This window comes from Protopterus annectens, chromosome 4.part1, assembly GCF_019279795.1.
Source record: "Protopterus annectens isolate FY-2018-M chromosome 4.part1, PAN1.0, whole genome shotgun sequence".
In the NCBI taxonomy this organism is placed as follows: domain Eukaryota; kingdom Metazoa; phylum Chordata; order Ceratodontiformes; family Protopteridae; genus Protopterus; species Protopterus annectens.
In genome coordinates this window covers 299,114,238-299,258,416 of record NC_056734.1, presented here as the reverse complement: position 1 = coordinate 299,258,416, position 144,179 = coordinate 299,114,238, and positions in this window count along the sequence as shown.

Sequence of the window (144,179 nt, the reverse complement as noted above, 5' to 3'; positions counted from 1 at the left end):
TTGTGGGGCCTTGTTGCTCCTGATCGTCTACTGAACCTTTCCTCTTCTGTCTCCCCCAGCTGGTCGACCTTCTTTTGTCCAAAAAATGGTTTTGGGCTATGGGGAGGGGGGCAGGAAATCTATTTGAATTTACAATCACACTATTTGATTTTGGTCTCACTACAGCTGCACCTGATCTCTGTACATCAGTTATGCAGCCAGTCAGACTGTCTCCTAAATCAGCACGAGTTCCCTTTCCATTATTTTGTGTCCGAGAAGGGCTGTAGTTCTCTGTCTCTAAGATGTTGTATTCTATAGTCTGCTGATCATGCCTTACACTATTATTAGGATCCAAACCACAGGAACTATCACTCTGTCTATTTTCTGACGTCAAACTATTTGATGGTCTACTTTCTGTAGTGTTATTTTGTAAACATCTATCAGAATTGTTTATAGGTGTGGTTAGTACAGTACTCTCATAACTTTTGCCTATTGTGCCTAAAGGTCTTTGGGATGCTTTTGAACCATTGTTAGGGTATAGGTTTAAAACCATTTCCCTAGGCCAAGTAAAGACATTATTATTTTTAAAATCACGTAAATCCCTGACAATTTTTGCTTTTTTCTGATCTAACATCCGTTTTTCTAAAAACAATACATCTTCTATAACTTTCTTTAGTTTTCCCATACATATTTCATTGTCAACATATTTAGATTCAAAGTCTTTGAATAAATTATTAACAGTCATTCTCAGTCTCTCTTCTTCAGGCAAGTGGTACTCAATTAATAGTTTCATATAACTGAAACTCAGCTCTAAATTGAGCTGCTGCCAACGGTATAGGAGATCTGGCAACGAGGTACCAGTTGTAGGCATCTTCAATACTCGTAGCCCGCGAGGTATAATTCGCTTACTTAAACAAACTTCAAAATAATGTCTCTGTACTTGTAATTTAATTAATTTGGTAAATACAGTCTCCAGGTCATGTAGATCTTTAGAGATATCCAGGTTACTCACATCAAACTGGTTTTCAGGCCTTCCATCTACAACTGGATTAAAGTCCATTAATGAATTAGTATTTCCAGAAACACATGTCTTAAACCTGTCCAAGACACTTGAGGTATGTTCTAGAATGTGTGGTATATAAGGAAGTTCAATATTTACACTACTTTCATTCGCCATCCTCTCCTCCTGCAGCGCTGACAAAGCAAATAACAGTAACACAAATCCAAGTGCAGAGCTGCTGTCAGTCAAGATAAGAACTCACGCTAATACATAAAAAGCACAGTCCAAACAAAGCGTGATATTCCAATGGCAATAAAATGAAAGTAAGATGCTCCAAAAAACTAGAATCAGCTTCTTAAAATCAAACTAGAAATTTATTTAAGCAGTAGCGCTTTAAAGGCTTCTTCAGACTCTTAAGACAAAGACAAACATCTTAAAAAACATTTTTAAAACCAGTCAACATCTGTCATTGGTCAGATCAATTCACATGTTCTATTAACTTAAAGGTACAGAAACTGGCGTGAATATAAACACAGCCGTAGATCTGTTACACTCATAGAATAATATCGCATACATTAGCATTCATAAAACATGCTGTTCAGGCATAAATATAAAAGGCATCATTGTCCATTATTAAATTAAGATATACTGAGCTGTAAACAACAAGTCTAAGCGTTCTTGTATTAACTAAACACTCAAAGCTCTCAGGGCACTGTCGTGTCATGTGGATTAAACAGCTACAATAGTACATACATCGCACTAGCTTGAAAGGTTATGGATAACAGAAAATACATGAATGCCAAGTCTTTTATAAATTCTAAATCTTTTATAAATGCTTTGGAACTGCTCTACATTTAAAAGTTGCAATTTTAAAAAACCAAACTCACTGTGCAGACAAACGATCTCTGCATGTATTTACTCAACTAAAGCAAAAAGCGTTAGGGCGCTGCTGCAAGGGTCCATACGTCCTGATGGAATTCTTAAAAACCAAACAACTTGGGTCACTCGCTGTGAACACACAGCCCAAAATTGCATGAAATAAGTAAAACTATATGTACCTGCCCACTGGAGAACATGCCAGACATCCATCACAGGCGACCGAATAGATATAAATAAATAAACAAATAGAAGATGGAAAAAACCATAACTTTCAATTCTAATTATAAAAAACGCATGTTATAAGATGCAGAATAGTAAAACTTCTATATAAAAAGTTTAGGTTTTAGACCCTTAATAGTCGCAATGCTTTAATACGTTTTTATTAAAATGTACTCAAACGTGATATACACTACGTATTAAGCGACATCTACATACAATAGTTTATACATAAGGTTCCATCTGTTATTTGTAAGTGCTCTCTATAGGTTTCTTTATTATACCCTATTGGGCACTGTTATTATACCTATTGGTGTTGAACTCTTAAGAAGTATTACTTGTATGTCATGGAGATAGCAGTTAGTTTAGCTGCTAAATGAGTTACTAGATTTCATGATAGACTATATATTGGAAATATGTTTAGATCTTGATGCCTTAAAGATGGCAAATAAGACCTTTACGACACAGACTGATAAGGCACAAACTATTGTTTGTAGATGTCGCTTAATACGTAGTGTATATTACGTTTGAGTACATTTTAATAAAAACGTATTAAAGCATTGCGACTATTAAGGGTCTAAAACCTAAACTTTTTATATAGAAGTTTTACTATTCTGCATCTTATAACATGCATTTTTTATAATTAGAATTGAAAGTTATGGTTTTTTCCATCTTCTATTTGTTTATTTATTTATATCTATTCGGTCACCTGTGATGGATGTCTGGCATGTTCTCCAGTGGGCAGGTAAATATAGTTTTACTTATTTCATGCAATTTTGGGCTGTGTGTTCACAGCGAGTGACCACCGAGTGTTGTTTGGTTTTTTAAGAATTCCATCAGGACGTATGGACGCACAGCAGCGTCCTAACGCTTTTTGCTTTAGTTGAGTAAATACATGCAGAGATCGTTTGTCTGCACAGTGAGTTTGGTTTTTTAAAATTGCAACTTTTAAATGTAGAGCAGTTCCAAAGCATTTATAAAAGATTTAGAATTTATAAAAGACTTGGCATTCATGTATTTTCTGTTATCCATAACCTTTCAAGCTAGTGCGATGTATGTACTATTGTAGCTGTTTAATCCACATGACACGACAGTGCCCTGAGAGCTTTGAGTGTTTAGTTAATACAAGAACGCTTAGACTTGTTGTTTACAGCTCAGTATATCTTAATTTAATAATGGACAATGATGCCTTTTATATTTATGCCTGAACAGCATGTTTTATGAATGCTAATGTATGCGATATTATTCTATGAGTGTAACAGATCTACGGCTGTGTTTATATTCACGCCAGTTTCTGTACCTTTAAGTTAATAGAACATGTGAATTGATCTGACCAATGACAGATGTTGACTGGTTTTAAAAATGTTTTTTAAGATGTTTGTCTTTGTCTTAAGAGTCTGAAGAAGCCTTTGGCGAAAGCGCTTACTCGTTTAAATAAATTTCTAGTTTGATTTTAAGAAGCTGATTCTAGTTTTTTGGAGCATCTTACTTTCATTTTATTGCCATTGGAATATCACGCTTTGTTTGGACTGTGCTTTTTATGTATTAGCGTGAGTTCTTATCTTGACTGACAGCAGCTCTGCACTTGGATTTGTGTTACTGTTATTTGCTTTGTCAGCGCTGCAGGAGGAGAGGATGGCGAATGAAAGTAGTGTAAATATTGAACTTCCTTATATACCACACATTCTAGAACATACCTCAAGTGTCTTGGACAGGTTTAAGACATGTGTTTCTGGAAATACTAATTCATTAATGGACTTTAATCCAGTTGTAGATGGAAGGCCTGAAAACCAGTTTGATGTGAGTAACCTGGATATCTCTAAAGATCTACATGACCTGGAGACTGTATTTACCAAATTAATTAAATTACAAGTACAGAGACATTATTTTGAAGTTTGTTTAAGTAAGCGAATTATACCTCATGGGCTACAGTATTGAAGATGCCTACAACTGGTACCTCGTTGCCAGATCTCCTATACCGTTGGCAGCAGCTCAATTTAGAGCTGAGTTTCAGTTATATGAAACTATTAATTGAGTACCACTTGCCTGAAGAAGAGAGACTGAGAACGACTGTTAATAATTTATTCAAAGACTTTGAATCTAAATATGTTGACAATGAAATATGTATGGGAAAACTAAAGAAAGTTATAGAAGATGTATTGTTTTTAGAAAAACGGATGTTAGATCAGAAAAAAGCAAAAATTGTCAGGGATTTACGTGATTTTAAAAATAATAATGTCTTTACTTGGCCTAGGGAAATGGTTTTAAACCTATACCCTAACAATGGTTCAAAAGCATCCCAAAGACCTTTAGGCACAATAGGCAAAAGTTATGAGAGTACTGTACTAACCACACCTATAAACAATTCTGATAGATGTTTACAAAATAACACTACAGAAAGTAGACCATCAAATAGTTTGACGTCAGAAAATAGACAGAGTGATAGTTCCTGTGGTTTGGATCCTAATAATAGTGTAAGGCATGATCAGCAGACTATAGAATACAACATCTTAGAGACAGAGAACTACAGCCCTTCTCGGACACAAAATAATGGAAAGGGAACTCGTGCTGATTTAGGAGACAGTCTGACTGGCTGCATAACTGATGTACAGAGATCAGGTGCAGCTGTAGTGAGACCAAAATCAAATAGTGTGATTGTAAATTCAAATAGATTTCCTGCCCCCCTCCCCATAGCCCAAAACCATTTTTTGGACAAAAGAAGGTCGACCAGCAGGGGGAGACAGAAGAGGAAAGGTTCAGTAGACGATCAGGAGCAACAAGGCCCCACAATAAAGAAAATGTGGGGGAGACAAAATCGTTAATTATGAATTTATCTGGAAGAGTATTAAATGAATATGAAGAACAGGTTTTAAGTAAAGGTTTGGGCTTCATTCCCACAAAGAGATGTGATTTAGTAGATACCATCATAGAGACAAAAATGTATATTCGCAATTTACAACTTAGATTAGATTTTGGTCATTTTAATAACAGTATAAATATAAATAGACATCGCCCAAACAGTACATTTATTCCTCAACTACATCCAACCATAGAAGTATTTGGGAATGTAGTGGAAGATGAAATATATAGAACTCACCAAGAGAAACTACCATCGAAACATGGACGCAATTTGAATTATAAACAAAGACAAGCGTTACAGTCTCTAAGGAATGATAATTCCATTGTAATAAGACCAGCAGATAAGGGTGGCCCTGTGGTCATCATGGATTATAAATACTATGCTGACAAAATGTTCCAGATGCTTGATGACACAAACACATTTATAAAATTGACTAAAGGTGATTTAAATAAGATGGTTTTTAGCGTCTATAATACCTTAGATGACCTAGTGATGTCACAAGATATAACACAGGAACTTTATGAATATCTAAAGGTGAAAAATCCAACCATTCCAATCATACAGGGACTTCCTAAGGTACATAAGAACAGTACAGACCCGCCATTTAGGCCTATTGTAGCAGGTCAGGGGTGGGTAACTGAACCTCTTTCCATTTATTTGGAAAGTGTATTAAGACCTTTAGTTAATGAGAATAAGAAAATCTTGAAAGATAGCAAGCAATTCCCTTTAGATTTATACTCTCAAACACAATCTTTGAGTGAACAACAGCACTATTTTTTTGTGACACTTGATGTAGTCAGCTTGTTTACTGTGATTCCCAATGATACAGGTATTAGATTAATTACTGAATACTTGAAAGTACACTCAGATTTTTTGGATAAGAAGGTTGACTTAGTTGCTTTGTTACTTGAGACTATTCTAAATAATAATGCTTTTGCATTTCAGGAAATCATTTATTTACAGAAGGATGGCGTAGCTATGGGCACATCCTGTGCCAATAGCTACGCCAACCTGGTTATGGCTAGATGGGAAGATACTTACCTTTTTGAGAATCCGTGTTACAAAGAATATGTTGCAATGTACTGTCGTTTCGTAGATGATCTCTTTTTCATATGGTTGGGTGATGAGCCTTCCTTATTAAACTTTGTTTCATATTTGGACAACACTATGGACTTTTTAAAGTTCACTTTGAACTTTTCGGTTAGAAGTTTACCATATTTGGATGTGGAAGTAATTAGAATGGCCAATGGTCTGATCAACACAACAATTTATAGGAAAGAATGCCAAAGGAATAACATATTACATAGACAAAGTATGCACCCTGGTCATGTATTCCAAAATGTCCTTAAAGGACAATTTATGAGAGTATCTAGATTGAATCCACAACAAGAGAATTATGATGCAGGAATTGATGACATGAAAGAGATTTAGAAAGGGATATAAGGAAAAGAAATATCTGATACTATTAAGATAGTAGAGAATTTAAGGTCAAGCACTGCGAAACCTTATTTTATGGCACAAGAAATAACCACGAATATTCCTAGATCCTCGGCAGCGGATGTTAGAGCCAACCTTACTTTTAGTAGGATGGACCTGCAAGTGAAAAGTTCCTTGAACAAACACTGGGAATTTTGAAATCAGATAGGGATGTTAGTGAGATAGTAGGCTCAGCACAGTATAGCTTACAAGAATCTTCCCAATTTGAAGAGCATTTTATGTAGACCCAGATATGCACTAACAGATAGATTGATAAACGATAGGAACACCATACCTTGTGGTCATTGTAACCAATGTGTCTACATTAACAAAGATACTACTTTTAAACACCCTAACACAGGGCGTCTCTATATTTTAAAACTAATACCAACTGTGAGACTAAGAACGTAATATACTTAGCGACTTGTACATACTGTAAAAGTTATTATATAGGGAAAACCAACAGATCCCTTAAAGAAAGAATCAGGGAACATATATATCACAGCAGAGTGGGCACTGAAACTAATGCCTTAGCCAGGCATAAAAAATTGTCAGGCATAAATCACAATTTTAAATTTTGCATTATCCAACGTGTTTTTGAAGGCTTTAGGGGTGGTGATTTAATAAACAGAACCTTAGAACAAGAAACAAGATGGATAATAAGACTGAGATCTGATAGACCACCTGGCCTGAATGATAAAGTACAACTTAAGCCTTTCTTAAAAAACAGAAAGTTACGGAGATAAAGACAACTCCCATTGTTTACACCTAACCTTAAAAGCATTGGAAAACCTACTATTGGTTCCCTTAGGTCTGTGATTTAGACTACTGAGATTGTAAGCTTATTAGACAGTTGTCACACAGTAAATACTTCATGTTACTATTCCATAAATAAACCTAATCTTATACATAAGGTTCCATCTGTTATTTGTAAGTGCTCTCTATAGGTTTCTTTATTATACCCTATTGGGCACTGTTATTATACCTATTGGTGTTGAACTCTTAAGAAGTATTACTTGTATGTCATGGAGATAGCAGTTAGTTTAGCTGCTAAATGAGTTACTAGATTTCATGATAGACTATATATTGGAAATATGTTTAGATCTTGATGCCTTAAAGATGGCAAATAAGACCTTTACGACACAGACTGATAAGGCACAAACTATTGTTTGTAGATGTCGCTTAATACGTAGTGTATATTACGTTTGAGTACATTTTAATAAAAACGTATTAAAGCATTGCGACTATTAAGGGTCTAAAACCTAAACTTTTTATATAGAAGTTTTACTATTCTGCATCTTATAACATGCGTTTTTTATAATTAGAATTGAAAGTTATGGTTTTTTCCATCTTCTATTTGTTTATTTATTTATATCTATTCGGTCGCCTGTGATGGATGTCTGGCATGTTCTCCAGTGGGCAGGTACATATAGTTTTACTTATTTCATGCAATTTTGGGCTGTGTGTTCACAGCGAGTGACCACCGAGTGTTGTTTGGTTTTTTAAGAATTCCATCAGGATGTATGGACGCACAGCAGCGTCCTAACGCTTTTTGCTTTAGTTGAGTAAATACATGCAGAGATCGTTTGTCTGCACAGTGAGTTTGGTTTTTTAAAATTGCAACTTTTAAATGTAGAGCAGTTCCAAAGCATTTATAAAAGATTTAGAATTTATAAAAGACTTAGCATTCATGTATTTTCTGTTATCCATAACCTTTCAAGCTAGTGCGATGTATGTACTATTGTAGCTGTTTAATCCACATGACACGACAGTGCCCTGAGAGCTTTGAGTGTTTAGTTAATACAAGAACGCTTAGACTTGTTGTTTACAGCTCAGTATATCTTAATTTAATAATGGACAATGATGCCTTTTATATTTATGCCTGAACAGCATGTTTTATGAATGCTAATGTATGCCGATATTATTCTATGAGTGTAACAGATCTACGGCTGTGTTTATATTCACGCCAGTTTCTGTACCTTTAAGTTAATAGAACATGTGAATTGATCTGACCAATGACAGATGTTGACTGGTTTTAAAAATGTTTTTTAAGATGTTTGTCTTTGTCTTAAGAGTCTGAAGAAGCCTTTGGCGAAAGCGCTTACTCGTTTAAATAAATTTCTAGTTTGATTTTAAGAAGCTGATTCTAGTTTTTTGGAGCATCTTACTTTCATTTTATTGCCATTGGAATATCACGCTTTGTTTGGACTGTGCTTTTTATGTATTAGCGTGAGTTCTTATCTTGACTGACAGCAGCTCTGCACTTGGATTTGCATAGAGAATGTGTTTGAGGGCATTATCAGTCTTTGTTAGGTATGTCTGTGGCCTTTCCACTTGCTGTAGTTCTCATGGGAGGTACATACTGCATAGGACATTGTGAGGTGTACAGGGGCACACTGACTTACATTTTCCTAGCTGACACACCTTTTGTGATGACACGTACCATGTACAGGGATTACGAGACTAGTGTGCCACTGTGGAAATCAAAGGGGAGGCAATATTACACCTGTGTCCCATGTTCCCTTCTGACACCTCCAGTGGTAGGCAGGCAACCAACTATGTGGTAGTTAGTGGGTAACATGTTTTGGAATGGGGTATGGTACTGCAGTATCAACACTGGTGTTCAGTCCATGCCTTGGTCACCAGGCACCTGTTGCAGTACATCTTCCCCCATGTCCCCCTCTCTCACTCTCTCTTTATAGATATATATATATATATATATATATATATATATATATATATATATACATATCTATATATATATATATATATATATATATATATATATATATATATATATATGTAAATATATATATATATATATATATATATACATATATATACACACACCGCTCTATATAACTATATATGTATATATATATATATATATCTATAGACATTCATACCTATCTGTATATATGTATGTATCTACATATATATCTATATATGTATGTATCTATTATATCTATATGTATATACATATTCTATCTATCTATATATCTCTATCTATACATACCTCTCTATCTATGTATATATATATATATATATAGAGAGAGAGAGAGAGAGATTATGCATATATATATATATATATGTATATATATATATATATATATATATATATATATATATAGATTATGCATATATATATATATATATATATATATATATATATATATATATATATATATATATATATATATATATGTATACACACACACACTTCTAAACATCCATTGCTGTACATATACATGCACATGTAGGCACATAGACTGCCCACCTTTCATGGTGGGAATATCACTTCTGAAATAGTTGTGAGACATACCATTCTGTAATGATATTGCAGAATGCATTATGCTGTCCTCAGGCTGTATAGCTTTAGCAGGCCTCACTGGCTCAGTCCTACAGAAGTTCACCACCACATGACATATACCTGCACTGCATGCTGTTTTCAGTGCCACACACTACAACCTATATTGATATGTGCACATAGCAACCTTCAACTACATATGCATGTCCAGCCTTCACTAACAGTTGCATGTCCCTTGCCCTATGCACATCTGCATATACATATAGATACAGACTGCTAACACATATGGAGGGTTCACAGTGTGTAGATTATTAGATTATGTAGTTTACATTACCTTTGTCTCTTGACAAAATTTTTCTTTTGGCTTGCTGGCTGGCTTGCTTTAGTCTCTCTCTCTCTCTCTCTCTCATGATATTATTGCATGTGTGGACTGGCAGTACAGGCTGCTTTTGTAGGTATCTGCACATGTGCATGTGATGGCCTCTGCACCAATTAGTGGCCAGCATTTAGTAATTGCATGCACCCTGCTGTGTGGTAATTGCAGTTCCCACTGTGATTTCAGGACACTGCTATAAAATGATAGGTTAGGTAGGCATAGGCCTTTCAATTTCTCAAGGTGGGGACCATGCTGGTTTGCTGTGGACACTGTTGTGTCAGTCAGAAGGTTGGTATATGTCTCATATCTGAGGCTGTGTTGTAGCCACTGAAATGCATGTACTGAAACCTGACTGTTGCTTCTTCTAGTGCACTCTTCTCAGTGTGTATGTTAACTCACACCTGCTAATGCTAACACTGTTTACATGGGAGTATGTACTTTCCTGTGGGATTTGTGGATTAACTGGGATACAACAGTAGTTCTTGCAATGTGTTGCTGTGGCTTTTCTATTTTCCCTTTACATTCACTCCTTGAATGCCTGATATTTGTCTTTACTGGAATGTGTTGCTATGGCTTTCCTATTTTCCATTTACATTCACTCCTTGTAATGCATGATATATTTCTTTCAGCACTAAGTTCTTATATGTTTGCTGTGGCTTGGTGGTACTTCATGCAGTCTGGTGAGCCCATGGTCTGGGGTTTGACAAAGATATTTTATTTTGCTGCTGAGCAGTACTGGGGCCTTGTCATACAGAGTGAATAATGCACTTTTAAACAGTTGTAAGCGGGAAGCAGGAAGTCAGTGGGGATACCAGCTAGGGATGTGAAGACTGGGTGTAGGGAAGGTCCATAGCTGCACATTTCTTTAACTGCAATAGCTGTACATATGTTTGACATTTGCTGTGACATTTGAAACCTTCCACCCCTGAGAGAGGGATGAGGACAACTAAGTATATTGTACTAACAATTATGAATATCAGGCACATGCAGTGCTTGTGAACTGCTATACTGTCATTAGTATGTTAGATGGCTACATCCTTTGATATTTCTGTGTTGTACTCCTACATAAGGGCATGCTTGTGGAAGTAATTCTACAGCTATTCACAGAGTGTTTAACAGCAGACAGGCTGATATGCCTGTGTGTTTCTGACACTTCCAGGCCTCAGATACTCTCAGGTATATATTTGACCAGCCTCAGGGAAAGGTACATATCAGTGGGATGCACCCATGATATATTTCAGATATTCTGCAGTTGTGACTGTGGGGTATTTTGAGCATATGTATTACTACACCATTTCTGACATGCAAGTAGTGTCTACTGTAACTTATTGACAGTTACCATTACATGGGATTCCCCACGTTTCTGCCTACTGTGAGCACATTTCACAGGGAGTCAGTGGGGCACAGGTAACATTTGTTTGCAAATCAGGGACATCCCTGTAAATCAGTCACAGTTGGGAGGTCTGGCCTCTTACCTATTCAAATAAGGAGGTGTTTATCCTGCTCTGATACTGTGTGGGGTTTGTAAGGTGCTACTGTAACATTATTACCTACTAACATGGCTGTTTCTCTTATCACAATAATGTAATGCAATTCCACAAGAATTGCCAAGAAAGATACACAGAACAAGCTTTGTGTAATGGACTTCCTATTTTCCCTTTACATTCACTCCTTGTATTTCATGATATATTTCTTTCAGCACCAAGTTCTTGTATATCTGCTGTGGCTCAGTGGTAATTCATGCAGTCTAGTGTTTCCAAGGTCCTGGGTTCGAGACTGACAGGGGTATTTTATTTTGCTGATGAGCAGACTACAGGCCTTGTCATACAGAGTGACTAAGGCACTTTTAAGCAGTTGTAAGCGGGTTTGCGTGAGTTTGCGTGATGCTTAGCTAAGCGCACACCCGCTGACTACAGCTTAAAAGTGCTTACTCTCGCTAATAAAGAAAAGAAAATGGGGAAATAGGAAAGTGGTGAAAAAGGGGGCACAAAGAGGGTAGGACAGTAGGAAAACAAGCTCGGGATGTGCAGGAAGGATGTAGGGAAGGCCCATAGCTGCCCAATTCTTTACCAGCAACAGCTGTGCATATGTTAGAAATTTACAGTGAGATTTGACACCTTCCACCCCTGAGAGAGGGGTGAGGACAACAAAATATGTTGTACAGCCAATTGTAATTATCAGTTTACATGTCCAGCAGACATGTATGCAAAATGGTCAGCTATGTATGGGGCGTAATTTTTTTGTGGGAACAGAGTGCCCTTTTTTTATTTTTTTTTTTCAGGTGAGAGTGGAATATGAGGTATAGGAAGTAGGTATATTTGGGGAGGTAGGTTGGGGAGGTTAACAGACAAGACAAACAAGATGCATACAGGTGTGGATTATGACACATGTGGGGGTTAAACACAATTGATGGGGATGGATGTTTGGATATTGCAAGCCCATGAGCCCACAGATGGCAACAGTGGAACTGAGATCCCCACCCATGGGCAGTTACCACTGCGTCTTCACAGCCCAGGCCGGGGCTGTGCTGGGGGCTGGATAGGATGGGCAGGCACACCCGTGAGTTGCACCACTCTCGCCTCAAGCTGGCATAGGGGATCAGTCACAGAATGCCTGATCTCACTACGCACCACAGACCGGACCCTATGGAGGGTTAGTGGAGGCTCTCCTCTGGCCATGCTTGCAGGGGGGTGGGACGAGCTCCAACCCCTGCAGCGCTTCCACCTGAAGGTGGCACAGGGCCACCGGAGGAGGAGGTCCCGGCCTAGGCATTGGTGCCAGGTGCACTCACCAGCTGAGGTGGGAAAGGTGGGTCCACTGGAACCCGCCTTCCCTGTTGTCCTATGTTTAGCAGTATTTTATGGTATTTTGGGTTAGTAGCAAACAACACCATTCAAAATTAGTCGTAACAGCATGCATCAGTATTCCCATTAACCAAACACACATGAATTCCGAACACTGAGCAGCAAGCATAACACATGCATATTTAGAACAACAGTGGACATTCCAACATCATGCAGGGTTGATTTGTGGCAACAGGCCATCAGGTTTGGATATGTGAACAGGGCACATGCATCAACGTACATGCAGATATGTATAAACCAACAGGACAAATGTCCATGGGAATTAATTGTGACTACACATACCCAGTTTGGTGTGGAATGGCATAATTTGTGAAAATACGGTAGGGTGGAGAAATATTACATTAACAACTTAAACTACCTATACATATACTGTACATTCCTAGTAGATGCAGACATATATCACCTACATGTATTAGTACAGTTTCCTGTATGTAACCTTAGGAATGTTGGTGATGGGGATGTTACTGCTACATTAATATACATTCCATTTTATTCATATATGTTCATATCTGTCTGTGTTCAGGTAAAGCATCCTGCTACATTTGATTTATATGGGTCTAGACAACTGTGGATGTTCAGCATTTCATGCAACCAAAACTAAAGAACCATACCTGGTTTTCCTTGTATTTTCTCTATCATGTCTCTCTCACACCTCTAAAGTGTCCAAATTTCAAACATTATTTAAAAAAAAAGAAGCAATGGTGATGTTCCTTTTTCCATTGCTTCCCTTCCAATGCAATGATGTACTGTGTAAGTGTGAAAACAAAATTCCCATACACATGTGCAGTACATCAAGAAGGCCTTTGGATACATAAACAAAGAAGAAGAAGAACACCAAGCCGCCATTATACAAGGACATTATTTTATAAAAGTAAGCCATTTTTTTTTTCTAAATAATGTCATTGTATAATAGCAATAACCCATGGCTGGATGTGGGTAATGCAGATTTATCCACAGTTTACTTTGTTTGGTCACACCAACCTTGGGAAAGATTCAGCATTACCTACGCCCAGCCATGGGTTATTGCAATAATAAGCTGGTGGTCAGTACCTCTAAAACCATGTTGATACTATTTGCTCCTCCTCCCAACAACTCAAAAATATCTGCAGTCAAAGACCACAGTAGAATCTTCCTCTCTTCTTATCACTACTACTCAAAGGTAACAGGACTTAACTCTCAAATGTAAATTATAATTCACTGCACATTTAAAACAAATCCCTAGAAGGGTCCTTACTCAGGTTTAAAGTCACTTACAAAATCTCTAATCTCATTAGTCCAGAAGCCAGAAAGGTTAGTGTTCTTACACCTAGACTGAAATATGCACCACTTGTCATTACCCTTGGCTCTCCACATAGTGCCTCCATACTTCAGTCCAAAGAAGACAGATTCATTGATATTTCAGCCTTCAGGAGGCACCATTGTCTCACTGTTTCTAAATATTACTGGTTACTATGCAAACTAGGACAGCAGTACTTCTAAACACATTCACATAAATGCTCCTTAAGGATATTGTCGACCACTAAAATTAATACTATTTCAGAGGTCTCACCTTTGTACTCTTCCTAATACTGATGAGTTACAGCTAAATAGACTCCAACCTCTTCAAGCCAATACTGACTGAAATAGCCTTCTCCAAAATACCATCAGCTAGCAGGAATACCATTCCCAAGGAAATTAAAAGCTGCACTGAACTATTAGCTTAAAACATCTCTAAAGGCACATCTAATGAAATATATTAAATATGAATGTTTTAATGTTGAAGACTGATAGAACACTGCTACATACACCAATCTCATTTTCTCAAGGATCCAATAATTGTGTTGTCGTAAATCATTATACTATTCAACACCAGCTTTGACTTCACCATATTTTGCACACATTGATGTCTATGCAACCAGGGCTGCTTTTGCCTTCAGACACACTGCTACTTGTTTAGATTGCTTAAGGTTTAATGTCCAATATTACATGGGAAGGTATTTTATACACACACACACACACACACACACATATATATATATATATATATATATATATATATATATATATATATTTTTTTTTTTTTCAAATGATAGATGAACACTCCAAGAACTAATTTTTGATGTGAAAGCCGAGTAAAACGCGTGCTTGTCCTTCTACGTTAACTCCTTTAGGTTACCTGAGTTAGTTAAGGCCTTATTCCTCTATGCTGTCACAGCTAGATATCAACCTTAATGACTCAATATTTATTTACAACAGTAAGGCACAATATGTACACAGGAATGGCACAGTGATTACAATGTCTGTATTCTGATCATGAAGGAGTAAGAAATGCTTATCTGATTAATTTTATATATGTTACACATTAGTAGAAGGGGGGATTTTCTATTCCTCTTCTTAAGTAAGTATCATTTCTGAACAGGGAAATGGTTTGTCATATAGTATAGGTTTTCACTCAATGCATAATCTTTGAGCAACATGAGTTAAAAAAGGGGGGGGGTATCCCAGCCTCCAAGATTGCCACCACTTAACGGAAAAAGATCATGATACACTGTAATGTGACTGTCCTGTAGTGGGGCTGAATCCAGGACTTCAGTGATGTCCAAAGAGACAACCTGTAAAAGTATTAATGCATTATGGTCCTTTGGCAAAAAGATGGATAATGCAGCAAAGGGCATTAAAATCCAAACTCAAAGCATGGAAAGTTGAGCAACGCAATGCAAAAATGATAAATGAGCTAATAACGTGATTAGTTGTACAAAAATAGAACAAATTAAATAAGAATTATGAGTTTTGTTTACAGAGGTAATTTCAAGCTTAAATAATGTAGTATCATAAAGTAAAATTGTCAGTTTATCTCAGAGGATTACTGTTCTGAGGGCTATGTCTTCAGTTCACTTGTAATCACTCCCAGATAACAGAATTGTTAAGAGTTAAGCAAAAGCTGGAGGCAGATATATTTATGATTGTTGCATGCCCTAAGCATTTTACAGGCACTGCGGTACTTTTTCGTGATACCCACTCTTTGCGGAACGGAAATGGCTCATCAAAATCTTTTCAAATGAAACAGGTCTAGATTTCATGACAGAAAAGTACAAACTGTCCAGAAAGATAAAGGGTGAAACTACATCAATAAGTCATAGGATGACTCTCTGCCTTTTGACTATTACTGACTAAGGTTCATTTCAACAGAGCTTTCAGACTGCTATCAGGCAGTTTGCATCACACAACCATAGTACAGTGGACTTTTACAAGAAACAGATTGTTTATCTGATTTCATGTCTCATAATTTAAGGTCAGTCTTTATATCACAGCTAAAGGCTCAAAACTTTTTCAGCAAAACAGTACAAATCTTGCAAAAAAGATTCCCCAACATCAATAATAACGTTTTAAGCCATGGACTTCAAATCAATAGCATAGGGAAGGAAAGACATTTTTCCTTTCTAAATACTTGACTATGACCTGGGTGAGAGCCTTGGCATTCTTTTAATCTTGTAGCATGATTGTGGTATAGAGCTTGGTGTGCAAGAAAAACATACAGAGTAAAATGTATTCTGGACTGATTCAAAGGTGCATTTCCTAAATTATTTTTAACTCTTAGTGTTTTATCTGAACATTTACAGGATGTTGTCAATTATCAACCTGACTTCCTTACAACAAATACCAAACTATAAGTATTCATGTTACAATTTTGAATAGCTAGAATGATTATGACCCTGGAAATTTAATATAGGTTATTTTTGGCTGCAAGCAACTCATAATTGTAATACAACTGTACAATTTCTTCCCAAAGGTTTTATTACTTTGTTCTAAGCTAAGCAATAATTGCTGCTGTATGTTAAGACACTTTTTTCTGTAGTACACCTTGCTTCATAGTTGAGTTTACCTTCATTTTTAATAGTTGCAAAAACTAAAGGAGTGCTTGGGATCAGAGTATATGTGTTTCAGATATCTAGAATATCCTGAAACTAAAGTCTCATTGATCTATTTCTGACTGCCATTGCCAGACGAGTCATGAAAAAATGTTTGTAGCAATTACACCACTTTAATTTAATGACAAAAGGTAAAAATAAATATTGTCCCAGTCCCCTTCAATAAAACATCACACTGAATGATGTTTAATGACCTTTATTAGCTTTCCATAAACAACTTTGTTAACCAACAATTATTAATTACAACTTAAAACATGGTATGGTTGATATTCATCACAGCATAACCTCCAGGTAATGTTAACTAGGACAGCACGACCTTGCTCATCCTGATACCGTAAGCAATATCCATACCTTCACTCGCTTACTTTACTTATGAAGCAGCGTCCCACTTACTTAATTTACCATTTATTGAATTACCATTCAGACAAAATCTCATTACTCACTTCATTTACCATTTATTGTATTACCATCCAACCCATAAGCAGCGTCCTTACCTCCACTCACATAATTTACTTATCGAGCAGCGTCCAACTCACACTTTCCTTTCCCAATTCATTGAACTAAACATCCAACACCAGAGGGGGAACAGAAGAGGGCAAACCAGCCCCTCTACTCCTGCCACCAGCCTGACCAGGCTGCTCTCCCACCCTCTTACCAAAATTCCAACAACCTCATTGCCCTTGAAAAGGCATTAAGCCCAACATCATTCAGTGTACTCCATCCTCTCTAATCAAATTGTATCTGCGTCCCCACCTCCCAAAGCTCTATGACATAACTAGCCAAAGTAGTCAATAAACCAAACTGATGAAATTAAAACACTGATCCCATTCCAATGCTAAAGTAACCAACCATAACCTTGCACAACCTCTATATATTAACTAAATGGACACTCACCTAAGAACCCATAGTAGTTTCACAATGATTCCATGTCATCACCCTCCAAATGAACCACCTAAACACTGAGCTCAAAGCCACGCAAAAGCAAATTCAAGAACAACTGCCGGCTATCATGCCTACCTGAAGCCTTCTTTTACTGCCCAATGGGTGTAATATCCACATGAAATTTCCTTTTCAAAATCAATTTTAATAGCCATTCAACTACACACCAACTACACAATGTAATGATAAAACATTTAATGTCATCACAGCATTTGCTAAGCAACAAAAACACCCTCTGAATGACTTCAATACACCCATTACAAAAGAAAAACATACCACATGAACTGTAGCCCAGTAACTTCCATTACCTACATCAACCCTCACCACACAAGCTATCCTGCCAATGGCCACTATCAGTCAATATTCCACTATTAAACCTACCCCAACCCAACATGCCAATGAAACCCCCAACCTGGATTAAGTTCACATACCATTATAACCTGTGTGACTATACTACTCGCAGCTAACACCTCATTGACTGACTGAACCATCCTACCTTGATCCCAAAGCAGACAAATACCCAATCTTTCTCACCATCTCCTACCCAGAGACAAGTGCAACCCAAATTTAATCACTATGGTGATGCCTTACAATAAGCCATCCTTATAAAGGGAGCTCCAGGCCCCTGCAACACCAGTTTAAACAAACTAGCAGTGCTCTACCATAAGCCTACCTTAAAAAAGATACCCTAAGCCTAAACCATGCCTTGCTTAAAGCTTCCCACTTCTGCTTAACCACAAAGCCCCGGTCCCTCCAATATCCCCTAACATACCTGTATACCTACCATGCCCCACAAAACACAACCTGCCTCTAGAAGTCATATATACCCAGAAATTGACTCTACCCCAGATGTGGTACCCTGTACTGCTCCCCATAAACAATTCCCACCCAGCTTCACCCTGCCCCAACATACCTTCTGCTCACATGCCCCCACTACCCCCTAACTGAACCAACACTGACATGCCTTTTTGAACACAAAGTAAGATTACTTATGACCTCATAGTGCCCACTCCTGCAACAAGAACACTCCAGAGCAGCACAGCAACACAGTAGAATATATCACCTTCCAAAACCACTTCCTGTAGTGCACTGCTCTAACCAACAGGATAGCCACACTGCGACAGCCTCCATCTCCATTAGATACCACCTCCTTCACATCACCAACTGATGCTCCATCCACCGTACCCCACCTGTGCCCTCCTTATGCACCACTCCAGCCAAGCAGCATCCATCACCTTCAGGTTATCGACTGATGAGACTCTGCGCACATCCTTTTATGTCCTCATTGACCCTCATTCCAGCTACTGGCACAATGTCCACTGTGCACTCATTCCTCATTGATCTGTAAAACAAAAGAAACTGCAAATTCACTGTCACAAACCAAAATATCTTAACATTGAGTGGTATCAAGGGGACCCACCATTCTGACTACCTGCCCCCCCCCCCCAATGCCAATTAATGAAAACAGCTCCTTACAGCAGAACAATTCGGTATAACAAATCAGTAATAGTAATGGTGAAAAATTAAGACTGTGTTTTGGGTTGGTTGCACAGCATACCTTGATATTTCATTAATGTTAGAAATATAATCAATGGCTTTTAATTCAAAGCAAATGTTGTCACATGTCTGTAGTAGTTTCCTTACATAAAATAATATATAATTTTAGCACAATAATGAAATGGGGGGAAAAATAAGAATGTGGTTTGTGGTTAACTTCAGAAGTTATGTTTAATAACTAAGCTGAATAACATAGCTGTGATTTGTTCACTGCAGGATAAGACTCTTCTACTGTGTAATGTCTGTTGTAAGCTGACAAGCATTACATTATTTTGATTCAAGTAAACTAGGACTGGCTCTGCTCTCAATGTTTATTCTGGATGAGCCAAGCATTGATTCATAAACAGTCCTTTTGAGACTGGTTGATATAATACAGATGCAACTGTTTCATAACCTAATTTAACATTACTTTTTATGGTTCTATGGTACTCAATGGCTCTCTGTTATTTTGAATTTTTTACCAGACTATGGACACTTTGAGAAGTCCAGGAGGACATTTCCCCACAACTAATACATATGTAAATAAAAATATATGTACTTAATCTATTTTCTTTTCATGGAATTTAATAATATTTGTATTTGATTCATATCATACCTTTACCCCATTTTAGACTCCCTCTGCATGTCAAGCAGAGTACCTCAACCCTTTTTAAGAACAACCTGGATAACTGGATGGCGAACAGAAAATACACCCCTGGGATTTCACCTGTGTGCTTGCTGGACAATTGCATTGGGTACTGACTTGTTGGAACATGGGCTAAATTCTTGGCTAGGCTTGTAAGGGCCTCAGGGCCAATAGCCTAGTAACTTCCTATGATCATATGATCTCTCAAATGTCCAGATTTTGTGTTATTCTGGCATAATCACGACAGTGTCAGACTTCTTATCTTTAAGGAAATAAAATGCCTGCTAATGCAAAACATGTTATTCTAGCACCTTTCTAAATATTGCACTTACATGCAAAGTCTATCTCTGATTTTGCACCTTTGTCTCCAACTAATGTTTAGCTTTGTCCATAATTCTGCAATGAGTTCGACAGGAAAGATTTTTCTTATTACACATTCAGAAAACATACACAATCTGTATACATACTGTGTGTATACAGCAGTACAGATCAGTAAGAAAAGCACGCACACACACCCAAGTCCTGCAGTGTTAGCTCCCAAATGCCCATTATTTCCTCTTAAAAGTGGTAATGCATCCTGACCTCAGCGAATAACATGCTCAATATTTTCAGAAAACAATATTATGAACAATAAGTATCATGGAATGAAATTAATTAAAACCAAAAGACTTTAAATTAATAGCATTCAAGACTGGTTACTTGGAAAACATGAGTCGATTTCTGGTCAGATGAACCAGGTCCACACACTTATCTTATCCAACGCTACTTGCTAGAGTGTAACTGAAACCGCAGTTTAATAAATGGTGTGTTTTAATGAAACGCTATTTTCGGTGATAGCGCATAGCACAGTTAACATGAATTTCAGTACCAAATCCAGACAGTACCACTCTTAGAATGTGCACTGTTAAAAACAGTTTACTTCATGGTGAATAGGTAGGACAAATCCCATTTAACTGACTACACGAGAGGGTAACAAAAACTGTACTCAGGAAAACTGCCACTAACATACCACTTAAAGATAAGTTCATACTACGTGATAGACCTGCATGATTTTAGTTATTTTATCTGAGGGGATACAGAAAAAATTCAAGGCTTTCAGTTTCTTTTAAAATTCTCTAAAATACTTCTCAGATTTAGTACCATGTCTAGACAGTACCAATCTTAGAATGTGCACTGTTAGAAACAGTTCACTTCATGTAAGCCGCGGTGGTACAGTGGTTAGCGTTGTCGCCTCACAGCAAGAGGTTCTCCCATTCGATTCTCGACTGGAGCACCTTCTGTGTGGAGTCTGCATGTCCTCCCCATGGTCGAGTGATGTTAAAGACATGCAGGTAGGTGCGAGCGTGAATGGGCATGCCTTTGTTGAAGGTTGGGCATTGCATTGGCAACTCAGCACCGTAAAATCCACTGGCAATCATGAGCAGACCGGAGTTCCGCTGTGGCAAACCTTAATTGGGAAAAGCCGAAAGACAGACAGACAGATAGATAGAAACAGTTTACTTCATGCCGAATAGGTAGGACAAATCTCATTCAACTGACTCCTTGAGAGGGTAACGAAAACTGTACTCTGGAAAACTACCACTAACACACCACTTAATGATAAGTTAAGAGGGAGAGATCTAAAATTGTAGTCAAAATTTCAGATGATTGAGAGGTATGCCCTGCACTCCATGGCCATTACCGCCACACCATGCATGTGCAATGAACGGCCCATATGTGGATTATCCCTTAGCCTGTGAAAACAGTCTTGTCAGAAAGCTAGACCATCATTTATCCTGCAACTACGCCTTACCTTCTTCCTTTACTCCACGTTCTTTTATTATTTTTATTTTTTCATTTTTTTGTACCAAGGAAGAGCAAGACAATCCAAATCCAATGCTATGACAGTGATGAGCGGTAAGACTAATTCAACAGCCAAAAAGGTGGGAGGGGTGCAAATTCACACTATAATAACCCAACAGGAAGCAACAGTGATGCATTCAAGTGGCAGGCAGCTCCCGCGTAGGAAATAACACAACACTCTGAGCAGTCGCAGCAATCCCCTCCAAGGCTACAGTAACAGCTACCTCCCTTGTGGCACTAACCCACTATAATCTACTAAGCGATGGCAGTAGTTAAAGACCTCCTTTAACAGGACCCCATCAGGGACAATGAATTTATATGGTACAAGCAACTATTTTAAAACAGCCTCCATAAATGCTCCTATCAACTTAGCAGCTCTGAATTGGCTAAGAAACCTGACCTGTATTTAACTAACCACAAACTGGGCAACCACAAACCATGGTCCTAACTTCAGTCATCTCCCACAATGCTAATCATGGCCAAAACACTAATAGTAACTTTATATATAAATGTATATATATATATATATATATATATATATATATATATATATATATATATATACATATATAAATTCAACCACCTCCCAACCAAAACTAAGCCAAGGCCTACCTGCCTACCTGCACCACAGTACCTATAGGCTGTCATGGACATAATCCTTGCAGTAGCATGTTCACGCCAAAATGAGATTCCTCACCCAGCTATACCCCCTCCGTACCATTACCTCATTTCCTCACAGTAAACCCTCATGTCCATATATTCCTTTCATGTCCCCACCCTCTTATTTCTCACTACTATTTCTACCTAACCACCACCTGAAGATGTCCCTGAACAAATTGATTTGTTACCAAACCTCATTTAGTCTGTGATGAGCTGAAATGTGTTGCCTCCTTTCCCTTTTTGTAGTAATAATCATCATCAAGTCATCATCCCACCATGATTTTTTAGTTGACTGTCAAGCAAAAGGAATAATACAAATGAAATTTCTGTGAGAGTGGACAGAGGGGCTGGGCTGTACTTGGGTCAATCAGCCTTCTACCTTTGCCCTATCTGTTCTCTTCCTAGTGTAATGAAGAGGGGCAAAAGAGTAAGAAGCTTCTAGTCAGTCATACATAAACTACTTTACTTCTTACAAGAGGCTTTCTTTCTACAGTGACTCAAAAAACAATCAAATTGTTTAGCCTACTAAGATGCTCTAGTAAACTCCAAAAAAAAAAGTGAAATGAAATGCAACACATGCAGAATAATACATCAGACCTATGAATTTGAATGTGACTGATGTTGTCTTAGATCTTTTAGAGTCGGTTAGTCAAAACAATAGGAACATAGAAAGTTTACTAAACAGGTGATCACAGGGACCATAAATTTGCAGTACACTTAGCCATATACACCTTTAAACAAACATACTTACAGTTCTTGCCACCCTTTTTGAGTATTTACTGGTGTTTACCTCACAAATCGAGCAAGGTCATACATGTTAGACCTAGGGTAAAAAGTGTTGACTCATCCAATCATCAACAGTGTCTTTAAATGTAGGCAAAGTAGTACTTTGTTTTGTAGAGGTAACTTAGTCCAAAGGCCAGGAATAAATTGAGTTAAGTACATGTCCCTTCTGCAGATCTTAATAGTTTTTTTTCATAGAATAGGAGGTCAAATGTGATTGAAACGATAGATGTAGGGCAACACAGAATAGCCAATATGCTAACAAGCATAAGGATAACTCATTTAACATATCAGGATAGTTATAGTTTTAAATACCTTTAATTTTCTTTGACAGAAGACTTCGGGGCCTTTTTGATCCAGTAGACATTAACAATATCCTTGCAAACAGATTTAGTGCCAGTTTCACCGCTGAGACTGGTATCAAAAGCCCTGAAATATCTGAAGCCCTAACTTCCCAAATTATCTCTAACGTTCATTTACTGAAAGTGCTAACCAACACCAAAAATACTTCCTCCATTGGATTTGACAATATACCTGCTTGCTTAGCTAATAGTGTTAAACATGCCCTTCCTCCTTAAACTGTTTAAGTTAAATGTAGCTACTGGTTTTGTCCCTGAAGAGGACCTCACTGTAGTGACAATGCCCCTACATCAGAATGGAATCCCATTTAACTATCCAGAATTTCACAGACTATATAGATTTTTGCCTAATATATTTTTTTTGTCTGTTCCTTGTAAAATGAGTGATTTTCTGACTAATTATTTAGGACTAATATCTCTAAATAATGACACACATATATGAATTTCACACTTTGTTTCCTTTAGAAAATGCATGCTAATGTAATCTTGTTATTCTAGCTCCATTCAGAGTTTATAACAGCAGTATTTAAAATTATTATTTCTTGGTTTTGTCCAGAATTCTTGTGCTAAAAGGCTAAGAGGTATATTATCATAGCCTTAAAACCCACCCTGGTAATAACAAACCTAAAAGGCTTACAGGCCTGATCTGTAAAGACATGGAACATTATAATTGCCATCATACATTAAACTATCAATATTCTTGTTGGACTTGAACCCCTGACAGTTTGGCTTTATGATTGCTAGATTCTGTATAATGAATAATTATTTATTATTTGTTTACTGGGAAAGTCAAACTAGGACTAGCTAGTTTCTGCAAAGGCCTGGGGAGAAACACTCCAGACACATGTCTTTTTAACATGTGAGAAAACCGGAGCACCCAGTAGAAAACTCACACAAATACAGGGAAGACATGCAGACTCCACAAAGAAGGCACCCCAGCTGAGAAACAAAGCAGGGAGCCTCTTGCTGTAAGGCAACAATGCTAACCACTACATCACTGCATCATCCAATATGGGAAACTTCTTTAAAAGGACCAGGGAGTCTGTAAATGGTGGGTGCAATGACACTGCATATCTTCATATGGCCAAGGCCTTCAAGACCATCTTCCCTGCTGACATCATATAAAAGCTAAATCCTTTAAAAAATTATCAGTATGTCATAAACTGGATAGCAAATTGGCTGAAAGAGAGAATCTACAGTACTAGTTACATGTGCTTCATCAGAAAATATGAATGTGACTAGTGGTGTCCCTCAGGACTTGGAGATGGGGTTTATCCTTTTTAACAGTTACTTCCCAGATCTCTAAGCAGTGAGCCAAAACTTCTGTCTAACAAAGTCTGCAGTTGACTACAGACTGGGTGCTGTTGTTAAGTCACTCCCTGAGAGCCAAACCCTTCAAAATAAAATTTCCATAGTAAGCTTCTGATGTAGTTAAAATGAGCTCACATCACATGCTAAAAATATAGTATTTTGATGGTATACACAAATCATTTCTACAAAACAGAAATTAAGTCAGGGGTTTAGGAACTTGGGTTGATAACTCCCTCTCTTTTAACCATCATGAGATACTGGTTGTCAGGAAATCCTTTTATTTAGCAGAGCTAATTGTGAAACGAATATTATCATAGTCTGAAAGGGTAATCACTGGTAATCACTGCCATATATCTCATTAACACCTATGTGGTGTGAAATATTACACCTCTTACAGCCTGTACACATTCTTGCATTCCAGAGCATTTTCTGAAAATCATTTTAAAAAGCATAAGATAATCGAGTTGTTTCTAGTGCAGGACTCCAAAATGAACAATCTTAGTGTTATTTTAATAATAAATCCTTGCCCTTTCTAATTCAACTATTATAAACTGGTAAGTTACTTAGTTAAAAAGTAAGACGCAAGAAAGGTCTGGACACCATAAGGAGCTATGGGTATTAACTGGAAGTATACAAAAAGGTACTATAGGCTTGAATAATATACTCAACTTTAATCCCACATTTTATCAAGTACAGTGCTCCCTCAGGATGTATTTAACTAAATGTTTTAAACAATTAGAAAGATTCCAATGTTTCCTTGACAAAAGATCTAAGGTCATATGTCCCTGAGTTACTCTGATACGCTAACCCTTTATTCAGTGTCTTAAATACACTTTTTATGGGGAGTTCCCTCTATCACTTTCTGCACCCTTAGAGACCAGGTTGTCCTAGGCCTCCTTTATCTCCTTAAGTCCACTATCTCCACCAATAGTAAAACTAGTGACCAAATTCAACACCAACAAATAAACAAAACATAGTGGATGGATACATTTCTAACTTAGGAACTCCTAACACTCTGGAATAAATTTCTCTTTAACTTACTATCTTCCTTCAAACATAACCTAGATGGCTGGGTTGGAAACACAGATTTACTCCGGGATTGAATGATATTCTGCAGAAAGTATGTGCAACCGAGGCAGAGTACTGTCAAGGCATGAATGACTGTAAGACTTAGTGGGCTTGGAATATTTATGAAAGCTTTGCAGACCACCATCTGAGAAAGGTGCTTACTATAGCAGCATCTGGACCAGATACTCAGTTTAACTGCTGCAGTGTGTGCTGTTTAGTCAAAAAGTGGAGGAGAGATTGCAAAAGTAATTTCATATGCCAGCACACCATAGACTTTCACACAGACATGCACGTGTACAGACAAACTAACAGTTTTGTATTACTGCATAGGCTGAGTTGTGGTCACTGATACACACGAGAGCAACAGACTGTGCACTGTGCATTTCATTTGCGCTGTGCTTACATTAAAAACATTAATGGTAAGGTTAATAGTGCACAGGAGGAGCAGTCTATGTACTCTGCATATCAGTGGTGGTGTTGTGGGTATTTCACAAGACTTCCACTGGTGCAAGCTTCACAGCAAGAGTAAGCTATACACCTTTCTGATTATAAACTACAAGTATGATATGGGATCAGGAGGAAGGACATTTTTTCACTGTAATAGTTATAAACAAAAAGCCATGCTATTCACAAGGAGTGTGCCAAGAACAAATGAAACTGTTCATTGGATGCTAGGATCACATTATGTACAGACAGCTAACTGCAACTGTACATAAACATAGGGATATGAGCAATGCAAAACATATTGATAATGCACACAGTTCATCAGCCATTTATATATATGTACTAGGCACTACTTGTATTTCACTGCAGTCTGATTGTATATGTATGATGTCACCAAGTCGCTACACTCATTTTATCATTTACTAATTGGATAATTGGACTCATTAGTGGACCCTTTTCAGCCATAACCTAGAGAGAGAGAGAGTGAGGAAAAGAGAGAGAGAGAGAGAGAGACAGAATGTATGTGACAAACAGACCTGGTTTGAGGAGACAGGAGGAAGCAAGAGCACTCAGAGAAAACTCAAGAAGACACCATGAGAACACAAAACAGTCCAAGAAACACGAACTAGAAATCAAGGTGACAGTGTGCTAAAGGAACGTATTTTTCTAAACCTTTCTGTTATTTTCTATATAATTTTTGGGAAGGTATATGAATAAAGTTGTGTTTATACACTTATAGCTCTGACATAAAGAGATAAGAGTCTTGACTGCATCTGGGCAAAATGGGCTATGTTAGTGGATTGGTAACATAAAAAAGCAGGCGGGGAGGGAGCAGCTTGCCCATCTTGTGAGCAGGAATTTGGTGGTTGTAGTAAATCCATTGTCACACAGAGTGTAGATTCTTGTCTGATATCCAGTAGGGATGGACCAGGGATGTGGGTTTGGTTCTACCAAAATGGTGATAGTAGTCCTCCATGTATTTGTGTGTGCTTATCAAAGGCTTGTCAAAGGCAGATCCTGCCTCTTAAACTTGGTTGACTTTTTCGAGACAGTCACCAAGGCCATTGATGAGGGAAAGGCAGTCCATACAGCCTACCTCGACCTGGCAAAGGCCTTCGACACAATACCCCACTCAGGTATCATCGAAAAACTCATCAGCTTGAATGTAAACCCATACATCACAAGATGGGTTGCAAACTGGCTAAGTGACAGAACCCACAGGGTCAGAGTTGCTGGAGCCATGTCAGACTCAAAGCCTGTCACAAGTGGTGTCCCACAGGGCTCAGTCCTGGGTCCATTCTTGTTTGGCATCTACTTTTTTGAAGTACAAGCAAACACAGGAGGGTTATGGCTGACAAAGTTTGCAGATGACTGCAAACTGGGCGCCATAGTCGAAAACACATCTGACACAGATATCCTCCAGAAGGGCCTCACAGAAATGGATAACTGGTGCCAGAGCCATGGCCTGAAGTTAAACGCCAAAAAATGCATAGTCATACCCTTCGGGAAAAACAAGGTTACCCCTAGCTACCATATAGGTGGCAATCCACTGAGCACAGAAAAGTCATCAGGGTGCTGTGGACCCAGGTTGACACTTGACTTTCTTTAGACACTCATGTTGCTAAAGTAGTTAGGAAAACCTTCTATATCGCCCACCTGATCATGAAGGGATTCACATCTAGATCAAGGGAGTTCATCGTCCCCTGTACTCATCACTCATTAGACCTATGATTGAGTACAATGCCCCATTCGAATGTATCTGACCAGACACCTGCTGCAGTTTGAAAGGCCCCAAAAGTTCCTCACCAAAAGGATAAAGGGTCTCAAAATATGTCTTATGCTGCCCGACTGAAAGAACTCCAGCTCTATTCAGTCTCATACCGCTTGCTCAGAGGTGACCTGTGCCTGACATATAAGGCCATGTCAAACCCAGATTTGATGAATATGCTTCACCTCAAAAAATCTAGATCCCTCAGAACCACAAGGGCAGGAGACTTAAACCTTGACACGGTTATAAATAGAACGTGCTGGAGGGACAGATTCATCACCCAGAGACTCCCTATGCTGTGGAACAAAATCCCGGTACATGTGAGGCAGAGCACCTCGCTGGCCTTGTTCAAGAGGAATCTTGACCAATGGATGGGAGATTGCAGATATACCCCAGGGATTACTTCAGTGTCACTGCTTGACAGAGGCACAGCAAAATGATAGGCATAGTTTTTATTCAAACTAAAGGGGTGGCGAAAGCCACATAACTATGGGCTAGGCTTATAAATGCCCTTGGGCAGATAGCCTAGTATGAACCTATGAACCTATGAACCTTATGTAGAAAAAGGATTAGTCATTTTGTCTCTGCATTGATGCTGTTGCTGATATTAGCCACTAGGGGCAGGGGCCTCATATGATAAAAATAAATAAACATAATGGATGGCTGAATCATAGCCTCTGCAGTCAGCTGCCACCATGCAAGAGTAAGTAAATCTGGAACTGGCATTTGTTCTGGAAGGCACAGATAAGCTAGCAGAATAGCATTAGGGCTGATGATCAGTAAGCATCAAGGACCGAAAGGGGAAAACTGTGTATGCACGTCTATGGCCATAACATGTACATAGCTGTGTGTGTGTGTGTGTGTGTGTGTGTGTGTGTGTGTGTGTGTGTGTGTGTGTGTGTGTGCGCGCGTGTGTGTGCGTGTGTGTGTGTATTGACATTATTCTGTGCTAACACTGGAATATTAGATGCACCATCCTTATCTTGTCAGGGAGCATAATGTTCATTAATGGAGGAATACATCTATAGTGTATTAGGTAACACCACTGGTTACAAAGTTTGCCAGGTATGTCTTGTGGCACAGGTTGCTGGGATACAATCCCTCCAAATGCAAAAATTGAAAATGTTTTTTAATACAAATGTTACTTAAATATTAGCTGATATTCCTGTTTTGGCACTCAGAACACCATGCATATATAGAGATCCTTTTCCTCAAAAAATTCCATAGCATCATTTAGGTGAAAACTTCAAAAAAGAATGCACTGGCTAAACCATTGTGCAGGCCCTGTTGATACTTAGCTGAAGTCAAATGCAACACTTCAGTGGGGGGGTTACTGGGCAGCTATGTAAAGTATCAAGCAGCTGTTTCCCTTTAGTTTAGGCTATGGCATCTAATGTAGCCTGAATGCAAGTGAATGAATGGATGACGTAAATGAACTCAGATATATATGAGCATGGGAAGATTTTTTATTGTTATTATTATTATTTAATTTTTTTATTATTATTTATATTATAGTCTACTCTGTGTGGTGCTGATTTGCATTGTTCAGTTATGTCACTGCCAGACAGCTATATTTATTTTTATCTTTTATACATTTAATATTTGTGTGCTTGTGGAGGGAGGCAGTATTAACTGATTGCACTGTATGCCTGAAAGCAATGCAATGATATACATTAGTGTAGCTTTTATTCAACTGAGTACAATTAGAAATACAAGGTGCATGTATTCAAAGAGCAAAGTGGGCAAGTGTGCAGTCATGTTCAGTTGCAGTGTGTGTCTGATAGCAACAGGCTTAAATGCATCACTGTGGCCGTTATTTTCATTCCTTTGATTATAATGCGATATTTGACGTATATGCAGTTAATGTAACTGCAAGTGTTGGGCACATGCTTATGCTTGTGTGCATGCATATGAGGGGATTATGGGTCTGATGACACTCAGCTAAAGTAGTGTATGTGTGTGTGTTTCTGGGGTTTGCAGTAGACTGCCCTTTAGGCTGATAGCAATAAGCTGAAACATATTACTGCAGCCATTATTTATTTATTCATTCATTCTTTTTTATCACAACTACCTGAGGAGTACACATAAAGCACTGACATGAGAATTTGTAGGCAGGCTGTGGATGAACTTACTTTGACCTTTGCTGTCATTTGATCCCATTGGAACAGTCATTAATCTTGTTTGAGAAGGCTATTGTTAGTTTGAGTAAAACAAACTAAAATGCATTGATCATTTGATCACTAAATCAAAATTAAATCACTTGATCATTTTTATTATTAGGTTTTTAAGCATGTTTAATTTAATTTATAAAGAGCTGAATTAAACATTATTGTGGAATCTTAGTAAGGAATTAAAATTAGTGTTAGGAATCGTGACTGTAAATTCAGATTTAGCTGATGTGTTTTGGTTTTGTTGCATTTACAGCAGAACCTACACAAGCACCTGGTTCTACAAAGAACCTCCGATTTGTACAATCCTGGGGATTAAAAATGGTGAAAACTAATGCATGAAACACAAAATGGGGAAAAAATTAACTTTAAATATTTTTTTGCAGGGGTAAGCCCCCTAGCAGCTCCTAATGTGGGGGGCATTCCCCCATCCTGAACTTATATATACTGGCGCAACTGTCACACCAATTTGGAGAATGGATAGCTCTCCAAAACAAACTGAATCATTACCAGACCACACTTAGAAATCACACAGGTAGTGATTTCCCATGGAAAACAGAGACTGAGATTATGTCCCACAGCATTTTTATTCTGGGATTCTGACATTCAAGGAAATTCTCCTCTCATCTGTAGAGAAGCCCAACCACCATATATGTATGAAGTGAGCACTGTTGCATATTAAATGAACCATGTTTTCTGAAATTATTTCTGGTTTGTGTTACAAAGAGAAAGACTATTGCTGGAAGACTATTTAGCATGCCCAAAAGTGCATTTATATAGAATGGAAACCATACTTAAAACTGACCCTGCCATAATAAAGTCCTGCTCCTTTCCAGTTATCCTCACCATTAAGTAGCTTATACAGTCCTGTTTTTCTTTGATGTCATGAACAGACACCGAATATTGTTCACTCTGACATTTGTTAAAAGTGCTAATCAGGCACTCATTTGCACAGATTATCTATATATGCTGATGTATAACAATGTTCAGGTCTAGCCCTGGTGTTCTTTCCCTTATGAATTATATTTGGACATTTTATAAGCATTTCCAAGAGATCTAGCTGTATGTACTAAGTATCATTACTATTATTACTATAACTATTAACCTTTTAAACTTTAATTGTTGACGGAATGTATTGCATCTGTTTGACTTCTATCGACCAGTACAGACTTTCCTTTATTTTGAATCTTTTAAAAGCAGAGATATCAGTAGTAATTTGTCACACTATTAAATGCATTAGCTAGCACAATTCTGAGACTGTGATATAAAATGCTTTTATTTACTTAGGATGAACTATTTATAAATGTAAACAAAAGCATTGTTACATGCGCATTCAGTATCAAGGTTTATTAGAGTTCCACCTCTAAGAACAGAGCCTTAAAACAGATACATGAGGAACTACAGTTGCAATGATCCATTTGTTAAATATCACAATTAATGCATGTCATAATATCTAGGTAAAGGAAGTCAACTCAATCTTGAACTACAAATAAAAGTTTGACACTGCTGGTTGCCAGAGCTAGAGAATTAATTTATTATATTAACATCAAGAAGACTTAATGAAAGAAAGAGCTGAACAAAATAACTATATATAAGGGAAGGTCAGAGATGTTTTCTGTCACCTTAGGGGACGAATGAGAGTAAGCCTTTTGAAATGATAAGGAATCTCTCAAGGATTTAGTGTAACATTAAGGATTTGACAGTTGTATCTTCTTTGAGGGTATGACTGCCTTTACATTACACAGCTGTAATGAGCTACATCTAGTAATAATCAGAAGCTGAAAGACTGCAGCTTCTTTATCCAGAAAAGATTCTTGTAATGCTTCATGGCTGAAGTCAGCAAACTGCATAGAGGCCATGCAGTACAACTGATTAATCATGACATGGACAGACGTATCACCACATGGCTGCAGTACAAATGTCAGTAAAAGTCATTTGTGTAAGGAAAGCAGTAGAATAATATATACTCGTTACAGTGGGAGACCTTAACCACATACAGGAATTCTTTTACCTAATTTCTAACAAAAAGTATATCCCCTTTAGATAGTAATAGCTATATGGAAAAATGATTGCTTTCTAAGCTATGTGCATCTCTAATGAAAAAGAAGAAAAAAAAATATATATATATATATGTATGTATGTACATATATATATATATATATATATATATATATATATATATATATATATAGTCTAAAAGTAAGAAAAAGGAAACATTACTGAGCATATAAAAGGGACATTGATATTTAGAAACTAACAAAACAGCCATCTAACATTACTATCCGCAACCATGATAATGCTGACACTCTGTTGTCACTAATGGCTTTCAGTGCAGTGAGCATAATTTGCCAAAACATAAACAGTTCACACTCCATGATTTCAAGTTATTGATTTTTCCAAGTTCCCATAAAATAATAAATTAATAAAACCAAGAAGCAAGAAAACACGTGCTCCCGCCAAATGTGCAATTCATACTTTAATTTGGTGTATCTCTTGTCTTGATTTTATCATCCCAGTTCTGATGTGCATAGTATTTATTTTGTGCAAAAAAGTAAGGTTATTTCAATAAAAAAACATTGTTTTCTTGAGTGATGCAAACAAATTATGAGAATATAAAATGGACATCTCGGAGTTGTATTTAACAAGATAATAATTTGGAAACTATATTACTACAACTTTGAATATAATATTAAAATAAAACCATTCCAGGCTTTCAAAAGTTAAATGGGATTTCCATGCAGTAACTTTGCCTATTGCTACCATTATCAAATCTAGATAGACTACACATTTTAACAACAAACAAGAAAATACAAACTGAATTGACATTTTATTAAAAAATACTTTGTGTACCATGGCTAGTCTAAATTTTTCTAAGGACAGAAGACCTTTGATTACTAAAAAAATAAAAGATCTCAATGAAAGGAGAGAAAAGAAATGTACAGCTTTTGTAACTCAATATTATATTGTTTGGGTTTTGCCATTAAAAATACATGAAGGAGAAATATCCTTTGTCAAACCAGTTTTAATACCCTCAGACACAGTACTAGCTTCATCTGACATTTCACTGTTTTCTGTGTCCCATGATTTCATTAAAATTATTTTGCCCAAGTGTCTCAAGAACATTTAATCATTAATCATATAAGCTCCATCTTGTGGTGATACAGCTAATGTGTGTGTGTGTGTGTGTGTGTGTGTGTGTGTGTGTGTGTGTGTGTGTGTGTGTGTGTATATACACATACACATATATCATACATATACTGTTCTGCACACATACATGTATGTATAAAGCCTTTCCCAGGCATGGAATAAGTCATTCTATTTCCAGAATGTCAATAACATATAAATGAAATATTTAATTACTGATGATACTGACATTACCCTGCAGCTTTAGTATTTTTTTTAATTGTGGTTGTTTGAAAAGTCTTGCATAGTTCAGCATAGTCTTGTTGTGTAAGACCACCATGCACCATTACTGTGTAAGAGTGGAGTTCACATACAGCTCAAGGGATGCCTTTAAGTAAAAGTGCATTTATGTGTGGGTTTATTTACAAGTTATATTTCTTTTGATATTAAGAAAACCAAATAAACGTTACTGATATTTTGAGTAATTTAAACTGCCATAGGTAACACATCTACAAATATTAAAAATATACTTTAGAGTTAGATGGTGTTCAGATTTAATAAAATAGACCAGAAATGCCTCTAGGTATGAATGGGTTAGCTGGTGGCAACTCCTAAGAAAATCATTACTCATTGCTTGAAATCTAAGCATGTTTCTCCATAGTCAGTGCAACTGCAGCTCACAGAATATGTCATAAATAGATTTTTTTGTTTGTTTCTAGCAGAATTTCCACTCCAGGTGCTTACTATTTGTTATGTACAGTATTCAGTCTTAAAATCTATACTTTGTGTATTACTAACTGTGATGGTAGCTTTCAAAAGAAGGAGCATTTTTTTTATGTTTTCTAAATGATTCCTGTCAAAGTTGGGGTGACTTCAGAGCGAAAATATATAAATAAGGAAGTGAGCGTCATGCTGAAAAGCTTGAGTCATGAAAAACTGATTGTTTTCTTATGTTTAGTGACTGCAGCTAGGCTCTTTTATACTATGTTTGTGTGTTTTATATTATGTTTGTGTTATCAGGTTAATAAGATGTGCACTAGGGTGTATATACAGATGTTTTTAAGCCTTGTCCTTTTTTAACAGCCGCAATACACCACCTAGATGGAGAGATAATCAAAAACAAAATAAGAAAATGGCCTTACTATGACTCAATTTTTTTTCTTAAAGTGAGCACTTGCTTTGTTAAATCAAACTTCAATATGCAATATGGACTGAAAAACAGTAATTTATATATACCAAAATTCTGCAAGATAAACAGACATGTTAGACTATCCAGCCTGTCCCTTGGGAGTAGCTAGCTGCCACTCTTTGCCATGCCTCACAAGCACATCCATGCATTCTGTACATTCTGAAGTGTTTTCTTGTCTTTATGTTAGTCATATAACCATAGGGTAGTCTCTGAATTTAACACTCTCGGAATAGAAGTCTTTTCAGAGATCATACAGAAAGCTGATAGCATGATGGCCGCGGTGGTGTAGCGGTTAACATTGTCACCTCACAACAAGAGGTTCTCTTGTTCAATTCTCAGCTGGAGCACCTTCTGTGTGGAGTCTGCATGTCCTCCCCTTAGTCAAGTGACATTTAAAGACATGCAGGTAGGGTGTGCCTTCTTTGAAGGTTGGGTGTCGGGCTGGCAACTCGGCACTGTAAAAATCCACTGCCAAGCATTAGCAGACCGGAGTTCCACTGTGGTGACCCCTAACTGGGACAAGCTGAAAAATATTACTTTTACAGAAAGTTGATAGCATCTATTTAGTCCTCATCTCCTCTTTACCTCAACACTTCTGTTTATTTTCAACTTCCATCATCCATTGTCCTAATTTTTTACACCTTTGTCATATATTCCATTTATCTTCTAGTCCATACTGAATAAAACAAAGCAGCTCTAAACTGTATGATTAAAACCATTTTGCTCATCTTTCTGTGTCACTGTTATAGCATGAATACTGTATATCATATTAAATATCAGTTTGAGATCTCACTCATAAGAGTAAGATGATGCATCATTCTCTATGTCTACCATGTTATTTATTTATTTGTTTCCAGTTTGATTACTGGGGAAGTCCACTGGGCCCAGAGAGCCCATTTTCAGTGGAGGCCCGGGGAGAAAAGCTCTGTAGTACAGGTTACAGAAGAGATAACAGTCAAGTAAAATAAAAGTTACAAGCACATATACAAATACATATCAAATTCAATACAAGGCATGAGCAGTTTTGCCCATAGCAAAACTATCCTATGGATTATAAAATACAGATTCATTTTAACGAAATTATTCACACAGTCCAGTCAAGGCTATTTACAATATATACATGATGCAAGAGATCATATGGGATTTAGCTATGGAAAGATATAGCAAACTATAGGAAGCTTAGGAACACAGAAGGATAACGTCCCAAGGGCTTTTACTTATAAGAGATCTAGGTAGGGAGAATGCAGTTACATTTCCATTTAGAAGAGATGTAGGTGTGAAGCTGAGTTTTGAAGTTGTCTGTGTTTGACATTGTCCTTAGAGTGGATGGGAGAGAATTCCATTTTTTACACAGGGAGAAGGAGAGGAGAAGTTGTCCTGCAGGATGTTTAGGTTTGTGGACAGTAATTCAATTTTTGGTGTTCAGATCTGAGAGTTCTATTTGGGGTATAAGGGGGAAGGATGTTTGTCAGTGTGGGACATTTGGTTGGACTAAATATTAGCCTATGAGCTGTGGTAAGTTGGAGGTAGTCCAGATGATTTGTGAGTTCTAACCCATTTAGAGATTGGGGGGTAATACAGTGATGGGTGGAATGTTTGGCTTTGGTGGCAAATTTGGAAATTTTATTATAACAGTTTTCGAGTTTGGAATTGATGGTGGAGGACAGGTTGGTCAGTAGAGGGGCACCGTGCAATAGACAGGGAAGGAGGTAAGTAGAGGCCAGAGTATGTCTAGTAGAGGAATAGAGGAAGCGGTTGTTCCTGTATAGCATACCCAGTTTTTGGTGCGTTTTCTTTATATTTCACTGAATGTGGTTGTCAAACTTGAGGTGTTCATCTATAATTACACCAAGTAATTTGGCAAAGGGAACAACCTCAGTAGAAGAGTAGCTTTGACTGAGGACTTGGAAGGAACTTTTGCATAAGAGAAAGATTTTGATGAGAGGAATATTAGTATTTTAAATTTGTTTGCATTGAGAGAAAGGTGATTTTGGTGCATCCAAATCTCAGAAGTTGAGAAGGTGGTTTGGGACTTAATTAGAACTAACCCCTCACCTAAACACATTGTTCAAACTCAGCCTCTCCACAGGCTGTGTGCCCATAGAGTGGCACACAGCAACGGTTATTCCACTGCACAAAGGTGGAGCCACAACAGACCCCAGGAACTATTGCCTTATAAGCCTGACTAGCTTGGTCTGCAAGGCTATGGAGTTCATCATCATGGATCTCATTAATAGCGACATTGGCAAACTCTAAACACTGGACTCTACCCAGTTCGGCTTTGTCAAGGGCAGATCATGCCTCCTAAACCTGGTGGACTTCTTTGAGACAGTTATCAATGCTATAAATGAGGGAAAGGTGGCCCACACAGTCTTTCTAGACCTTGCAAAGTCCTTCAACACCATTCCCTTTCTGGTATTATAGACAAGCTCACCAGCCTGAACATAAACCTCTAGGTCATGAGATGGGTTGCCAACTGGCTCATGGACAGAACCCACATGGTAAGAGTTGCGGGAGCTAGGTCTGATTCTAAATCGGTTACAAGTGGCATTCCCCAGGGCTCAGTCCTACGACCCCTCCTGTTTGGCATATACTTCTCAGAGGTACAGGCAAGCACAGGAAGTCTATGACTGACCACGTTCACAGACGACTGCAAACCAGGGGCTATAATTGACTCTCCAGCTGACACAGACATCCTCCAAAAGAGTATTACTGAGACAGATACCTGGTGTCAAAACCATGGCCTCAAGCTAAATGCCAAAAAGTGCATAATCATCCCCTTTGGAAAAAAACAAAGTACCTACAAAACACCACATAGGTGGTAGCCCCATAAATACGGAAGACGTAATAAGGGATCTGGGGACCCCAGTAGATAGTAATCTCTCCTTTGATAATCACATTGCCAAAGTGGTTAGAAAATCCTTCTAGGTGGCCCACCTAATCATAAAAGAGTTTGCATCCAGATCAAAAGAGGTCATTGTGCCCCTCTAAGCATCACTCATCAGACCCATCATAAAATACAATACCCCATTTGGGATGTACCTTACAAGACACCTGCAACAGCTGGAAAGACCACAGAAGTACCTCACCAAGAGGATCACTGGCCTCAAATAGATGCACTATGCAGCTCGACTGAAGTAACTCCAGCTGTACTCTGTTGCATACTGCCTACTTAGAGCTGATCTATGCCTGACATACAAGGCCTTGTCCAACCCAGAATTGATGGACATGCTCCACCTAAAGAAACCATACCCCCTCGAGCCACACGCTCTAGGGATCTAAACCTTACCACAACAATAAATAGGATGTGCTGGAGGGATAGATTCCTGTCCCAGAGAACAAGATTCCAATCTATATTAGGCAGAGCTCCTCGCTAACACTCTTCAAAAGAAACCTTGACGAATGGATGGGAAATTGAAAGTTTATCCAGGGGATCACTGCAATGGCTCTGCTGGACAGAGGCATAGGGAACTAATCTAAGGGGGTGGAAAAAGCCAACACAATTCCAGCTAGGCTTATAAATGCCTTCAGACATATAGCTTAGTACCTGCCTATGAACCTATGAACCTATGAACCTATGAGGTTAGTGGCAGAGCAGACAAGAGTTGAGTCATCTTCATATTGAATGACTTTAGTGTTCAGAATGGCAGAGTGAAAGTTATTGATAAAGATATTAAACAGCATTGGTCTGAGGATGGATCCCTGAGATACACTGGTAGGGGTGGGTAAGAAAAGAGAGATGCCTTTTTTCCATTTCATGGCCTGAGATCTGTCTGACAGGTAACTTGAGAACCAGGATAGGGTGTTTGGGAGAGATTTAGGTCTCAGAGATGACTCAGAAGATGGGTATGAAAAATGGTATCAAATGCTTTAGCAAGATCTAGTAGAACTGTAGATACTATATTTCCAGAATCTCAGGCTTGATTGACAGTTTCTAAGAAGGAGTGTAAGGCTGTTATGGTGCTTTGCCCTGGTCGGAAGTCATGTTGGGTTGGAGTAAGAAGTTGGTTATGAGTCAGGAAAGGCATTAGTTGGAGGTGAATATATTTCTCTAGGATTTTTGAGATTGGGGAGAGCAGAGCTATAGGGTGGAAGTTAGAAATGTTACTGTGTTTTCCTCCCTTGTGGAGTGGAAGAATAAAGGCAGAACACCAAAGTATGGGGCCATATGATTCATTTATGGATCTATTGATTAGGATGCTAATTGGGAGTGCTATAACATCGGCAGCAGACTTGAGGAAAGATGAGGGGATGTTATCAGGGGCATTGGAGCAGGGTTTGAGTTTGGATAGAAGTTTTTTATGTAGTTGGTGGAGACAGGCTTGAGCTCAAACATAGAGGGGGAATTATTGGAAGACTTAGATACAGGAGACAGCAGGGGAGATGGGTTGTTGTTGGGAAAAGTCTTGGTTAGGTTGGATATTGACTCTATAAAGAATGAGTTAAATAATGAGGCTAATTCAAGGTCAGATTTACTTAGCTCAGGGCAGGGGTTATTTTTGGAAGCTGAGTTGAGAAGTGAGTTTATTGAGTTCCAGAATAGCTTAGGGTTTTTAGTATGGTTGGACGGAAGCTTAGTGTAGTAAGATTTGTTTTGTCTTTGATGATTTGTTTTTTTGCTTAATTACGAAGCTGTGTGTATAGGAGATGGGTTTTGGGGAGTTTATTCTTTTGGTAAAGCTTCCAGGATTTGTCTCTTTGATGCACAATTTATTTGTTTCTTTATTTAGCCAAAGGGCAGTTATGGTTTTTAGTCTTCTTGTTATTGGTGGAGCTAGGGAGTTTAGAGCATCTAGGAAGGTAGAATTAAAATGTTCAGTGGCTTTGTCAAGTGGGAGGGTTTATCCATAGCTTGCATGTATATGCGTATTTGCAAATGCATAAAAGATAAAAGCCCAGTGAAACAGGCAGGGAATGTATTTTCTGTTCTCCTGAATTTAACAGCAATCTGTTACAGCAGGTTCCATACCATCCCCATATAACACTGTGTTCCAGTTACTTTAAAGAAATATAGCTATTCTGATTTCCAGACTCATCTATTCTTGACAGTAACTAATTCCCTATTTTCACCATTTCCTCTGTGAGAAAAAAAATTCCACCCCATGTAAATAAATGCTATGTAATTCGCTAGTCCAGCACTTTACCTTTCATGCCACCTATACCATCTTTATCATTTGTCTGCATAGAGACACACATACACACACGCACACACGCGCACATGCGCACGCATGCACACACGCACACATGCGCACATGCACACACACGCGCACACACACACACACACACACACACACACACACACTGCTTCATGGAGAATGAGTTACTATGATGCTTGCTGTGCACCATTTCACAGAAAATTAATGGTGCTAAACTGCCCAGTTATTTTTCTAACTCTGGTCTACCCTTATTAGTACAAATTATTACTTTACTGTACAGAAACCACTAGTAGAATACAATACACTGTTGTTGTCTAAACTGAATAGCTTTTATAATGAAAAAGTCTAGTACATCTGCAAGAGTTTGTTTCACCATAAAGTAACAGTCAGACAGTGAATACCCATAGAGATTCTTTGGCAATTCCAAACATATGAAGATAATATTGAGTAAATAGGTCACACAGAAAAAACAACTGGTTAAAAAGCACAGAAAGAAAAATCTAGCAAAGTTAGACTTTCCACTGTGTGATAGCTTAAACATCTTGTATCAAAGGCAACATGGGATATATGCAAATTACCCATTAAGGATGTCAGGTGCTTTAGCTAAACAGCAATTCTAATGTTGATGACTACTTATTTTACTTTTAAGTCTATTTATGGACAATTTCAGACCAATAAAGCCAAATAGCAGTAGATATGCATGTTTCTGCCTTGTTATGGCATCATCAACACAGCATAAGAATGACTTTTGGAAAGAGAGGGGTTGTCATACCCAACTGATATCCATAAACATTCGGGTGTCTACAAAATATCCCAACTAAAAAAAAAAAACAAAAAAAAAAAAAAACAATTGGTTAAAAAACACAAAAAGAAAAGCTAGACTTTCAACTGTGTTATACCTTAAACCTCTTGTATCTGAGGCAAGATAGGATATATGCAAATTACCTTTAAGGATATCAGGTATTTCAGATAAATGGCAATTTTGAATGTTCATGACTTTTTCTTTTAATTTTACATCTAGTTATGGGCAATTTCAGGCCAATAAAACCAAATAGCAGTAGACATGCATGTTTCTGCCTTGTTATAGCATCATTGGCACAGCATATGAGGAATGTTTGAATTTTGGAAACACAGGGTTGTCGTACCCAACTGATATCCATAAACATTAGGGAGACTACAAAATACCACAACTAACAAACTAAAACTTCTTGTTCTTTTGGTTTTTCCCAGTTAGGGGTCGCCACAGCGGATCACCTGTCTGCTCATGATTGGCAGTGGAGTTTTACAGTGTCGTGTTGCCAGCCTGGCACCCTACCTTCCACAGAAGGCACACGCACACATGCACTCACACCTAGGGCCAATTTAGAGTGTCCAATCCACCTATAGCACATCTTTGGGATGTGGGAAGAAACCAGTGCACCTGGAGGAAACCCATGCAACCACAGGGAGGACATGCAGACTCTGCACAGAAGGCACCACAGCCAAGGATCGAACCAGGGAACCTCTTGCTGTGAGGTGGCAATGCTAACTGCTGCACAACCGTGGCCGCCCTAACTAATAAACTAAAACAATGAGTAAAAAGGCCACACATGAAAACTAATTGGTTAAAAAAACACAAAAAGAAAAATCTAGCCAAGTTAGACTTTTCACTGTGTGAAAGCTTAGACATCTAGTGAAGCTAGACTTGAAACCTTAAACCTCTTATATCAGAGGCAACATGGGATATCTGCAAATTACCATTTAAGGATATAAGGTGTTTCTGTTAAACAGCAATTTTAAATATCCATGTTTTTTTCTTTTAAGTCTATTTACAGACAATTTCAAGCCAATAAAGGCAAACCCTCTAGCTATGAACATGCATGTTTCCGCCTTGTTATGGCATCATCAGTATAGCATGAGAAAACTTTTTGGAAACACAGGGTTGTCATATACAACTGATATCCATAAATATTAGGGTGTCTACAAAATATCCCAACTATCATAGGTTCATAGGTAGATATTAGGCTATTGGCCCTAGGGCCTGTATAAGCTTAGCCAAAAAGGTACCCTGGCTTTCGCCACGCAAGAAAATTATTTTCCTGTGCCCCTGTCAAGCAGATCCCCGGGGTGAATTTCCTATTACCCATCCAATCATCAAGAGTTTTCTTGAAGAGTGCTAATGAGGAGCTCTGTTTGACATAGATAGGTAGTCTGTTCCAGATTATGGGAAGTCTCTGGGACAGGAATCTATCCCTCCAGCATGTTCTGTTTATTGTGGTGACAAGCTTTAGGTCCCTAGAGTGTGTAGCTCAGAGGGATTGGGATTTCTTTAAATGGAGCATGTCCAACAGCTCTGGGTTTGACATAGCTTTGTATGTTAGGCAGAGATCACCTCTGAGTAGGCGATATGCGACAGAGTAAAGCTGGAGTTTTTTGAGATAGTCTGCATAAGGCATCTGTTTGAGGCCAGTAATCCTCTTTGTGAGGCTTTTTTGTGGCCTTTCCAGTTGTTGTAGATGTTTTGTGAGGTACATACCAAAAGGGGCGTTGTACTCTATAACGGGTCTAATGAGTAGAGGGGAACAATGACCTCTTTTTTTCTGAATGAGAAACCTTTTGGGATGAGGTGTGCCACATAGAAGGATTTCCTGACTACTGTGGCGATGTGATTATCAAAGGAGAGACTACTGTCCATCTGTGTCCCAAGGTCTCTTATCACACTTTCGGTGTTAAGTAGACTACCACCTATGTGGTAGTTCATGGGTACAGAGTTTTTACCAAAGGGGATAACAATGCACTTTTTTGCATTGAGCTTGAGACCATGTCTTTGACACCAGGCATCTGTCTCAGTGAGGCCCTTTTGTAGGATGTCCACATCGTTAGGAGTTTCGATTATGGCTTCTAGTTTGCAGTCATCTGCGAATTTAGTTAGCCAAAGACCTTCTGTGTTAGCCTGTACTTCAGAGAAGTAGATACCAAACAGGGCAGGACCCAGGACTGAACCCTGTGGTACTCCACTTGTCACTGGTCTGAAGTCTGATTTGGAGTCTGCTACTTTCACAGTGTGTGTTCTTTCAGTAAGCCAGTTGGCAACCCATCTTGTGACATAGGGATTTATACCTAGTTTAGTGAGTTTATCTATAATTCCAGAGTAGGGGATGGTGTCGAATGCCTTCGCCAGATCTAGATAGGCTGTGTGAACCACTTTCCCCTCATCTATGGCTTTGGTGACTACTTCAAAGAAGTCTATCAGGTTTAGGAGACATGATCTGCCTTTTACAAACCCAAACTGTGTGGGGTAAAGAGTTTGGAGATCTCCAATGTCTTTGCTTATGAGTTCCATGATGATACGTTCCATGGCCTTGCAGACTAGGTTCATCAGGCTAATGGGGCAGTAGTTCCCGGGGTCTGTTGTGGCCCCCCCTTTCTGGAGTGGGATAACTGTCATGGTACGCCATTCAATGGGCACAAAGCTTGAGGTGAGGCTATGATTGAACATGGTACTTAGGTGGGGTGCCAGTTCATTCTGTAGTTCATGTAGAAGGCAGCCTGGGATGTTGTCAGGTCCCATGGATGCTGTGTTCTTGGCTTTGGAGAGTGAGGTTTTTACCTGTGCAGCCGTGATTACAGGAACTTTGTATTCTTCCGGTATAAAGATGGGCCCTTTAGGGGGTGAGAGGGGGGTAAAGTTAGCACTGAACCTATCTGCCAGGATGTTGGCAATATCAGTTGGTTCTGTATGTTTAGTGTCATTGTGCTGTAACTCAAAGAAGATCTGAGTGTTGCCATTGAGATTCTTGACATAGCTATAGAATGCTTTGTGGTTGTCTTTAGAATCAGTGGCAATTTTGTTTTCATAACTAGCTTTGGAGGATTTTATGAGGGATCTCAGCTTCTTACTGAGGCTGACCAGGGAGTTCCTCCAATCGTGGGATTTTACTCTTTTTTGCAACAGTTTCTTTCTTCTGTTGTAGAGTTTGTTTATGGCAGAAGACCACCTGATTGGCTTCCTTTTTTTGGAGGATAACATATTGGTTCTGTGAGGGATAGCATGATCCATGCACTCATGTAAGTGCTTATAAAGTGCATCTGTGTAGGATTCAGCAGTCGTACCTCTATTGTCCATCTGCATGGGTGCCATGAAGTTTGCCACTTCTGTCTTAAGAAGCGTAAAGTTGGCTTTGGAGAAATTTTTTATGGTTGTTTCCCTAATGGGGGAAGGGAGCGGGATGTAGATGTCTAGGGTGATTAGCTTGTGGTCGGATCTGATCAACAAGGAGCTGATCTCTGGTGTGGAACATCGGCCACCCATGTTGGTGATGACCAAGTCTAGGATATTGCTGCCTCTGGTGGGGGTGTGGATAAGTTGATCCAAGGCATTGGAATTGATGATTTCCAGAAAACGTTGAGCAAAAGAGTTGGTACATGAGTAGTTTTTCCAGTTAATGGTAGAATAGTTGAAATCACCCATTATTAGAATGTTGGGTTGTACCTTAATATTTTCCAGTGCATCAAGAAAAGAGGAGTGGTAATCCTGGGGCATGGTGGGGGGTATGTAGCAAGCTACAATCTGGATTTGCCCAGAGTTAGTTAAACTTGGATAATCTCGGATGCATTATGCTCAGCAACTAGCTTGGAGGTGTGGATATCCTTAATGAATATCGACACACCTCCACCTTTAGTGTTTCGGTCCGGGTTTGGTGGCCGAAAGGTGTGGTATGAATTTTAGCCTGGTAATGCAGGGGTGCTGTCTGGAGCTTTGAACCAGGTCTCTGTCACTGCACAGATGTCAATGTTCTCCATTTTAAGGAGTGCCTCGTGTGAGTGCATTTTGAGGTTTAGACTTCTAGCATTGAGTAGCATTACCCTCAGATTTTGCTTGCTTGTACCTGTTACAGTGGTGAATTTGTCATTTGAACCTTGCCTAAAAAAGGCACTATAGGGTTGGCAAGAGCCTTTGCCAGTATCCGGAATCCCAAGGGCGACAGGTTCAGGCTATCTCTGGCAAAGCAGCGTGGTCTATCGATCATGTCATCCCAGGCAGACAGATACTGGATTCCCTTAGAATGACACCAGAAGCTTAGCCAATTGTTAAAGTCAATCATTTTGTCCTTGTACTGTGGTATCATTCTGGGTGATGGCAGGATGCTACTCAGGGCTAGGGTCATATCTGCCTGGGCTACAAGATCGGAGAGCTCCTCCATGTCTCTTTTCATGTAGTCCAGGGAGGTACGTCTCAGGTCATTCACACCAACATGGACAATGGCAGAGTCATATTTGTACTTGTTGTGGAGTGACCTGAGTGTGTGCATTATGTGGCGGATCCTAGCACCTAACAGGCAGCTGACAGTAACGTTTTCCTTGTTTAGCCTGATGAGTGGAACATCAGTGTGCCTGACTATAGAGTCACCTATGACTAGAGTTTTGGGTACATTATGCCTTATGGGCTGTAGTTGAGTGGCACACTGAGTATGTGGGCTATGTGTCATTTGGGATGTGTTGGGGGGTGGAGGTTGCTTGCATTTCTTCTTTGGAGTTCTCTGTTGTTTGGGTAGATTTGTACTGAGAGCCTCCGCGAATTTAGATGTGTGTTTTGTGCTTCTGTGTGTGTGTTTTGGTGGTGTAGGTTTTGAGGGACTATGTGATGAGTGTGGTGCGGTGCAAGTGTCTATCTTCTACTCTTGACTGTCTAGGCCACTCTTTGGTGAAGAGAGCTTTGCTTCCAGTTTGGCTATATAAGTGCATCTCTCACAGGTCGTAGTCTTGGGTGGTAGGAGGAGAGGGTTGTCTGTGTACATGAGGCAATTGCTGCATTGTTCCAAGATGCCCAGATTCATCATGAGACAGGAGAAAACACCAGGAGCTGACCTTTAGACATGCCTGAATAGGTGCTTAGTTATTAAGTACTAAAAACTGTTTTCCTTTAGACAAGTGAGGAAAGTTGCGTGCTGTAGTAATTTGTAACTTATTTAGTGCTTACAATGAGTTCTGAACAAGGGCTGAGCTCAAAGAAACAGATGAGTGCTAAAACTAAAAAGCTGGCTAGTTGCAAGTGAAATTTTGAAGGACAGACTTTATGGCTCCAGGAATAGTTTAACCCCAGTTAAGTGGGGGGGGGGGGCTTAGGAGCTCACAAATAGTCATGGACACAGCAAATCCATATCTGGGCAAGACCTGGCACAGGAAAGGGGGGAAGCAAACTTAGAATTTTTTTTTTCAAGTAAAGTGGAAATGGAGAAAGCTGGAACAGAAGTTAATTCAATGTTAAGAATCTGAGTGGGTTGGCCTTCACAAATGTTCTCTATTAGATTGAGTGAACTAATGACACTAGACTGGGAGGAGTGTCACAGATCAAATATACAGTATGGGCGGGCAACTGCAAAGCCACCAAGCATAAGAACACACAACACTAGGGAGCGTGGGTGGGAAATTACAGTTCTTAGCTGTAGCCACTAAATGAACGTTTTAAACAGATCAAGGAGCAGACTCAAGAATGCTTTTAACTGTAAACAGACAATTATCAAAAATGCACAGAAAAGGTCGGATAGAGCACTCACAACCAGAAAATACAACTCTCAGTATGAAAAAGCAGCAGTGTACACTTAAGTAATGTTAAAACAGTATAAAACAGTGCATAAATGCAGTGAAACAATAAAAAAAGCTTTATAACAGTGCAAAATGTAGATCAACTTTATAGCACAATTATAAGCATTTCATAAGTGCAGTTCAGTGAAATAAGTGTAAGAAATAACTTATCCTGCTCTTGGAATCTTAAGGAATTTCCACTTATGCAATGCAATCCAGAGCCTGAACCATAAATATCAAACTAAAACAATGAGTAAAAAGGTCCCACAGGAAAAACATTTGGTTAAAAAACACAAAAAGAAAACTCTAGCAAAGTTAAACATTCCACTGTGTGGTACCTTAAGCCTCTTGTATCAGAGGCAACATGGGATATATGCAAATTACCCTTTAGGAATATCAGGTGTATCAGCTAAATGGCAGTTCTGAATGTCCATGACTTTTTCTTTTATGTCTATTTATGGACAATTTCAGGACAATAAAGCCAAACCCTCGAGCTGTGGACATGCATGTTTCTGTCTTATTATGGCATCATCGGCACAGCATAAGAGGAATGCTTGATGTTTGGAGACACAGGATTGTTGTACCCAACTGATATCCACAAATTTTAGGGTGTCTACAGAATATCCCAATTAAAAATTAAAATAATGAATAAATAGGTCTCACAGGAAAACCAATTATTTAAAAAACACAAAAAGAAAAATCTAGCAAACTAAAACAATGAATAAAAAGATCACACAGGAACACAAAAATAAAAATCTAGCAAAGCTAGACTTTTCACTGAGTGATACCTTAAACCTCTTAGAGTAAACATGCAACATCTGCAAATTACTCTATAAGGATATCAGGTGTTTTAGCTAGATGGTAATTCTGAATGTCCATGTCTTTTTCTTTTATGTCTATTTATGAGCAATTTAATGACTAACACAGACAAATCTTCTAGCTACAGACATGCACGTTTCTGCCTTGTTATAACATCATCAGTACAGCATAAAATAAATGCTTAACTTGTGGAAACACAAGGTTGTTGTACCCAACTGATATCCATAAACATTAGGGTGTCTACAAAATATCCCAAATAACAAACTAAAACAATGAATAAAAAGGTCACACCCAAAAAACATTGGTTAAAAAAAGTTAGACTATCCACTATGTGATACCTTAAATCTGTTGTATCAGAGGCAACAAGGGATATATGCAAATTACCTTTTAAGGGTATCAGGTGTTTCAGCTACATGTAAATTCTGGATGTTTATGACTTTTTCTTTCACTTTTATGTCTATTTATAGATAATTTCAGGTCAATAAAGCCAAACCCACTAGCTGTGGACATGCATGTTTCTGTCTTGTTATAGTATCATCAGCATAACATAAGAAAACTTTTGGAAACACAGGGTTGTCATACACAACTGATATCCATAAACATCAGGATGTCTACAAAATATCCCAACTAACAAGTGAAAACAGTGAGTAAAAAGATCTCACACACAAAAATAATTGGTTAAAAACACAAAAAGAAAAAACTAGAAAAGTTAGACTTTCCACTGTGTTCTACCTTAAACGTCTGCCATCAGAGGGAAGATGGGAGTATGTACAAATTACCTTGTAAGGATATCAAGTGTTTCAGCTAAATAGCAATTTTGAATGTTCATGACTTTTTCTTTTAGTTTTAAGTCTATTTATAGACAATCGCAGGCCAAGAAAGCCAAAACCTCTAGATATGAGCATTCATGTTTCTGTTTTGGAATAGCTTCATCAGCAGAGCATAAAAAGAATGTTTGAATTTTGGAAACACAGGGCTGTCATACCCAACTGATATCCATAAACATTAGGGACTCTAAAAAATACCACAACTAATAAACTAAAACAATGAATAAAAAGGCCGCACAGGAAAACAACTTGGCTAAAAACACAGAAAAAATTTAGACTTTCCACTGTGTGAAACCTTAAAACTCTTATATCAGAGCACCACAGAATATATGCAAATCACCCTTTAAGGATATCATGTGTTTCTGCTAAATGGCAATACTGAATGTCTACGACTTTTTCTTTTATTTTTAAGTCTATTTTTGGACAATTTGAGGCGTACAAAGGGAAACACTCTAGCTGTGGACATGCATGTTTCTGCCTTGTTATGGCATCACAAGCATAGTATAAGAAAAGTTTTAAAAACACAGGGTTGTCATACCCAACTGATATCCATAAACATTAGGGTGTCTACAAAATATCCCAACTAACAAACCAAAACAATGAGTAAACAGGTCACACATGAAAAACAATGGGTTAAATAACACAAAAAGGAAACTCTAGCAAAGTTAGACTTTCCACAGTGTGATACTGTAAACCTCTTATATCAGAGGCAAGATGGGATATATGCAAATTAATCTTGAAAAATATCAGGTGTTTCAGACAAATGGCAATTCTGAAGGTCCACGACTTTTACTTTTAAGTCTATTTATGGACAATTTTAGAATAATAAAACCAAACCCTCTAGCTATGGACATGCATGTTTCTGTGATGTTAAGGAATCATCAGCACAACATAAGAGAAATATTTGACATTTGTAAACACAGAGTTGATGCACCCAACTGAAATCCATAAACATTAGGGAGTCAACAAAATATCCCAACTTACAAAACTTAAACAATGAGTACAAATGTCACACAGGAAAACCAATTGGTTAAAAAAATGCAAAGAAAAATCTAGCAAAGTTAAACTTTCAACTGTGTGATACCTTAAACCTCTTGTATCAGAGGCAACATGGGATATATCCAAATTACCCATTAAGGATATCGGGTGTTTCAGCTAAATGGCAGTTCTGAATGCTGATGATTTTTTCTTTTACTTTTAAGTCTATTTATGGCCAATTTCAGGACAATAAAGTCAAACACTCTAACTGTGAACATGCATGTTTCTACCTAGAGATGACATCATCAGTACAGCATAAACAAAATATTTAACTTATGGAAGCACAGGATTGTTCTACCAAATCGATATCCATAAACATTAGAATGTTTATAAAATATCATCAGCATAGCATAAGAGAAATACTTGACTTCTGGAATAAAAGGGCTGTCCTATCATATCAATAAACATTAGGGTGTCTAAAAAATATCCCAACTAACAAACTCTAAAAAAATGCGTAAAAATGTAACAAAAGAAAAACAATGAGATAAAAAAAAAGAAAAATCTAGAAAAATTAGACTTCCCATTGTGTTATATCTTAAAACTCCTGTATCAGAGGCAAGATGGGATATATGCAAATGACCCTTTAATGATATCCAGTGCTTCAGCTAAATAGTAATTTTGAATGTCCATGGCTTTTTCCTTTAAGTCTATTTATGGACAGTTTCAGTCCAACAAAACAAAACCATCTACCTGTGGACATGCATGTTTCTGCCTTGTTGAAATATAATCAGCACAAAACAAGAGAAATGCTTAATTTCTGGGAAACACAGAGATGTCATACCCAACTTATATCTATAAACATTAGGTTATCTACAAAATATCCCAACTAACAAACTAAAACAATAAAAGGTCACACAGGAAAACCACTTGGTTAAAAAGCACAAAGAGAAAAAATCAAGCAAAGTTAGACTTTCCACTGTGTGATACCTTAAACCTCTCGTATCAGAAGCAACATGGGATATATCCAAATTACCCATTAAGGATATCAGGTTCTTCAGCTAAATGGCAGTTCTGAAAGTCCATGAATTTTTCTTTTTCTCTTACGTCTATTTATGGACAATTTCAGGACAATAAAGCCAAAGCCTCTAGCTGTGGACATGCATGTTTCTACCTTATTATGGCATCATCCAGCAAAGCATAAGAGGAATGTTTGAGTTTTGGAAACACAAGATTGCCATACCCAACTGATATCTACAAAGTTTAGGGTGTCTACAGAATATCCCAACTAACAAAGTAAAATAATGAATAAATAGGTCACACAGGAAAACTAATTGGTTAAAAAACACAAAAAGAAAAATCTAGCAAAGTTAGACATTCCACTAAATGGTAATCCTGAATGTCATTACTTTTTTCCTTTTAATATTAAGTCTATTTATGAACAATTTCAGGCCAATAAATCCAAACTCTCTCATGTAGACGTGCAGGTTTCTATCTTCTTATGGCATCATCAGCACAGCGTAAGAGGAATGCTTAACTTTTAGAAACATAGCGTTGTCGTACCCAATTGATATCTATAAACATTAGGGTGTCTAAAAATATCCCAACTAACAAACTAAAACAATGAGTAAAAAAGTCACACAGGAAAACCAATTGGTTAAAAAACTCAAAAAGAAAAATCTAGCAAAGTTAGACTTTCCACTGTGTGATAGTTTAAAGACCTTGTATCACAAGCAACATGGGATATATACAAATTACTCATTAAAGATATCAGGTGTTTCAGCTAAACAGCAATTCTGAATGTCTATGACTTTTTCTTTACTTTTATTATAAAGGTTATTTATAGATAATGTCAGGCCAATAAATCAAAACACTCTAGCTGTGGACATGCATGTTTCTGCCATGTTATGGAATCATAAGCACAACATAAGAGGAATGTTTGACTGTTGGAAACACAGGGTTGTCGTTCCCAACTGATATCCATAAACATATGTCCATAAAATATCCCAACTAACAAACTAAAACAATGAGTAAAAAGGCCAAACAGGAAATTTCACTCTGTGATACATCAAATTTCTTTTATCAGAGGCAATATGGGATATCTGGAAATTATCCTTTAAGAATATCAGGTGTTCCAGCTAAATGGCAATTCTTAATGTCACATTGTTTTTAATTTTAAGTCTATTTATGAACAATTTCAAGCCAATAACTGCAAACCCTCTCATGCAGACATGCATGTTTCTATCGTCTTATGACAGCATCAGCAGAGAATAACAGGAATGCTTAGCTTTTGGAAACATAGGGATTTTGTACCCAACAGATATCTCTGAACATTAGGGTGTTTACAAAATATCCCAACTATCAAACTAAAACAATGAGTAAAAAGGTTACACAGGAAAACTAAGTGGTAAAAAAACACAAAAAGAAAAATCTAGCAAAATTAGATTTTCCACTGTGTGATACCTTATACCTCTTGCAACAGAAACAATATGGGATATATGCAAATTACTCTTTCAGGATAGCAGGTGTTTCAGCTAAATAGCAATTCTAAATGTCAATGACTTTGTCTTTTAAGTCTATTTATGAACAATTTCAGGGCAATAAAGCCAAACACTCTAACTGCGGACATGTCTGTTTCTGCCTTGTTGCAACATCATCAGCACAGCACAAGATAAATTCTTAACTTCTGGAAAGACAGGGCTGTTGCATCCAGCTGATATCCATAAACATTAGAGTGTCTACAAAATATTCCAACTGGCAAACTAAAACAATGAGTAAAAAGGTCACATAGGAAAACCAATTGGTTAAAAAACACAAAGAAAAAAATCTAACAAAGCTAGACTTTCCACTGTGTGATACCTTAAACCTCTTGTATCAGAGGATACATGGGATATATGCAAATTACCCTTTAAGGCTATCAGGTGTGTCAGCCAAATGGAAGTTCTGAATGTCCATGATTTTTTCTTTTACTTTTATGTTTATTTATGGACAATTTCAGGACAATAAAGCAAAACCCTCCAGCATGAGCATGCATGTTTCTGCCTTATTACGGCATCATCAACACAGCATAAGAGGAATGTTTGACGTCTGGAAACACAGGATTGTCGTACCTAACTGATATCCACTAATGTTAGGGTGTCTACATAATATCCCAACTAACAAACTAAAATAATGAATAAATAGGTCACACAGGAAAACCACTTGGTTAACAAACACAAAGAAAAAAATCAAGCAAAGTTAGACTTTCCACTCTGTGATACCTTAAACCTCTTGTATCAGAGGCAATATGGGATATATCCAAATTACTCATTATGGATATCAGGTGTTTCAGCTAAATGGCAGTTCTGAAAGTCCATGACTTTTTCTTTTACTTTTACGTCTATTTATGGACAATAAAGCCAAACACTCTAGCTGTGAACATGTATATTTCTACCTTGTTATGGCATCATCAGCACAGCATAAAAGAAATACTTGAAATTTGGAAACACAGGGTTGTCCTACCAAATTGATATCCATAAACATTAGAGTGTCTATAAAATATTATCAGCATAACATAAGAGAAATACTTGACTTTTGGAATAACAGGGTGTTAGAGAAATATGTATTTTTATATATGTCTAATGCTTATTAGAAGCTAAAAGAGTTAACACATTTCATTCTATTTTATGTACAGCTTAATTATGTATGAAATTATAAGATGATTTTTCAAACCACAGTATGCTTTCTGAAACTGCAAGATGCACTCTGACCTAGTATTTGGTAGCACAGCAAAATTCATGTTTATGCCTTTTGGAAATGTACTGAGAAGCAGGTGATTATCTGCTAGGTCAGGAAAATGTATGAATAGTGTATGAATAGAACAATACTGTTTTCTATAATATGACTGAATATGAACAATCAGCTCTGTTCGTGTTATGAGAACATGTACAGCTGCGGAAAAGAAGAGATACATGAAACAAAAGACTGCTTGAAGAATCTGTACTTGCTTTGTGCTCGAATTAGCTATAGTACCTTGAATGGTAACATAACATAGTGGGAAGTTGTATCTAACCGGTGGTCACCAAGGCCACGTTGTTTTTCTTAAGAAGTTTTTCATAAAATTGATAGTGCAAGCAGCAAATCATGGACAAACAGCTGCTATGTAATGATGATGTTAAAACTTGTGATCTGTTACGTCAGCTTGGTAGGCAATGTCTTATTAGAAAATGTATAAAATATCTGCACTTCCTGATTCTAGTTAGCCAAACTGTATTAGCACATTTTTGTCTCCTTGCTGCAAGATTAAAGTGTCTTAACCTGAACCTACCGTGTATTGATCATTTTTAAAGTTTATTTTTCCTATGACAGATTGATCCTTCGGGCCGGATAACTCTCGCTCTAGCTCAGGTCAGATGGGCCCGGTGGCATGAAACCATACGGGGAAGAGGCCGCATCGGTTCTTCTGCTTTGAAAGACCTCCAACTGAATTGTCGTTCAAAAGAGGCCAGCCACTGTTTCTGATCTGCGATTGGAGGACGAGTCAACAGTTCCGGTGAGACGATCAATCACGGAGGCTCAGGTAAGGAGGAATTTACCTTTTCTTTGTTTCAGATCTGGGACTTGTTACAGTATTTGTTTTTGTCAGGGAGATTTTATGTAAATCAGGGACAAAAAAGATTGCTGTCTTGTCATAGATCAGGGAAGCAGGATAGGTAGGCAGTTATTCTAGATAAACTGTGAAAAAGAGAAAATCGTGGTACCACATGATAAAAAGGGTTACGTAACAATTTCTAACTAAGTTAAGACAACATGGGAAATAAGTGCACAAAAAGTTCCTGAGATCCGCCTTTAACCAAAGACGTGAAATATATGCAATTACAGCATGCTGACAACGTTAGGTACTATACAAAATGGGTTAATAAATACAAATTTGATGGCAAATTAGATAAACCTTCACTTATCAAACTTGTCATATAACATAAAACAGACGCAAAAGGTCAGGTAAAAAAGCAACGTCAAATGAGAGTTCCTCAGGCACACAGGTGGCTTGAGGAAGCAAACCGCAGGGAACAAAAGAATAAAAAGTCAAAAGCAATGTTTTTAGATAAAGAAGACAATAACTTGGTAATAGCATCAGCCCCTCCGCCCCCTCCACTTCCCTTACCAGAATATGAAGCGAGTGGACAAGCTGATCCACCTCCGCTATATCCAGCTGTCCCTGCAAAATCAAAACTGTTTGTCAGGGATCCTGTCGAGACTAGGTCTCGAACACGCAACTTAAGAGGGGATATTGAATTGTATGAAATAAATAAAAATTCACGAGCTATGAGTGAAGAAGAGATATGTCCACTCATAGAAGTACCAAATCCACAGGCAGGACAGGCAGGACAGGACCCAACTCTTCTAGTATATAGACCGTGACACCGGAAGACATCCGGAAAGCCACAGAGGGAATTCTCCATCCGAAAGTTAATTTTAGAAAATTCTTAGAAGACTTACAGGGCATGAGGTTAAGTTACCATTTAAATGGAGAGGAAGTAGAGAAAGTAGTCAGACAAATCATAGGTCCAGATTGGCACATGATCAGTGGCAACTGGAATCCCCGTGACGCAGAACATAGGCCACTCCCACATAGTAACGCAGAACTGGATAATAGAGTGAAAGGTCTGACAGACCGAATCTCTGAGAAATGGAAGCCTAGGGCTGACTGGACTTGCATTAATCAATGCATACAACAAGAAGGTGAAACTATTGATAGATATTATGCCAGATTATTAGAGTGTTTTAATAACCATTGTGGAATGCAGGTACCTGAAGACCAAACACATGATTCCCCATATGAGCAACAATTAAAGAATGCATTTTTGAAAGGCAGTATTGCACTCATTAGCAGCTTTATTACAAAGCACATGGTAGATCATCGTACAAGTAGATTACAGTCATTAATTGAATATGCAAGACATGCCGAAAGGCATTTTAATAGCAAAAAGAAAAAGAAAACTCAAGTATTTGCAGTAGAAGACGGATCAGAAGTCTTTGTAGTACAGACCGGGAAGAAGAGTAAGAAAAATGCCCAGGGAAACAAACAATCTGATAAATGATCAGAGGAATTTGAAGAGAGAAAGAAAAGGGGTGAATGTTTTAAATGCGGAAAAAAGGGACATTTAGCAAGGAATTGCAGGCAAAATAAAAAGGTAACCACGGAAGACAAGGAGGGTGAGGACTGACTATATGATAGTCAAGAATCACTAGAAGGGAATAATCAAGAAAAGACAAATGCAAATGTGATAGAAGGAGTAGAGAATGTGATAGAAGAAATAGAGGATGTGCATGAAATCACAGATAATGAAGAAAATGAAATCTTGGATTTAGCATTATTGAGCCTAGAGCTCTACTTAGCAGACACAAAACCGGAAGTTACACTTCTGGTAGAGGGGAGGGAAGTTAAATTCCTGTGTGACTCAGGGGCTTCACGGACCCTGATACATCCTTACAAACTACCAGAAAATTCAGAATCACTTGATTACATATTAGTGAAAGCTAATGGACAACTGTATCGGGAGCCACTCTCCCACAACATAGCAATAACTGACCCTGTTTCAGGGATGACCCAGAAAAGCAAAATTGTTGTTTCTGCAAAATGCCCAGTAAATCTTTGGGCAGAGACCTTATGCAGATATTTGGCATAGCAGTAGTTCCAACTATGCAGGGTATGGAAGCACAGCGACAAATGGATACTTTTGTGGTGCGACCGGAGGGTGAAACATTTTATTGGTACAGCCAGGACTTGATTACGACTGGTCCAGGAGCAGTAACCAAAGAACTGATGAACGTAGCCATCAGTAAATCCCCCTCCCTTGACTCTGATAAACAGCATTTGTTGCATTGCACTCTATATTACTGTAGCAAACCAGGACCTGATAAAGAATATGAGCAAGAACTGTTTAGAAACCATGCTAACAGATTAGTATTATGTAATCTGTACAGGGACACAGAAGGAAACAGTGTAGTTAGCTGTTGATTGCCCCAGGAATTCCTAGCCCTTTACAAATCTAATGTATTACCACATGTTAGTTTAACTAAAGATAAGAATGCGAAGTGGGCAGACCTAGGAGAAAAAGTCACAAGGTGGGAAAGACAAGCAGAATTAGAACTTTCAGAACAGGGAGTACAAAAGCAGAAGTTGAATTGGATAACACAGACACACCCAGCTGTGCACTTGCAGGCAAGTGAGGACAGCTGAGTAGCACTCTTACTAGAGGAAGAGGAAAAAGCCTTATGAGACATACCAGAGACTCTCTGGTCAACAGGGAAATCAGATGTAGGACTTATTCGTACAGCAGGACCAGTCACTATCACGCCAAAGTCAGCATTTAGACCTCAAAAGAGACAGTATGCCTTAAGAAAGGATGCAGAAGTAGGAATCAAACCTATAATAGCAGCCTTACTTAAGGAAGAAGTATTGATAGAATCTCCCGATTCACCATGTAATACACCCTTATTTCCTGTTAGAAAAGCAAATGGAGAATGGCGTATGGTCCAAGATTTACAAGCTGTAAATGACGTAGTTATACCTAGAGCACCTACGGTGCCAGATCCACACACTTTATTAAATGATTTGAAACCTCAGCAGAAGTATTTTTCTGTGATAGATATTAGCAATGCGTTTTTCTCAATACTGATACACCCTGACAGCCAACATTGGTTTGCATTTACATTTCAGGGGAAAAGGTATACATACACGTGACTACCAAAGGGATATTGTGAGAGTCCAACAATATTCGTACAGGAAATGGAAAGTAACCTGGCGGGATTTATCCCACCAAAAGGCAGCCAGATTTTACTTTATGTAGACGACATTCTGCTGGCAGCCCCCACCCAGCAAGAATGCAGAGAAGATACCATAGCATTACTACAATTTTTAGCTACTCAAGGACACAAAGTAAACAAAAACAAACTGCAACTTTGGAAAAAACAGGTTAAATACCTGGGATATGTAATATCCAAAGAAGGCAGAATATTAGATGAAGACAGAAAAACAGCAATATTACAAGCACCCAAAACAACTACCAAGAAGGAAATGATGTCCTTCCTAGGTATGACTAATATTTTTCGGAGTTGGATTCCAAACTATGCCTTGGAATCTGCTCCACTAATCAACTTGATATTCAAGAAGCCTATGGCAGCACAAGATTTATTACAATGGACACCAGAAGCAGAATCAGCTTTCCGCAAATTGAAACAACTGATAGCATCCTCATTAGTTTTAGGATTACCGAACTATCATAAATGATTTTTCCAAACTGTAGATTGTAAGCAGGGTTATATGACATCAGTGTTAACACAGCAACATGGGGACAAACAATGCCCCATAGCTTACTATTCATCACAGCTAGACCCAGTGGCGCGATCCTTGCCCCACTGTGTATAAGCAGTAGTCGCAGCTGCAATGGCAGTGCAGGCTTCAGCCTCAGTAGTGTTATTCCACCCTCTCACATTGAGAGTGCCTCATGCAGTCACGATTATTTTACTGCAAGAAAAAGTAGCATATCTTTCTCCTGCTAGACATCTTTTCTGTATGACTATACTGTTGAGCCAACCTCATATGACAATTGAATGATGCACAACTTTAAATCCATCAACCTTGCTCCCAACCCCTGCATATGGCAAACCACACTGCTGCCTGCAGGAGATTGAGCAAAAGACACTGCCTAGAAAAGATCTCACGGATGTTCCCTTTGATGATGCCGAGGTGACATACTATGTGGACGGCTCGTGTAGGAGGGGTCCTACAGGACAGAATCTAGTGGGATATGCAGTAGCTTCTGATACTGAGATTTTAGAAGCAAAGTCTTCACCACACAACTTATCTGCACAAGCAGCAGAATTGATTGCTTTAACAAGGGCATGTACCTTGGCAAAGGATAAACGTGTGAACATTTTTACTGACAGCCAGTACGCTTTTTCTACTGTACATGTTTTTGCACAGCAGTGGAAAAATAGAGGAATGATAACATCTACTGGTAAACCAATTAATCATGCGCAATTTATTTTAGATTTGTTAGAATCTATTCAGTTACCTCAGAAAGTAGCTATTTGTAAATGCATAGCTCATACCAAACAACAGGACAGGATTTCGAAAGGTAATGCGAGAGCTGATACAGCTGCAAAGCAAGCAGCTTCGGCTTCAGACGTATTTCTTTTGAGTGATGAATTACAACCATCTGAGATTTTAGATTTAGAAATGTTAAAAACAATGCAGACACTTACTACAAATGTAGAAAAACAAAAATGGATAAAACGAGGAGCAATTCTTGAGAAAGGGCTGTACATCTCCAAAGAAATGAAACCAATTTTACCATCTAACTTGTTTAGATATGCAGCTTTGTTGAGCCATGGTCAGTGCCATGTCTCAACAGGGGGGATGGTACAGTTAGTGAATCGAGTGTTTACAATGTATGGATTTACAAACTACACAAAAAATTTTTGTGCAGCATGCCATGTTTGTAACAAGCATCATGCACAGGGGGCACTGAATCCTAAGCAAGGGAGTTTCCCTACACCACCGTATCCGTTCCGTACTATCTGTATGGATTTTATAGAGCTAAACAAATGTGAAAATAAAAAGTACTGTCTTGTCATTATAGATATGTTTTCCAAATGGGTGGAAGCTTTTCCGACTAAAAATCCAGATGCAGCTACTGTTGCAAAAGTCCTTGTTAAAGAAATTATTCCTAGATTTGGCATACCGGAAAAGATTTATAGTGACAATGGCACACACTTTGTAAATCAAACTATACAACAATTGAGCTGTTATTTCAGAATTTCTCTGAAAAACCATTGTGCATACCACCCCCAATCTGCAGGATTAGTAGAGAGGCATAATGGAGTTCTGAAAAATAAGCTTAGGAAATTGATTAGTGAGACACAAAAGAACTGGGTGCACTGTCTGCCTCTGGTACTGTTGAGTATGAGAACTGTTCCAAATGTAAAAAGGTTAACTCCTTTTGAAATACTGTTTGGGAGGGCATACACCTCAGTGGAAACCTCTCATGCCTGCAGACCAGAAGGCTGACAGTTCACTTGCAGAGTATATGAGGTGATTTTTGAATAACAAACTTCTGCCGTTAAATTCTGTTTCAGATAAAGAACAAGCCAGACCATCAGAAGCAGCAGTAGTCCCAGGCACATGGGTCTGGGTGAAGGTCGTGAAGAAAAGGAATTGGAGTTCTCCAAAGTGGGAAGGACCGTACCAAGTGCTACTGTCAACACCCACTGCAGTCAAGATCGCAGAGTGAGCGTCCTGGATTCATCTGACACACTATAAATTGGTTAAGAACTTTGAACTGGACAAAAACCTTGTTACTGTTGTACGACAAGAACAAAATGACGAGGTATAGAGTAAACAGGGATGCAGAACAACCTCAGAAAAAATTGCATGATCATCCTGTTAGCTATACTGATAACAATAATCTTTTTGTTGTGGCCTTTCCTTTTTCCAGCCACACGAGTTGAACTGAACAAACGTGATGCATTACTCATAGACTGGCATCCAAACTTTAACACTTACCAAGCAATTAAATATGTGTATGCTGAGACTTTTAATGTTTCAATCTGCTGGATTTGCACAGCTATACCAACAGCATACAGGGGATTATTAATGACTGCTGTCCCCCTAGGGGTCAATGAGACCTGGGAAAACTTGATTTTTGATAGTACACCTGTGAAATCACAAGACAAAATAGCATTGTACCTACCGGTTACACAAAAAGGAATTGTATGTTTTTATAAAAATGACACTATTCAGGTGGGTTGGAGCAATTGCAATGTGACTGTTTCTTATAAATGTTATATTAAGGCCAATAAGGCAGAAACTATCTGTGATACAAACTATGACTCATACTTTGAGAAAATGAAGAGGACTGTTAGTGAAATATGACATAATCCTGTTCTTTTGAAGCAACTTTCTATTATTGACAAGAAAATATTTCATGCAGGGCGAGCATATATCAATACTAAAGTAGAGAATTGTTATTTTGTTTGTGGGAAAAAGGCATACAAATGGCTACCTGAGAATTGGTCCGGCAGTTGTTTTTTGGGTTACCTGGTTCCGGCCATACGACACACTGCAGCTTTGCCTCAGGGAAAATTCGAAACATCAGAGAGGTCAGCAGTAAACCTAGAAGTCCAATCAAGAGACCCGAGAATCCAGTGGGATGAATCGAAGCAGGGTGGAGAAACCATAACTCCATGAAAAACAAAGATAAAATGACACATATGGACTTGAGTGACACTATTATATCATGGGCAGGCATAGCCCCTGCATATGGCACAGTGAAATTGATTTGGGAGCTGAGAAAACTGTCCAAACTTCTTGAAGTTATGAGCAATGCAACTTTTTCTGCTCTCGAATTAGTGATTGATGAACAAAATGCTATGAGAACTGTGGTGCTTCAAAACCCCATGGCTCTTGACTTCACCCTAGCGGCAAGAGGTGGTACGTGCGCTTTAATCAAAGAAGAATGCTGTTCCTATATTCCTGACAACCACCATGAGCTAAATGATCATCTCGAGGTGATCCAACAAGTGTCAACCATGACCAAACCAGGCCCAAACCCTCTGATGGACTTTTTCCAGAATTTGTTTGGGGGGTGGGGTTTCATCTTAATGAACATCCTGATTGCCATTTGTTTGGGATTACTCCTATTAGGAACATGCATTTGTTGTAGTATTCCCCGCATGAAAAAGTTAATCAAAGATTTTATAGACATATCAGTTTCTGAGACTTTGTATCAAAGTACTGAAATTGAGGAGTTGTTAGAAACTGAAATGCTTTCATAAGTCTAAACTAAATGACTCTCTTAACTGCAAATCCAGAATGAAAGAGGTTAGGAGAAGAAGCAAACTGTTTATGCTTTTGAAAATAGAATAAAAAGTATTAACACTGGGGAAATGTTAGACAAATATGTATTTTTATATATGTCTAATGCTTATTAGAAGCTAAAAGAGTTAACACATTTCATTCTATTTTATGTACAGCTTAATTCTGTATGAAATTATAAGATGATTTTTCAAACCACAGTATGCTTTCTGAAACTGCAAGATGCACTCTAACCTAGTATTTGCTAGCACAGCAAAATTCATGTTTATGCCTTTTGGAAATGCACTGAGAAGCAGGCGATTATCTGCTAGGTCAGGAAAATGTATGAATAGTGTATGAATAGATCAATACTGTTTTCTATAATATGACTGAATATAAACAATCAGCTCTGTTCGTGTTATGAGAACATGCACAGCTGCGGAAAAGAAGAGATACATGAAACAAAAGACTGCTTGAAGAATCTGTACTTGCTTTGTGCTCGAATTAGCTATAGTACCTTGAATGGTAACATAACATAGTGGGAAGTTGTATCTAACCGGTGGTCACCAAGGCCACGTTGTTTTTCTTAGGAAGTTTTTCATAAAATTGATAGTGCAAGCAGAAAATCATGGACAAACAGCTGCTATGTAATGATGATGTTAAAACTTGTGATCTGTTACGTCAGCTTGGTAGGCAATGTCTTATTAGAAAATGTATAATATCTGCACTTCCTGATTCTAGTTAGCCAAACTGTATTAGCACATTTTTGTCTCCTTGCTGCAAGATTAAAGTGCCTTAACCTGAACCTACCGTGTATTGATCATTTTTAAAGTTTATCTTTCCTATGACACAGGGCTGTCCTACACAACTGATATCCATAAACATTAGGGGGTCTGCAAAATATTCCAACTAACAAATTAAAACAATGAGAAAAAGATAAAAGAAAAACAATTGGTTAAAAAAAAACGAAAAATTTAGAAAAGGTAGAATCCCCATTGTATTATACCTTAAAACTCTTGTATCAGAGGCAAGATGGGATATATGCAAATGACCCTATAATGATATCCAGTGTTTCAACTAAATAGCAATTCTGAAAGTCCATGACTTTTTCTTTTACTTTTAAGTCTATTTATGGACAATTTCAGTCCAATAAAGCCAAACCCGCTAGCTGTGGACATGCATGTTTCTGCCTTGTTCAAATAGCATCAGCACAGGACAAGAGAAATGCTTAACTTCTGGGAAATACAGGGTTGTCATACCCAACTTATATCTATAAACATTAGGTTGTCTACAAAATATCCCGACTAAAACAATGAGTAAAAAGGTCACACAACAAAACCACAAAGAGAAAAATCAAGCAAAGTTAGACTTTCCACTGTGTGATACCTTAAACCTCTTGTATCAGAGGCAACATGGGCTATATCCAAATTACCCATTAAGGATATCAGGTGTTTCAGCTAAATGGCAGTTCTGAAAGTCCATGACTTTTTCTTTTACTTTTACATCTATTTATGGACAATTTCAGGACAATAAAGCCAAACCCGCTGTGGACATGCATGTTTCTATTTTATTATGGCATCTTCCAGCAGAGCATAAGAGGAATGTTTGATTTTGGAAACACAGGATTGTCATACCCAACTGATGTCCACAAAGTTTAGGGTGTCTACAGAATATCCCAACTAACAAACTAAAATAATGAATAAACAGGTCACAGAGGAAAACCAATTGGTTAAAAAACACAAAAAGAAAAATCTAGCAAAGTTAGACATTCCACTGTGTAATATCTCAAATTTCTTCTATCAGAAGTAATATGGGATATGTGAATATTATCCTTTAGGAATATCAGGTGTTTCAACTAAATGGCAATCCTGAATTTCATGTTTTTTTTCCTTTTAATATTAAATCTATTTATGAACAATTTCCGGCCAATAAATCCAAACCCTCTCATGTAGACATGCATGTTTCTGTATTCTTATGCCATCATCAGCACAGTGTAAGAGGAATGCTTAACTTTTGGAAACATCGCATTATCGTACCCAACTGATATCTATAAACATTAGGGTGTCTAAAAATATCCCAAATGACAAACTAAAACAATGAGTAAAAAGGTCACACAGGAAAACCAATTGGTTAAAAAACATAAAAAGAAAAATCTAGCAAAGTTAGACTTTCCACTGTATGATAGATTTAACACCTTGTATCAGAAGCAACATGGGGTATACGCAAATTACTCATTAAAGATATCAAGTGTTTCAGCTAAACAGCAAGTCTGAATGTCCATGACTTTTTCTTTACTTTTACTATAAAGTTTATTTATAGATAATGTCAGGCCAATATATCAAAACACTTTAGCTGTGGACATGTTCTGCCTTGTTATCCCATCATCAGCATAGCATTAGACAACTTCTGGAAACACAGAGTTGTTGTACCCAGCTGATATCCATAAACATTAGGGTGTCTACAAAATATCCCAACTAACAAACCAAAACAATGAGTAAAAATATCACACAGGAAAAACAATGGGTTAAAAAACACAAAAAGAAAACTCTAGCAAAGTTAGACTTTCCACTGGGTGATACCTTAAACCTCTTGTGTCAGAGGCAACATGGGATATACGCAAATTACCCTTTAAGGATATCAGGTATTTCAGCTAAATGGCAATTCTGAACATCTATGACTTTTTCATTTAAAGTCTATTTATGGACAATTTGAGGCCAATAAAGGCAAACTCCCTAGCTGTGGACATGCATGTTTCTGCCATGTTATGGAATCATAAGTAGAACATAAGAGGAATGTTTGACTGTTGGAAACACAGGGTTGTCATACCCAACTGATATCCATAAACATATGTCCATAAAATATCCCAACTAACAAACTAAAACAATGAGTAAAAAGGCCAAACAGGAAATTGCACTCTGTGATACATCAAACTTCTTGTATCAGAGGCAATATGGGATATCTGGAAATTATCCTTTAAGAATATCAGGTGTTTCAGCTAAATGGCATTTCTTAATGTCACAACACTTTTTTTTTTAATTTTAAGTCTATTTATGAACAATTTCAGGCCAATAATTGCAAACTCTCTCATGTAGACATGTATGTTTCTATCATCTTATGGCAGCATCAGCACAGCATAACAGGAATGCTTAACTTTTGGAAACATAGGGTTGTTGTACCCAACATATATCTATAAACATTAGGGAGTTTACAAAATATCCCAACTATCAAACTAAAACAATGAATAAAAAGGTCATACAGGAAAACTAAGTGGTAAAAAAACACAAAAAGAAAAATCTAGCAAAGCTAGATTTTCCACTGTGTGATACCTTATACCTCTTGCAACAGAAACAATATGGGATATATGCAAATTACTCTTTCAGGATAGCAGGTGTTTCAGCTAAATAGCAATTTTGAATGTCAAATTTTTCTTTTAAGTCTATTTATGAACAATTTCAGGGCAATAAAGCCAAACACTCTAACTGTGGACATGCATGTTTCTGCCTTGTTGTAATATCATCAGCACAGCACAAGATAAATGCTTAACTTCTGGAAACACAGGGCTGTTGTATCCAATTGATATCCATAAACATTAGAGTGTCTACAAAATATCCCAACTGGCAAACTAAAACAATGAGTAAAAAGATCACATAGGAAAATCAATTGGTTAAAAAACACAATGAAAAAAATCCAGCAAAGTTAGACTTTCCATTTTGTGACACCTTAAACCTCTTGTATCCGAGGCAACAAGGGATATAAGCAAATTACCCTTTCAGGCTATCAGGTGTGTCAGCTAAATGGAAGTTCTGAATGTCCATGATTTTTTTCTTTTACTTTTACTTTTACGTCTGTTTATGGACAATTTAAGGACAATAAAGCAAGACCCTCTAGCATGGACATGCATGTTTCTGCCTTATTATGGCATCATCAACACAGCATAAGAGGAATGTTTGACTTCTGGAAATACAGGATTGTCGTACCTAACTGATATCCACAAATGTTAGGGTGTCTACAGAATATCCCAACTAACAAACTAAAATAATGAATAAATAGGTCACAGGGGAAAACCAATTTGTTAAAAAACACAAAAAGAAAAATCTAGCAAACAAAAACAATGAGTAAACAGGTAACACAGGAAAACCAATTGTTTAAAAAACACAAAAAGAAAAATCTAGCAAAGTTAGACTTCCACTGTGTGATACCTTAAACTTCTTGCATCAGAGGATATGCGCAAATTATCCTTTAAGAATATCAGGTGTTTCAGCTAAGTGGCAAATATGAATGCCATGACTTTTTTATTTTAATTTTAAGTCTATTTATGAACAGTTTAAGGCCAATAAAGCCAAACCCTTTCTTATGGACATGCATATTTTTGTGTTCTTATATCAACAGCACAGCATAAGAGGAATACTTAACTTTTGGGAACATGGGGTTGTCATACCCTACATATATCTAATAAATATTAGGATGTTTACAAAATATCCCAACTAGCAAACTAAAACAGTCAGTAAAAAGGTCAGACACACAAAAAAATAAACAATTGGTTAAGAAACACAAAAAGAAACATCTAGAAAAGTTAGACTTCATACTGTGTTATACATTAAGCCTCTTGTATCAGAGGCAATATGGGATATACCCAAACTAGCCTTTAAGGATATCAGGTGTTTCAGCTAAATAGCAATTTTGAATGCTCATGTCTTTTCCTTTTATTTTTAAGGCTATTTATGGACTATTTCAGGTCAATAAAACCAAAACCGTTAGCTACTGCCATGCATGTTTCTGTCTTATTATTATATCATCAGCTCAGCATAAATGGAATACTTGAACTTTGAAACACAGGATTGTCATACCCAACTGATATCTATAAACATTAGGGTGTCTACAAAATACCCCAACTAACATATTAAAATTAGTAAAAAGGTCACACAGGAAAACCAATTGGTTAAGAAATGCAAAAAGAAAAATCTAGCAAACGTAGACTTTCCACTGCATGATATGTTAAAACTCTTATATCAGAGGCAACATGGGACATATGCAAATTGCTCTTTAAGGATATCAGGTGTTTTAGCCCCATGGTAATTCTGAATGTTTATGACACTTTCTTTTATTTTTATGTCGATTTATGGACACATTCAGGCCAATAAAGCCAAACCCTCTAACTGTGGGTATACATGTTGCTGTCTTGTTATAGCATCATCAGCACAGCTTAAGAGCAATGTTTGACTTTTGGAAAAACAAGGTTGTCGTACCCAACTGATATCCATAAACATTTGTCCATAAAATATCCCAACTAACAAACTAAAACAATGAGTAAAAAGGTCACACAGGAAACTAATTGGTTAAAAACACAAAAATAAAAAGCTAGCAAATTTAAAATTTCCACTGTGTGATACCTTAAACTTCTTGTATCAGAAGCAACATAGAATACATACAAACTACTCTTTAAGGATAGCAAGTGTTTCAGCTAAATGACAATTCTGAATGTCCATGGCTTTTTCTCTAGCTGTAGACATGGATGTTTCTGCCTTCTTATGAAATCAGCAGTACAGCATAAGAAAAATGCTTGACTTTTGGAAAAATAGGGTTGTTGTACCCAACTGATAGGCATAAATTTTAGGGTGTCTACAAAATATCCCAACTAATAAACTAAAGCAATAAGCAAAAAGGTCAGACAGGAAAACCAATTGGTTAAAAAATACAAAAATAAAAATCTAGCAAAGTTAGACTTTCCACTGCATGATATCTTAAACCTCTTACATCAGAGGCAACATGGGACATATGCAAATTACTTTTTAAGAATATCACATGTTTCAGTTCCATAGGAATTCTGAATGTTTATGATGCTTTCTTTCATTTTTATGTCTATTTATGGACAATTGCAGGCCAATAAAGCCAAACCCTCTAGCTATACACAAGCATGTTTCTATGTTATTATAGCATCATCACACAACATAAGAAGAATGTTTGCATTTTTGAAATACAGGGTTGTTGTACCCAACTGATATCCATAAACATTAGGATGTCTACAAAATATCCCAACTAACATATTAAAATAATGAGTAACCAATTGGTTACAAAACACAAAAAGAAAAATCTAGCAAAGTTAGACTTTCCACTGTGTGATACCTTAAACTTCATGTATCAGAAGCAACATGGGATATATGCAAATTACCCTTTAAGGATATCAGGTGTTTTAGCTAAATGACAATTCTCAATTTCCATGATTTTCTTCTTTTACTATTAAGTCTATTTATGGACAATTTCAGGCCAATAAAGCCAAACCCTCTAGCTGTGGGCATACATGTCTCTGCCTTGTTAGAGCATCATCAGCACAACATAAGAGGAATGTCTGACCTTTGGAAACACAGGGTTGTTGTACCCAACTGATATCCATAAACATTTGTCTATAAAATATCCCAACTAACAAACTAAAACAATGAGTAAAAAGGTCACTCAAAAAAAATCAGTTGGTTAAAAACACAAAAATAAAGCAACATAGAATACATGCAAATTACTCTTTAAGGATATTAGGTGTTTCAGCTAAACAGCTATTTTGAATGTCTACGACTTTTTCTTTTAACTCAATTTATGGACAATTTCTGGTTAATAAAGCCAAACCCTCTAGCTGTGGAAATATATGCTTCTCCCTTGTTATGGCATCAGCAGCAGAGTATAAGAAAAATACTTGACTTTTAGAAAAACAAGATTGTCATACCTAACTGATATCCATAAACACTAAGCTGTCTACAAAATATCCCAACTAACAAACTAATACAATGAGCAAAAAAGTCACATAGGAAAACCAATTAGTTAAAAATACAAAAAGAAAAATCCAGAAAAGTTAGCCTTTCCAGTGTGTGATATCTTAAACCTCTTGTATCAGAGGGAACATGGGTTATATGAAAATTATCCTTTAAGGATATCAGGTTTTTCAGCTAAATGACAATTCTGAATGTCAATGACTTTTTCTTTTACTTTTAAGTGCTTTTATGGACAAGTTCAACCTAATAAAGCCAAACCCTGTAGCTGTAGACATGGCTGTTTCTGCCTTGTTATGAAATTATCAGCACAACATAAGAGAAATGCTTAACTTTTGGAAACACACATGGTTGCCATACCCAACTGATATAGATAATTTTAGGGTGTCTACAAAATACCTCAGCAAACAAACAAAAGCAATGAGCAAAAAGGCTACACAGGAAAACCAATTGGTTAAAAAACACTAAAATAAAAAAATCTAGCAAAGATAGACATTTCACTGCATGATACCTTAAATATTTTATATCAGATGCAACATGGGACATATACAAATTACTCTATAAGGATATCAGGCATTTGAGCTAGTAGCAATTCTGAATATCCATGTCTATGTCTTTAACTTTTAAGTATATTAATGGAAAATTTCAAGCTAATACAGCCAAACACTCTAGCTGTAGACTTGCATTTTTTCTGCATTGTTTTGACTTCATCAGGGCAGGATAAGAGAAATGCTTGACTTTTGGAAACACAGGGTTGTCTTACCCAACTAATATTCATAAACATTAGGATGTTTACAAAATATCCCAACAACAAAGTAAAACAATGAGTAAAAAGGTCACACAGGAAAACCAATTGGTTAAAAACACAAATAAACTAGCAAAGTTAGACTTTCCACTGTGTGATACCTTAAACCTCTTGTATCAGAGGCAACATGGGATATATGCAAATTACCCTTTAAGGATGTCAAGTGTTTCAGCTACACGGCAATTCTGAATGCTTATGGGGTTTTCTTTTACTTTTATGACTACTTATGGAAAACTTCAGGCCAGTAATGTCAAACCCTTTAGCTATGGGCATACATGTTTCTACCTTGTTATATCATCATCAGCACAGCATAAGAGGAATGTTTGAATTCTAGCAACACAGGGTTGTTGTACCCAAATGATGTCCATAAACATTAGGATGTCTACAAAATATCCCAACTAACTAACTAAAACAATGAGCAAAAAGGTGTCCAAAACAAACAGCTGCAGAAAGCACACGTTCAACCTCTTCACTTAGAATAGTTGTATTGTCACTTTTGTAGTAATAATAGCTCATCCACTTGATAAAAACAACAACCATGTGATGTAATAGAAAATTATAATTAGAAGGATTATAGGAGAAAACATTCAGTCTGAAGAAGTCTTCACAATGTGAAGACGAAAAGCGTTTAACAGGATTTCTTTGTCTTATTTGTTTTAACAGTTGGTTTCGCTTCACATTTATTTATTTATTTAATAAATTACTTGTTTTTATCAAGTGGATGAGCTATTATTACTACAAAAGTGACAATACAACTATTCTAAGTGAAGAGGTTGAACTTGTGCTTTCTGCAGCTGTTTGTTTTGGACAGATTGTTACTACTCTTTGGCGTAATGAGCAAAAAGGTCACAAAGGAAAACCAATTGGTTAAAAAACACTAAAAGAAAAATCTAGCAAAGTTAGACTTTCCACTGTGAGATACCTTAAACTTCATGTTTCAGAAGCAACATGGGATATATGAAAATTACCCTTTAAGGATATCAGGTATTTTAGTTAAATAGCAATTCTGAATTTCCATGATTTTTTCTTTTACTTTTAAGTCTTTTTTTGGAAATTTTGAGGGTATTAAAGCCAAACCCTTTAACTGTGGGCATACATATTTCAGCCTTGTTATAGCATCATCAGTACAATGTAAGAGAGATGCTTGACTTTTGGAAACACAGGGTTGTCGTATCCAACTGGCATCCATAAACATTAGGGTGTCTGCAAAATATCCCCAGTAACAAACTAAAACAATGAGTAAAACGTTCAGACAGGAAAACCAATTGATTAAAAACACAAAAAAATCTAGCAAATTTAGATTTTGCACAGTGTGATACCTTAAACTGCTTGTATCAGAAACAGCAAGAGATGTATATAAATTATTCTTTAAGGATATCAGCTAAATAGCAATTTTGAATGTCGCTGACTTTATCTTTTACTTTGAAGTCTATTTATGAACAATTTCAGGCCGATAAGGCCAAACCTTGTAGCTGTAGACATGCATGTTTCTGCCTTATTATGGCATCATCAGCACAGCATAAGAGGAATGTTTGACGTTTGAAAACACAGGATTGTCATATCCAAATGATATCCATAAACATTAGAGTGTCTACAAAATATCCCAACTAACAAACCAAAACAATGAGTAAAAAGGTCATACAGGAAAACCAATTGGTTAAAAATACAAAAATAAAAATCTAGCAAAGTTAGATTTTTTTAGATTGTCTACTGTGTGTTACCTTAAATCCCTTGTATCAAAAGCAACAAGAGATATATGCAGATTATTCTGTAAGGATATCAGGTGTTTCAGCTAAATAGCAATTCCGATGTTTATGGTGTTTTTTTTACGTCAATGTATAGACAATTTCAGGCAAATAAAGCCAAACCCTCTACTGATGGGCATGCATGTTTCTGCCTTTTTATAGAATCATCAGCACAGTTTAAGAAGAATGTGTGACTTTTGGAAACACAGGGTTGTCGTACCCAACTGATATCCATAAAGATTAGGATCTCTACAAAATATCCCAACTAACAAACTAAAACAATGAGTAAAAAGGTCACACAGGAAAACCAATTTGTTAAAAAACACAAAAAGAAAAATCTAGCAATGTTAGACTTTCCACAGTGTGATACCTTAAACTTCATGTATCAGAAGCAACATGGGATATATGCAAATGACCTTTTAAGGATATCAGTTAAATGGCAATTCTGAATTTCCATGATTTTGTTCTTTTACTTTTATGTCTGTTTATGGACAATTTCATGCCAATAAAACCAAACCCTCTAACTGTGGGTATACATGTTTCTGCCTTGTTATAGCATCATCAGCACAGCTTATGAGAAATGCTTGGCTTTGGGAAACATGGGGTTGTTGTACCCAACTGATATCCATAAACATTAAGGTGTATGCAAAATATCCCAACTAATAAACTAAAATGATGAGTAAAAAGGTCACACAGAAAAACCAATTGGTTTAAAACACAAAAATAAAAATCTAGCAAAGTTAGATTTTCCACTGTGTGATACCTTAAACCTCTTGTAGCAGAGATAATACTGGATATGTGCAAAATATCCTTTAAGGAGATCAGGTTTATCAGCTAAATGGCAATTCTGAATGTTCATGACTGTTTCTTTTACTTTTAAGTCTATTTGTAGACAATTTCAGGCCAATAAAGCCAAACTCTCTAGCTGTGGATATGCATGTTTCTGTCTTGTTATGGCATCATCAGAACAGCATAAGAGGAAGGTTTGACTTTTGGAAACACAGGGTTGTCATACCCAACTGATATCCATAAACATTAGGGAGTCTACAAAATATCCCAACTAACCAACTAACTAAAACAATGAGTAAAAAGGTCACACAGGAAAACCAATTTGCATATATCCCATGTTGCAACTAATACAAGACGATTAAGGTATCACACAGTGAAAAGTGTATCTTTGCTAGATTTTTCTTTCTGTGTTTTTTAAACATCTGAAGAGAAGAAACTTGTTTCTTATGACTTCATTTTGGGGTAAAATTTTACATTGCTTATGATGGAGTTTAGCTTAAGAAAAGCCTGAAGTTAATGTGCATACTAAATTTTCATTTTTGAGGACTTATTGTTATCAAAAACATGGTTGTGCTTTGAGATTGTTTTGCTGTTCTTTTGTATTGAGCAAAACTAACCTATTTTAGTTCTCTTCTTTGAAAGAAATGAACTAACGGCAATCTGACTGAATTGTGAGAGACTTAACCTATCATTGGGTTCAGGACTTCAGATGTTTTACTGTATATTTTGTCTAGTATCTCAGGCTACTGTGGCCATCTTGTCATTCTGATGTGGAATGTGGGTGTCTGGTGTACAACAGGGTGTCTTTTAGTGTAAGTATATTAATTCTCTTTGAAACAGAATTAAGGCATTAGGCTTTTTCTAATCTTGTTATATTTTATGGAGGGAGAAACCTGCTATAACAGCAGACCAGTAATACTTTTACACCAGAAAAAAATGCTTTGCAAAATAACATAAGTGATTTATAACCGTGGATGGAAATGGATACTTCTCCACAAAACTGTAATGAACGTCTTACCTGACAGCTTGCAAATTGTACATATTTAAGTAATTAGCAACTCATTCCAACTTCTACTGACTACAAGACAGCATTGACCAGTCACATTTTTTCAGAAAAAGATACCAATAGACAACATAGAACCATTCTTTCTGATATTTCTGAGAGTGAGTGAATGTCTGAGTTGTCAGATCTCAGAATGGGCTAGAGTGGAGGCTGGAATTACTGGGATAGAACCTCAGATTGTGTAGTTTGACCTCCATGTTGACCATAATTGTGATTGTGCAAAATTAAAATACATCAAGGAAGTTATCAGTACTAGGGAACTGTGCTGCTCATATGTTCACTTCATTAACTATAAGCTCTGCAAGATGTTAGTCATATGATCTGTTACAAGTTTGCAGGTAGTTTCTTAGAGATCAGGTAGTGGCACTTCTGGTAATGGAAATCTTTGCAGATAAGCAACAATATGCTGTCCAAAAAGGTGTTTGCCTTACAAACACAAGGTGCAGGGTTTGAGTCTCACAAGGGATAACTGGCTAGGCTGAAAATTGCTCGCAAGGACAGTTAGCTTAGTATGAATCTATAATTAAAAAAAAAAAATTACAGAAAGCTGTTTACAAAGTCATGGAAGAACTTACTATCAAGCTTAAAAGATGCTGGGCAGGATTCACGAAGCCTCCGTGTAAGAGATACAAGGCTTACACGGAGGCTGCAGTTAAACGGTGTGACTTCAGCATATCATGCATATGCATGAGGGCATGCTGAATCACACCTAAGGTTAACACGGTCCGTGGAAGACAGTAGGGGGGCGTGTCCGTAGGCCGAGCCCTGCAAGCGGACACGCTCCCAGAAGAGTAAAAGTGCCCAAAGTAAACACCCACGACAGAGTCCATGGAAATGTGAATAAACACAACACAACACATGCCCCCACAGACTATGAACATAAAATATATAAATAAACATGTTATATATATTTTTTTAAATCGTAAAGATGTTTGCCCGTGAGTGCGCTCGTTTGCACAGGCGTGCCTGTAGCTTAGCCACAGTTAGCCGTCAGTGGAAAAGCATATAAGAACTAAATATGCAAAGTAAGCCAAGAAGCAATAGTGTAGTGGTAGAGACGTCGGCTGAAGAGCAGGCAGTCATGGTTTGAGCCCCCACAACATCAATTTTTATTTTTAGTAAAATAAGCACGAAACAAGTCCCTGACAAATATGTACACATATAAAATTATATTTTATGTAAAATGTAATGAAATAGGCCATTTATTTTGAAGAAATGTGAGATAAAATAATAAAAAATGCCAGATGTGCCTATAGCTGACCTACAGTTTAACAAGGTGAGTGTATCTGCCCGTAGGTGAGCAGTGGTTTAACAGGTGTAAAATGAGCGCCCGTAGGTGAGCAGTGGTTTAACACACTGAAACTGTGTGCCCCTAGCTGAGCTGAGTGTAATATGTGTGCTAACAGCCAAATGAAGCGTAAACTAGCGTAACCCATTTGCGCGGAGCTGCGCACTGTGCCAACAAGCTAACTGACGGGCAACATTGAGCAAGCTGTAACAAAACTGCCTTTACACAGACACACCCCCTAGCCTGTCTAGACAGTCATAAAATATAAAAAGCAGTGGCCAGGTTCAAACCCAGGATACCATGCACCATAGTCAAGGTACTGAACCACTAAGCCATGACAGCTGTACTTAGAACTGCAGTAATAGCAAATATATAGGAATGAATAGAAAGTGGAGCATGACAAAGTAGGTTTTGTGAAGTTGATACAATTCCAAAATGGCCAATCACAGATAAGTGTGGGAAAAACGGCATATATAAGCCCCATAGGCGGGAATACACAGCATAAACGATTGTAGAACTAACTTGCAGCCAGAATGTCAGGAGTAGGTGAGGGTAGTTGCTTTCGAGCACATTGGTGGGGCATTGAGGAGTCCAGATACATGGTCTGGCTCCTAGTCCACAATCATGAGGCCCAACTCATGCAGGGCCAGGTCCTGTGGGGAGCATATAGGGCTGAGGCATGGGACCGGTTGGCTCATGATCTCACCAGTGCCACAGGGATTCCAAGGACTGGTGAGCAGGTCCGTCACTACCATGCGGACCTGAAGAGATGTAAGCAGGACCAATTGAACCTTTGGATCCAGGAGGCCTGGCAAATGCCCAACGCCCCACTACTGAGTAAGTTACATTTAATTATGTATGTAAGAAATTAAACTAGCTGATATTATGGAGATGTGTATTCCAATATTACTTCATTTATATTACAGCTGCAGGTGTCTGTTCTGCGAACCGCAGAGCCTATGGCGATAGGCTGGTGCGATTGCGCCACGAGGCAGGTCAGTAATCCACTCCCAGTAACTGTAAAGAAATATAAAAGTATGACAGTTAGCAAAAGAGTGCAGTGTAGTCACTAAGTAATAAAATGTGCAAGTAACAATGTAAGAGTGTTTGCAAGTATTGCTTGATTACAAAAGTGTGTTGCAGTCTGTAATCCAAACAGAAAAATGAAAATGTCTGAAATAAAGTCTGAAATAAAGATGCCCCACCTGTAATGTAATAGTACACAACCTGCAGCAGGCTGAAAAGTACAGCTGCAGAAGATGAGCAAATCACATGTGTGAAATATATCCCTGTTGAAATACTGAAACATGACAGAAGTGAGACTGCTGGAAAGGATTGTAATAACTACAGGTAAAACATGTCAGTAAAGCCTAGAAGTAAGTACCATCCTGAATAGTAAAATGAAAACAAGTGAGACAGTGTGAGAAAGAGTTATGAATCCACCAATAAAGTAGTAATAACCCCTGAATAAAGTATACTGCAGTCAGTACAGAATGAAATGAATGTGACAAGTAGAACCAAACTGCGAAATGTGTTCAAAGTGTTGCTGCAGCTGGAATGTGTATCCCAAAATGTGGATATGTTGCTCTCAGTCTGCAATATGCAGATAGTATGATTGTCTGAAATACCAAACATCCACAGTTGTCTATAGCTATATAAAGCAAATGTAGCAGGATGATGTAGCTGAACAAAGCCAGATATGAATGTGTATGAATAACAATAAAATGTATATTGATGTAGCAGTAACAGTCCTATCACCAAATTGAAGTAGTTATCATATAGGAAACTGTAGTTAGAACAGTAGTGTGTATATATCTGCAGCTATTAGAAATGTACAGCATATGTATTGGTATTCGAAGGTGTTAATAATATTTTCTTCATCCCACCCTATAACCACATATAATCCATTCCACGTGAAATTGGTATGTGCAATCACAATTAACACCCCTGGACATTCGTCCTGTTGGGTCATAAATATTTGCATGTATGTTCATGCATCTGCCCTGTTCATACATCCAAATCTGATGGCCTGTTGCCATCAATCAACCCTGCATGTTGTTGGACTGTGTATTGCTGTTCAAATTATGCATGTGTTATGCTCGCTGTTCAATGGTGTGAATATCTGGGTGTTTGGTTAATGGGAATACTAATGCATGCTGTTACAACTAATTGTGAATGGTATTGTATGTTACTAACCCAAACTGTCATGACATAATGCAAAACATAGGACGACAGGGAAGGTGGGTTCCAGCGGACCCACCTCTCCCACGTCAGCTGGCGAGTGCACCTGGCACTAGTGCCCAGTCTGGACCCTCCTCCGGTGGCCCTGTGCCACCTGCGGGTGGAAGCGCTGCAGGGGATGGGGCCTGTCCCCCCTCTGCAAGTGTGGCTGGAGGAGAACCACCACTCACCCTCCGTAGCGTCCGGACTGTGGTGCGTAGGGAGATCCAGGACTCTGTTCTTGGGCCCCTACGCCAGCTTGAGGCACAGGTGGCACAACTTACGGGCATGCCTGTTGCCCGGCCTACACAGCCCCTAGCACAGCCCCGTCCTGGGCAGTGAAGGAACAGTGGCAACTGCCCATGGGTGGGGATATCAGTTCCACTGTTGCCATCTGTGGGCTCATGGGCTCTGGATATCCAAACATCCGTCCCCGTCAATTGTGTAACCCCCCCACATGTGTCATACACCGCCCCTGTATGCATCTTGTTTGTCTTGTCTGTTGACCTACCCAACCTACCTCCCCAGCTATACCGACTTCCTTCACCTGACATACCACTCTCACCTGAAAAAAAAGGGGGGGCACTCTGTACCCACAAAAACATTACGCCCCATACATAGCTGCCCATTCCGCACACATGTCTGCTGGACATGGAAACTATCAATTACAATTGGTTGTACAACAAGTATTATTGTTGTCCTGACACCTCTCTCAGGGGTGGAAGGTTTCAAATGTCACACCAAATTACATACATATGCACAGCTGTTGCTGATGAAGAAATGGGCAGCTATGGGCCTTACCTACATCCCTCCTGCAAAACCCAAGCTTGTTTCCCTACTGTCTTATCCTCTTTGTGACCCCTTTTTCACCACTTTCCTCTCTCCCCATTTTCATTTCTTTCAAAGAAAATAGCGAGGGTGTGCGCCAGAGTAAGCACTGTTAAGCGGTTGTAAGCGGATGTGCGTGGAGCTGAATGCCAGTGCGCATGCGGGAGCTCTGCGCAAACCATCACTAACCCGGTTACAACTGCTTAAAAGTGCCTTAGTCACTCTGATTGACAGGTCCTGTAGTCAGTTCAAAAGCAAAATAAAATCCCACAGTCAGTCCCGAACCCAGGATCTTGGAAACAGTAGTCTGCATGACCTACCACTAAGCCATGACTGTTATACAAGAACATTGTGCTAAAATAAATATATCATGTAATAGGAGGAATGAATGTAAAGGGAATATAGGATGTGTAGTACACAAAGCATGTCATTTATACTTACTGTCAAAACTAGTGGATTTCCATAATAGTAGTGTGTGAACAGAAACAGCCATGCTAGTTGGTAGCTAGTAGGTAATAATGTTAGTTAATGTACATATATAAATGTATGTATATTTACATATATATATATATATATATATATATATATATATATATATATATATATATATATAGTTGTAGGTGTCAGTGTGCATACACACTTACTACAGGAAACAGGAGAGAGGAATGGAGAAATGTGAATCTACAACACAGCCTGAATCATGAGAGAGATACTAACCTTTACACTCACAGAACAGTATCCACAGCATACCAGCATGGTCCCCGCCCTTACAATCTGAAAGGGCAACACCTATCTCACATACCCTTTTATAGCACTGTCCTGAAATCACAGTGAGAACTGCAATCAGTACACAACTGGCTGCATGCAATTAGCAAATGCTGGCTTACAATTGGTGCAGAGGCCATCACATGGACTTATGCAGATACCTACAAAAGCATCCTGTACTCACACTCCACACATGCAATACTTTCATTGCACTGTCTGGAGGCAGACAGAGAGAGAGAGAGAGAGAGAGAGAGAAAGAAAAAATAAATAAATAAATAAGAACACAAACAACAACACACGGTACACAAACTAAGTTGAAGCTGTCAGCAGTGTCTGTACCAAGCTGGGCCAGCAGCAGCAGGAAGCTGTAGTAGCGGTAACGCAACCAGCTGCGACAAACACAGGTAATGTAAAGTAACAAGTTAATAGTCTACATACTGTGAACCCTCCATATGTGTCATAGGTCTGTATCTGTAGGTATGTCCATGTGATATGTTGTGTGCATGTAGTTCCACCCAAAGGGGATGACTATACATTACATGTCATTCAGTGTTAGGCCATGATCCTGGCACCAGTTTTCCGTTTAAGTGAGGCCTGTCTGTAGGATGTGTGTGTCAGCTGGTGTAACAAATATGGCGCTTAGTTTGCAGTCATCTGGGAACTTTGTCATCCACAACCCGCACATGTTTGCTTTTACATCTGAGAAATAAATGCCAAACAAGAGGGGTCCTAGGACAGAGGCCTGTGGGATACCACATGTGACTGGCATTGAGTCTGACATGGCTCTTGCAATATCGATATTATGGATTCTGTATGTCAACCAGTGTGCAACCCATCATGTGACATATGTAGTAACATATAAGCTAATGAGCTTGTCTATGATGCCTGAGTGGAGTACTGTGTTGAAGGCCTTAGGCAAGTCCAGGTAGGCTGTATGGATTGCGTTGCCCTCATCAATGGCTGTAGTAACTGTTTTGAAAGGTCAACCAGGTTCAAAAGGCAGGATCGGCCCATCACAAAGGCAAACTGGCTGGGAATAAGTGTCTGCAGGTACCCAATATGGCTGTATATGCGTCCCATATTGAATCATTCCATAGCTTTGCAGACCAGGCTGGTTAAGCTTATGGTGCGGTAGTTCCCAGGGTCAGTAGAGATGCCTCCTTAGTGGAGTGGGACCACTGTTGCTGTATGCCAGTGTTCAGGTACATATCCCAAGGTTAAATATCAGTCTTATATGCGGTTGTATGTCCTCTTGGAGTTCACGTAGCACACATCCAGGGATACCATCAGGTCACATTGATGCTGTGTGTTCTGCTTTGCTGAGGGCGGCCCTCACCTGGACATGTGAGATGATAGGGAGGTTACATTCAGCTGTGATAAGTATTTCTAAGTGTGGGGGAGAAGGAGGGGGGATACGTGCACCGAACCTGTCTGCAAGAATGTTGCCAATATCTGTGTGCTGAGTGAATGTTAAGTAGGTGTGTAGTAACTCAGAGCATATCTGAGGCGTTTGGTCCATATGTGTAACATAACTGAAGAAGGCCTTGTGGTTATCTATAGTGTTTGTGGCCATTTCCCTCCCAGAGTAGGCCGTGGATGTTGTTACGAGAGACCATAGCTTATTACCAGTGCTGACCACAGATGCCTTCCCTTAATGTGAATCTGCTCTGTCCTGCAGTAGCCTCCTTCTATCGTTATACAATTTGCCTTTGGCTGGGGTCCACCAGACAGGATGCCTAACCTTTGTGCATAGGGTCTGGGTTAGAAATGTGTGCACATGTTCCATGCATTCTTTGGGATGTCCGTGGGAAGCATTTGCAAAGGGGTCAGCAGTGTGGGTTGTGGCTTCCACTGGCCCAGTGGACTGCATGGATACCATGTCAGTCCTAACAAGTGAATAACTGTCTAATCACATACATATCAAAGTAGTCTACTGTGCTGGTGGTGGTGGTGGTGGGATATGTATATCCAGGCCGAATAACTTGTGTCCAGATCACACTAGTGGATGGCATTCCACATACAGTACCTTGGTATGAACCCCCAGAGTGAGGTTGTGCATTGGACCTGTCGCAGTGTGCTGACCGATGGGGCATGCTACTATGTTGTATGGAATGTGGCAGGTATTGTTGCACAGGTGTTGGCTGAGCACCGATATCTGGCCATGTACTTGTGTATCCACCAAGAGACACACACATGCTACATATGGGAGTAGTAGTATATCACTACAGTTGAGTATCATGTATAGTATGTGTGCCATATATTGCTGACATAGTCTGCTGATATCCTGTTTGTGTTCTCTTCCAGGGACATGGCGCGTCAGCGTAATCCTGCCTATTCTGCAGCAGAAGATGAGGAGATACACCAGAGCCTGGTGTGGGATTATGACATACTGTTTTCCCGCACCAGCCAGAATCAGCAGGAGAGGGCCGCACTGTGGCAAGACCTTGTCCGTAGGGTAAATGACACTGGCACGCATAATAGGACATATGAGCAGGTACGACATCACTGCAGTGATTTAATTAGAAATGTCCATCAGCGTGCATCGGATATCTACAGGCAACAGGTCGCCACAGGAGGTGGGGTGGCCACACATCCCCCCCCTCACCAGACTGGAGGGGCTACTCCTAAGTGTTGTGGCTCCAGCCCCGGAACATCAACAGCAACACACCTGCATCATGATGGAGGCTGGATCCACACAGCAACACGACATGGAGCGTGCAGGTAATATGCCATGTATACACTTGACTGTTCTGTACACTGTTAGTTTATGCGTGTGTAAGGTGTGTCCATGGTATGTAGCTGCCAACATAGTATGTAATTGTGCAGGTGTGATATTGCCAATATCAGCAGCTGACGTGTGAAAGGCAACTGGTGTACTACTGCACTGTATCATATGCAGTATCAATGGCACAGTTGTGCCCATTGACATTAATCTCCTCATTTCTGCAGGTCCCTCCAGTGTTACAGCAAGGCAGCCCATCCATGCTGGTGAGTGTGTTTTAACAATACCTATAATAGTCCTGATAGTGCTAGTAATACTAGTGTAACTCAGTAGTGCTCTGTGTGTATACTGCAGGGTGTGCATGTGTGCATGTGTGCATGTGTGCATGTGTGCCTGTGTCCACGTGTGCATGTGTGCATGTGTGCATGTGTGCATGTGTGCCTGTGTCCATGTGTGCATGTGTGCATGTGTGCATGTGTGCATGTGTCCACATGTGCATGTGTGCATGTGTGCATAAGTGCATCACTGGTAACATTGTGTAGACATTGTAAACTGTGTTTCCTGTCTTCCTCCCACAGGTTCTGGTGCTGCTCTGGTGTCCTGCAGCAGGGAACCTGAATCTGGTGCCACAGGTACTGATAATGATGATATCTGTGTAATGGCACAGGAAGGTGTGTCAGGGTCCATCATTGGTCAGCCAATTGACAGTACACAGCTGTCAGCCCCATCATTGCGCACAGTCATCCTGCCAGTACATCCTATGTCACCATTGTCCCTAGGTGATGGACAGGATACAGTGGGCATTGACCAGGGTAATGTGGTATCTGTGGCACACACTTCCCCACACAGAAGCCATGGGCAGGGTCCTGCGATGGTACCACACAGACAGTTGCCCATGGGTTCTCGTGGGAGCATCCGTGAGTGTACTGCCTCTGGCAGACGTGCCCAAAGAGGTCTGTCAACCTCAGCTATGTTTCGGGCTGTCATGCAGGCACAGTCATGTATGGAAAGGTACACCAGACAGGGTCTGAGGGAGCTGAGAGCATGTCGCACAGCCATGACTGACAGTATGCGTGACATCACGGATGCTATCCGTAATTTCACCGATGTCATAGACAGATGTTGTGGGGACATATTACAGCAGTTCCACAACCACATGTCCATGAGCCAGGGCAATGGTGGACGGTTGCGGCATCGACGTGGCTGTATGCCAGCAACAGCAGCAGCTGGCAGTCGGCGTAGACGACAACAGGCCCACGGATGCCCACATAGTGCCAGCAGCAGCCCCAGCAATGCTGGGTCTGTGCTGTCATCGGAATGCCCCAGGAGACCACGTGCACGTGGCTCTGGACAGTCCCAACAGGGACCTGTGTCCAGTCAACACAATCCCGCTTCTGATGACAGTACCCAGTCTAGTTTAGTACCGGATACGGTCCGTAGCACCCCTGCCAGGCACAGGTACCGTGTCCGTGCCCACAGACACTGATCTGTATGACCTGCCAGGTGCAGTCTGTGGCTGTCCACAAACTCCTGTATATGGCAGCCATGAGGTGGAACTGTGTGTGTGCATACACACATGTGAAATGTTAACACCTAGGGCTACCACATACACGCACACACTGCACCAACAGTGCCCCACCCTGTACTGCTGTCCCTCACCAACACACATACACACACATGTCAATTGGTGGTATCAGTGGCAGACTCAGGCATACCTAATTCACACCCTGTGCATATGATGAAACTGTGCCACCTCCTGCAATCTCCAACATCAGTGCAGGAACAGGTAAACACGTTGCTGATGCACAGGGTGACTACATAGAAGTGTATTAGTAGTATCATGTTGGTAACAGTACAGTGTGCTGATATGACTGTGTGTATATCCCAGAATGCCTGATGCAGTAACTGTATGACTGTCCTGAATTGTTATCTACACCCATAGTAAGTACCATAGTGTAACAGCTGCACATTATTGCATACCGGTGGTAAGGATGTCAACAGATAGCCACATACATAGGTAGCACAGGGGGGAAGCTAATGCAAGTAGTGATACACAATGATGGATATGTACAGTAATGGTGGCAAGTTGCCCACAACAACTATGCAATGTGGATGTTTGCGCATGTTGATATGTGTGCAGTGCCAATGTAATACAAATCACAATTAACTATGACATAATATCAGTTCTACCATGGACATCTGAGCTGTGAATTCCTGGGTACATGTTGATAGTGCCTACATATTTGCACTGTTACCTACTGTTAGTGTTACCCCTTCTTTGTTGTACAATGGACTACTTCCAGCCCTGCTTACTGTAGCTTTGTTTGCATGCATGTTTGCTTGGGGTTCCCTGGAACACTGCTTCCACCTGCAATGCAGAGTTACAGTGCTTCTGTGGACTCCTAGTGACATCTGCATAGCGTACTATATGTATGTCAAGTTTCCACATGACAGAACGTCACTATCTGTCATGTTCACATGTACGTTGCCTGTGACACATTGCACATGACTTACCTGGCATTTACCCATGTGTGCAGTCATATATGCCAGTGCTATGAAATCAGTAGCAGTACACCCACACATACACACCTTCAGTATGTTGTTCCCCATTGGCCCTATGTGTTGGTAATCACCATGGCAATCACACTACTATGGTAGCATGTGCAAAGGTAACCTGTGAATCACCTCTATGGTCCAGTTGTGGTTTATGTGAGTCATGTGGTAATGTCACAGCTGCCACATGTATGCAGTCAACCTTCACCCCTGGCCAGGAACGTACAACACATGTGTGGGATGCCACCACATAGCCAATTTGGGGACTGAGCACTCTGAACCCAGTACTGCCATACCCTGTCAGGTGGCATGACATACTACAGTGACTACAATACCAGTCTGACATAGACCCACACTGACAGCAATCTGAACACACTGGAGCATACTTGGAGACTCAGAATAGCATCCTGCCTGAGCATCACATACCTCCGCAGCTGGCACACAGGCATACGTTACGTCGGAACAGAGCACATGCCACACATGGCACACACATCCCGTGTGCCACACATTTACAGCCTGTAGGGCTACACAACACACCTGCTTCAGATGTGTCAGGTACCTCTCTTGGCCGCTGCAGTGGGGTCCCGCTCAACAGGCTGTACATGGTGAAGGTCACAGTGATATGCCTGTGGGGCACTATGGTCCACCACAAAACGCATGCATACAGGTCAGTCAGAGGTGTGGACACATATGACTCAGTCATTGACCATGCCACTATAGATGACCTGAGACATACCTCCCTGGACTACATGATAGGGAACATAGAAGGGATCTCTCAGCATGTGGCACAGGCCAGTATGAGCCTGATCTTGGTTGCCATCATACCCTCACCAGGTCTGCTACCACAATATGTAGGAAGGGTGTTCTATGTCTACATTCTGCTCAATCTCCAATGTCATTCATAGGGTATCCACTGGCTGTCAATGTGTGCTTACATGCTAGGGAAGCCACAATGTTTTGCGAGGGGCAGCATGCACATGACACCCATGGGCCATTGTATATTGGCAAAGCCCCTTGATACACACATAGTGCCTTTTGCTGCAGGACACGGATTACATAGCCACCTCCGCGGGTATCACACAGGATAGGACACTAACAGTGATGCTACACAACAGCAGCAGTGTACACAGCAAGATGCATGCACTGGACACTGTCCTCAGCACGGTGAACTGCAATATCTGTGCAGTACCAGATTCCTGATTCACGGCTAACAGGTGCAACCCATCACTGCCAGGTTATACCTCATACCATGCCTGTCGTCCCCTACACATGTAACACACATGGACAGGGGGGTGGTATCCCAAGGCACCACAGATACACACACCTCCAGGTTGTTGGCACAGCACAAAGCATCAGGGCCTATCCATGAGCAGCTAACAGTGTGTTGGACTGCGTTCTGGTTCATAGCCTGGCACACACAACCCTCCCATACACAGGAAACCCACCTATCCTCCCTAACAACACCGGCAATATGACAGTCTCAGGAAATGTCTTTATATGGCTGGACTGCATCCAGCCAAACATTGTGCGTGAGCATTACTGTAGCTACAACACACTAGCTGAAAGGTTCCCAGCATGTGGTCACTGAATTGCAGTGGAATAACATGTTACCACTGACACAACAGGTGGGAACATGCAGCACCTGTTCATCGACTACATGTAGACTATATGGCCCAGACCAGATGTGTATCCCCTACTGTAGGTATTATACCATATACAACCCACACTGTATAGACACATACCGCGTGCGGCCCATGCACAGTAAGACACAGTCATATTGTTATGCATTGCGAATACCATTTATCCACTTGAGGCACGTGTCAGACATGGTAACTACTGCAGGTCACAGGTATTTATGTGTATGTGTCACACACATATATCATGTGTGCATTGCCATTGCTGGTTTAGGCAATGGCATGCATTGTTATGCACAACAACCCACACAAGGTCATATTGTGTGACACAACCACACGTGGCAGTTGTGGGTTTCCAAAACGTACCTATCTGTGCTCTGACAATGGTAATTGACCCAGTAGCGGAGCGCACTATTGGCATTACTGGCCAAGTAGCCCTGTTTGGCTGTACTGATAGTGTGGTGACATCCCCTGTGTTTACTGGGGGAATATGCAGCATCTTGTGTATTGTAGTAGTTGCCAAAAGGATCTGTGCTCTCACACTTGCAATTACACACACCCTACTACCCCACCACACACTTGCCTTTTGCAGGATTCATACCCCTACCTAACTATGTCACGACACGTGAGAGAGATGCATTAGCGAAGTGCACTATTTGGATTACTAGGAAGCTCCTCTTCTCTGGCTGTGCTTATAGGGTGCTGACATTATCAGTGTTTGGAAAGGGTAATGTGCATCATGTAGTGTGATCTCCTGATTGCCAAAAAGCACATGTTTTCCATATAGAATTGCACACACACAAACTCCCCACATCCAAACACACACACTTGCCATTGGCAGGTTTGAAACTCCTACCTAACTATGCTATGACACTTGAGAGAGACACATTAGCAGAGTGCACTATTCGGATTACTGGGAGGTGTCTCTTCTTCAGCTGTACTTATAGGGTGCTGACATCATCAGTGTTTGGAAAGGGTAATGTGCATCATGTAGTGTGATCTCCTGATTGCCAAAAAGCACGTGTCTTTCATATAGAATTGCACACACACAAACTCCCCTCATCAAAACACACACACTTGCAAGTTTCAAACCCCTACCTAACTATGTTATGACACTTGAGAGAGACTCATTAGCAGAGTGCGCTATTCGAATTATTGGGAGGTTTCCGTTCTCCTGCTGTACTTATAGGGTGCTGACATCATCAGTGCTTAGATAGGGGAATGTGCATCCTGTAGAGTGTTTTCCCAGTTGCCAAAAGGGACATCTCCCTCACACTGATTTGCACACACACAACCCCCCCACACACACTGGGCAGTTGCAGGATTCAAACCCCTACCTAACTATGTTATGACACTTGTGATAGACACATTAGCAGAGCGCGCTATTTGCATTACTAGGAGGTTTCCCTTCTCCTGCTGTACTTATAGGGTGCTGACATCATCAGTGCTTAGAAAGGGGAATGTGCATCCTGTAGAGTGTTTTCCCAGTTGCCAAAAGGGACACTTCCCTCGCACAGACTTGCACACACATCAACCCCGCTCAACCACACACACACACACACACACACACACACACACACACACACACACACACTGAGCATTTGCATGGTTCAAACCCCTACCTAACTATATTATGGCACTTGATGGAGACGCATTAGCAGAGTGCGCTATCCGAATTACTGGGCATCTATTCTGCACCTGCAGAATTTATAGGGTGCTGACATCTTTATTTCTACAGAGGTATGTACATCTAGTACTACCTGTCAGGTGGGGGATAGCATATATATGCATTTGCAGCCACCTACTTCAGGGTCAGATATGCACATTGCACTGGCAGGTTATGTTCTATACCATGCTTCGTGACCACAGGACCTGTAACACACAACTCAACCAGTCCAGAACACCACTCCCACATCCAGGACACACACTTTGCTTCCCTGGGAACAGTGCCGGGATATGCAGGTGTTCACATACACCATTCCAGTTGTTAACATCAGGTACAGGCATATTGTGTGTGGGAACTACTCAGGCCTCTATAACTTTACCCTACAGCCACTACAATTTGTGGGTCCATGTGCTATGGCAGAACCACTCACCACAGCCACATGGGGGAATACATATTGCACCTGTCCATCTGCAAAATGGGTACTCACTGTTCCACACCAGAGGTAGACCACCATTGTTGATATCTGACCATACCCACCTTTCCCTGGACATCCATATCCCATCCCCCACCCCAGGCAAGGTAGTCACTGCAAACAAACTGTATTTAGCACAAGCAGACTCTACACTTGTGAAGACTGGGGTGGACGACTTCAAAGGACCCATGCTGGGGGACTATACTGGCCACTCTGCATAATCCTTGACAATTGCATTCTATGAGCATGTGTAAGGTTTGCATTGATCATGCTATCCCACATATACCCATGACTGCTCCACAACAAGACACCTGTCAGGTGTACACCAGCCATATATGAGCCGTCCAACAGACAAAGTGAGCTAATACATTGCAGAGCTGTAGCCCACAGAGGGAGGACATCTGTGAACAGTACCAGCACAACACTTCAATAATCAATGCTTCAATAATAATCAATAATCATCACAACACAGTGTTGACAGTGGAATTGTCCAGACAATGCAGATAGGGCTCCCCTCAGTCTGTTATTGACGCCCACTTACTGTTAGAGGTCCTCAGCAACCCTCGTCCAGCACACACCAACAACATGGATGTGGCTTAGCACATTCAAACCCTGGGATCTCCACTGTGCCCCTGCTTGACAGAGGCACAGCTCACTAGCCTCACACATTGCCTTATGTGACCTACTTTACAGTGGCACAGTAGCCTACTGTACTGGGGATGCAGATGCCAAGCACACTCTGGCTAAGCTGTCATTCCCTAGGGCAAACAGCCTAGTATTGACCTCTACACCCATATGTTTAATTGTCAGATGCACAATATTTGTTGCTGTTAGACTGTTTGCAGGTCTTTATTGCCATAGCATTCCCTGTTCCTATGAACAACTTATGTATCTGTGGAAGATGTTTGAATATGAGGGCGCTCCACTATATCACTTATGTCTCTGTAGTCATTTACTGTATGCACTGGGCAGATTGCTGTGTTGTGGTTGGTTCCTGGAATGACACGTACAAATACCAGATATGTGTGGCCAACTGCTAAATGGAGATATGGCCTAAGTGTGTGAGCATGTCCAGTTCAGCCTTTCCATGGCATGTTGTCTGACATATGCCTCATTTATCAAAGTGTGCGAGCATGCCCAGTGTGAGCTTTCCATATGTTGAACTCTGCAGTCCACCACATATTTGGGTGTGTGTGAACTTCAACAATATCTCACGTTTATGGTTGTGTATTGGGTGTCATGTTGTGTACTTACTGGCCAACTGCTTCGTGTCTGCCACAACAGGGAGTATACTGTGCCTGCAGGGATTGCATGGGATACTTTGCATACAGTTGTCAACATCCTTTCATAATGACCTAACACTGTAGTACTGTATAGTGTACTGGTTCAGTACTTTCACCGTGGTGGACAGTATCCTGGGCTTTAGTCCTATCACTGCTTGACATCTTCATAGTGAGCACAACAGCCTGTGTAGGGGCCAGTTGTGCACATATGACCATGCTGCATTATGTTCAGATATGGACTACCTACACCAGGCTTGTCCAACATTGGTAGTGTATTCCACAACTTAGGTGGACATTGGCAAACACTAGCGATGTTCCCTAGGCCATTTCTGATGCTAGTCACAGAGTGTGTTTGTCCTTCGACACACATTGTAATTGGAGTTTGCCATGACATATGTCATGGTTAGTATACTGTGCCTCCGTCTACCTCTGACATAACAGTGATACCCAGGGTTAACCTACCATCTCACATCCACTCATCAGGATTCCTCTTGAGGGGTGTCGATAGGTGACTCTCTGGCTAACCTGTACTGGGAGTTTACTCAAGATTCCACATCAGTTTGGAGGGGTGCAACTTATGCTTTACTCATGTTTTTCACTGTGGTTTTCTGGCCAGGGACTGTGGTCAGGATGTGTATATCCGGTGTGATTACTCTATGGTCTGGTCTTACCAGTGAGGGATACACTTCTCATCTTGCCATCCAGTACGCATGTTGCTGATTATCACATCCAGTATGCTTACCCCTCTTGTGGGAGTGGTACGTTGTTCCTGGGCATTTTGGTTTATGGATTCTGGGAACTTTTCTCCTACTGTGTTGGTGCTAGTATAATGCTCCCAGTGTATGTCTGGGTATTTTCAGTCAACCAATATAATGTGGTTTGGGGGGCTTGATATATTCATGTATTCCAACATAGGCCAGGTGCAGTTCCTGGTATTAGGACAGTAGTCTGCAGCAGGCTATATACTGGGAGGCGGTTTTAGCCATTGGTATTTCTCCATGGCTAATCCATGCTGCTTCTTGTTGTGGTACCAACATGGGGGTGTGGTTATCCTTGACATTTATTGCTAGTCACCCTCCTTTTGTAGCTTGTTCCATGTTTTGAGGCTGTACAGCACAGTATGAGGTGTAACCTGGTAGTGTTAGGGTGCTGATGTGAGCCTTGACCCAGTTTTCTGCTACAGGACTGATATCAACATTCTCCATACTTTGTGCGTTTACACTGCATGCATCTTGCTGTTTAGACTTCTGGCATTGGGTAGCATTACATCTAGGTTCCTATCCCTTGTGGTACCTATGAATGTGGGTTTGTGTTTTGAGACTTACCTATTCAGGGCATGCTGTGGGTACTGACAGCCTTTGCCAGTATCCATGGGGCCTGGACTGATAGGTGCACGCCACCCCTAGCAGGTGGTGCATCATGTCATGCTCAGCATGTCTTCCCAGGCTGAAACACATTGGCTCCCCTTTGACTAACTGCATTACTTCAGCCAGTTATTGCAATTGATCATCCCATCGTCATTTTGTGGCTTCATGCATGGTGAGGGTGGATGTTAGTCAGGGTCCTCAAGTGTGCATATAGTACATGGTGTTACATTACTTAACAAATGGCATTCATGCCTCAGGTGGTGCTGCAGGGCTGCCTCTGTCAGATGCACATATTACACTCCCTGTATATGTTTGTGAGCAGGTCATGTCATTTTAGGCATCCCTGTTATTATTTGAGTGAGTCAGAGGGGGTATCATTCCCAGGGTTCCTACTGAGCCAGTGTATGTGCTATGCATTGCCTCTTTGCCAAGGCCAGGGCATACTGGGCACGCCTCCTTCTGCCTACTGGGGCAGGCTCAGGTTGTTCCTCCTCCGAGTCACGCTCTGCCTGTGATGGCCTTGGCAATGGTGGGGGGCTGTTTGGCCCAGCCCTATGCTGGTCCTGCTGCAGCTGTTTTCGCAAGATCATATTATATAGCATAGCACATACCATGACAATTTGGGTACATGTAGTTGGTGAGTACTGCAAGGCTCCACCAGATGTGTCCCAACACCGGAACCGTGACTTGAGCAGCCCAGACACACGCTCTATTACATTATGTGTTTGTGCGTGTGCCTCATTATGGCGTTCCTGTTCAGGTGTGTGTGCGTTTCTGATGGGTGTCATCAGCCACGGCTCCAGTGCATAACCTGCACCCCCCACTAGGTGTCCGTGTGGGATGTCCCCATTGGCAAATGTCTGGTACAGCTTCGTCAAATGCCAGATGTGGGAATCATGGTAGCTCCCAGGGCAGCCAGCACACACATTCATTATTATGCCCTGGGCATCACAAATGACCTGGCAGTTGATGTAGGGGAAGCCCTTGCGGTTAATGTAGGCCCTACCCCACTCACCGGCTGGTGCTTTGATGCGTATGTGCGTGCAGTCTATTGCACCCACTACCTCAGGGTATTCCACTATTTGCTGGAAGAGACGCATATTGCTGGCCAATACCTCACGGGCATTGGGGAAATATACATGATCACCGACATGTGCTGACATGGCATCCAGGAACTGGTGCAGTACCCTGGAGGCTGATGCCTGTGATATCCCCATCATATCACCAGTTGGTCTCTGGAAGGTACCTGTTGCTAGTATTCTTAGGCCAACACATACCTTGGTTTTCACTGGGATGGGTTCCCCACTGTTGGTTCTGTGTGTGAGGCATGGCCTGCACAGCTCGACTATTTGCTGCAGGAGCTCTCTGTCCACTCTATAGCTCTCTACTATCTCCAGCTCATGTAACCTGTGGTAGATGACCCTGGGCCTGTACACTCTTCTCCGTCTCCTCACTGTGGGTTGTCTGACACCATCTGCATTGTCACCACCCTCTGCAAGTTGTCTATGTCCCATTATGACAGCTATGGCAGCCTCTAGCATTTCTGCTCTGAGTTCAGCTTTTTCAGTTTTCACTTCTAATAGCTTACTCCTGTCTTGCAGTGTCTCTTGAGAGAAACATCCTGCACTGCTGTTTGCAGAGTTTTAAGTGCTGGGCTGGGCTACTATTCTGCCTGTGTAATTGCCTGCTTTTCATTGTTTTCACCTGCTAGCTCCAGCAGTATTCCCCACTAGCTTCCTATTAATTCTGTTGCTTAGTTTTTCCTTTCTGCTTCCTCAGGGGGGAGCAGCGTGCATACCAGCAGAAACACGCTCACAGTGGCTTACACGCATGCACACATGCTTACATGGTTCAGGATCTGCCTATTCAGGTTAAAATGCGTGCACACTAGCACAAACAGTGTTACAAATCTACCAACACTCTCCCACATGCTCAGTCTGCCTTACACGCGTGCACACTGCCCTACTCGCGCTCCATGGCACGCACACATGCGCATGCATGCCCAGCAAGAACATTTGGTGTAAGTAACAGTGTACACCTTCCACTTCTTGACTTTCCCATGCTTATCTTGTGGCACTCCTCTTTCCATGATCTGTGTCTGTCATCTGTCATGTAACACTGACCTCCAATGAACTGCATTTCTTTCTACCATTCCCCCCTGTGATGTCACCTATCTCCTACTCTATTCCTCCCCCTTATGTATCTCTTACACTACTCAGACTGTTCTCATTTGCTATGTGACTGTGGGATTCAGTATCCTAACCCTCATTTACATGAGATTGTCTACTAATGCTTAGTTACATGTCTTAGACTCAGCTTCCCCCCTTAGCAACCACTACACGGTGGCCATGTTGTTTTTGGTCTGCTGGTCCCTGCATTGTCATTCCATGTATTGCATAAAACCCACATTTGTGGGTTTATAACCTTCATTTTTATGTTTTATACAGGCGCAGCCCGTTTGCACGGGGCTGCGCTGCATTTAAACATCAGCGATCAACAAAAAAAAAATTATATTTTTTTTATATTTGCATCGGGTTACCTTGCCAATGGCCACATATTTGGCCATTGGCATGCTGCCTGACACATATGCACCCTTTATTTGGAGCTGACATGGCTCCATTGTGATTTTTGCAGAAACGTACTCAGTTGTCAACTGAGTACATTTCTGCACCTAAAACGGCTCTTACACGGGCTGGTTTCTGCTTCGTGGATTGCTACTATACCTCATTTGCATACCTTTCGGCTGCAAGTGAGTTATTTAGCATATCCACGCCCAGTCCGTGTAAGAGACGTTTTAGCTGGTCTGTTACATGGAGTTTTGGGCTGTTCCTGGATCGCGAGGCTTGCATGGAGTGTTACACGTCTCTTACACTCTGTGCAAGCCTTCATGAATCCTGCCCACTACATTACATAGCAGCTAGTTTGAATCTGAAATGGGTTTCCTGAATTAACCAAATTCAGCTTAACCGTCTTCAGGAAAATGAGTTTGAAGCAGCATGAATAAATCAGAAGCTTGAAAGTCTGAGGCAGGATAAAAACAACCCATAAAATGGATAAGAAATTTAACCAGGGTTCTGCTCTTGGGTGTTGTGAGCAGAACAGAGATGGACATGTCTCATAAGAATCTACGATCAGCAATATGAGCAGACTTTAATGGTTATTTTATAAAACAGTGTCACTTAATCAAAACTGCAGAAATATAAAATGTCTGCTTATGGACATACTACTCTGGCATCATGTTGGTTCTGGTCTCTAATAAGAAGGTTAATAAGAACCTATTCAATAACAGCAACACCAAGAATGTGGTAATTGTTCTTGAAGGGGTAAATTATTACCTTAAATCCAGTTTTATATACATATGCTTTATCCTTGTGAGTTTGCCAACTACCAGTCCCCACTTATAAGATATGCACTCCAAACACAGTAGATGTGTAGGGCTGCCAAAGTGCTGGAGAGCACCAGTTGGAGAGGAAGATCATTTTGGCAACCAGGAGGAGTTTGAGTTCTTGTCATCAACATTCTTTTATCATAATAGGTAAAGATTGGACTCTTTTCAGTAGCCTGAGGATCTAACTTCCCTCCCACATTTGGGAGCCACTTCTGATTCAGGAATAGGCTATAATTATCCCGAGGCCAGGTATTGACTCACCATCACTGATCCAATTTTCCTGTGATGGCTTCTTCTAGCTGACTACAAAAAATGCTTTTTCTACTGAATACCTAACAGTCTTTCCTATGTGCCTATTCTCCTTCTTTTCCTATATTTTTCTTTCTTCTAATTTTTAACCTTGTTTGATTGAAATTTCCTGAAGCCATATACTTCAGCTGTTATGTCTCTCTCTCAACCTACATTACCATTTGCTGGTGAAGTAAGTTTTATTCATTTGCTTTATAAGAATTCTGGGGAATATTATAATCCCATGTAGTAATATTTTGGTTTGCATTTCTCTTAACCAGATCTGATAAGAAATGAACTGATCCAGGGACTTTCTTCAAGATCAATCCCTTCTTATGATCTTTCTCTACAAGATTACTTAGCTCATTCTTCATCATCTTACATTTTTGTTACAATGAAACATTTCTTTTTACTACCATGTGCCTTCTTTTCTTTTTCCCTCATGTGTCTTAAGATCATACTGAACCAGTCTTTTCTCATAACTATTGCTTGTATCACAGTTTGTTCTGGTGCATAACCTTTACTACTCCAAGCTTTCATCCATTCATCTTTTTTAGTCTTTCCTCCTTCTATAAGTCTTCTACATTATCATTGTTCTTTGGTATCACCTAGTTCTTAAAGGCTTTTTAACACAAGCTGTCTGTACTATTAATAATCTATATTATGTCATTATGGCTTTGTAGTTTTAATGTGTATAAAGTAGTAATAATAATATTTCAGCAATGCCAATGATTTCCTCTACAGTACTACAAAATCTGTTGCAGCAAAATACAATACAGTGATACATGTATACATTATTTAATGATTTGTATAAAAACTATTAATACTAACTATAGCTAACAAATCACAAAGTCAGTGCCTCAGTACATCAATTAAAGACCAGTTCTATCTGAAATACAATAATTATCTTCAAACATGTAAAAGCAATTAGTATACGACTAGTGTCATTACATCACCTACCAGGCATTGCAGTTTGCTAAACAATAAAAATGTCTGTCTGGCTGCTAGAACAGTGTACAATATCCTATAATTATAACTGCACAAAAAACTGACCCTTACCAAATACACAAAAAGAGAGAAATAGTTATTCATACTTAAATCTATCCTCTCTGCTTATTGCATACATAAGGTGTATTTTACAGAGAATAACACCCTGTTTATCTCTTATCATCGCTAGTTATTTATCAACTAAACCAAACCCAGATCGTAAAGAAAGAAAAGAGGAAGAGAAGAAAAGTTCAGTCTTAGTTATTCATGTCTCCAGTAACATATTTATTTATTTATTTCCTTACTATTTGTTAACCAGGTAAATGGACTGGTATATTGACCCCTTTCAGCTATGACGCAGGCACAGACAACAGTATACAAAAACAATACAGAATGAGATAACAATGTTACAACTAATATTTAAGCATAATATAACAAGGTGATACATACTTTTTAGTACATAACTGTACAAACTACACAGAATATAAATGGATACATTTGTATACACTACATATAGCAGATGAGACATCCAGGATGTTGTGCTGTAGTTTATTGTGGTGTTGTTTGTAATCAGTCATTGTCCCTGAAACAGCTGTGCATGATCTGTACAAGTGAATTTTTAATGCTCTTTTAAATTATTTCATTTCTTCTTCTGTTTTTGACTTGCTGTGAATCCGAGATGAGAGAAAGCGTTTTCACCAGCTACTGTTTTAAATGGAGGTTGTATGACGGTTGCTTTATTGGTTTGATTTCCCCTATGGGTGTACATTTGTTCTCTTAAATGGAGGTTGTATGAAGGTTGCTTTATTGGTTTGATTTCCCCTATGGGTTTACATTTGTTCTCTTAAATGGAGGTTGTATGAAGGTTGCTTTATTGGTTTGACTTTCCCTGTGGGTGTGCATTTGTTCTCTTATTTGCTAATGTATTTTTGGGGGGACAATATGCTGCCTTTATGAGCTTAAATAGTAAGCAGTTCAAGAGGCACAGGGCTGTGTGCATGTGTGACAGGGAGCCGCGGGACATCCCTAATTAGTTAACAGTGGGAAGTGGCTAAAAGGGCAGATCTGAACATCTTGTTCTCTGGGCTTTGTATTCTATGTGTCTGTTATATGATGAGTGGAAGGTAGTAATAGGTAGGTGACAATACATTCTTAGTTATGGCTGCTGTAGCTGTAGGTGACAGGAAATGCAGAATCTTGTAAAGCAGTTTTAGTTGGGATAGTACTTTGCCTTTGATGATATCAGTATATGAAGAGAATGTAAGTGAGGATTCTAAGATGGGTATGATGCCCTTCTAGTTATCATTTATTCTGATTTCTAGTAAACAAAATAGCTTTGGTTAGGATGGAAATAACATCATTTTTTTCATTTGTTTTGGACTAACGGGAAATGTATTTCCATGGATCCAGTTACAAAGTTCAGAGAGGTTCTTTTACGACTGAAGTTGTAGAGCTGAGATTGTAGGTCTACATGATTTTTGTTTGTTGCAAGCAGTAGAATGCCATCTGTGTATAACGTAACCTTTAATGGGAAGGTCTTTAGAAAAATCTTTTATGAATAATGAAAGCAGAAGTAGATAAAGAAATGAACCTTGGAGTGCACCAGTATTGATGGTTCCTTTATAGTTTAAGTTTGTTACAATGCATTTTAAGGTTATATCATTTAGGTAACTTTTAAACCATTGTGTGGTTTGTCACCCAGTTTTAATCATTTTAGTTTGTGTAGCAGTAGTCAGTTAGGAGTCCATTATTAATGTTGGAGTAGATATTACTAGTAATAGTTCATAGCACTGTGGTGGTTCTAAATATGTTCTGAAAGGCATGCTGATGGATAGATAGTAGGCTTTTGTCATATATATGTTTGCATATAAATCAGTTTCTTGAAGAATTTTGTAATAGAGGAGAAAGATGCATTTATAGGCTTTTAACCTATTAGGGATGAAACGTTTGAGAGTGGTATAACAATTTAGTGCCAAAAGGAAGGAGGGAGGTTTCCTGTTACAAGAGATAGACTAAAGATTTAGGTGAGGTATTTATAATATAGAATTAATTTTCTCACAATAGTAGGTATATGGTAGTCAAAGAACAGGTTCCTGCCAATATGTGTTCCCACATCTCTCACCAGTGGATCTTCTTTTATGGGGTGTATTATCAATGAGATAATTTCCAAAGATGGCAAGGGATTCTCTCTAAATAAGGAAATATTGTTGTTCTACACGAGACAGCACTCAAATGAGATACATCAGAGAATGATCCTTTTACATGGTCTGTGAGATTTCATGGCCTCCTGGGCTATATCCCTCTGCTCAGCTTAGTAAAGGGAACTAACCCTAACCCTAATTCTGCCCCTTCTCCTAACCCTAATGGTATACTTTACCTTAATAAAAAGTATCCCATAACACTAACACTGAATCTATTTAGATTAATTTGAAGCTAGTGTTGTGGGGGGAGGGGTAGTGTGAAGATCAGAAGAGGAAATACTTTTCCTTTCTCAATCTTTTGTACCTTCATTCAGACTCCTGTGTGTTCAAACTTCTGAATGCCAGTTTTTAAACAGGACATAAAGAACAAGATTATATATATATATATATATATATATATATATATATATATATATATATATATATATAATTGTTGGAAGAAATATTTTATGTCTTAAATATAAGTTATGTAGGAAGTTTCCCAGGTTCTATAAACAGGATTTACCCTTAATAAACCAACTATAGGCCGTCATGTCTTCTAACATTTTTTGTCTAATAGTTTATTAGGACTATTATGCCCCACTCCTGGGCCTTGCAATGAGGCTCGTCAGGCTGATGGATCTGTAAGACCTAACATTCTTGGCAGAGGGGGAAACCCTTGTGAAGCAGCATCACAGTTGCTGTGAGCCAAACGACAGAGATGGAGCCGGTGGACAAACTCAGTCTGGGTGGTTGTAGGAGTGGAATCTCCAGTGCAAGTTTAGTGCTGTTCAACAGGCAGGCTGTGTTACCAAGTCCCATAGAAGATATATATTTTTTCTTTTGGAAAGTACTTTAAACAAGCTTACATTATGCTGATAGTGGGATTGGGATCCTTAGGTATATGTGGATTTGGTATAGATGTCTGTGTGATGAAGTTAGCACTGAATTTGCTTGCTAGTATATTTCTGATATCTACTAGATCAGAGTAGGTGGCACCATTTTTAATGAGTTTGGAGCAATAATAGGTGTTAATTTACAACTTCTTTATGTAGGTAAAAAAAAATAATTATCCTTAGCTTTTAAAGCTAGCCTAAGTTCATGGAAAGCTATAATTTTCTTAATGGTATTTTTTCAGTACCTTGTATAACCTTTTGAAGTTAACCTTGATTTGTAGGTCTTTAGTTTTACTATGTATTCAAAATAACTTTTTTTCTCTAATTGCATTATTTATGCATGCAGACCACCTCACTTGTTTGCTTGTTCCTTTCACTTTTGTTTAGTTTTGATAGGAACTGACAGGTTTATCAGTTTTCTATGTGAATTTACTTGTATTATTACCAGCTATGTCACATTTTGGATGATACAGTTATATTTCAAAGAAAAGTTTTCCAATTTGTGGTCAGATTTGACAGGGAATGGCATAACTGTAGAACAGCACATACAACTGCATATTTGTAAGGACTAAGTCTAGAGCATTTTGACCTCTAGTCAGCCCTTTGACTATTTGGTCTAGGGAATTCTTGTTTATGAAATCAATGATTTTTTTGGGTGTAGCCTACATTAGGTCTCAGATTTTATCAGTGGGTAGTTAAAGTCTCCTAAGATGATGGTGTTTTTGTGTTATTTTAGAACTTGAGATGTTTTTTTTTTGGGGGTTATTGAAGGGGTCCTGCAACATGCTATTTTCTCATAGTTGATTTTATTTAGGCTAAGTTGAATCTCAATAAGTTTGGTTCATGTGTCAGTGGAAATCTGACTGCAGACAGAGTGGTCTTTAACAAATATGAATAATCCCCACAGTTTCCATTGGGTTTAAAGCCATGGTAGATGCACAGCTGTGGTATTCAGGGGGTGTTTTATGCATTATTAGAAAAGGTTTTAGTAGGAATACACATGTGAATGTGTTCCAAATGCAGGAGGGCTTCAAGGTCAAGTAATTTGTTATTCAGACACCTAGCACTCAGCAGCAACACATTGATATTTTCCAGTGGTTTGTTTATTATGTTTTTTTTTTTTTTTAGGATGGAAGATCCATTAGCTGGACTCTGCCTAGAAAAGGCATGATTCGGGCAGCAAAGGTTAAATGAGGGAGTTTGCCAGTATGCTGGAGCCTTGGAAAGAGGGATACAAGACATCTTTGCAAAACAAGTGGAGCTGTGCCACAGTTTATTCCTGGCTGACACATACTGGGCCCCCCCTTGAATGACACTAGCTATTGAGTCAGTTGTTGAAATATTTTCCTTGTACCGCAACATCATTCTTAATGAAGGTAAGATTCTGATCAATATTAGAGTTTTTCCTGAACTTGTGACATAAATGGAGTGGAGCTTGGTAATGTCCTTCTGTGCATTTCCCTTAGCATTTGACACACCAGGTCATTTACATGCATGTATAAATGGAGAGCTTGGTAATGTCTTTCTGTGAATTTCCCTTAGGGTTTTGTACACTAGGTCATGTATACCAGCATGCCAGATTCATATGTGTTTGTCTTAAGGGTTTTGAGAGCTCTCATTTCATCAAAGATCTTATCACTGAAATACAATTCAGTGTCACCCTGGTTTTGTCCAGAGTTGTGAGAGTGTATTCTGTGTCTCTTGCTATGGAGTCTCCAATCATCACTACATCATTGTTAGTGAAGGATTTAAGAGCACTTGGTTTAGGGTATTTATTCCTGGTGACTCTAACTGTAGATGTAGAAGTATGTGCTATAGTACTTAATTTATGATGGGTTCTAATCTTTTTTCACCTAGGAGGCTTTGGCAATTACTTTTTTGCAACACAGGCATCAGCATGTGACAATTTTCTATGTATTTGTGTGGAGAGCTGGGTGGGCTTAGTGCTTAAAAGCTATATTTTTTGTAAGGGTGTTGCCTCATCCTAGTTAAATATTTGCATCTCTCACAGACAGTTTGCAATGGGATCAGTAGTGAGTCATTGGCTATGAACATCAAGCAGATGATACAGTGCCTAAGTATACCAAGTGTTATGAGGCCGGCAAATGAGTGAAAACAATCTGGTTTAACTTCCATTTAGTCCAAAGGTATATAAATTTGGGGAAATAAGAATTATCTGAATGGTACTACAAGACCTATCAGTATATTTGTACTATAATAGTTAAGTAGTAGTGATGCTCTATTAGGGTAGAAGCAGCTTACAGTAAATCACCTTGGTCCTTGGTAAAGATGTAGCACTTTTAGGACAAAGCGATGATGGGTATGGCTCTGGGTAGACTTGCTAGGAGTAAAAGTTCAATCAAAGTGCCTGCATTTATCAAGTGCAGGTCTTGATGGTGCTGTAGGCAGTGCAGCTCAGAACAATTAACTTAGCTAATAATTTAAACAGACCAATGAAAGAATAGCCTTTAAACAGCTTTTGGATCCAGCTAATATGGCTATCTTTCCAGAAATAGCAGCTGTTAATACTATCCCAATGAATTGGCAACAGTATCTTTGTCTACTTATACACTGGCTAAAAGCTTGCTGTATAAGTTACTAAGTGATGAGCAGCAGAAATGGCGAGAAAACAACAGATTAAGCACAAGGAAAACAAAACAGTAACTAATGAATGCAGTCAGATGACTATAGAAAGCAACCTTCAATAATCAGAGAAATGAAATAAGTGATCAAACATGGCTAATTGTTATTAAAAAGAAGGGGAAGAAGTAGATTTAGTACAGTGAAGTAACACAGCGATCTAAGAATTCAGTCAGATGACTATACAAACACAATACCTTAATTTCAGCAAGGAAAACAAAATAAAATAACCAAAACTTGCTTAAGTAACACTAAAAGCTGTAGCAATCAATAGGTAACTATAAATGAACAACTATAAATGAATAAGGTGCTTTTTGAAGTTTGCCTTTTATTGAGGACAAAACACTACTTTTAATTGTAACAGTATGTGTGCATTCTGATAAGCCCTCTAAGTCTTGGAGCAGACACTGAGGGTTGATTGCAGTGCTAAAACTTCTCTTTTCTTTTCTTTTTTTCTGTCTCTCTCTCTCTTTTCCATTTTTATGATAATGTTTCTGGGCAAATTAAAGTACAGAAATGCAAAAGGAAGGAACATTCATTCTTGTTAATAAATGTGATGGCAAAGTTGTGGTCACATATCCTTATCTAACAGAATTAAAATATTACACTAGCACTAAAAAGCAGGAAATGAATACAGTTTGATCAACGCTGTCTGGCTTTAACAAAATACATATGTCAGATACTTTGCATAGCCTGTAGGAGTTCTGTAGTGGTACCAAAAAAATGATAACTATACAAATAAATACTGACAGAATTTATAATAAAATAAATCTCTTTATGGTAGCCCTTACACTGGCAATGCAACACACCTTTCATGTATGTTTAATTCAATAACATCTGCACATTTTTATCAGAGTTCATTATATTAAAATTGTTATTGTTTCACTGTGAATGTTGAAAAAAACAGAGCTTTTAATATGACCCTGTTTCATTTTACTTATTGATAGCTAACTACATTCAAAATATACATTTCCTCATTAACATTTGCACATGCCATTAATTAGGTCACCAGTGTCAAATTAAAGCTAAAACCTCATTATACTTTATTACCCTGGACAGGCAAAAATGTTTCAGTTAATATTAAGAATCATTTGCTTCCATTACAGTGTTGCATTCATGGAAATATGCATATATATATATATTTTCTATGAGCTTTTTTCTACACCACATATCATCAAAACCTTTTGTCTGCTTAGATGAACAACAGCAATTGATAAATTAGTGTAAACTCTTTTTGGCTTCTTTATAAGACATTTAAAAATAAATCTGCCTTTACAGTGCCCCTTATATTAAAATTGTCATGTGGATACTATGCTCAGAATATAATATCCCACAGTTATGTATCATAAAAAATATAACATTCTTAAGTTTGCATTGAATGGATCTGAACTTTTGTGTAACATGCCATTCAGCATCCAGTTTTTTATATATTAACACAGATTACAAGTCTCACATGCATTTTCTATCGCTTTTGTCAAGAAAATAAACTATATACAAATTTACTTTTATGTTGTACCAGTGGCTAAGTAGTTAAGCATTTCTATGCTTCCGCTTTAATCAGCAAGAAAATTTTGTATCATTATTGCAGTAAGTTCCCACCTCCAGGTCCATGAGAATGTGTAATAGATATGAATAAGTCAAGGCAGTTCACCTTATGAACATTTGAGAAAATCTACTAAAATGATGGTTCCAAAGTCATTTCAGGAACATTCTTCAAACAACCAGGTATCACTCCATTATAGTATTTTCTAGTTTATACTTAGAAGCTTTGCTAATATTCTTCTGAGATGGTTGTACTTGATAAAACGTATTTTCTTTTGCAGTCTTTGTATCTCTCGCTCTCTCACCCAACCTCATTTAAGTTCTTCTGTGTGCTCATTGTTTCATGTTTACTTCCTATATTGATACTTCCTTATGCTTTATCCCATCTGAGTTGTATTTATTACAACTATATTCAGCTAAATGTTTTCATTAAAGAATACAACCTTCATACTCAGTGTTTTTTTCAGTTTATAACCTTAGTTTGGTATAAGCCATAGTAATAACCAATAAATTATGACCCTCTTAACATGTCTTTACACAACGATTTCTATTCCATTTTCCTCCGCCTTAATACTGCTGCAATCATTAAAATCATTGAACATATTATAGATATAGTGACTATCATGAATTATTGTTAATGAGAATAATAAGTACATCTCAGTTTTAAATATGCTAGACTGTCACCCAGAATGATTAACTGAGGCATTAAATATAAGCCTATGTTTGGAGTGTGCAATGAAGCAATGCAACTTAATTAAATGTAACAGTGAACTGAGTGTGCAAATGTTAATAAAACAAAATTTTATACAAATTAGCATATTCAGGCTGCTGAAGCAAGCACACCTGTAAGGACTGTAACACAGATTCTAGCATATTTTTTCTGTGATCCAGCAAGGATAAAATAATGTTGCTGTGTGTGCAATGATTTTCCAATTATTTGGCATATAAGGAATACATTTTCCATAGTTGCTATGGAACCAGAAAATTGAAATGGAACATATGTTTTATCAGTAGATGTTGCATTCATTATAAATGGATGAGAAATTATTTTGTCATACGGAAGCTAGCATTTCTTAAAGAGTCAGATGAGGCAGACATAGTCCTTACTCTAATCCATCAATTATTATTTGTTGTGCTGGACATCTACTCAGCCCAGTGAGTGCACCCCATGAGACATGCCATTTTCTTTTTTTTCATCCATTTAATAGTCTAGATCCTTTAGCTGAAATATGGTAAAGAAAGCAAATGTGTAGGATGACACAAACAGCATGGCAGCACAAGGTGTCCATTTTAATTAATTATGTTAGGTTTTGTATTCCTTGAAGTCGGAAATTAATGCAAGGCATTCGAAAGCAAATGCATTGACCATGTAGGTCAATGGAGCTACTAATAATGTTTCAGAGCTGTAGATCTCCCATTGCATTATAGATGAGATGTCAACAATATTAAAATATGTGAACATATTTATCATTTTAGATAGACCACCACCCACATTCCCTTAATTTGTTTAACTGATAGAAGCATTGTATAATGGGATACTGAAGCTTCCCATTCATATTTATAGGGCATACTAGTAAAATTAAATAAATATACCAATCAGCCTCAATTATTCCACCCACTGTTTTTAACAGACATATACATGTTGGTTTCATAGAGTGACCGAAAAATAAGCGTTTATAAGAGTATGGCATAAATTAACATTCCAAAATTCTGGTTACATGGCTTTCACTCTCTTTCAACAACATTGTGCACTATCACAGGAATTCAGATCACTATAACACAATGTACAGCAGTTTCAAAAGGAAAGCAGGCAATTTTATTAAAGAACAGCTACTATGTTATCATTTAACTCAGTCAAAATTTCCCCCTACTCTTTCATTCCCATAAACATTTATGTAAATCATTTCATGAGGCAGGACCCCAACTCCAGGTCTATGAAGTAAGTGTGAATAAGTGAAAAGATCTCATCAGCTATCACATTTGATTCTATATATTCTAAAATGGTGGTCTCAAAGTGATTGTGGTAGCATTTTTATACAGTAGGAAGTCACTCCATTATTTAATCTCAGGCATTTTTTCTGTAATGCAGCACTGGATGAGATATGTGCAGAAATTGCTTTGTCTTCACAAAGGACTTTCACAATGTACTATAAGCTGGATATGATTCTCAAGGATAAATCTTCCTCTAGGACTTAGGTCAGTTAACACATCAAAAAGGTTTTTAATGGCGCAAATGATGTCATCATATAAAATGTACCAAAAGCTTGACAAAAAGGTTGAACAATGCCTCTACAGTCAAAGTTAATAGTTTCATGACTTGGACATCAAATGTATAATTATATTAAACTCTAAATTCGATAAGCACAGAACTGTCCCTGTATGCCATATACACTTAGGTTCTCATACAAGCACTATATACTCATTATGGTCTTGACTCAGTAGCCATTAGAAATAGCTGACTGAACTGAGGACAACGTATGCTATTAGCATTTGCATTAAAATGTAGATAGTACGTGCCACAGCACAACACATGTTAGGAGTGACTACCAGAATGGAAATATGTGTTTACGTCCTTTATCAACATAATTTTAAAAGGCTTTATTGAATACTTCCTATACCTTTTCAGATATATTTGCTGCTTTATGAGAGGCAAAAGCTAGGTAAAATATGTAACACTGCTCCTTATCGTTCTCCACCTGTTCCATCTCTATCCCTACCCGTTGTTTTCTGTATGAATGGGCATATCACTGCATCTGAATGACTTCATTTGTTTTTTTTTTATTCATTTTTTTTTTTTGTTTCAAACTACTATTGGACAATACTATGTGGCACTGAGTTAATGCTTTATATAAACAACTGTCATCTGCAGTTGGTGGCCTTATGAAATCTAGTTTACAGCTTGCTGTGGAAAATAAACTACGTAAGTAGGCAGAAGCAGCTATGTATAACTGTCTGAACTTCTGTCTGTTTTTTTTTTGATTGTCCAGAAAAAATGTGTAGCTATGAGCACTAATCAGAGAAGTCAATTGTTTTCAGTCTTTGAGGTGTGATATTGACTTGAAGCATATTTAAAGAGATTAGTAAAAATGGCCTGTCTATGAGCAGCAAGTAAATAACAGTTTTAGGTTTTATGTATGTCATAATCTATGTAGAAATGTTTCATACAATTAAAAAATGTTATTACATATAACAGCATAGTTGAATATGTTTTATTACTAAAAGAAGAAAGTCATAAAGTGTTTTTTGCCTTTTATAACGGATTGCAGCATCTGCATTTTATAGACTAGGAACACTGCAAGACTTGTATTTTCAGGCTTATAATTAAATTGGTACTGTGTTGCCAGTGTAGAGAAAACTTGTTTCAATGCAATGCATTTTTCTTATTTCAAACTATTAACAGTCTTGTAACTTATATTTAAGCTTGTTAATATATGTAATAGGAAATGCATTGTGAAACTGCATTTATACGATATCATACTATCGACAGAACTGCATTTCTATTTTTCTTTCATGTAATGCAAATAAAAAGGTAGTAGATATAACATGGGTATGAGCAGATGAACATTTATAAGTTTACTCTTTCTGATAGGGACATATGTGGCAGATAAGAGTTCATTTTACAATTACCCATCCACTACCCAAGTTGCTTTTAAATAATTGTAGAGATGAACTCTGCTTCATGTGGATGTCTTTTCCAGAGAAGGAGCAATCTATAAAATAATCAAAAGGCTTTCTTCAGTTATGTTTGAAACATCAAAGGCAATACACAGCAATGTACCTAATTAAATGTAAATGTTGCCACCTAGAAAATATAGCCAATCTCTTGACTAACAAATTTGGTTCTCACTTTATCCCCCTCTCCCCTGTTATTCCTCAGATAATTCTGAAATCCATCTCACCCCCAACCATCACTAGAGAACAATTCCTCAAGGTGCTCTCCAAGTTCAAGAACACTGCGTCAACGAGTCCTGAAAATATCCAAAGATGCCTGCTTAATAGCAGGAAATATGAACTATTGGTCCATCTAGAATTTCTGTTTATCCACAGTCTCCAAGTAGGATTGGTACTTGATGAATGGGAGACTGCAATATTTATACTGCTGGACAAGGGTGGCCCAACAACAGACCAAGGAAATTACCAACCATTTAGCCTGACTAGCATATTATGCAAAACTATGGAGAGGATAGTCATAGATATTATAAATTATGAAATAGGTAGCCTACAAACACCGGATCTTAACCAGTTTGGGATTTTTAAGGACAGCTCTCACTTGCACATTCTCGTGGATTTTTTGAAAAGGCCACCAACGCTATGGATTAGGGAAAATTGATGCATAATGTCTACTTCAACCTGGCTAAAGCATTTTAAATGATACCACACTTGAGCATTGTTAACAAACTCACTAAATTAGGTATATTCCCAAATGTCATCCACTGGATAGCCAGCTAGCTCATGGACAGGAATCTAGAAGTCAGAATAGGAGAGTCTACTTCCACAAAAAGATAGGTTACTAGTGTGGTGCCCAATGGCTCAGAAATGCAGCCACTATTGTTTTGCATCTGTTTCTCTGAAGTTAATGCTAATGTCAAGGACCTCATACTGACTAAGTTTACAGATGATTATAAATTGAGAGCAATCTTTAATTCCTTTTGAGATACAAATATCCTTCAAGAAGGCTTGACACAATTCAAAAACTGGTGCCACAGTCATGGTCTAAAACTTGATGTCAAGACATGCATCTCAGTATTCTTTGCTAAGATAGTCACCCCTGCAAACTACTACATTGCTAATGCACCCCTGGGAGTAGACTGTTTATTCAGTGACTTCTGAACATATGTAGACAGAGCTTTGACATTTGATCACCATGTTTTTATGTGCTGGAGAAATATTTCCATGTTGCACAATTTATAAGTAAAGGTATGGAATCTAGATCCAAACATGTCATTGTCCCATTGTACTCTGCCCTCATAAGACCAATCATTGTGTACAGAGCTCCCTTCATTATGTATCTCATCATGCATATGCAACAACTGAAACATCCACAAAGATTTCTGTCAAAAATAATTCATGGGGTAGAAAACAAGTCCTATGCAGACCACTTCAAATCATTGTCCCTATATCACGTCTCCCACAGGCTTCTGAGAGGCAACCTATGCTTGGCTTACAAAGCTTCCACAGAATTAGCCCTAATAGACCTGATGCACATCCATGAAATACTTAGCAAGAGAAAAAAATGATCCTGGGACCTAAATTTCACCAGCAACATAAATAAGACATGGTGGAGGGAAAGGTATCTGTCCCAGAGGCTCATCCTTCTTTGGAATCGGCTTCTTATCCATATGAAGCAGAGTTCTTCTCTGCATTTACTCAGATAGAACTTAGACCAGTGGATGGGGAACTGCAAATATATGCCTGGTCTGCCACTCATGTCTCTTCAAGAGAGAGGAAGATGTTCAACTACCCCTGCTCAAGTATATACGCAGCCCACAAAACATATGGGAAACATTAACTATCTAATTTTATTCAGGGAACTTGGCTAGGCTAAAATTGGCCCCTTGGAGCAATAGCCTCATATTCTACTTTGATACTATGATATATACCTGTCCCTCCAACATGTCTTCTTTATGTTGCAGGCAAGTTTAAGGTCCCTAGATCATGTGTTTCTGATGCTAATTGTCTTATGGATATAAAAACAGGTCCATAAGGGCTGGACTAGTGGCTTCTTTGAAGGTCGGGCATAGATAACCCCTCAGGAGTTTGTAAGAGACAGAGTACAAGGATAAGGCTTGGAGGCAGCCCACTTAGGACATGTCTTCTACACTATGTATTCATTTTGTGAGTTGCATCTGAGGATGCTGCAGTTGTTGCATATGCCTGGTCAGGTACACATCGAAGGAGGCATTGTATTCAATGACTGCTTTCATGAAGGGTGAATAAAATAGAATAGTGACATCTATGGTCCTAGATGTGATGCTATACCGTTTTTTATAAGTTGTGCAATGTAGAATAATGTCATTATTTACACTAGAGACATGATGCTCAAAGGCTAAGTCATTATTCACATGTGATCCCAAATCCTTGAACATAACGTCAACTCTTTTGAGTGTATTATCAATATAATAATTTCCAGGAGTGGTTGTCTTTCTGAAAAATACTATTATGCATTTTTTGGTAATGAGTTTTAGACCATGACTGACACCAACTATTATTTTGTGTAAGTTCTTCTCGGAGGATGTTTGAGTTTTTAGCAGATTCCATGACTGTGTTTAGTCTGCAGTCATCTGCAGACTTGGTCAGGCAGATACCTTTAACATTAGCATCAGCTTCAGAGAAGTAGATGCCAAAAAGCAGCTGCTCCAGTATTGAGCCCTAGGAGACTCTACTAGTGAATAGCTTTTTTATCTAGATAGACTCACCTGTCCTGACTTCGTGTGTCGTATCTCTGAGCAGCTGGCTATCCAGTTTGTTGCATAGGGGTTTATACCTAGTTTTTCGAGCTTGTCTGTAATGCATGACTGGGTTATTTTATCAAATGCTTTGACCAGGTTGAGGTAGGCAATGTGCACCATTTTGTTCTCATCCATTGCTTTGGTGACCTTCTTGAAGAAATCCAACAAGTTAAGAAAGCATGACCTGACCTTGACAAAACCAAACTAGATTGGATCCAATGCCTGAAACTTTTCTATGTCATTGTTTATCATTTCCATGATTATTCTTTCCAAGATCTTACATCTGAGAGTAGTCAAACTCATGGGTCATGATTGGATATTGCTTCTAGGGGACATAATATATCATTTTTTATGCTATTAAGGAGGCATCCTAGTTTGATGCTGTGTTTTTTCTTTGGAGAGTGAACTGAAGACTTATTCCCTAATGGTAGCTGGGAGAGCTATTGTTGTGGTTATTTCTTGAGAGGTGTCCTGGCAAAAGTATGGTGATGGAAGCTGATTTTACTGGCAAGTAGATTTTCTATATCCTCTAACTCAGTGTAGGTGGCTAAATTTTCAGTTAGATAGGCATATTGTTTTGTATTGTATTTGAGGTTTGGACATAACTGAAGAACACCTTGAGATTTCTTTAGCCTTGGAGACTACTTTTACCTCAAATTTGGCTTTGTAGACTTCAATATACACTTGAGTTATTTAGTTTATTGAAGTTGGTCTTACCTAACTGGGCATTTCGGTTACTAATTTTTGTCTATGATTTTCTTCCTTTCATTATACAACTGATTGATGATGAAATTCCACCAAGGTTGCTTGTTTTTGAGTTAGTCCTGTACTTATTTTGGTAAGTCACACTGTCTCTAGGCAGCTATATAAATGATTGCAGAGGGTTTTTCTGAATGATTACATGTAAGCAGTGGTGTTCTTTAGATTTGGGTGGCTTGGATTTTGCAAGGGTGTAACTTAAAAGTAGGACATTAGCTCTGGAATGACTACTGAAAGTACCAGGGCTACCTGATGTTCCAAGTTTTACTTTTATTTTAAAGAAAATAGCTTTATGCTATGACCTGATCAGTGAGTATATTACACTTGTAGAAGTGCAATGGTCCCCAAATTTGTGAGGACTAGGTCAAAGATGTTTGCACATCTGGTGAGCATATGGGTTAGTTGATCTAGGGCATTTGTGCTGGCAAAATCTAGGATCTTTGAACCTGCAAGTTTGAGGACATGTATGATTCCCAGTCTATATTTGGGTAGTTAAAGTCACTCATGATTATGATGTTGAATTTAATGGACAGTGACTCAAGTTAATTTAAGTAAGTGGTATAAACTTACTGGGTTATGGGGGGGGACCTATAGTTGTCATGGGTATTGTACAAGATGTCACTTATGGTGAGTCATGCATGGAAACACTAATGAGTGTCATACTGCTTGACCAGCAAAGAGATGAGATTTGTATTTATTTATTTATTTATTTATTTATTTATGTTTGCAGTTTTCCACCCACTCCTCCATCATTTTTCCAGCCCATTCCCAGTCCCCATCCATGACAGGTCTACTTGCCACTCTATGCCCCCCGGGCTTACTCCAGTAATTGTGAGGTCCAGACACAGATATAAGGCAACGGGTCTCAGCATGTCTGAGCTTCCATCTGGGGGGGGGGGTCTTACTTGGCTTACACTGTTTTTTACCCTTTCTTTTGTGGCAACATGATATGGTCCCATGGTGGGTGTGCAATGTGGCTTGGGGTATTGCTCTGCTTTCATGGCAACTCAGTCAGGCTCACTGGCATCTGTTGAGCAAGCCTCCTCTGGTGATGAGCCTAGCCTCCACTAGAGATCATCATCAAGAGAAACTCACCTATCTCCTCCCCCCCCCAGAATGGGCACTCCTTACCACTCCATCAGTCTATCAAGATGCTAAATGATACTAGGTTGCCTGGGCCATAGTCAGGGGTTTATCCATTTATGCCACCAGAGCAGCCATATGTGTGATATTTTTTATGTAAATGGAGACAGCTCCACCTCTTGTCCCTTTCTGAGCAGAAGCTAGTCTACATATGTGGATGTCATTATAGCCCTGTACTGCTGGGATGCACTCAGCCCCTTCACACCATGTCTCAATAACAAAACAGATGTCTACATTCTCCAGGGTGAGGACGACTTGCAGACAGTGGAATTTTTTGTTTAGACTCCTGGTGTTGAGTACTATCACCTTTAAAATTCTCTGAGTTGATTTAGCTATGTTGGGTGGTATATTGGATTGCCAATACCATTATGAGCATTATGAGGTAAAACATGTATTAAATAAGTCCTGCTGGAAGACCATTTATCAATACATATATAAACACTGTCTATATCTGCTTCTATAGCATTTTAGTATTTAACACAAGTAAAAATTTAGTATTCTTTCAGTTAGAGTCTGATGGCTCAAATGATTCCTTTTTTAAGTATTCTGCCTGTGCAAAAAGTGTTTTTTTCTATTATTTATGCAATTATCTTTAAATTTTGCATATTTAATTTGTATCAATACTGTCCTGGAGCTTTATCATTTAATTAAAGCTTCTATTTATTCACTTTTAAAGATTTTTTGGCTGGTGTTTATTTATTATTTGAGTAGAGGCTATTATATATCATTATAGTTTATCAGACTACCAGTATCCACATCTAATAACAATTTCGTGTTTAGTATTGCTTTACTTAGCTATAGATCAAAAGTTGTACAGCTTGGGTGGTGGTAGTTCTGCTTTGCTAAGATGACAGTTGTGGAGATTTGGAGAATTCTGTCACCCTTCAATGAGACTCGTGTGTTTGTGTATGAGTGTGTGTGGGGATGTATATGTATTTGCATGTGTATGTGTATATGTAAAAATATTTTTAAAAGGAATTCATCTTGCAAAAATGTCACTGGAAAACACTGACATTAACTGATCAGATGGTGAGAAAGGGTAGTGGGGTGCTAGGCCAAAGACTCAGCTCAGTAAATGTTCAGTATGTAGTCCTAGTCTGTGTGTGTGGATGTTTGAAGCCCATGCTTAGGGTAGTAGTGTATATTCCTTGCATGTTTTTGATGCCAGGTTGCAGGGGTGGACTATGCAGTAAATCAGACTTTTCTGCAGTTTTTTTTTTACATAAATCTTTGAGCATCAAAGGTGTGATTCATGAGACTATCTCTATGGTGACCATCATACATATTTGGGTCAACAGATTGGCTCTTAAGACAGTATACTCTGTCCCACACATATGCACTGTGATATTTGTTTTGGAGGGGGATTTAAATCCTCCCTTTTCCTGTCAGGATGGTACAGGGGCCATGTTCTGAAAGGGGGGTGGGTGGGGTGTGCACATTTTGCATCTACAAACAGTGTTATTTGGTTCACCTGTCTGGATGCATCTATGTCCAAAATATAAATATAAATGCAAATGAACTGCACCCTATTAACAGATGGAGTGAACTAAAAGTCTGGTTGAAAAATAGAACATATCCAGCACTACTTTTCAATAATAAAGTAATAAATAGAACAAGCAAGCTCTTATTACAGCATTAAAAGTCCTGCATTGATTTGTAGCTCAGAGCTACTTAAACAAAAGGGACATATAACAAGTGATAATTGTTCTTTAGTTTTCTTCAATTTAACGATGCCAGTATGTATGCAGTTATACATTGTGATATCTAAGTTAACTTAATTCATTATCTGTCAATATAGGGAAATGGTAGTAATAAATGAAATGGTGTTCCTGCTTTAATACAGATGGATATGGACTACTGCAAAGTTGATAGAAATTAGTGTAAGCTTCTTCCATAGCTAGAAAATGCAGTGACAATGAGCTTTGCACTACTAAGACAAGAAATATCACACATTAGGAATGCTGTGCATACTCCATCATGGTTAGAGACAATAACAATATGACTATTTAAATAAAACAGAGGCTATGGAAATGGCCAAGTCTTTAGGTAACAATAGCCAACTTCCACTTGGTTTACTATTGAAATGTCGAACGACACTACATCGACTGTACTATAGTCGAACACGGAAGTTCGAAAATAGTAATGTTGTCGACAAAAAAGCAATCTAGGACTGTGTTTTAACATGGGTCGAGGTAGGGGAGATGTTTGTAGTTCGGAATAATACTGAACACCTACCTTGACCCATGTTAAAACCATTCCTAGATTGTTTTTTTTGACGTCGACATTACTATTTTCGAATGTCCGTGTTCGACAATAGTACAGTCGATGTAGTGCTGTTCGACATTTCAATAGTAAACCCTTCCACTTAATATATGGGGAAAAAGGGATAGGGTGATAATTATTTTACGATATTACAGTACATGATGATTAGAGTGAGCATTTTTTTTTTCTAAAGGAGAAGAAATGTGAGCTCAGACTTACCTGAGATGAATTCCTTCATACGATATAGAGGATATCAACATATTTAAAGACTATGAAGTTTTACTCACTCTGGTAACATGGGTAGTTCAATCATTTGTAAGATTGTCTTGATTTTGCTGTGATTGGATGAGATGGTTTTAGTTGGATAAGATTGATAAACTATGTTGATGTATAAGATGGGTCACCATCATAAAATAGCTATGAGAATGAGAACATAGAGCCAAAATTTGGGTTAAAAGTGGGCAAGACAGATTGAAGTTCAAATTGTTCAGGTCTAAGGGCATACAAGATTGGTTGGTATGCCAGATGCACCAATAAGAAGGAGATGCTTGAGAAAGCAAGGATATTGCCAATTATAATTTACCAGTTTAATAAGGCAATCCAAATTAGAGGTAATGTTCTGGAAGTGATGAGAATGCTAAAAAAAAGAGAAATGGGAGTTTGTTCAGGATGAATTATGTGGTACTTGGATAAGAGGAAGGCTTCAGTAGAATGGACAGGTAGTGCTGATCCACAAAAGTTAAAGGGGAGAAATCTGAAAATAGTTTTGTCTAACAGCCTTTTTGGCCTAAAAAAGAAGGGTGAATTACGAGCTAAAATGAGGGCTAAACAATATGGAGAAGAGTCAAAACAGAGAGGAAAAGGGTGCAGACACTCAATCAATCTGTTTTGCCATCTAGAATCTGGTTGTGCAGTGTTCCTTCCATATAAAATACAAGACTATAAAGAGACTTTTACATGAAGATGCTGACATCATAATGCTGCAGAAAGAAAAACTGAAAGTGTGATATTCCAACAAGTTCTAGTTTTGAATTTCTATGCAAATTTAAAAGTGGTTTATAAAATGAGTCAGGAACTTAAGATGAGGTGAGAAGGCAGGTACTCGATTTTGATAGGCATAGCTAGGTGTACAAAAGAGAAGCTAAACTATTTGCTGCAACCATAACTAAATATTGTTAAAAACCTATTGTACCAGTGTAAGAAGAATCACTCAAAATCTAAATTATAGCACTTTCATTCTGTTTAATATCAGTCAGAACTTCCTCAGAAAAATAAGCCACCACAATCAAGTCACAATTTAAACCTACAAATATCCAGTGAAATAAATAAAATCTTTCTATATCCATTTTCAATTAAAACAATTATCAACTCCTTCACTTAAACCATTCAAGGGCACATTTGATGTTTAAATTCTCATTTAACCCTGGTAGACAATCTGAATTAAAATACAACTGTCACTTTAACTCGAGTACTTCTAATAACCCATTAATGTCACCAATGAATGCATCTACACTATCTAACGTGTTAAAATGGAACATTTTAAATTTGCAGCATTTCAAATTATGCCTGAATGAGGCATTCTTGCTTTTCTCATTTCTTATTGCTACAAGATGTTCTCTAATTCTATTGTGAAGCTTCCTGGTCATCTTTCCAATATAATATCTGGTGCCCAAATCACAAATGGCACAATATTCTACATTTTTACTAGTGCAACAATAATATTTCCTGAATTCTATCCTAAAACTGCTGTGCTTAAAAGCAAACCCCTTGCCTTGATAGACATATTTACAATTTGCATGGTTAAAACACTTCTATTGATGTTATTATGTTTGAATTCAAAAACAGATTTTCAAGTCTGTATTTTCTTGTAACTAAAATGCAGTTTATACCTGAGCACTTTCCTCAAGTCTGAATTCCCATCAATTATGAACCAGTATTATGTTCCCTTTTGGTGCATACCTAGACTGATGGGTAAAGGCAAACTAAGTGTCATTTTTGTGAACTTTTATGCTTGGGAGTGAAGACATACCTTAAAATAGGGGGATAACTATTAAATCTATGCTGTATGATGCCATCCTTCTCACTGTCAGTCAAATACACTGTGTATCCCCTATCTAAAAACAAGCTTTTAAGAAATGCATTTTTGTTAAGAAAAATATTATGATCTCTTATTAAACTTGAAAGTCTGATATATCGTCATTGTATAACATTGCATTTCATAAAAAAATGGATGCTGACTATCGTAATGCAAAAAGTTATTCTTATAAGTTTGCTTTCTATAAATGTTAGAACTAAAAACTCATAACTGCCTATTCAAAGTTAGTTCAACATCCACAAACTGAATGGTCTCCCTCTTTCCTGACACTTTAAATTTCAAAAATTCAGTACTGTTTTGTATTTCTTCTAAAAAAAGGAAAATTCATCACTGGTCCCTCTCCAAATAAAAAAATACATCATCTATATAATGATAATAGAATGACACAACTTTGAGGCCATTTAAGTTCTTGAGAACCTCTATCTCCCAGTTACTTAAAACTAAATTGGCATATGATGGGGCCATTTTTGACCCCATAGCTATGCCCCATATCTGATGGCATATTTTATTATTAAATTTAAAGAAAGTGTTGTCAAGAGCTACTTCAAGATCCCAGATCAATTCCACTTTAATGCTGTTCAGAAATGTATATTTGGCAAGGACATTTCTATCAAAGTCTATCCCTTCAGCATGAGGTATACTTGTGTACAAAGATCAAATGTCAAGAGTGATCAAAATGTATCTTCCTTCACTATCTACATAGCTAAAAAAAGCCATGAATATTTAATAAAAAATCTTTGTGCTTTGTACATTGGGATTAAGTAACAAATCAATGAATTCAGAAATATTCTGTATTTGTTCTCTTGAAATTAACAATGTGCCTAAATGGGAGGTAGTTGGGATTTGAATGTACTTTGGAAATTCCAAATAAAAAAAAAAAAAACAAGAGAAGGTTTCTCTACCATGTGAAATTGATATTCATTAAAAGTAACCTTGTTTGAGTGTAACAACTCAAATAAAAAGTAATCTGTCTTCTGAAATGTAATGTGTATCTCAGACATTGATATAATATTAAAATAAATAACATCCTTAAGAGATTCTTCCATTTTAACAATATACTGCTATTGTGACATAACACCAACCCCCATGCCCTTGTCAGCCTTTATAATACAAATTTCAGTATTCTTAGAAAGCTCAGTTGACCAGTGGAAAAACTGAACCATTTAGCAACACTTTTTTCAGACAGAAGTTGACGAAAATCATGCTCACATATATTTAAAAAATATTTAATATATTATGCAAACCAGGGTTATAAGTGCTCTTTTTCTTAATCACATTATTTTATTGTCATAATCTAGCAAAGAAGACAGATAATTTAAAATATATTTTAGGTTCAATTTCCCAAGCTACATTCTAAAATCTAAGGGCAAATCAGCTACTTTAGCTCTCTGGGCTGGAATAAATGTAAAGCTGTTTTTTTAAAACATTGACATGTTCAACAGACAACTCAAAGTCCAATAAATAAAAAAAGTACAATTAATGTCCAAATGAAAGTGAGTTTGTTTTAATTCTGATTCTGTCCCTGCCCTCTGCCTTGCTCTCTTCCTCTTCTCTTCTTACCCTGAGTATTTTTTCTTCTGTTGTTGGTTGTCCTGACTAAAAAATCATTGATGTTGGTCTGATTTAAAAGAACCCTCACATGTGGGATTTTGGACCCTATTGGAATTGAAGAACTACTATTTTAACATTGTTACCATTGGTACTACTGTTAATAAAATGTTCATTCCCAGAACCAATGGGACAATCATTCAGGTATATGACAGCTGGTCCCACTACTGCTAGGGGGAGGATGTTACTATTGTTGTTATGAATGGGATTGCTGCCAAGATTTTATGCACATATGCTGCTTGTGAAGAGTACTGCATCAAATCACATTTTAATTTCTTAATTTTCCGCTCCATAACTGTAGCCACAAATCTCCTAAGTTTGGCGGGCATACTATCCCATAAAGTTTTAGTGAAAACAAAACCAGGATGATTGAGAATAGCTAAGTTCAATACTAAAATATAATTTTTAGGTCCTCCATTTTATTCCAAATATGCTCTATTATTTTTTTCACCACCTGGATCCCAGCTTGATTATAAATGTCACACAATTCTTTAAAAATGAGACTCCCCATAAAAATATCATTAAGAAAATTGTAACATTGGAGTGCCATTGGAACAATGTTACTATGTATACACTTGGCTAAATAAAAGTGCCAATTTCCGCACGTTTAAAGGATAGTATCAGTACCCCAATTTGTAAATCAATGACTTGCAATTTGATGAGCTAACATTTGTCACTTTAACTTGACTTAAACTGCTGGCAACCTCATTACCTATATCCATAAATAGGTTAGGCAAACTAGTATTTGAAGCAAATTCTTACTGCAATTAGGAGAACTCTGGACAATGTTGTCAAACTCTTCACCTCCAATATTGGAACCATTAAAATTTCCATTTTCTGATGAAACACCACAAACTCTCTGAAGCAGCCCTGTGCTCAACTCACTGTCTTGACCAATGTCTGAAAAGTAGACGTAAGTTCAGGTGGTAAACTATAAACTGAAAGGTCTAAGGTATGCTGGCTATCAAAGCCATTATTGACTGGTCTCCCTCACTCATGGTACCAAAGGATGCCACACAAATACAATAAAACCAAACCAGAAGAGCACCACAAATACTATTAAAAACTTCTTGTACTAAATATGTTGAGAAACTCAATACAAACTATTTGGATGGGAAAGTAGATGGTGGGATCAGAAATTAAATCTGCGGGAGAAGTTAATATTGTTGTTGACCCCAATAAACATTGACTACTTGGTAGATATTCTACAATTACAAAATACAAGACAGTTTAGAGTGGACTGTGCAGGACATGGGTTGGGAAGGCTGGATAGGAAGGTGCATGTGGAGAGGAGCATATACAATTTCACTAGAACTGTTAGATGTAAGATAGTCTGCTAGATAGTGCTTTATTCAGCAGAATGGTAAGTGAATTAGCTGTTGAAGTAGAAATTAAAGATGTGGGTACATGGTTTAAGTAAGGGGATAACCTTCCCTGATAAGGGAACAAAAAATGTAGTAAAATGTAAAATGTATTAGGGAAATGAACAGCTTATGCTGCATATGACAATCTCAATGATAGATAAGAAGTAAAGGGGGACACTGGGATGAACTGATATAAAAATTAAGAGAATAAGTATGTTTTGAGGGGGCTATGATATGTAAGAGGTTTATTTAAGGGTACAGAATTTTAATTAAGTGTACTGAAGGAAGTGCTTGATGCTCAAAGAAATGGGAAGCAGTTAACTGATCAATTTAGACTACAAACTGAACTAGAAATTACACTGCTATAGAGACTCAAAAATTAATGAATATATTATAAATAGTTTTTGATGGTACATGGCAAAAGTTTGTGAGAAGTTTTGGCAGAAAAAAATAAGGTCCAGACAATGAGCAATGAATGAAGGAATTGAGGAGAGAAAGAGCCACTATGCATATCAAACAGGAAATGAACACCTTGCATGCATGGCACCTGACCCCAACATAGGTTGGCGTAAAGAGTTGAAGGTGAATAGTACCCATTAAAATCTGGGAAAAAATAGATATGGATTCTCTTGATGTATTGGGCTTGTATTGAAATACAACCAGTTAAGTGATTTAGGATTTTTTTTGGGGGGTGGGGTGAGTGGCAGATATCTTTATAAAGAACTAATGGACTTGAGGCAATTCTTTGGAGTATGCATGGTGTAGTATGTAGTGGTGATCTGACAAAAAGAACAACTCATGGCTATAGAAGCCTCATGAAGTAAAAATTTACAGCACACTACAAGGTGGTGCAAGACCTCAATTTGCTCAGGCAAGGACAGTATTATATATATTAACCCACACATTAATGCCTATAATTAATAATAGACTTGTAAAAATAATAAATATCTAGCATTGTCTAAAAATGATGCACTGTAACAGTCTTTAATTACACTTGGTAATTTATTCCAAAGTTTTGCTACCCTTCAGAAAACTAAGTGCTAGGATTTTTGTTTCATATGTTATTAAAGAGTATTTTAAATCCAAATACCTTAGAGACTAATAAACTTAGACATCATAAAAAAGGATCTGTACTAACTCTGAATGATATGATATCTCTCCTCAGTTTTTTTCATTAGACAATGTGTATAGATTTAATAACGTGAGTCCATCTAAATAAAGAAAATAAAATTTCAGTAAATGGCAATGAATCCCATCTAAAGCCAGCCTTTCAGGATTTGGTTTGATAAACCAAAATAGACACTCATATTAAAACTTTGTATAGAGATGACTGTGCCAGATGTAGAAACTCCTCCAATGACTCTTTGAGTCTTGTGCCTGTCCACCACTGTTCTCTCCATCTGAGACAGGGTTTAGTGGTAATGGTACCCAGGTTAATGAGTGATCTTCTAAGCTGGCAGAGACTTCATCAACTAATACAATGTCTTACTCCCCATCCTGATGTTCCACTCCCTTTTATATCCATTCCCACCCCTCTTGTTTGTTCAGTCTTCTCCTCCTTTTTTTTCCCTATATTTGTTTGATGTCTCTCCATTGTATTCTATTTTCCATTTTCACATTACCATATACCCTATCAATCATATCTGACCTGTTACCTAACTTCACCCTCTTACCTTCCTCTTATGTCCCTTACTTCGCTACCAAACTTTCTTTTTGTTTAAGAAAAATGAACACATATCCCATAAAAAATATCTCACGTCTATCCTGCTCTTTCCTTAGTTGCTCACCTTCTGTTTTGTCCACAGCTTGCTTTTCTTTTTTATCTGTTTCCTATGCTCCCATTTCCAACCATTAATATGTTCCAAAATAGATAAACACACCCTTCAAATATCCATGTAGGGCTTATAAAAATCTCTTATCTTTTGTGATTTTACTGTAGAGCACAACAAGCAGCATTAATGTCCATGCACAACCAATGAGGTGTGGCACTGCTCATGTGTTGCAATAATTATGTACAAAATACTATCACTATCATGTGCTGTGTATATTGGCCTCAGTTGGCATCAGGCATGCAGATGAGGTGAGTGTCAGCACAGCAGTTTGCACATTCAGCACAAGCCAAACCAAATGCCTTTAGTGTGACTACTTCTGTAGCTTATCCATAAGTGAAGTGTTTTGCACAGTGTATTTAAGGGGGTGTGGGTTTAAGTCCCTTCATGGTCATATGCCTTTGTCTTATTTTTCTTTTATTCTGTAAGCATTTGATCATCAGCTAATGTGTGTTTCTCTGATGCTATTTGTCTTACTGTTTTCATTGCACAACCTGTAAATGAAACAGATAGCATTAAGATATTGCTGCTCAATGCTAGGAGCCTTAACAAAAGGTCCTCACTCCATACAAGCACTCCTTACCCTATAAAACATTAATACATGCATCATCACAGAGAAATGGTTCAAGACCTGTAGAACAGAGTGTGTGTGCTCTGTCTTTAAGAAGCATATCAAGGACTGAATGTGCTCATATATGTAGCAGGCACATGCTATACCCAGTGCCATTTTGCGAGTGCAGCCAGAGAGTAAGCATGTATGAATGCAATAGCTAGTTTGTATATAAGTTACCTGTATTAAAGTCAGTAAGCTTCTATCATGATGTGTTTGTACATAATAAAGCTGCTTGAACAGAACCCACGAAGACTCATCTATTGTATTCTAACTAGATGAGTGACATTGTATCAGTAGTGGTATTCCAGAGATTGATATTAAGAGCCATGAGGTGCAGAGATGACCGTGAAGGTAAACTAAGAGAAATGAGCATGAAAAAGAGGCATGAACAGCTTGTTTTATAAAAAAAGATAAAATGGAGCATTACAAGGGCACAAACCACATTGTTAAATAAGTGGGAGGCATAAAAGGTTTACTAACTAAGCAAAATGTTTATGGTTAAGATATTTGATGAAACAATTATCAGAAAAGCAAAACTGGTATGTTTAAAGCAAAATGAGTGTGAGGCAAAATGGGCATGCTTAGAGTAAAATGAGCACAAGAAAAGTACAATGGGCATGAAAAGAGATTAAACGAGCAAAAAGAATATAATAAGGGCAGAAAAGCACATTTAGCATAAATAAAGCAAGGCGACTGAATTTTTTTTGGAAAAGTGCTGTGTTTTGGCATAACTACGACTTCGTATATTATCAAGCACATAACTAGCGTTATTCTAAATATCTCAAAGTGTGTAAAAGTGCTTGCAGTGTGTGCTTATTCCTGTGCATGAGTGCAACTATTTTGTGAAGTACAGTCAAAGTATAGCCATTTTGAAAAGTTTCTTGTGCTGGGAGTATCTATTCGCAAAGTGCCACAATAATAGACTGTTTCTTGCACTGCAAAGAATTATCTAGCAAGGTACCACCATTTTGGGGAAGTTTCAGTGTACTATGTACTGATTATTCACAAAATGCAATTACTTTGAAATGTTTCTGGTTCTGCGCGTCTGCCGAGTTCATTGTCACTGGGCTGTTATTTGAAATGTTTCTTGCACTGATAATAGGTGATTTCTTGCAGTGCAGGAATTTCAACTTCTGCCCAGTTCATTTGCACCATGCAATTATTTGAAATGTTTCTTAAAATGATGATAAATTACTTTAGCAGTACAGTCATTTCAAGATTATTACAGTGCCCGAGAGACTCAATTTGCAAAGTTCAGAGGCTTGTTGTGATATTAGGCAAAGTTATGAATAATGGCATACATTTCTGGTCTGTGTGTGTGTGTGTGTGTGTGTGTGTGTGTGTGTGTGTGTGTGTGTGTGTGTGTGTGTGTGTGTGTGTGTGTTTGTGGATATTTGCAAAACCCTTCACTGGTATGTGTCAATATGGCAGATGGATTTCAAAAGCCCTTACCACTTTTATTTGATCAGAAAATTGCAGAGAATTGGAGAATATTTCAGCAAGAGTATGATATTTGTATACAAGAAGCTTATTCAGACAAATATGCATTCATTTTCCTAAACCTAGCTGACTCAGCCATTGAAAGAGAGCATTCATTTGTGCATGCATCAGCAGTACATGAGGGAGAAGGTGAAAATCATCATATTGTTGTACAGGCTGAATAAAGGGAAGATCCCAAGTGGTTGAAGTGCAAATTCAGGGAAATGTGTAAACCCCAGACAAATATTACATTAGAGAGGCATTTGTTTTACACAAGAGATCAGAAACCAGGGGAAACTTTTGCAGCTTATATTACTGGCCTGAGAAACAAAGCTAAAATGTGCCAGTTTGGTGACTTAAAAGATGCAATAATAAAAGACAGGCTCATGTGTGGTATTAATAGTGCTGCTGTGAGAAAGATTTTGCTTTGTGACAGTGATTTGGCATTCACTAAAGCAACAGAGATTTGTCAAATCCATGAAGTTACAGAAAAATATACAAGTATGCTTGCAAATGACAAGAGCATGGTTTCAGCAGGCTCCAGAGCAAATGTAGATAGCATGCCACATGTGGCAAACAGAAGTAGACCTAAGCACATGGCAGCATGAAACCACATAGTTTTCCAGTAAGTTCTATGAAGGGAGCATGCTCAGTGCAGTTCAAATGTGAATCAGCAACACCCAAGTCCAGCTTTATTGTTAAATGTCACAATTGTGGTGCCAGTCATGAGTCTAAAAGAGAGAAATGCTTAGCATTTGTTCAGCAATGTCACAAGTGTAAAAAAATGAACCATTTTCTAAAATTTTGGAAATCAAGTAAATCCCACACAATTGTAAAGAAAGGTCACTCAAAAAAGTATATTGATCAAGTAAACTGCAACTGTACTTTCTATGTAGATGCTATATCAGTAATTGGTGAAAGAGATGATGCAGTGAATTTGTTGGCAAAGTGAAAAGTGTTTTGTACTGTCCAGTTCAATGGTAAATCCACTGAGCTTAAAGTGGACACTGGTTCAAAGTGCAATGTTATATCAGCAGACAAATTGCTAAAGTGAGAACTAATGAGCGACTCAGGGTGTCCAGTAGTGTGAAACTTGTTGCTTATGGAGGTGAAGAAATTCAAACTGAAGGTTCAGTAATGCTTTCATGTTATTTGGCTAAAAACTGCTGCAGCTTGTTATTCTATGTATTTTGAAGACCTGTGCAGTGATTATTGTGTCCCAGAGACAGTTTGAGAATGAATCTGCTTTCTTTTACCAATGATGTACATCATATAAGTGCATATCCTAGTTCCAAATTTTCTGAAGCCATTTTCTCAGAGTATGCTGATGTTTTTGATGACAAGTTGGGCAAACTTCCAGTTGTCTATTCCATGAAGTTAGATCCAAAGGTCACTTCCATAGTCAGACAAGCAAGAAATGTTCTGATAGCTATGCAGGATAAAGTCAAAGCTCAGTTGTATAAAATGTACAGCAGGGTGTAATTTGACCAGTTACAGAACAAACTGAATGGGTGTCATCCATGGTAACAGCTCACAAAAAAGGCTCAGATGAAACCCGAATATGTATTGACCCAAGAGATCTGAAAAAAGCATTGAAGAGACCGCAACATCCAATGCATATAGTTGAAGAGGTTGCAGCTCTGATACCAAATGCCGCAGATTTTTCTGTCTTGGGTGCAAACAGTTCATTTTGGCAACTGATGCTTGATCGCTGATCCTCATTACTGACTACTTTCAGTACCCCATTTGGCAGATACAGATTCTCAAGGATGCCCTTTTGGAATAAATTCTGCAAGTGAAGTCTTCCAGCATGCAGTAGAGCACATTTTTTTTTCAGGTTACCCTTGTGCCATAATAGTGGATGATTTATTGGTTTGAGGCAATGGTGAAGCAGAGCATGACAGAGACCTAAAGAGAGTTCTAGACAGAGCACGTGAAGTGAACTTAAAGCTCAATCATGTAAAGTGTAAATTCAGACTACCGGAAGTCACATACATAGGTCAATTATTTACCAGCACTGGCTTGAGACTAGACCCAACCAAGCAAGCAGCTATTCCTGAGATGTCAGCACCAGATAATATTCAAGCTCTACATTGTTTCCTAGGCATGGTCAACTATTTAGGCAAGTTTATACCAGGCCACAGTGAGTTGACAGCACTTTTAAGATAGCTGATACTCAAAAAGGTTGCATGGTCTTGGCTGGAACAGCACCAGAAGGAATTTGAATACCTTAAGCATAAAATTGCCATCCCACCTAAATTACGATACTATGATATCAATAAACCAGCCACGCTTTCTTGTGATGCCTCAAAAATTGGTCTTGGCTGAGTTATTCTTCAAGAAGCCAGACCAGTAGCCTATGCATCTAGAACACTTACCCAAACTGAAATACAGTATGCTCAAATTGATAAAGAACTTTTGGCAATAGTATTTGCATGTTCAAAGTTTTATGATTATATCTATGGTTGAGCTATTTAGATTGAAACTGATCATCAGCCTCTAGTTACTATTCTAAAGAAGCCTATGCATTCAGTTCTAGTGAGACTACAAAGAATGATGCTCAAATTGCAAAAGTGCAACTTTAAACTGGTCTATACAAAAGGCAAACATTTTTTATCTGGCTGGTACCTTATCCAGATTGCCCAGAAATACAACAGAACAGCTTGATGCAGAAAATTTTGACTTTGACATGATGGCAGTGCATAATTTCTCCACCACTAGACTTGATGAGCTGAGAGATCCCACAAAGACCAAATCAATTTTGCAAAAGCTTAACCACTACATTAATGTTGGATGGCAATCAAAGCAATCAAGTGTACCACCAGAAGTACAAACCTAGCTTCCTTACACAGATGAGATGTTGATGGATGATGGCATTAATTATAAAGGTCTTAAAATTGATTTTCCTGCTTCCTTACAACATGAATATTTCCGTGGTTACCCAGATTCGGCATCTACTAAGAGAAGGGGGGAGAACGGGTCTATATCAGTCAAGCGAAAGCTGAAAACAGCAAACACTTATATAGAACTTAAAAAAATGAAACCACACAATGTTGAATGTATAGAATGGTGATTTTTTTTACCCAGGGAAAAAATCGCTGCTCCAAAACAAACAAAAAAAAAACACAAACAAATAAAAAATGTACAGACAAAATACAGTGGGGGGCTTTGCCCCTCATACACCCCAACTTAAATATACCAACTTCAAGATCGCACCACAGTGGAGGAAACAGCAAAGTCCCAAGAATGGCCTAGTGATTTCTTTCCCTGGGGAAAAAAAAAAATCACTGTTCCTGCCTTCAACATTGTGTGGTTTTGTTTTTTTAAGTTCAGTATAAGAGCATTCACTGTTTTCAGCTTTTTCTCTTCTGATACAGACCCAATAGAACTAGTATTTAGGCCTTCAATAATGAAAAACATTGATAAAGTACATTCTTCTTGTTTGGTATGCAATAGTACTAAACCACATTTGCAAAGAGAACCACTTCAACTAAGTCAAGTTGCTGAACTACCTGGTCAACGGTAGTCACTGATATATTCGAGTGGAACAATCAGCATTACTTAGTATTGGTAGACTCTTATTCAAACTGGTTTGAGATCGATTTACTACCTAATCTGACATCCACTACTGTTATTACTAAGTTGAAACATCTTTTCTCAGTCCATGATAGTCCACACAAAATTATTTCTAACAATGGTACTCAATTTTCTAGTCAGTTATTTCAGAAATTTGCAAAAGAATGGGACTTTGCTCATGTTACTAGAAATCCCGAATATCCTCAGTCCAATGGACTAGCTGAATGAGCAGTGCAGAGTGTGAAGCAATTACTTGAAAGATCAAAGCGTCACAATACCGATGTCTTTTTGAATTTACTTAATCTCAGAAACATACCCTGTGATGATATTCTTGGTTCACCCGCTCAAAGATTTATATCCAGGCAAATCAGAAAAATACTACCTATTAGATCCAGTTTATTGAGGCCTAAAGCTAAGAACAACAGAACCATAAAAGCCCAATTATTCAAGAAGCATTCTGTCCAGAAGTCCAGTTATGATAACTCAAGCATATTTCTTTGTCTGTTGAAAGAAGGAGAGACAGTGAACATACAAACGGTACAAGGTTTCAACTAGATTGGTCAAGTTACAGGCATATGCACCGAGCTGAAATCATACTTTTTAGAGTCTGAGGGTGTGGAGTACAGGAGAACTCACAGACATCTTCTTCATGTACCAGAATCATTATCATAGCATTGTTCCTGTTATACAGACTCTAAATCTCAGAGCAAGTCAGACAATGTTCCTGTCCCAGAACGTGTCTTAACCTTGACGTCTGTTCCTGAGGACATTCCAGATATTCCGAACATTGAACATTCAACAAAAACAGCTCCAGTTGCTAAATCTAATTCTCAGTTTCATGTCAAACGATTTGGTCTTATTTCCAGACCTAGTGTGAAATACACAGCAACATGGACATAACTGTATATATGCACCTAGTTCTGTATAACTGCATGACAAAGAACTAGTTGTTATTATTTGCATGCTAAATGAGATTCATAGCCTTGCATGATCTATTTCTCAAAGAGGGAGGATGTAGAACAGAGGGTATGTGTTGTATCTTTAAGAAGCATATCAAAGACTGAATGTGCAAGTATAAGTAGCAGGCACTTGCTATACCCAGTGCCATTTTGAGAGTGCAGCCATAGAGTCAGCATGTATAAATGCAATAGCTAGTTTGAATACAAGTTACCTGAGTTAAAGCCAGTAAGCTTCTATTGTGATGTGTTTGTACATAATAAAGCTGCTTCAACAAATCCCACAAAGACTTGTCTATTGTATTCTGACTAGACAAGTGACAGGACCCTTTAAAAGACTCAATTAGCACATCGTTTTAATGCTTTTTACATGTTCAAGCCTACCACATTAGAATAAACCACTGAAGGTGGTGGCATTTCAATATTCTTAAAAAAAACACTTAATCTCCATAGTAGTTAGACAAGATAATGACTGGAAACTCCTACATGTCCAATTTACTTTTAACAAAACCCTTTATCATATCTTAGTTAACTACCAGAACCCTCTATGTCTCCCACAGCCCATACTTCCTACCTAACTAGTGTGTAGTCCCTATGCATTAAGGAAAACAATATTCTCCTTGGAGACTTCAACTTCCCTTCCTTAAACTGTGAGACTTATGCATTCTCAAACATGTATAACCAAAGATTTCTGGACTTCATTAATGCAAACTCCATGAACCAGTTAGTCCACACCCCAACCGTGGGCAATAAAATCCTGGAGATGGTCCTTACCAATATGGTGCAGATATGTTCCCTACCAACTGTGACTTTCTTACTAGTCAGAATCAGACTACAAGTCAATCACATTTACCATGTGAGTCAAGCTTGAAGCATCTTCCAGTACCTTGGTATTCAACGATTATGCAAAGGCTTATATACTAAAACTAAGTGATAATGTGGCTAAATTCAAAAGACCCTTCTATCTTAAAGACCACACTGCCTATGCAGAATTATTCAGTGCCAAATCTTATGCAACTGAAAATAACTGCATAGCTGCATCTGCCTCCCTTAAAAATAAATGCAACATCAAAAAGTAAAATAAACTAAAATAAAAAAAATTATATTAAGCCCCTATGATGGAACTCAAATATTAACAGGTTCTATAACAAAAGAACAAATATTGCACACAAAAATTGATCCAACTCTCAAGATGCCAAAAATGCTCTTGCTAAACTTAACAAGGAACTAAGGACTCTAATCAAATCAACCAAAGCCATTTGTGAGCTCAAAGTAGCCACCTAGGTGAAAGATAAAACACAAAACCTTCTTAAATTATATTACAAATCTCAGAAATATTGCCCAGTACTGTGCAGAGCTAATAGTACGTGATATTACAAACTCAAATACAGACAATCTAGCCAAACTACTAGCAGGCAAATGTAGGTCAAAATTTACCCCCCATTTCCCTAGTATTCTCATATCCACACATACACCTCAGTCAAATCTCCCAAGAATAAGATCTCAAGGGACTACAGAAGGCCAAGATTATTACATTCATGGGGTCAGGTAACATACTAGACTGCCTACTGGTCATCCTAAAATGTGACTTATCTCAATGACTACAGAAGTTTCTCAATATCAGCCACAAAAGAGGCTTCACGTCTGATGAATTGAGGACAGCAACAATCACTCCCTTGAACAAAAAATGCACTTTAACAGGCCTAGGTGATTATAGATCAGTAAGCATGACAAGTCTCATCAGTAAGGCTATGGAAAGGATCATCTAAAGGCATTTAGTCCTGATCCAGTGATATAATTGTTCCATGTTACTCAGCACATATTACGCCAGTCATTTTGTATAATGCCCTTTTGCCATATACCTGTCCAAATATGGGTCACAATAGGAATGACTACAAAAAAAATAAAAATCCAGGAATAAAATCTTAAAATCTGTGCAGACCGTCTCAGTCTTGCCCCATTTTCTCATATCATACAGACATACAGAGTATAGAGAGGCAATATACAGTTTCAGTAGAGCCCATTCTGTCAGAAAAAGTACACAATCACAAGCCTAATAGCATCAAAGATATCTGCTGCCCAGCCATTGCAAAAACTTTTATTTATTTTTATTTATTTATTATTTTATTTTGCATTTATTAATTGGGAAAGTCCAAATGGATACATGTTCATTTTCAGCGGAGGCCCAGGGAGAAAAGCTCCAGTTCTCAAGTAACTAGGCATACATATAACAAGATAAGGCACACAAACAACATCAGCACATACTAACATGCATTGAGATGCATGTATACATGAAATAATTGCATACATTGAAGTAATAACATATATTGAGATACAGTTCTACATGAAATAACAGTTAGTTTAGGTTTATTATACAGTATAAGCCATATAAGCATATATCAGGATACATAAAGAGTCTTAGGTATATTTTCTGGCTAGTTAACATGGTAAAGATTAGTATCAATAAAATGGTAGTTAAAGGTAGGTAAACAAAGTTATTCGCAAGGTAAGTGAGGAAGAAGCAGGATCGGCCAGGGGATGAGCAAAGGCAGATCCAATGCTCCATTAAGTGTGACTTAACAGCTTTTTTGAAAGCTGTATGAGAGGAGTCAAGATTTAAGGCTGATTGGAGAGAATTCCATGATTTAGCAACATGAGTAGGAAGAATCCCCAGCCAAGTTATTTGCTTTGGGGGCCTTAAGTAGAAGCTTATCAGTTGATTGGAGAGGTCTTGAGGTGGTTTGAGGCATAATTATGTTTTTTTAGTGATGGTACCATGTCTGGTTGATTTAGTATCTTATGAGCAAATACAAGTTGGTTGTAACAGAAGTGGTGGGGAAATTCCAGCCACTTGAGCTGTTTGAGAGAAAGGCAGTGATGGGTTCGATTGACCGATCTAGTGGCAAATCTTGCAATTTTATTATAACATGCAGAATGTTTGTTTAGTTCAGACTTGGAAAGGTTAGTTAGGATGGGGGATGTATACAATAGAATTGAAAGGAGATGAGAGCGAGCAATGGTAGCTTTGGCAGTGTGGGATAAGAAGGTTTGATTCCTGTAAATGCAGCCCATTTTTTATGTGTAATTTTAATTATCTGATTTACATGCAGGTCATATTTTAGGTTGTTATCAATTTCCACTCTCAGCAGTTTAGTATGGCAGTCAGAGGCAATTAATGTGCTATTGCTGGAAGCGATACTAAAGGTTGGAAGTGGCTTGATGTTATGTGTGGGGTTAAACAGTAACAACTTGTTTTTATTAGGATTTAATATTAGGCAGTTGTTAATGCAGTTCAGACATTGAGGATGCAGAGCAGATAAGTGCAGAATCATCTCCATATTCACATAATTTAAAATCTAAGTGCTTTCATTTGTACATTACAGAACTTCATCAGAAGGGATAAAGGACCACACACTAAACTCGTTTTATAATTTCCAGCTTAATCCAATTACTTTTTCCACCAATCAAGTTCCATAATTAATGAAGCCAAGCTAAATTTAATTTGTACACATAAAATCCTCCCAGATGAAAGTTAAATGTACATTGTGTTAAAAATGTAGGTGCATTTATGTGTGTGTGTGTGTGTGTGTGTGTGTGTGTGTGTGTGTGTGTGTGTGTGTGTGTGTGTGTGTGTGTGTGTGTGTGTGTGTGTGTGTGTGTCTTTTTGTGTGTTTGTATAATATGTATATAAATATATGGGTTCCCTTCAGAAGCTCGAAATACTGAAATCTCATATTTCAGTATTTTGAGCCCAAGAAGCCAAGTCCACATAATAGCAAAAGTTTAGAAGCACGAAATTCAAAACCTTGAATACTGGAGGTTTTGAATTTCGTGCTTCTAAAGTTCCGCTGTGGTCATGTATTCAGTTAAGTGTGTGTGTTAAGAGGTTTGGGTAGGGGCTGTGGTGTGTGTCAGTGAATTTTGTTGCTGTGATGTGTGTGTGCGAGGAGAATGTAGCTTGTGTGGTGGTGTTTTGTGTGTATTTGTATGTAGTGCAACCTCGGACTGAGAATATTTAAGTAGGGGTGGGGGGGTGCAGCTTTCATGTAGTAGAGTGATTGTGTGTGTGTTTGTGTGGTGGATGGTGTGTGTGTGTGTGTGTGTGTGTGTGTGTGTGTGTGTGTGTGTGTGTGTGTGTGTGTGTGTGTGTGTGTGTGTGTGTGTGTGTGTGTGTGTGTGTGTGTGTGTGTGTGTGTGTGTAGTAGTAAAACCATGAAATTCAAAACCTCCGGTATTTGTGGTTCTGAATTTCGCGTTTTTTAGTTTTCATTGTTTTGTGGATTCAACTTCTTGGGCTCGAGATACTGAAATTCGAGATTTCATTATTTCGAGCTTCTCAAGTGAATCCATGTATATATATATATATATATATATATATATATATAGCCTATCAAAATGTACTTCCCATATAAATAAATAAAAAATCCATTATTTTAAAACATTTGAATCACATCTTTAAATATTTTTTTTAAATAATCTTCTTGTTCAAAACTTCTCAGACCTTAAAACTTATTAATAGTATCTTTATCATTGATACCAATATGTTGATTGGCATTTAATTTAATCTGCCATAACAATTCCCTTTTTTTTAAATAAGACTTCCAGTTACTACTTCTAACATTCTATGGGACCTTTTCTAAAATAAAAAAATATATATATATATATTTTTAAAGATCTTTACACCCTGTACTATGCATATAAAGGGGATTCCTCTCATCTTATTTATGACATATACATGTTCATAAATTCTCTATCTCAATAACCTTTCTGTCTTTTCCAACATAGAACACCTCACAGGTCATGCATTCTTCCAAGTAAACCACCCCTATGGTACAGCATCTAAACCAACCATTCCCATTTAATACTATGGGATAAGAGATGCTCATGATATTACTACCTTTACAAATAAAATGGCTTTGTGCACATGCTCCGCGTTTAGACATCCTTGTTATACCGTTAGTGTTATTAATTTTTTTTCTAATGTATCTTTCAAATTCCTTCCTGTTTTATAAATCAATTTAATCACCTCCCCTAATTTATTGGTTGACTCAAAACAACTAAAAACAGCTTTCCAGTTAATATGTATAATACTCTTTACCCATCTGTCAACATTGTTGTAATCTAGTAACATAGCCCTACATAAATCTGACATGGTTTCTTTCTTATTACCAATAACAAAACTACTATTTATTAAATGATGGCAGAAACATTGTCTCCCATTGTCTCCCATTCTCTACCTAATTTATCATCTCCTCTGTAAAATTTATTGAATATCCCCTATCAATAAGCATTTCTTTCAACTTCTCAATTTCAGCCACAAAATCATAGGTTCATAGGTTCATACTTGGCTGTCTGCCCTGGGGCAATTATAAGCCTAGCCCGATTCTGTATGGCTTACGCCACCCCTTGATTTGAGTATACTGTGCCCTTTTTAAGGTTTAGTTTACTGTGCCTCTGTCTAATAGTGACACAGGAGTAATCCCTGGGACAAACCTATGATCCCCCATCCACCTATTGAGATTCTTCTTGAAGAGATTCAGTGAGGTGCTCTGCCTCACATGAACTGAAATTCTATTCCAGAGTGAAGGGAGCCTCTGGGTTATGAACCTGTCCCTCCAGCAAGTTCTATTGATTTCTGTGCTGAGGTTCAAGTCCCTCGAGCATGTGGCTCTAAGGGATTTAGATTTACTGAGGTGGAGCATGTCCATTAGTTCTGGATTTGACATAGCTTTGTATGTCAGGCATAGATCGCCTCGAAGTAGGCGGTATGCAACTGAGTAGAGCTGGAGTTTTTTTAAACGAGCAGCATATGGCATCTGTTTGAGACCCTTGATCCTCTTGGTGAGATACTTTTGGGGTCTTTCTAATTACTGCAGGTGTCGGGTAAGGTACATCCCAAAAGGGGCATTGTATTCTATGATGGGCCTGATGAGGGATGAATAAAGGGGCACGATTACCTCTCTTGATCTAGATGTGAAACCCTTCGTGATGAGGTGGGCTATGTAGAAGGTCTTTCTAACCACTTTGGCAATGTGGTTTTCAAAGGAGAGATTGCTATCAACTTGGGTCCCCAGGTCCCTAATAACTTTCTCTGTACTTAATGGGTTTCCGCCTATGTGGTAATTTGTGGGCACATTGTTTTTGCCAAAGGGTATGACTATACATTTTTTGGCATTTAGCTTTAAACAATGGGGCTGGCACCAGTTATCTGTCTCTGTGAGACCTTTTTGAAGGATGTTTGTGTCAGCTGGAGAGTTGATTATGGCACCCAGTTTGCAGTCGTCTGCGAACTTGGTGAGCCATAGTCCTCCCACGTTTGCCTGTATCTCGGAAAAGTATATACTGAACAAGAGTGGTCCCAGGACAGAACCCTGTGGGACGCCACTTGTGACTGGTTTCGAGTCTGACATGGCTCCAGCAACTCTCACTCTGTGGGTTCTGACTTTGAGCCAGTTTGTGACCCATCTTATGACATAGGGGTTTATATTTAAGCTGGATAGCTTATCTATGATGCCCGAGTGGGGTATTGTGTCAAATGCCTTTGCAAGGTCCAGATAGGCTGGGTGGACTACCTTCCCTTCATCTATGGCTTTGGTGACTGTTTCGAAGAAGTCAACCAGGTTCAAAAGGCAGGATCTGCCCTTGACAAAGCCAAACTGGGTAGGATCTAGTGTCTGTAGGTCCCCAATGTCTTTGTTTATGAGCTCCATGATGATCCTCTCCATAGCCTTGCAGACTAAGCTAGTCAGGCTTATGGGGTGATAGTTTCCAGGGTCCATAGAGGCTCCACCTTTGTGGAGTGGGACCACTGTTGCTGTACGCCATTCTGTGGGCACATATCCTGTAGTGAGGCTGAGATTGTATAGCTGTTTTATTTGAGGGATTAGTTCCTCTTGGAGTTCATGTAGGATGCAACCTGGGACGCCATCCGGTCCCATGTAAGCAGTGTTTTTTGCTTTGGAGAGGGCAGCCTTCACCTGAGCATCAGAGATGTTTGGGAGGCAGCCCTCTGCCAGGATAGATACTTGCTCTTTTGGGGGGGGGTGGAGAAGTTTGAACTGAACCTGTCTGCCAGGATATTGGCGATGTCTGTGGGTTCAGTGTATTTTTTGTCATTTAGAATCAACTCAGAACAAGTCTGGGAGTTGCATCCCAGGTTCCTAACATAACTGAAAAAAGCCTTATGATTGTCTTTGGTGTCCTGTGCAATTTTTCTCTCAAAGCTGGCCTTGGAGGATTTTATGAGGGATCGTAATTTTTTGCTAGTACTGATGAGAGATGCCTTCCCTATTAGGGATTTTGCTCTATCATGTAGTAGCTTCCTCCTTCTGTTGTACAGTTTATTTATGGCAGGGGTCCACCAGACTGGACACCTGCCTTTGAATGATTGGGTCTTGGTTTTGTTTGGGATAGCATGATCCATGCATTCCTGGAGATGTCCGTAGAATGCGTTTATATAGGATTCTGCAGTTTGGGCCATAGTTTCCACTGGCCCTGGGGCCTTGAAGGATTCCACTTCGGTTTTGAGAAGTCAGAAGTTCGGTTTTGAGAAATTTTTCACTGTGGTTTTCTGGGCTGGGGATGGAGTCGGGATGTGGACATCCAGTGAAATTAATTTATGGTCTGATCTTAGCAATGAGGGATATACTTCTGGTGTGGAGCATAGAGTCCCCATTTTGGTAATGATCAGGTCTAATATGTTGTCCCCTCTTGTAGGAGTGGTGACTAGTTGTTCCATAGCATTTGAGTTTATAATTTCCAGGAACCTTTGGGCTAAGGTGCTGGGGCTTGAGTAGTGCTCCCAGTCAATGTTTGGGTAGTTGAAGTCACCCAATATAATTGTGTTCGGAGAGATCTTCATGTTCACCAATGTTTTCAGGAAAGCCGAGTGGGATTCCTGACTTTGAGAGGGTGGTCTGTAGGATTCTATAAACTGAAAAGCAGTCTTGCCCACTGTTAGTTGCACACGGGTGGTCTCTGATACTTCATGCAATGCCACTAACCTGGAGGTGTGGATATCCTTGATAAATATGGAAACTCCCCCTCCTTTTGTGGTTCGGTCCAGGTTTTGGGGACAAAAAGCATGATATGAGGTATAGCTTGGTAGTGCTGGGGTGCTCTCTGGAGGCTTGAACCAGGTTTCTGTCACTGCACAGATATCGATGTTCTCCATACTGAGGAGAGCTTCGAGTGCATGCATCTTGAGGTTAAGACTTCTGGCGTTAAGCAGCATTACCCTTAGTTTCATGTTCCTTGTGCTGTCTATGGGGGTGGGTTTGACTTTTGAGCCTTGCCTAAAAAAGGCACTATGGGGGTGGCAAGAGCCTTTGCCAATATCCAAAAGCCCAGTGGTAACAGGTGCAAGCCGTCCCTAGCAAAGCAACGTGGCTTGTCGAGCATGTCATCCCAGGCTGACAGACACTGGATCCCTTTTGAATAACACCAACATTTTAGCCAATTGTTAAAATCGATCATTTTGTCTTTGTACTGTGGCATCATTCTAGATGAGGGTAAGATGCTGCTCAAGGTCAGGGTCATACTAGCCTGGGCTACATGATCAGAGAGCTCCTCTATGTCTCTTTTCATGTAGTCCAGGGAGGTATGTCTCAGGTCATTCACACCAGCATGTACAATGACTGAGTCATATTTGTATTTGCTTTGGAGTGACCTGAGTGCTTGCGTTATGTGGCGGATTCTAGCACCCGACAGGCAGCTCACCGTGACCTTCTCTTTATTCAGCCTGGTGAGTGGGACGTCAGTGTGTCTGACAATAGAGTCACCTATTATAAGAGTATCAGGTGTGTTATTCAGCCTTAAGGGCTGTGGCTGCTTGGCACACTGACTTTGTGGGCTATGTGTTGTGCATGTTTTGTTTTGAGGTAGCATTTGCTTGGATGTCTGCTTTGGAGGTCTCTGTTGCTTAGGTAGATTTTTATTTAGAGCCTCCGAGTATGTTTTTGTGTATTTATGTGTTTGGTTCGCTGATGTGGTGGGACTATGTGATACTGGAATTGTGTTGTGTGAGGTTACCTTCTCCTCCTGACTGGTTACACCAGTTTTGAGATGAGAGAGCTCAGCATCCAGTTTGGCTAAATAGTTGCATCTCTCACATATATTTGAACCTGTTTGGAGGAGGAGAGGGTTGTCCGTGTACATGAGACAGTTGTAACATTGCCTCAAAATTCCCAGATTCACCAGCTGGACTGGAGAGGAAACCATTGACTGACCTTTGGACATGCTAGAGTAATATAGGGAAACTGAATTTAAGATGGACCAATAGAGGACAGGGTAATCGTAGAGAGTATAAGAGTAAGTAGTGCTTATGGTTTAATAGTGCTAACTTGTAGGATTATTTAATTGGACCAGTGAAGGGCCTTAGAATGAGAATATGGTGTTTAAATTGAGAGATAGAGCAGTTCTAAGGGAAAATGTGAAGAGCAGACTTTGTGGAGCCAGGAATAGTTTAAACCCAATTAGGCGGCAATGCCTGCTGTTGCGCTATGCACAAAAACGCGCAAAACCACGCAAAAGAGGGTTTTAAGAGAGGAAGATGAAGGAGTTTGGAATTGACCCAAAATGGCCAATAAAACTACAGTTTCAAGTCAGTAACCACTCCCACAGGGGCAGGCAGGCTGCTCAATGTTTTTCACTGCCACTGATCAACAGAGAGACTTCCCTTTAGCCCAAGCAAAAAATGGCCTCCAAGAAACTTACAAACAGTTCAAGAACAGCAAGCCTGTAACTGAACTTTTTTAAATCTCAGAAAAGTGGGAAAAAAGCAAGATTTTTTTTGTTTTTTTTTTGTTTTTTTCAGAGATAGCAGAGGTTCACAAGTATCAACAAGTTATAACAGTGCAGTAAATGACCCCACACAAGTGTGCTAGGCCAAAGACAGATAAAATGCAAGTTTTGAGAAAAAAACTATTTTAAAAATAAGTGCAAACAGGATATTCAGTAAACAGCTGTAGGTTTTGCTCTAAATACATTTACTAATGCAGGAATCAAGTTTAACAAGCCAGAAAATGCTCAAAATAGGCGGCTATGCAGAAAAACTTAGCAAATAAACAGAGGAATAATCAGGCACCATCTGAGATAATTGAACAAACTGGCTCTTAACCAATTTAAGCTTTTGCCACAGGGGTTGTACACTACTAAAATATAAATAATTATTGGACCAAGTTTCCTTTCTAAAGATATTAGATAAAAGGACTCTTTTAGGCCCATCTTTGTATAACACAAAATCCATAACATAATGTTGCAAGGGCATTGACTCTTGGCATTGCATTTTATACAAACCTAAAGAAGCTTCTCTTATTATCAACACCTTTACTGCCTACATTCAGTTCCATCATTTCATACTCTTATCTTGCAGCTACTTCCACCTGTTTACAGAGCTTAGTTTTACCTGTCTTATGCCTAGCCTTTTGATTAACAGTCTGTTTCTTATATAATACCTGAGTATTACAGGGCAGAATACAAATAGAGTCAGAGACTTTGTTGTGTGCTTTGACTGTCTTATTCTTATAATTTACTAAGAAATGAAAGCAGTCTATGACTGAATGACACTGATGAAAAGAATCATAATGGGATAAAAAATATAGATTAGCTATGGGAAGAAAGAAGTCTTAAGATTCTCTGTAACTAGAAGTAGACTAAATACGTTTTGAAATGAGGGAAAGATGTTTTGTACGGGTATATCTGGATATAAGGATAACTCTAGGGTAGGGAGGACTAAGCTGTTTAGGAGTAGCAAAGATGAACATATGGCTAAAACAAGAAGGGCATTATCTTTAGTTAATTTTGTGCACCACTTCGAAATTAGGTTAAGTAACAGATGAAATGATGATGGTATATTATTTGTATTTTTTCCTGCATTTCTTTTGTGATGATACCATTTTTTTTTGATATTGTTCATTTATAGCTGAATTTTTAATCAAATTGTAATGAAAAGTAAGCGTTTACACAAAAAACACAGACTGATTAATCTGAATTCCTGGAATATAGCTAGTTCTGCAAGTAGTTTATATTTGTAAATTATAGAGAAAGAATTTAAGTATGGTTTCAGTTTATCAATATTTTTTTCTCTCATGATTTGTATTATAACATCAGATGTTTGTTTTATAATACTGAAAAGTTAAGGCTATGTTTTATTCACATTTATTCATCTTGAAAAAATAATCATACAAAAATTTTACACAGAAACATAGGTTAGCTAATCCAGTTTCCTTGGATGTATGTGTTCTATAAGTTGTTTACACTAGTAAAATGCTATAGATGACATTGATGTGGTTTTCTAGGTCAGAGAGATAGTTTTGTTTGAGTAATTTAAGCTGGTAGTTACAAAGAAGCTGACTTCAGTTGGTGAATTCCGAGGTGAGAATTATTAGGTACAATACATGGTAAATAGTAATATACCACTAGAACCACTATATAGACACTAATTTCAGCCATACTTAGCCAAAAATGTTATATTATTTCTGCAGGTATTGTTACCCTTCTTTAAAACTTGATATCTGTAGCATGAATGTTTAATTTACTATTCATTGTATTCCTTATTAGTCATGTTTTAGTAATAATCTTTTTACAAAAAATAGTCATATTTGAGACATTGGCTGATGCTATGAAAAAAAAACCTCCTCTCAGTATAGTCTGTTTTTAGGGAATGTCATAGAATATATAAAAGTAAAATAGAATAATTATATTTTCACATTAAATGTAAGATTGTTGTAATTCCGAGCAGCAGGATGTGACAACTTCACTTACAAATGTCATGTTTTTTTTTTCATATCTTAGCAAAAAGGTTGCAACTTATCATATATTTTCATGACACCAGATAGTACAGATATACATACCTACAAATATTTCAGGCACAGGCAATAATGCCCTTTTAACCTGTCAATATACAAAAACAATCACTTGCATAATGTGCCCAATTTCTTCCCAAAAATAACTAGACTAGTGCTTGCTTTAATACAAGTTGGTAGTCTATTCTATGCATCAGCTATTCTCTCAAAGAACCAATTAGTACATATATCATTTCTACATAATCTCCTGCATAAGTAGTCTGATGATTCTCTGCTACTCAATGGTAACCATAAACATTTCCAGAGGTAGTTGTCCTTAAATGCCCTATAAACTCTGATAAGTTCTCCTCTTCAATGTTTATATAAAACACTGTACATGATAAGATATTGTAATCTTTTATAATAACTTACATTTTCACATTCATGGGTATCTTTAGTGTATTTGCACTCCATTCTTTCAAATGTAGTCATTTGAATTCTCTTATAAGGTTTCATTAATTATTATGATTATTATTATTATGATTATTACTATTTCATACTCTAGTTTGGGTTTGATGTAACTTACAGAAAAATATTTAATAATTTCTGATTTCCTACATTTTATGAATCTTTTTATACAGTCTATAGTTTTAAAACTGTCTTTAACCAATTTGTTGATACAATCAGAAAACCTTTACAATGGCTCTACCCATTTATTCAGGTACTTAAATAAATCTGCAGTTTCAATCACTGTGTGCCGTACTAAATATTCAACCTTCAGTCTATGTCGGTCAAATCTCATATGCTTGTTTTGATGCATTTCTCAGCATATTATTCTTCTGCTCTCAAATAACACATTTACTCAAGTTCTTTTCAGATATGCCCTGTCAGTAAAAGAAGTAATCAGTTTATCTGTTTTCAGAACATTTTCATACATCCTATCAAACACCTCTTCTGAAAAGATAGACATGAAAAATACAATCTAAAGAAGATTGGCCTAGGATACAGTCCGATGGGATATGTTCTTAGTAACCTTGAATTTCACCTGTGCAATTGTTTTTTTTTTTTTAAACACCTTTATTGAATTATCACTTGTGATACAGGCAAGATTATATTTATATAACACTAAACAAACCATATTCACAAGTTCACATTTACAGACATTATACATCAGATATATTCTTCAGTACAATATAATCAATACATTACACAGATTGTTCAATTCCTGTCTTTTCTTAGACATCATTCCTCTATGAAAGCATTTTTCTGTATGTATTGTTCCCACAATTTCTATTTTTTTCAATGTAATTTGCTCCTACTTTTTTCTAAAGATCCTACTTCCTGTTCATTTATCTCTTTTACAATATTCACTATTTTAAATATGGTTGGTTTAGAGTTTGGTTTCCATTTTCTAGCAATTGCTTTTTGGCGGCCATCAGAATTAAAGTTAACAACGTCTTACTACATCTAGACAATTCAGATCCTGTATCACAGTACAAAAAAGTGTCCTTAGTTACATTCATTTACTCATGCAGTCTTCCTGGCAGAGTAATCTGTAAGGAATTTTTGATTTTTTTTTAGTCTGCTAACTCATTACAATCTAAAAACATATGCTGCCACATGCCACTTTCTTCTCCTTCACACCACCAACATTTGCCATCTACCTGAAGAAAAATTCTATGGAGTCTGCTTGGGGTATAAAAGTGCCTATGTTTACACTTTCAAACAAGAATCCTAAATCTTCTAGACTTTCTTGCAAATTTGGAGTCATATATCATATCCTCCCACTGCTTCTTTGTGAATTGCTTTTCGAATCTGTCTTCCCAATCTTTCCTGACTTCCTCTGACAGATTCATATAGTTAATATGCAATATTTTATATAGCCTACTGATTATCCAATTTTTAGCTGCAGATTCGGTTCAAGATTCAACTAAAAAGTCAATCGGTGTGGGTCTTTTACTTAGGATTCCCCATAACTTTTCTCTTTACCTATACTCTGATATCAATCCTTGATAAAAAAGCATTGTGTAGCTTGCAGTCCAAATGTCCTTTGTCCTCTTCTCATTCTATTACTTTTCACTCTCTAATTATTTGTTGCCACTACCTTGGTTCCTTTGCCAGCTGATGTAAGGTTTCCCAACCTTTCCAACTCTGACAATAATCTATCCAAAATAACCTTCTCCATTATTTTTCTGCCACAAGAAAGTAAACTTATGGGTCTATATGACTCTGGGTTTGTCCTGTACACCTTTAACTTAAAACTGGGTTAACAACTACATGTTCTAACTCTTGAGGAATTTCTCCATACCCAAATTACTTGGGTAATAACAGAAACAATGACACATAAAAAAGCTCATCCTGAAGTTTTCTAGTGTCATTACTCCTTATTACAACTTCTGTGTGTGCCTTTCATGTCCATTTTGCATAATTCCCTTTTAATATAATCTAATATAATTTCAGCACCTGAAATTACTTGTATGTTACTAACACAATGTATCACACTCTGTGTAGATCTGAACTATTTTGCATAACATTTTGTAAATATATATTTGTATATTTATATTGGGTGGTGCAGTGGTGCAGTGTTAGCATTGTCACCTGATAGCAAGAGAGTCTCTGGTTCAATTCTCAGCTGGAGTGCCTTTTGTGTGGAGTCTGCATGTTCTCCCTGCATTCGTGTGGGTTTTTTCCGGTTTCTTCCCATGTTAAAAAGACATGCGTCTGGACCGTTTCTCCCCAGGCCTCCACTGAAAATTGGCTTCTTTCCAAGTTGGACTTTCCTGGTTAACAAATGTTAAATAAAATAAATATATCTATAGTCTCTTGTGTTTGAGAATAAAGTTTAGAATCTCCACACATTTTATTGTTGTGTATATTTTTTACTCCCATCACATCTTATGCATCTATAACGGTTTTTCTATTATGCAAAATATATTAATCACTCTATTGATTTTCTTCGAATTTTCCTGATTTAGTCAATTTAATTTGTCTGTCCAGTTTGTTTATTTCAGTTTTCAAAGTTATAATTTGACCTCATTTCCATTTCTTGTATTTTTTATCTGTCATAATACATTTCTTGATCTTATGGAAATACATCTTCTTGACCTTGTAATCCTAGATTCTGATGTTTTTTTTTTTTTTTTTTTTTTTTGCAATCAGTTTCTCTTTCAGGAGATGCCACATTCCTTCTGTACTCTTTCAACTGAATGCATCACTTCTTTTAATTTTCCACAGCGACTGTTTTATTTCCATATAGTCTGATATTAATTGTCTGTGCATTGATTTAAATTACATTTTGGCAGAATTATCTAGCAGCAATTTTATATTTCGAACCCCATGATCGCTACACATGTAAAGTGGAAAACCTGACATGAAACAATCATTTTCTTAAGACCACAACCAACGTCCAGTATGTGCCATTCCCTGGTAGGTTTGTTTACAATCTGCAGCAATTGTTCCTAATACAGTGTAAATAATTTCCTTACAAACATTGTAGAATCTATGTAAAACACTTGTAGCCCAACAAATGGCAGGTAGTTCCAGTGTATATACTCTTCTTTATTCAACCACAGATGTATAAGCACTTTTTAATTGTAGAATCTGTACAATTTTAGTTTGTTTCTGTTAAATTTAGTCCTTAGCTACTATTTTCTCTCCTGTGCTTCATGCAAAAAATGAATGAATTCCTCTAGGTCATCAGCATTTGAGTGGTCTATGCACTCCAACAACTGTCATATGTTCTAGGATTATCTTTATTCTCACAGTTACAGAATCTACAGTATTGGTGTTATCATCAAACATGTAATAATCACAGGTCTTATAATGATCTTTAATCCATGCCATATCAACTCCGGCTGACTTTTTGTTAGAATGTCTGTTACAATAAAGAATATATACCCTGACAGAACTTGTTTCATTGTTCTTTAACCATGTTTCAAAAACAATAACAGCATCATGAAGTCATATGTAAATGTTCCAAAATCTTCAATTAAAAAATATTACTAATGCTCCTGCAATAAACAACTAGCAGAGATAAATCATTTTTTTCTATCTTGGAAGTGTTGAATTTCTCAGTCATCAAATCCCATCTTATTTTAGTCAAATATTGCAGTATATCTGCTGCAAATATTCTTTTCTATTGTCTTGACAAGTGGACTCTGTCCTTTCTGAATACATGTACATCAAATGAGTTCAATTTTTTTAAAATGAGACATTTATTCATGTAGGAGTCTACCCCCAAAAATGTTTTCACTCACAGTGACTCAACTTTCCTTTCTATATGTGTTAAAAATATGTCAATCATTTCCCTACATATCATGGGTGTTTATTAGGAGGGGTAAGTCTAGCTACGCAACCAACCAATTGTGTCCTTATATATCATGGGCATTTATTAGGAGGGGGTATGTTAGTTAGGAAGTTTCTAAAGATTACATGGGGGCAGGTATGTTAGTTTGGTCATGACTGATACCTGCCTTTGTCTATGGAGGCCAGACCCATGGTGAATTTCTGATTTCCCATCCACTGGACAAGGATATTCTTAAATAGTGTTATTGATGGACTCTGCTCCACATGCCTGTTTCAGATCATGGAGATCCTCAGAAACACATATCTGCCTGACCAACATGTCCTATTAATGTCACAAGCAAAATATTAATCTTTTTATCTAGTGGTTCTGATGCTGTTCATTTTGCAGGTTCGATCCGAGGATGCCTTTTATGCCAGACATAGATCACTTCTCAGTAACCTGTAGGAGACTGAGTATAGAGATAGGGCTTTAAGGTGAACCATATAGGACATAGTGTTTATATCTGGATTCTCCTGGTAAGGAACCTTTGTGGAAAAACAAAATATCACATGACTGATTAGGTTCATGCCAAGGGGGCATTGCACTTGATGATATTGCCAATAAGGGACAAATAAGTGGCACTGTGACTTTCTTGGACTGGATGCCATGCCCTTACTTATAAGCTGGGCTACATAGAATGATTTTCTTACTACCTTGTACACATGTTGTTCAAAGGCCAGATATATAGGTTTCATATCCTTGACCACTGGGTCAGATATTAAGATGTCTTATCAATGGAGTAATTAGCTTGGGTGGCCTGTTTCCCAAAAGGTACTATAATGCATTTCTTGGCATTGACTTTTAATTTGTGACTTAGACACCTGTCATTTGTCTGTGTTAGACCCTCTTGTAACATGTTTTCATCATGAAGGAGTCTATGATAGCTCCCAATTTGCAGTTATCTGTGAACTTGGTCAACCAACAGCCCCCTGGTATTAGCCTTTACCTCAGAGAACTACATGACAAATACTGTAGGTGTAATGTCAGCATGTCATGGAGCTCTGAAATATCACATGGTGACTAATCTCTTAGTAGAAATGGTCTCACCAATCCTGACTTGCTGGGTGCTGTCTGTGAGCCAGTTGACAATCCAATGAGTTATCTTGGGGTTTATGCCAAGTTCAGTGAATTTGTCAAATATATCTGAGTGAGGTACTGTACTGAATGACGTAACCAAAGAAGACCACCAGGTTTATTAAGTATGGCTTTCCTTGAAAAATACAAACTGGGTTGGGTCCAGTGTCTTTCTTAATCATTTCCATGATAATTTATTCCATGACTTTGCATATTACACTAGTCAGACTAATGCCTCTGTAGTTTCCAGAGTCAGCTGATGGTCCACCCTTGTGACCATGTAACCACTACAGTCCTCCATTCTCATGGTACAAAGCTTGTTTTGGGGCTATAGTTGATAATTGACTCAAGTGGTGCTGATAGGTCATATTTCAAGCTATTTAGGAGGCATCCCAGGATATTGCTGGTGTCCACTGAGGCAGTCTTTTGAGCTTTAGCAAGGACTGCCAGGATCTTTTTCCTGCTCATTGTTGGGGGGCAGGATGTGTATGGTGATAGGTATTTCACGGCAGGAGGAAGGAGGAGTGGGTGTGAAAATTCAGCTGAATTTGACAGCCAACAGATTCACTATGTTGCTCTGCTTATTGATGGTAGCACTACTGACCAATAATTAGGCACACTACTGTGTGCTACCTTTGAGGTTATGAACATAGTCACTAAATGCATTGTGAAGCTAGCTTGATGTTGTAATTGGCCTTGTTGGACTTAATTAGTCCTCTTAATTAGTCCTCTTACCTAAAAATGCTCTTAGTTTCTTGTTTTATTTAATTAGAAATATCCTGGTATTATGGGAGTTGCTCTTCCTGGTTTTAGACATCACTTTTTCCCTTCTGTTATATAACCTATTAAGGTTAGGATTCCAGCAGCGTGGTTTGTGTTTAGAGTTTGTATTGGGCTTACTTCTAGCATATACAGCAGCCTCCATACAGCCATTATATGGTTGTACATTGTCTCTGTCAACAATTCCACATAGTTTGCTTTGAATTTGGGGTTAGGAGGGGTATTGAGTTTTGGCAAAATATTACTTAATAGGATGCAGCTTGCTTTGGAGTAGGTCCTAACTGTTACATGGCTTGCTGGGGTTATCAAGTTGATTTCTGTTCTGAAGAAGACAGCTTTGTGATCCAATTTTACCAATGAGGAAGTGACTCTGGGAGTGTGTGCAGTATTCTTCTATATTGGTAAGGACCAGGTCCAGTATTTCTGAACCTCTGGTGTGTATGCACACTATCTTGTTAAGGGTATTTGTATTAATGAAGTCCAAGAATCATTGTGCCCCTGAGTTTGAGTCAGGGTATATTTGCCAGTCTGTAGAGAGGTAATTAAAGTCTCAAATGATTGGGGTACTTGGTTTAATGGTAAACATCCCCTGTAGATCTAGGTTCAAGCAATGGGATTCTTAGGACATAGAAAATGACCTATAGCTTGCTAGTGTATGGTAAATTACTTTTTCTGTGGTGATTTGGACAGGGATAAACTTCAAGGCATCATTGTGTTTAATCAACCTGGAGATATACTTATTGCTAATGTAGCAGTTAATGGTCTAAATATATGGAAGGCACTTAAGCCTTGCACTGCCTCAGTACCTTCTGCAGATATAAACCATGCCTTAGTGTTGGCACAAACGTCTATACTCTCCAATGTAAGTACAGCTTGTAGGGTATGGATTTTTTTGGTTAAATTCAAGCATTGAGCAGTAATGTCTTTAAACATCTTGGGGTTTTATTTTCTTTGTCAATAGGTTTGCCAGTTTGGTATTACCTAAAAATGCTCTTAGGGGATGGATACAGTTTAGCCACTATTCAGAAGCCTAGGGAGGCCAAGTACAGACCATCCTTTGCAAAGCAATGTGGTTTGTTAATCATGCCCTCCTATGCTGAGAGATATTGAATCCCTCTGGAAAGACACCAGAAACTTCGTCAATTATTGAAGCCAATCATCTTTTTTTCATACTATGGTATCATTCTTGGTGAAGGTTGAATGCTGCTCAATGCAAGGCTCATGCATGCCTAAGTTGCATATTCATAGAGATCAATAGCGTCTTTCTTCATCTAGTCCAGGGAGGTATGTCTCAGGTCATTAATACA